General features: G+C 46.4%; 7 protein-coding genes and 1 long non-coding RNA gene across 22 annotated transcripts in view; 2 read left to right on the top strand and 6 right to left on the bottom strand.

Moving 5' to 3' along the window:
* Nucleotides 1–30,640, bottom strand: part of ATP6V0A2 (ATPase H+ transporting V0 subunit a2) — a 34,180-nt gene extending 3,540 nt beyond the window's left edge. The window contains exons 1-19 of the mRNA XM_079150469.1: nt 30,307–30,640; nt 26,394–26,472; nt 24,088–24,185; nt 22,313–22,450; nt 21,332–21,420; nt 19,673–19,799; nt 17,806–17,888; nt 15,857–15,950; nt 14,938–15,150; nt 13,679–13,829; nt 13,348–13,484; nt 12,974–13,161; nt 12,801–12,891; nt 10,256–10,374; nt 9,308–9,518; nt 4,537–4,656; nt 3,119–3,238; nt 1,519–1,636; nt 156–327 (exon numbers count right to left, since the gene is read on the bottom strand). Coding sequence (XP_079006595.1) covers nt 156–327; nt 1,519–1,636; nt 3,119–3,238; nt 4,537–4,656; nt 9,308–9,518; nt 10,256–10,374; nt 12,801–12,891; nt 12,974–13,161; nt 13,348–13,484; nt 13,679–13,829; nt 14,938–15,150; nt 15,857–15,950; nt 17,806–17,888; nt 19,673–19,799; nt 21,332–21,420; nt 22,313–22,450; nt 24,088–24,185; nt 26,394–26,472; nt 30,307–30,423 — 2,465 coding nt within the window. The 5' untranslated portion in view covers nt 30,424–30,640. The remainder of the gene's footprint in view (nt 1–155; nt 328–1,518; nt 1,637–3,118; nt 3,239–4,536; nt 4,657–9,307; nt 9,519–10,255; nt 10,375–12,800; nt 12,892–12,973; nt 13,162–13,347; nt 13,485–13,678; nt 13,830–14,937; nt 15,151–15,856; nt 15,951–17,805; nt 17,889–19,672; nt 19,800–21,331; nt 21,421–22,312; nt 22,451–24,087; nt 24,186–26,393; nt 26,473–30,306) is intronic.
* Nucleotides 30,641–32,524: 1,884 nt separating this feature from the next.
* Nucleotides 32,525–62,931, bottom strand: TCTN2 (tectonic family member 2). Of its 4 annotated transcripts, none has more exons than XM_079150476.1 (18): nt 62,760–62,931; nt 62,528–62,635; nt 62,156–62,232; nt 61,191–61,386; nt 59,823–59,923; nt 56,882–57,078; nt 56,188–56,314; nt 53,243–53,384; nt 52,143–52,208; nt 50,996–51,145; nt 50,512–50,589; nt 47,491–47,571; nt 46,336–46,447; nt 44,128–44,234; nt 41,229–41,385; nt 33,198–33,323; nt 32,984–33,072; nt 32,525–32,756 (listed from the first exon to the last, which is right to left on the bottom strand). In XM_079150476.1, the coding sequence occupies exons 1-18, from the start codon at nt 62,836–62,838 to the stop codon at nt 32,620–32,622; spliced, it is 2,130 nt and encodes a 709-aa protein (XP_079006602.1). In that variant the 5' UTR covers nt 62,839–62,931; the 3' UTR covers nt 32,525–32,619. The 4 variants fall into 4 exon arrangements, with proteins under 4 accessions (XP_079006602.1, XP_079006603.1, XP_079006604.1 ...); XM_079150477.1 differs by having other exon boundaries at nt 61,191–61,383; XM_079150478.1 differs by lacking the exon at nt 50,996–51,145.
* LOC306667753 (ADP-ribosylation factor 4) lies at nt 54,165–55,212 on the bottom strand. The gene has a single exon (XM_079150510.1). The coding sequence runs from the start codon at nt 55,016–55,018 to the stop codon at nt 54,476–54,478; it is 543 nt and encodes a 180-aa protein (XP_079006636.1). The 5' UTR covers nt 55,019–55,212; the 3' UTR covers nt 54,165–54,475.
* A 6,238-nt stretch (nt 62,932–69,169) lies between the features above and the next one.
* GTF2H3 (general transcription factor IIH subunit 3) lies at nt 69,170–86,814 on the bottom strand. Of its 8 annotated transcripts, none has more exons than XM_079150810.1 (14): nt 86,725–86,814; nt 83,767–83,846; nt 82,921–83,027; nt 81,307–81,473; nt 79,383–79,445; nt 77,801–77,830; nt 77,576–77,604; nt 74,769–74,843; nt 73,806–73,859; nt 71,681–71,749; nt 71,209–71,344; nt 71,075–71,111; nt 70,904–70,995; nt 69,170–70,523 (listed from the first exon to the last, which is right to left on the bottom strand). In XM_079150810.1, the coding sequence occupies exons 1-13, from the start codon at nt 86,735–86,737 to the stop codon at nt 70,926–70,928; spliced, it is 930 nt and encodes a 309-aa protein (XP_079006936.1). In that variant the 5' UTR covers nt 86,738–86,814; the 3' UTR covers nt 69,170–70,523; nt 70,904–70,925. The 8 variants fall into 8 exon arrangements, with proteins under 8 accessions (XP_079006936.1, XP_079006937.1, XP_079006943.1 ...); XM_079150811.1 differs by having other exon boundaries at nt 69,170–70,484; XM_079150817.1 differs by lacking the exon at nt 86,725–86,814 and adding an exon at nt 86,652–86,670.
* A 71-nt stretch (nt 86,815–86,885) lies between these two features.
* On the top strand, nt 86,886–96,226 carry EIF2B1 (eukaryotic translation initiation factor 2B subunit alpha). Its single transcript, XM_079150501.1, has 9 exons — nt 86,886–87,012; nt 87,791–87,892; nt 88,898–89,034; nt 89,140–89,256; nt 90,786–90,902; nt 91,446–91,510; nt 93,301–93,376; nt 94,688–94,813; nt 95,389–96,226. Exons 1-9 carry the CDS (start codon nt 87,000–87,002, stop codon nt 95,551–95,553), a joined length of 918 nt encoding a protein of 305 aa, XP_079006627.1. The 5' UTR covers nt 86,886–86,999; the 3' UTR covers nt 95,554–96,226.
* DDX55 (DEAD-box helicase 55) lies at nt 96,158–111,600 on the bottom strand. Of its 2 annotated transcripts, none has more exons than XM_079150480.1 (14): nt 111,445–111,600; nt 108,974–109,024; nt 108,795–108,881; nt 108,003–108,094; nt 107,856–107,918; nt 106,974–107,123; nt 106,033–106,222; nt 103,054–103,136; nt 101,967–102,098; nt 99,709–99,801; nt 99,017–99,131; nt 98,173–98,341; nt 97,580–97,872; nt 96,158–97,000 (listed from the first exon to the last, which is right to left on the bottom strand). In XM_079150480.1, exons 1-14 carry the CDS (start codon nt 111,550–111,552, stop codon nt 96,830–96,832), a joined length of 1,797 nt encoding a protein of 598 aa, XP_079006606.1. In that variant the 5' UTR covers nt 111,553–111,600; the 3' UTR covers nt 96,158–96,829. The 2 variants fall into 2 exon arrangements, with proteins under 2 accessions (XP_079006606.1, XP_079006607.1); XM_079150481.1 differs by lacking the exon at nt 111,445–111,600 and adding an exon at nt 111,140–111,384.
* Nucleotides 111,601–112,638: 1,038 nt separating this feature from the next.
* On the bottom strand, nt 112,639–122,864 carry TMED2 (transmembrane p24 trafficking protein 2). Of its 2 annotated transcripts, XM_079150428.1 has the most exons (5): nt 122,574–122,864; nt 120,806–120,998; nt 120,381–120,401; nt 116,671–116,778; nt 112,639–114,161 (listed from the first exon to the last, which is right to left on the bottom strand). In XM_079150428.1, the coding sequence occupies exons 1-5, from the start codon at nt 122,751–122,753 to the stop codon at nt 114,037–114,039; spliced, it is 627 nt and encodes a 208-aa protein (XP_079006554.1). In that variant the 5' UTR covers nt 122,754–122,864; the 3' UTR covers nt 112,639–114,036. The 2 variants fall into 2 exon arrangements, with proteins under 2 accessions (XP_079006554.1, XP_079006555.1); XM_079150429.1 differs by lacking the exon at nt 120,381–120,401 and having other exon boundaries at nt 122,574–122,863.
* An 80-nt stretch (nt 122,865–122,944) lies between these two features.
* On the top strand, nt 122,945–125,658 carry LOC306667727. Of its 3 annotated transcripts, none has more exons than XR_013765628.1 (3): nt 122,945–123,031; nt 123,797–123,940; nt 124,062–125,658. It is a non-coding gene; the product is annotated as an uncharacterized lncRNA (long non-coding RNA). The 3 variants fall into 3 exon arrangements; XR_013765629.1 differs by having other exon boundaries at nt 122,967–123,031; nt 123,783–123,940; XR_013765630.1 differs by having other exon boundaries at nt 123,005–123,940; nt 124,062–124,235; nt 124,932–125,658.
* Nucleotides 125,659–140,458: the final 14,800 nt, after the last annotated feature.

Here is a 140,458-nt window from a genome sequence, read left to right as displayed (position 1 = left end):
TTTCGCTGGCCAATGAGGTTTCAGAAACAAACTAGGGTCTTAACTCGGAGGAGCGCAGAAGAGATGCCTCTGCTGGGAAGAGGACCCGGCCACCGGGCCGCAGGTGGCGGGGAAGGGCCAGGTTCTGACCGGGCACGGGCGCTCTGCGGACCCACCAGTGGAGGCGTATGGCATGAAGAAACGCAGAAAGCCCTTCCATGATCAAGAGGATGAAAATCGTCAGAACCGCGAAGAGCGCGATCACCGGGAGCAGCAGCAGGACGCCGAAGGTGGTGTCCACCCGCAGGCCCACGCGCATCAGCATGGCCCACAGCACGTCCGAGAGCTCTGCAAAGGAAGCCGTGGGACAGGCTCGCTTTGGCCAAGACCAGACACTTTCACCGCTGGTCGCAAATGAAAGCAAGAGGAGGTCCACGCGCCAAAAGGTCAGAACGCTGGGTCCCGAGGTGTGCTCTCCAAAAGCACACACCCCGGCCCCTTAAGGTTCACAGCGTGGCTCTGGCGCCTTGTGTGACCTGGCCAACTGAGCAGCCCACGAGAGCAAGTGCCTCTTCTAGTGCTTGGCAAGTCACCTCCTTTCCTCATTGGCATGCCAATTCCCTGTGGTCGCCCATTTTTGTGAACTGTCCTCTGGGACTGCTACTGGACAAGGAGGCAACATAAGCGGGTGCTTTGTGTCTGTGCATGAACTGATTGCAGATGCGGTGACCAACTGCCAACAGGCTTTGGAAGGAGAGATGTGACTGGCCTCTGATCACAAAGCCCAAGTGTGTGCTCTGCATTATCTGTGGACTAAAGAGCCTGCAGTGAAGTGTACATTACATACCTACTCACAGTCAACCGAGAGCTACAAATTGAACAGTTGGGGAATAGGTGTCACGTGCTAAACTGCAGAAACTGAAATTCACAAACATCAGAACCACGGGACTGCCCGTAATCGGAACTGTGGCTCAAGCCAGGGTGGTGGCGCACGTCTGTGATCCCAGAGACTCAGGAGGCCGAGGCAGGAGGATCGCAAATGCAAAATCAGCCTCAGCAACTTAGCGAGGCCTTAAGCAACTTAGCAAGACCCTATCTCAAAACAAAGTGCTGGGGCTATGGCTCAGTGGTAGAATACAGCTGGGTTCAATCCCCAGTCCAAAAAATAAAACTAGCCAGGCATGGTAGTGCACACCTGTAATCCCAGCAGCTCGGTGGGCTGAGGCAGGACTTCAAGTTCAAAGCCAGCCTCAGCAACAGTGAGGCGCTAAGCAACTCAGTGAGACCTGTCTCTAAATAAAATACAAACTAGGGCTGGGGATGAGTATCAGTGGTTGAGTGTCCCTGAGTTCAACCCCCAGTACCAAAAATAAAAAAAAAAAATTCTATTAATCATCCATTAAGTGAAGTCCATACAACGCAACAGTACCAGTTCACACACTAACTCGGAGACAGTACTGGGTCTCCCTTGAAAATTTACAATACCCCTCAGTGCCCGAGTTGTTCAAGTTTCGAAATGCCCCCAGTACCAGAACTCACGTGCGTGAGCCAAGCTGAGCGCCCACAGCCGCAGGTAGGACGCGGTGTTGGAGATGCAGCCCAGGCAGTACTCGATGGAGTGGATCACCTGCGTCATCAGTATTTCTCCAAAATTAAACTGGGAGAGAAGACAGAGGGTCGGACTCTGCTCTAGTGCCCGCTCCCACCGGGGAGTGTCTCCGCAGAACCGCAGGAGAGCACAGGAGAGCTGCCCCAGAGGCGCGTTTCCCCGGTCAGCGTGCTGTGAGCACAAGGCCCCAAGGCAAGAGCAGAAGAGGGTCCTGAGAGCAGAGAGGCTGCAGGATGCTGGGCAAGACGCCCTCAGGTCCCCCACTCTGCCTTCTGCTGTTCCAGGAGCCTACGGAATTATTAGTAATCTCAAACTAAAACACTAAATTACGTAACAATGACAAAAATGTTGAGTATAAGAATTTTTTTTATACTTAATAAGCCCAATAAAGTTTCCAAGAAAATGAGGCAGATCAGAGGACTGTGCATGCTGTGCCTGCCTGCCCAGCGCCCACCCTTCCCTGCCCAGCCCTGCTCCCCACCCACAGCCTCAGGGACTGACCTGTAGCCTCCTAAATGCATGCAGAACCCCTGATCCCAAAGTGAGAGGGGCTTCACAGAGGTAACTAAAGTTAAACAGGGTCCTGAGGGTGGGCCCTAATCCAACAGCACTGATGTCCCCACAGGGAGAGGGAGAGACCAGAAATGCAACACCAGGAAAGGCCACGCCATGCGCGGCAGGAGGCAGCCATATGCAATCTGAGGGGAGACCTCAGGAGGAGCCGCCTGCCAAATCTTGATACTGGACGGAAACCCAGCTCTAGAACTATGAGAAACAAATCCTGATCGTTTAAGCCAAACGATGTTGTGTTGGCTACGGCAGCTCCGACGAAGACAGCAGTCCCCGGCTGGGGATGGCGGGTGACGCCGCAGGCACGTCCTTGGCGCTTTTCCCACTCGGTGACCAGGTGAGAGCGACTTCCTCTCCCACTGAAAGACGAGCAGGGCAGAGGGTGTGGTGCCGAGGGGAACCCGTGCCTCGCCTGCCCGAGGCCCTGGGTTTGATGCCCAGCACCACGTGAACACGAGAGAGAAAGGCTGAAGAAAGTACGCCCAGGGCCACCTGTGGCCAAGGCTCCACCATGGCGGGCCAACCAGCTTCAGAACGTACAGCAGACTTACGAAGAACGAGCCCCCGCAGGGCCGCTCAGAACTGCGACCAGCTTCCTGAAAGCAACTCGCGCTCTCCAACATGAGCCGGCAGGTTTCCCCGCGAACTCAGCGCAAGCCAGATCTCCAGCTCTCGCAGCTGTGGCAGAGCGGTGGCTGAACCCACAGTGCGCATGACACCCAAGTCGCTTCAGGCACACGGCAACCTCACTCGGCAGATCCCAGGGTGAAAGAGAAACGGCAGAACAACATCCCAGACCCCTCCGTCTGACTCCCTCAGCATGACCCCAGCAGCACTGGGAAGCCACCGGTAACCGCGGTCTTGCTTTCTGAGATGGCGATGGTCACTTCTGTCCCGATGGTCATCTCTCCAGAGGCTCACTGCTTATCTAAGCTTATCAACAGCAAATGAAAAGATTACCTCTTCACACGTCATTTCTCGGCATCCATCTTCCATTTGGCTATTTCCCTCTTCTATGTCCTGGTTTCCCAGCAGAGAAACTTCTTCCTCGCTATCTTTCCGTACGAGTGTGTAACCACTCTAAGAAGCAAAAGAGCAGGGTCAGTGGCTCTGACGTGAGAAGGTCACGATGAGACCAGAATTTCTTCTTTCTCTTAACAATTCAGCTCTTTGGGAACAAAAAAGTTCTCTGAAAGAAAATGAGCACTTCATACCAACAGGAAGGCTTCTATGGGAAGAGAGCCAGCAGTGTTGGCAGGGGAGCGGGGAACAGGAGCCCTGTGCCTGCAGCGGGCAGCGTAAAATGGCGCCCGGACGCTTCAAAGATGGAACAGGGCTGAACCGGCTCTTCCACCTGTGGGAGGATGCCCAGAACAGAAAAGAGCGCGAAGAGAAGGCTCCCCACCACGTTCACACACCACTGTTCATGACAGGAAAAGGCAGATATTGTCCCAGGTCCACCAGTGAAGGTGTGGATAAGCAGCACGGAACCGTACAGTCTTTGAAAGGAAATTTTAACAGGCTGAAACATGGACAAAGCCGATCACTTTATGCTATATGAACAAAGTCAGAGGAAAAATGACAAGTACGTGGTTCCCCTTCCAACAGGTACTGAGGGTGGTCAAATTCACAGAGATCGACAACAGAATTTTGCCAGGGTTTATGGAGAAAGGAGAGGAGGGAGTGCGCGCAGTTCCAGTTCTGTCAAAGGACACGGTTCTAGGAATGGAGAGTAACTCGTGACACTGTAAATGTACTTAACTTGGTGGCTAAGATGGTAAATTGTTATACACATCTCACCAGAATTTCACAGAAGAGTAAAAACTAGACGTGGGAAAATAGTTTGAAAAAAAAGTTCTGCACACATAACTGGTTATAACACGGTGGAAGAATTAAGGACTTTTTTTTTGGTACTGGAGAGTGAACCCAGAGGTGCTGTAGCACTAAGCACGTCCCCAGCCCTTTTTGTTTATTTTGAGATAGGGTCTCCCTGAGTGGCCGAGGCTGGCCTTGAACGTGCCATCCTCCTGCCTCAGCCTCCCAAGTTGCTGGAATTACAGGCGTGTGCTACTGCGCCTGGGCCCATTTCTACATATTATATAATTCAGTTGTATTATTTATTTTTTAAAAACTTTAAAGAAAAAAAAAGAGGTAAAAGTATGGAAAGCTTTTATCATCACACTCGGCTGTGCTGCTGCACCAAGGGAGCGTTGGTGCGTGTGCCCAGGACTCAGCAGGCCTCGGCTGTGCAACGGCGAGGCTGCAGTGCCCAACAGAGCAAGCGAGGGCTCTGAGTGGCCCAGCACAGTGCCCCGGGGTCCTTGCCCGGCAGATGACCCACTCACAGTCTGACAACACACACCTGGAGTCACACTTACCCGGCTCACGCCAAAGCAGCTGCGCCCATTGTGCAGCCACAGCAAAAACAGTGGCTTTCCCAAGAAGAGGACAGGAACAGACAACGCCGTGACAACCAGCAGCACTTTCTGCACGTGCTCCTGTTGGTGACAAGGGGAGAAGAACAGCTGAAATACAGATGTAGGCTGGGGACTGGGGCCGGGCGGAGCGCTTGCCTGCATGTGTGGGGCACTGGGTCCACTTCTCAGCACCACAGATAAATAAATAAAATGAAGGTCTATCAACATCTAAAACAGTATTTTTTAAAAAATACAGACACAAAACAGCCTCCATAGGGGACGTGATGAAATCAGCGAGGAGCAGCTGCAGTGTCCCAAGGCCACAGCTCCCTGCTCGGCGGAGCTCGCCACCACTGCCCACATCAGCCCAAGGCCACTGCTCCCTGCTCAGTGGAGCTCGCCACCACTGCCCGCATCAGCCCAAGGCCACTGCTCCCTGCTCAGCAGAGAGTTTTGGAAAATTCTAAGTGGAGTCAAACTCTAGCTAATAATTTTCTGAAAACTATTAACAGGAAAATGGAAACACAAGCATAATACTTTTTAACATCTGGTTGTCTTAAGTTTTTAAATTTATTATTATAAAAGCTACTGGAGGAATGTGAGAGTATGAGTTAGATTTGTTTCTACACATGGAAAATATTGCAATAGCATTCGGAACAAGACCAGAAACACTGTCTTAAAAAATAATTTCATGAGACAGAAAAAGAGGGAGCCCTTCCTAACTCCTTCTATGAAGCCAGTATCACTCTGATACCAAAACCAGACACAGACACCTCAAGGAAAGAAAACTTTAGACCCACATCTCTCATGAATATAGACACAAAAATTCTTAACAAAATACTGGCAAATCACATACAAAAACATATTAAGAAGATAGTGAACCACGATCAAGTGGGGTTCATCCCAGGAATGCAAGGTTGGTTCAACATCTGGAAATCAATAAATGTAATTCATCACATCAATAGACTTAAGATTAAGAATCATATGATTATTTTAATAGATGCAGAGAAAGCATTTGACAAAACAGCATCCTTCATGCTCAAAACACTAGAAAAAATAGGGATAGTAGGAATATACCTCAACATGGTAAAGGCCATCTATGCAAAGCCCACAGCCAATATCATTCTTTTTTTTTTTTTTCCTACACCCCCTACCCCCGTCTGAGGGTCCGGGGATTCGAACTGCAGCCCTTGAGCATGCTAGGCAAGCCCTCTCCAAAATGAGCTATTTCTTCAGCTCACCAATATCATTCCTAATGGAGAAAAACTGAAAGAATTCCCTTTAAAAACTAGAACAAGACAGGGATGCCCTCTTTCACCACTTCCATTCAATATCATACTTGAAATACTAGACAGAGCAATTAGACCAAAGAAATTAAAGGGATACAAATAGGAAAAGAAGAACTCGAGCTGTCACTATTTGCTGATGACATGATTCTATATTTAGAGAATCCAAAAAAACTCCACCAGAAAACTTCTAGAATAAATGAATTCAGCAAAGTAGCAGGATATAAAATCAACACGAAGAAATCTATTCATAAGCAATGAATCATGTGAAAAGTAGGCCCAAATGAAGAAAACAACTCTGTTCACAATAGCCTCAAAAAATAATAAAATAAAATACTTGGGAATCAATCTAACCAAAGAGGCGAAAGATCTCTACGATGAAAACTACAGAACATTAAAGAAAGAAATTGAAGAAGACCTTAGAAGATGGAAAGATCTCCCATGTTCTTGGACAGGCAAAATTAACATTATCCAAATGGCCATACTTCCAAAGGCGCTATACAGATTTAAAGCAATTCCAATTAAAATCTCAATGACATTTCTCATAGAAATAGAGACAGTAATCATGAAATTCATCTGGAAGAACAAAAGACCCAGAATAGCCAAAGCAATCCTGGGCAGGAAGAGTGATGCAGGAGGTATCACAATACCAGACAAGAGCAACAGTAACAAAAATGGCATGATATTGCACCAAAATAGGTAGACCAATGATACAGAAGACACAGAGACATGCCCACATAAATACAGTCATGTCATACTAGACAAAGGTGCCAAAAACTTACAATGGAGAAAAGATAGCCTCTTCAATAAATGGTGCTGGGAAAACTGGAAATCCATATGCAGTAAAATGAAACTAAACCCCTCTCGCTCACCCTGTACAAAACTCAATTCAAAATGGATCACGGATCTAGGAATTGGACCTGAGACCCTTCACCAAATAGAAGAAAAAGTAGGTCCAAATCTTCATCACATTGGCTTAGGACCAGACTTCCTTAATAAGACTCTTAAAGCACAAGAAATGAAAGCAAGGATCAATAAATGAGATGGATTCAAACTAAAAAGCTCTTTCTCAGCAAAGGAAACAATCAATAATGTGAAAAGAAAACCTATAGAGTGGGAGAAAATCTTTTCCACATGCACTTCTGATAAAGCACTAATCTCCAAAGTTTATAAAGAGCGTACAAAACTTTACACCAAAAATACAAAGAACCCAATCAATAAATGGGCTAAGGAACTGGGCAGATACTTTACAGAAAATATACAGGTATTTAACAAATATATGAAAAAGTGTTCAACATCTCTAGTAATTAGAAAAATGCAAATTAAGATTTCATCTAACTCTAATTAGAATGGCTGTTATCAAGAACACAAGCAATAAGTGTTGGCGAGGATGTGTGGGGTAAAGGCACACTCATACTTTGCTGGTGGAGTTGCAAATGAGTGCAGCCACTCTAGAAAGCAGTGTGGAGATTCCTCAGAAAACTTGAAATGGACCCACCTTTTGACCCAGTTATCCCACTCCTGGTTTTATACCTAAAGGACTTAAAATCAACATACTACAGTGATGCAGCCACATCAATTTTTATAGCAGCTCAATTCACAATAGCTAAATTGTGGAACCTAGGTGCCCTTCAATAGACAAATGGATAAAGAAACAGTGGTGTGTGTGTGTGTGTGTGTGTGTGTGTGTGTGTGTGTACACATATATATATATATGTACACACACAATGGAATATTATTCAGTCATAAAGAAGAATAAAATTATGGTGTTTGCAGGTAAATGGATGGAGCTGGAGAATACCATGCTAAGTAAAATAAGCCAATCCCCAAAAAAACAAAAGGCCAAATGTTTTCTCTGATAAGTCGATGAAGATACATAATGGGGGTTGGGAGGTCGGAGGTAGGGAAAAATGGAGGAACTTTGGATTATGCAGAGGGAAATGAAAGGGGGGAAGAGGGTGGGGGAAGGAAAGATGGTAGAATGAGACAGACATCATCACCCTATTTACATGTATGATTACATGAATGGTGTGAACCTACATTGTGCACAACCACAGAAACGAAAGTTGTACCCCATTTGTATACAATGAATCAAAATGCAGTCTATAAAAATAATATTGGAAAAAAAAAAATAGAACAAAAAAACCCTGGAAGGATGGGCGCAGTGGCCCAGGCCTGTAATCCAGAAACCTGGTGGCAGAGACAAGGGTGGCAAGTGTGAGGCCAGTCTCCACAACTCAGTGAGACCCTCTATCCAATAAAAAACAAAAAGGCTGGGGTGTAACTGTGATAAGCACCCTGGGTTCAATCCGAGGACCAGGAACAGTAACAAAATGAGAGAGATTGGTGTTGCCTAGAATCTGCTAGAGAGCAAAGCAGGGCGGGGTAGCTCGGTGGCAGAGGGAGCTCTAAACGCACAGCCCTGCATTCTGTCCCCAACCCAAGCCCAGGCAGGCGCACTCACTCACACGTAGCCACCACAGTTTGCGTGGCCTGAGGTGCTGAGGAGGATGTGCAGCAAGCTGGCCGCGGGCTGTCCCCTCAGTGCCTCCCATGTTGAAAACGGGTTCCCAGGGCCACCTGGGTGGCTGGCACGAGAGCATCGACCAACGCACTCCTGAGACACCTAGAGAGGTGGCAGCACAGGCAGAACCACCTCAGAAGTCCCGGGTCATGGCGCTGCGTGGAGCTGGTTCAAGCCCCGGCCCTGCCAGCTGTGAGTGACTAGGTCCACCCTGAACGGCAGGTTCACCACCTGCCTGTGGAGCCGTGGAAGAACTGAGGAAAACAAACAGCCGAGGAGCACACGCTCAGGTGTGCAGCAGGTGCAAAATAACGGCAGCTTCCCCTGGCTGCTCGTGCCAGGGGCCTCTGCCCACTGAATTCCCTTACACTTACCTGTATCTGTGTTATTCTAATTTCTGTAAGATAATGATAAAATACGATTTTTAAAACCATGAATAAGAGGAACAGAAATGAAAGTAGAAACTCAAAAAGCTCAAAGATTGCAGCTTGCCAGCAAAGCCCAGAACTGTGAGTGGAGCTCCACACCTGCTTAGACGCTCTCCACCGACAAGTGGAAATGCTCCCTCAGGGGTGCGCAGGATTGAGGGCAACCACAGCTCAGGAGGCCAAGGTCCCCAGGCTAGCGCCTCCCTGAACACCCGGTCTCTACACAGCATGCTGAGTGGCACCTGCCCTGACGTCCTTGGGGAGGAGGACACCACGGCACTTACAGAAGGAGCCCTGATGTCAAGTGCAGTGCCTGGGCAGCGCCTCAGCACAGCGTCCAGAGCAGGACTGGCATGCTCTAGTGACAGCACAGGGACACTGAGGCCTCTGGCCTCCCAGGGGGCTACAGCCAGCACCCTCACTAGCTGTGCGGATAGAAGGAACGGGAACAGGGAGCCTGCCAGGGGACCTCGACATGCGACCGACGTACACACCTGCCCTGGGTAGAGGCCACTCGTCCCGCTCGCTGGGAATATGAACATGTTGATGAATTCGATCAGGATGCTGGGAGCCTCCCTGGAAGTTTCTGCCGAAAACACGAGCCACTTATAGACAATCATGAAGATGAGGTATCCGAAGATGCAGAGCATGAACAGGAGCTCGGGGATGGAAACCAGGAGAATATTGAACTTCTTCCTGAAGTGCCTGGGAGACAAGCACCCATCAGCCCAGGGACAAGCACGACCAGGCCCTGAGCAGGGGCAGCAGAAACTCTGACTCAATAAGAAGGGCCACCCCAGAGTGACAGCCCGGCTGCAGGTCTCTCCACGGAGGAGAGGACTGTGAACAGGACCAAACCTGCTCGATTCCTTCCTGCAGACACATTCCTTTCCTCAAAGTGAGGCCACACGAGACTAGTGTGACCTGGCTGTTAGAAAAGGTTTTCAAGTTTCAATTATGTTAAGACTTAAGGCTACAACATTAAATTACACCAATTATCTTAGAGCTGAGAATGAACGGGAATAAAAGGATGCGATCTCTTACTTTTACTCTACTAGCTCTAATTAACAAAATAAAAACAAAGAGGTTTTCAATTTATAAAATAAAAAAGGAATTCGGCAAACGTCACTCCTGCCTTGAATCTACATGGCAAGTGTCCATTTGAGCACAAGGTCCATGAGCACAAGGGCTTTTCTCCCACGCTCTTCACTGCTGAGACCCCAGGGCCTAGAAAGTGCCTGGCACGCAGCAGGCACTCAACGGACACGTGCTGAGCGAACTAATCCATGCACACGAGACCTAAGTAATCAAACAGACTCGTGTAACGTACCACAGAGCACCTGGCTGCCCTTTACCCAATCCAACAGTCTGCGAGAAGAAGCACAAATTAAGAAGGGCCAAATGTGGTTTACAAACATAGCTTTAAAAAAATCTATACTTACAAGTGGTTAAATATTCCCAGAGTGACACCAAAAGTCATGTGAATGATTCCTAAAATCACAGACATTTTCATTTTGAAAGAATTTAGGAAAGTGAGACGATTTGTTGCCAAGTTCCAAATCTAAAGACCAAAAGAAAAAAAGAAAGACACCTTTAACATCCTTCAACAGGTAACGTTTCAAAGTTCCTCTCAGATGGAGAGCAGCTCTAAATTTACAAAGAAACAACATTCCGATTTTTCTCCTGATGGTTTCTACCTGGGAACCACTGATTTTCTTAAAACAGGGCCACAGGCTGTCAAAAGAATCCCATCAAAATAAAATCCAAGCCATGTGCATGCCACAGGTCTAAATCCCAGCAACTCAGGAGACTGAGGCAGGAAGGTGGCAATCTCAGCAGGTCAGCAAGACCCTGTCTCAAAACAACAACTAAAAGGACTGGGATGCGACTCAATGGTTAAGCACCCCTGGGTTCTATCCCCAGTACCGAAAAAGCAAAAAAGCATACAATTCAAAAATCGCTAAAGACACCAATACAGTTGCAGGAAGTGAACAGGAAGAAAAGCAAGGGACAACCTCGAGGCACAGAGGCTTGGCTCCCTCCGGCACCCGAGGAAGGGGAGGACGCTTCACAGGCGCGGGGTACATGCCTCTCCCCCAGGCAGCAGATGTACGCGCGTGCTACAGCGTGCTCAGAGACATGTTTCCACATGCTTTCACGTCCCTCACCTGTGAATTTTCTAATAATGTAACTTAAAAAAAAAAAAAAATTGAAAGCAGAACTACAGCCAGTGGCCAGGCTGTGCCTAGCCGAGGAGCCGGGCAGGCTCAGCGGGCACTGAGCTCCCAGCTGAGCTGAGCACTGACAGCAAAGCACAGAGCTGGGCTGTCGCCCTGGCAGCTGTGACCCCAGCCCCCACAGGTCCCCACTCAGTGACTGTTTCTCCTCCTCTCTGAAAACTAATCTCCACAGGAGGCCTTCAAGAAGATAGGGAAAAGGGAAACACAGCCTCAGGACAGAACACGATATTCTACTTAAGTAAACCAAGAGTTTAGAAGGAACCAGGTAAATGACACAGGGACGAGTCGGCCTTGCTGACATGATCCATCTGTCCCATCGGGAGGGGGACAGTGAAGTCCAGCAGCCAGGGGAGAACACAGGTGCAGCCTCAGCCCAGGCAACACGGCCTTTCCTCTTCCCCCCTCGCAGGGCTGGGGACAGAACCCAGGACCTCGCACATCAGGCAAGTGCCTGCCACGCAGCCACGCCCTGGCCCCCGTGGGCCTTGGAACATCAGCTGCACAAAGCTGCCTAGAACCACCTCTTGGGTGGAGGCTGGGGACAAGAACACATGTGTGCTCCTTTGCATCTTCATGGAGAAGCTGCAATGGGGACCCCAGGTGGACAGCAGGGGCTCGTGGGCAGGCTTTGTGGGAACTGTTCACATCTCTTTGCAGCAATGGAGGAATGTCACGTCTGTTTGGAAAATTAAAGTAATAACAACGGAACCATGCCCCAATCTTCCCCTCTGGCCCAAACACCCAAACTGTCTTCCTTGGTTCCTTTATGCAGAAACATTTCTTTCCTGAAAGGAGGGCCACAGGGTACAGTGAATCTGGCTGCAAACCTTAAACTGCCATAAAAGTGTTTTGAGTTTCCAATTACACAGACTTAAGACATGGCATTAAATCAAAAATTAAATTATATGCTTAGAGATAAGACTAAGGCACCAGGTACATGGCACATGCCTGTTATCCCAGTGGCTTGTGAGGCTGAGGCAGGAGGATCCCTAGTTCAAGGCCAGACTCAACAATTTAACGAGGTCATCTCTAAATAAAATATAAATATAAAAAGGGCTGGGGATGTGGCTCCATTGCCCCTAGGTTCAATCCCCAGTATCCAAAAAAAAAAAAAACAAAGGAGACATATTACAAGACACTAAGAACTTGGGAGAGCACAGATTACAGCACACCAAACTTTTCCATCCAGTTTGGATGGCTCCTTACTGTCTGCAATTACACGGCCCCTATGAACTAACCCTGGAAGGTTCCCAAGACTTCTCTGGAGAAGTAGAGCTCCCCAGGAAGATGAGATGGGGCAAGGGACCTGCCTCGTGCACCCCGTGGTCCTCGGCCTCGTGGGACCCAGCCAGCCAGGCCCCCTGTGGGGTTGGGCAACGTCTTTACTCCTTTACAGACATGTGTCCCCGTCAGACAGCTGCCCCGACAGGTGCCCCAGGACCTTCAGCTCCTTCTAGCTCCTGAACCGCGTATTATTCCAACACCAAGGGCGAATGACCATTCACACAAAGAAGGAATTCGAGAGCAGCCTAAGTCCCTGGCTCTGGAGCACGAGGCTGGAACCTGGACCTCGCCCACACTGACGCGGCTTCCCACGTGGAGTGCACGACTCCCGCTAGAGGGGCGGGCAGTGCACGGGGAGCCACCAGCGTGCAGGCCGTAGCCAGCCAGGGCACCGTCCTCACGGTGCGCCAACAGTCTCGGAGAGACTGTGCCAGCTATGAGGAGGGGCCAGAGACACACTCACTGGGTCGATCCCAAAGGGGTAAGGGCCTCGGAACACTCCAGGAACGGCCGGGTCCAGCTGCAGAACCCTGCTGTGCCTCACGACGCTGTCGCTGTAACAAGCAGAGGGGGCAGGTTGGGCAGCGCAGGAAGGCCTGGCAGGCCTCCCGCCCGTGCCCTCCGCGCCGCACTCACTTCCAGAGCGCCATCTTGTCGCGCTCCTGAGCAGTGTGGCTGGAGCTGTACATGGCAGACACGTTCCACCGAGAGCCGAAGATGTTGACCGACTTGGAGAAGCAGTCGTTGTAGACGAGGCCGGTGTACACCGAGAACAGCCCCATGAGCAGCAGGATGTAGCGGCCGTTGAAAAACATCCTCAGGATCTGTGGGAGGCCAAGCGCCCGTCAAAACAGGACCACGGGAAAGCGTGTTCCCAGTCACTTCTCCCGGGGCGTCTCAGAAACCGCCTGGCATGACACCCAGAGGGACACAGACACCACCCAAGCTAAAACTCGGGACGGAGGACCAGGGAAGCTACCCGGCAGAAGGAGCTGGCGGCGTGATGTTACCTCCTGCGACTGGTTCAGTCCGGGACGATTCTCATTCACCACCAACAAGAGGGCAAATAAGAACATCACGAAGCCATGGCCCAGGTCGCCGAACATCACGGCAAACAGGAACGGGAACGTGATGATGGTGAAGAGAGCTGCGGGGGAGGAGGAGGCGAGAGGGTCCGTCAGCAGATGCCGCCCGAGGCAGCCCAGGGGCAGTGTGGCTATCCCCAGCCCTCAGGCTGGGACAGACCCTGAGCAAGACCCCAGAGAAGCAGCGGAGTGCTTCCGACAGCGTTCCATCCTTCTACCTCGGGAAGCAGCAGGATGGCACGTTCCAATGTCCCACCTGGATTCACTTCCCTATAGCTCCCGACACCGTAAGCGTCCACAATATTCTGAAATCCCTCGGTGAATCTGTTGGTCCGGATCAGGGTTGGGGGTGTTTCTTTTGTGGGGATCGTGTTCATAAATGAGGGGATGGTAGCACCGCTCTCTCTCTTTTGTACAAAAAAAGAAAAAGAAAGACATCACTATCCAAGAAAAAATTACTGACACTCAACACACTTTGGCTCACACTCGGGGAAAACTCCCTGTGTGGGTTCAGTGAAGTAGCAATCCCCCCATTCGAGGCCCAAGGACAGCACGACCAGGGGCTGGAAGACCCTCGAGACTGGGGTCTTCCAGGAGGAGGGGCAGGGGCAGAGCCGAGGCAGGCAAATGAGGCGCTGGGAGAGGCACAGGGCCGAGGAGGCAGCCCTGAGCCACCAGCGTGAGACTGGAATTGAGAGCTATCTTTGAGGAAGCTGGAGACAACTGTTACCGAAGAGAAATGGACAGAATAAACCACAATGTCCACATTCACGTATTAGTGTGACAAACTCACATTCAGTGTTTACAATTCTTCTGAAACACATTGATTTGTAATGAAAAAAGGAGCCAAGAGAAATTAGTAAGAAAAAGACCGGCAGGGCAAAGGATATGGACAGTTCACAAAAAGAGAAAGGTCAAGCCCCGTCAGCACAGAAGGCGCTGGCTCCACTGTGGGAAGAGAAGCACCCAGCGGGCACCACCACCCACGCCGCCCAGCAGATCCATCCCAATGAGAGATCGGCACACCTGGAAATTCCAGAGGTCAATGGCTAGTCACTGCAAAGGTATTTATAACTTAGGAACTACCTAAGTAAACCATGGTGCACACAAACAACAGAGGGTTTGTTATTAAAAAAAAAAAAAAAAAAAAGCAGGGAAGTCTTATTGAGTGAAAAGAACTATATAAAAAGAATAAATAAAGTTGCCATTCTTATTTTAAAAAAAACCTACTATATAGCACACAACTTTTGCAAAAAAAAAAGGAAAAAGAAGCCTATCTATTCATATCTGCTTATCTGTGATTAAGCAACTCAAAGACAGGGCAGAACTAAAACAAAGGCCATCTGTGTGGCTGCAGGTAGGAGGAAGCCACTTCCCTGGCTGTTTTTCTTAGATTTCTCTTTACTTGTAAACCACGTGAACTGGCTCAAAAGAGCGATTCGCAATGCAGACACGTGTCCTGGAATGACCAGCTCTCAGACTGCCGTCGGAGGCAGAGTCCAGTCAGGGCCTTACCGAGCCCTGCTCCAGCGCCCGGCGCAGGTCACGCAGCTCCGCCTCAGGACACCAGACCTCGGCGATGAGGCACTTGTTGGTCACATCAAAGCTGCACATGTTCAGCGTGTGGTAAATGGCTTTCATCTTCTTCACCTGGACGACGCGGCTGTACACCGACTCCGCGGCTTTACACAGCACTTGCCGTAAATAATCCTCAGTTTTGTGAAGCACCTGGGTGAGAGCAGACGTGGGCTCTCAACAACACGGGCACTGTCCAGTTTGTCACCTGGCCCAACTTCCCTGGGAGTTCTCTTGATGGTGGGCCCACCCAGGCACCCGCCTCCTGTGGCGGCACCAGGAGCAGGGCGGAAGCACGAGCTCGGCCCGGAGCTTGGTGGCCTGCCTCCTGGGACATGACCCAGGGCTCAGGAGAGGGAAGCTGCTGTCCTCGCTGTGGCAGCGTGACACTGGCTGGTCCCAGACAGCCTCCAGGACTCCCGCCCAGCCCCTTGCCACTAGAAGCCACCAACTCCCTTCCCTGCCTCCTGCCAAGAAAGTCCCTTTTGCTTAAGCGAGTCTGAATGTGCTTCTTGCCACCTGCTGAGGACCCTCACTGGCACTGGAAGAAACATGACTTTAAGCACTGCAGGTAAAATGACACCCGGCACCTTCAGTGAGTCCTGCCTGTCCGTTGTGATCAAGGATGCCCATTCAACATATCAAAGATGACCAAAGAACCCTTTCTGAAAGTCCCAACATTACTACCTAGGTTTCTAACAGGCTGCTAAAATGGTCCTTCCCTAAGGAAAGGGGCGTTCCCATCTCCTAAGACACCTTGGTCTGCCTACAGTTTTTCATGTTAAGAGAAGCAAACAGACTGGTGACTTTCTGTAACCCTGAGACAAGGAGCAAGGAGGCAGGAGTGTCGGGTACTCACAGTGTAGAGATCCTGGATCCGAGTATTCAGCCCCTCCTGGATCTCTTTTCGCTCCTCAGCAGTGTTTGGATAGGGGTAGATGTGGCAGTGGTAACTAGGGGACAGAATGAAACACGGCCTCACATCAGCAGGACTACAAGAGCTACTCCTAACACAAGAACTAGAATCAGTTCTCCACCGGACACACCTCCTTTCGAAATGGAAGGAAAGCAGCCCTCAGGGGAAACATGGGGCATAGCCTGTCACGGTCAGGTCTCACACACAACAACTGCTGAACTAACAGACTTGGCAAGCTCTCTCCTGGACCCAAATTCCACTCCTTCCCTCAATGATTCGGGAAGCACGTTTCCAATTCCAACTTTCTGAAACTCACCAACCTCCTGGGGCTGGGCAACAAAACCAAGGATGCGCACAGGCACATGCACCGGACAAGAAGGAGACGCAAGCTCTGGTTCAGGAGCAGTGGCCGGGTGTAAATGCACCTCCCTGACTTTAGAAGCCATGTTCGCCCAGGGGCCCTTGACACCCAGGCCACACTAGGAAATGCTAGCTCTCCCTACTACAATAGTTCCCACACCAACTAAATATATTTTTTGTTTTTGTTTTGACTCTTTTGGTACCAAGGATTGAACCCAGGGGTGCTACACCACTAGTCACATTCCCATTTTGAGACGGGGTCTTGCTAAGTTGCCCAGACTGGCCTCAAACTTGAGATCCTCCTGCCTCAGCCTCCAGAGTCACTGGAAATACAGGTGTGCATCAACCTGCCAACACATACTAATCCACACTTAGCATTAATAATAATCCACACTTAGAATTAATATACTAATCCACACTTAGCATTCTGCCTTTGAAAAATTAAATCCCTACTCCAGCCTTCTCCCAAGCAGTGATACCTGGGAAATCAGGGTCTGCTGAGCTGCATGTAGTTTTTCTAATCAACATGACAATATATATCTATTAAAACAACAAAAAGACTATCCGGGTGACACCCCCAAATCACCTGCTATATGATCAGTGAAAACCAAACTGGTAAATAGAAAACACCTAAGCCTTACCCACTCCCTCAGGAAACCAGGCCCACACGCCCACTGGAAAGACACGAGGGGGCGCCTGTGGGTTTTGCTTGGCTTTTGCTAAGTGTCCCCTTGGTGACAGGGACAAGCCACAGACTTCTTTTCGTGTGACACTACTCCACATGTCCTGGAGGCTGATGTCACCCTGATGCCTTCACCTGCACTGCTGTGTTGAGTCCTGGCAGCCTTCACAGAAAAGAACTGCTGTCCCCTCTCGTGGATGAGGAAACCAAGGCTGGGTCACTTGTCCACGTTAGCCCAGTGAGACAGGGGCCAGGCAAGCCCACTCTTTCCCATCCGCCAACTGGCACCACGAGGCAGAGGAGAAGCTGTGCTCAATTGTGACGGGAGGCCTCCTCTAGCTGAAGGCAAAAAATAAGAAAACCTGAAAGCTGGGGCAGTGGTGCTCACTATAAGCCAGCGACCCAGGAGTCCAAGCACAAAGACCACAAGTTCAAGGCCAGCCTGGGCAACTTAGCGAGACCCTGTCTTAAAGTCAAATAAAAGGGTTGAGGATGTGGCTCAGAAGTAAGTGACCCTGAGTTCAAGCCCCAACACCAAAAAAAAAAAGGAAGAAAGAGAAAGAAAATTTGATTCCTTCCTCAATTAATCTGAAAACTTGAGACCCAAGCAAGGAAAAATATCAACTCTGGGATTATAATTAACATAGTCTCTACTTTCAGTTATCTAAGTAATGCCCTGGCAAGAAAGAAGACAAATCAGATGTCAAAGAACCTGGCCTCTCAGAAAGAGTCATGTGGCAAAACCAGCAGCCTCTGCATCCATAGTACCTCGGACTGCAGAGGGAGACTTAAGGAAACCTGGCAGGTAAGGAACCTCAAAAAACTCATGACGTGAAGTGCTTCCTCTTACCAGTCACATATCTTCTTGACCTTGTGGCCAATCTGCTCTCCCCAAAAGGATATCAAGAACACGTACCATTTTATGACTTCTCCCTACAAAGAGCAATAGAACCGTCAGCTCTGTGTTTTCAGCCTGTAAATCACGGCAGCCCACGCGGTCAGTTCACTCACTCAGCAGTCGTGCCTCACTGTTTGCAGACTCCCAGCTGCCAATTCACCCACTCACTGCAACGCACCAAAGTCACACTCGCAGTGCCTGTAGTTATCTGCAGAGCAGCAAAACACTGCAGGACCTGACGCCTACATGACCACGGAGCTCCAGCAGGCGACACCTGCCTTTTCATCTCAGCTCACACCCTGACCAGTGTCCTTGGGGTCTACTTCTGCCACATTTTCCCCACTGCTGTGCTTTTCATTGATCCTGCTGTTTAAAAGGCTCACAGAGCTCCCAGGCGCAAGAGGGCTGTGAGGCGCCTTGCTGAGAAACCCAGGGGAGAAGCCACAGGGCTGTAGGCTGAACGTGAGTCGATCAGCAATACATATCAAATAAGGAGCCTGAAGAGGGACAAATAAAATCAGGTCACAACCTGATCAGCTGTGGAAGTGTTGGGCTCAGAGGCTCGCAGAAACTCAACTCTGAATTTTCCTAGGAGCAATAATTCTGTATTTGGTAGTTCAGTGTTTTACTGACTTTAAATATCATAATTAGTGCAACTAATGAGAATAAACTGTATTTACAGATTTTCAATAAAACAGAATTCTGTAATTGTCTCAGGAGGGCTGGAGACACAGCTCAGAGCAAGAATGCTTCTCGAGTGCAGAGTTCAATTCCCAGCACAGAAGAAGCTGATCAGATAGGCGCTTTACCCATTAGCCTCGCCCACTACAGGTGCTAAGGACTCAACAGTGAGTAAGACACAGAAACCCAACCAGGAGAGCAGGGGCTGAGGCTCAGGCCAAGAGCGAGGGGCACAATGAGGGAAAGCTGCGTGTGCCAGGTGTCGGTGAGTACTAGAGGAACTGGAGCAGACAGGGAGATAGCGCGATGCGCGATCTTAAACAGGGTGGGGGGCTGGGGAGATGGCTCAGTCGGTAGAGTACTTGTCTTGTAAGCACAAGGCCCTGGGTTTGATTCCCAGCACCCAAAAAAAAAAAAAAACAGGGTAGGTGAGCAAAGCCCCCAGGCCGTGTGCCAAAGCGTACAGAAACGAGAAGATGAAGAAGTGCGCAGCACGGATTTGCGGGGAGGAACTTTCCAAGAGAAGGGAAGAGCACAGGCAGATACACGTTCAGAAGGGGGTTGGACAGGTGAGCGCAGAAGAGCAGTCAGGGATGTGACAAGACCCACACACAGTGCTGCAAAAAGCCACTGCAGGGTCCCAAGCAGAAGAGTGCAGTGATCTGCAGAGACCATTCTGGAAGCTGGAGGAGGGCAGGCAGGAGGCTGCCCCAACACAGAGGCAAGGATGGTGTGCGGTGGCAATGACCCGACCGGGATGGTGGTGGGGCAGGGCAAGAAGTGGCCAGACTCGCTCTGTACCTGAAGCAGGGCCACCAGATCTGTGGATGGTTCTGAGTGTGAGGGACGGAAAGAGAAGAGACAGAATGACCCAAGGTCTCCGGCCACTGGGGCTGAGAGCGTGGAGCTGTCCTCTACTGACAGGGGGTCTGAGATGGCAGGCATCAGGAGAAAGAGCAGGATTCCAGTTTGAGGCACAAGGAAGCACGGGGCAGGCAGACCTAAACCTGGACTCCGCACAGGGGTGGAACTGACACCCTGGAACGTGGCCCTCCGTGAAGTGTCACTGCACTTTGCCCTGCACCTCGGGCCTGCTGTGGGCCTGTCACGGCCAGAAGGCGGTGTGACATATACTCACTGTTTCGGGGTCCTCCAGGGACTCGTCCAGCTCTGCATAGGTCACGATGGTGTACCCTTTGCAGACCCTCCACAGCATTTTTTCAAATGCGTCCACTTTTCCTTGGTGAATGAGGCCAGACACAAACCTGGGACAGTAAAGACAACCTGTGGTCAACCGGAAGCAAGGAGAATTCAAGCTGCCACCCCAGGAGGACAGAGGTCTCCACCTCTGGCGAGATGGCAGCACCCTCTGAAAAAAGCCCTCGGGCGGGAGACACCGCGACTGTGCCAGCACCTCTGCCACAGCCTCAGGACGCTCAACCTGCGAGAAAGGGAGACAGGACGTCCTAACAGCCAAGGTGCACCATGCCCCCAGGACCTGGCCTGGGCTTTAGTGCCAGCATGAGACAGGGATGGCACTGGGTTCGGACCAGGCGAGGAGAGGGCCTGATCCCCACAAGAGCTGGACTTCTCCTTGCCAAAGGCTGCACCTCGTGAGTGTGGACCAGAAGATGATCCCCGTTGCAAAGAAGCCTACAAGTAAGATCACTTTTTCAGCTTTGTTCTGAACGGAGAGAGGTCTTCCCTAAGAACTTGCACACACAGGTTAGAATTCAGTCGGATTTGTGGCTTGAGTTCATACTACTTGCAAATTCAAAAAATCAAACCGACCAGTCTAGCAGTGGTGCGCACTACGATCCCAGTGACTCAGGAGGCAAAGCAGGGACATTCTAACTGTGAAGCCAGCCTCAGCAACTCAGCAAGACCCTCAGCAACTTAGTGAGACCCTTTCTCAAAAACTAAAAGAACTGGGGAGGTAGCTCAGAAGTAAAGTGACCCTGGGTTCAAACCCAGGACCAAAAAATTAATAGTCAATTTTAAAAATCCCATGCTAAAAAAATCAATGCAAATGATTCCATGTTGATAGAGCACGCCAAGGTGCCTGACAAATATAAAACAATTCTCTCTGGAGGATTACATCCTCAGACTGAACCCCACTGAACACCTTCAGCTAAGGAACTGAGGAACCTAAGTTCATTAAAAAAAAAAAAAGAATCACACAAGGAAAAAAGGTACTGTTAGTTTAAGTAAGCAGAAAGAATAAACAGCAAAAAGAGACCCTGAAAGCAGGATTAATGAAATACTAACCAGCTCAGTCTAGCCCCGACATGTCCACAAACAGGACTGGATGCTTCAGTGACCAATGACTTCCTTACAGGAGTAATACCGAGTGACATACTGTTGTTCCTCTCTAACTCATTACAGCAAAGGAAGACATTTCCATCAAATGGTGCTTAAAAGTCAACATAGCTGAGCAATTTAGCTCAACAAGTACAGGCGTACAGTGTTTTCTTAAACAAATATTCACTTTCATTCAGTCACAGGGTTTAAAATGGTCCTATTCATCATTCTGTAAAGTTCATCTTCCTTTCATAAGAGGACTTGAGCCGGGCGCTAGAGCGCACACCTGTAATCCCAGCAGCTCAGGAGGCTGAGGCAAGAGGATCACAAATTCAAAGCCAGCCTCAGCAAAAGTGAGGTGCTAAGCAACTCAGCGAGACCCTGTCTCTAAATAAAATCCAAAATAGGGCTGGAGGTGTGACTCCGTGGTCAAGTGCCCCTGAGTTCAAAACCCAACACCAAAGGGCTTGACACCCCATTACCATCCATCACCTACCCCAGCTTTGCCCCCAGCCTCTGCATACTGCTGTAGTCCAGTAAAGAGTCATTCTCCAGGGACGGGAATTCTTCATAGGTGGGCTCAAACTGGAAAGACACAAAGCCAAGTGCACCTCAGAAGGAAGACCCTTTCTCACATCAGTCTTCCAGGTAAGTTCCCATGACACATCCCAAGACAACTCAGCTCTGACAAATAAAAAGGCCATTTCCCACCCTTTATTTGTAAGCCACTTGAAGACATTTACATTAAAGTAAGTCACATCTTAATTCAAAATAAAGTAACTTTATCAGAGGTCATTACTAGATCAAGTGAACTAAGCTCAGAAGGCGCAGACTCTTCCTTCTACGTCAGCTCGGCACAGCACAGGCTGAGCTCGTGATCCCAAACTCTGACATCTGAAATGCTCTGAGCAGGCGGGATGCTCAACTGGTAGCCTATGGAAACACCCCAAAACCCAAAACTCTCAGATCTGAAACTTCCTTGTTCCCAAGCATGCTGGAGGAGACATTCTCAACCTGTTACAACCAGACTCTTCTTATAAATTACAGACTGTTTTTTGCTTCCTTTACTCTTAATAATTCAGAAAAACTAAATTGTAGAGTTCAACTCTGTTCCACTTTTCCTCAAGATTATAAGAACATTTTTTTAAGACTGAAAACTAAAGCATTGACAAACAGGAACTGGAACTGCTAAGACCAAGCAACACAGGAAAAGGCCTGCAAAGCTTTGTTCAAGATCATATGACCCAGCTGAGAAGGAAGGCCAAGGAGGCTGGGGCTGCAGCTCAGTGGCCGCACTGGCCTAGCACGTGCCAAGCACTGGGTCCCGACCCCAGCACTGCAAAAAGGCAAGCCAGCGAGCTAGGACGACAGTTCATCTCTTCATAAAAAGAGACACAGCCAGATGAAGTGGGCGAAACCCACAACCTACGGAGAGCGGTTTTCCCGGAGGAAGTGTACTTCACCCGCCTCTGCCCACCTCGACGTTTCGTTTAACGAAGGTCCTCGTCACCCGCAGCATGTGTGTGTACTCGATCAGTTCAAGCAGGTTCTTCCTCAGTTTCTCCTTGTTCTTGGTGACTTCTCTCAGTTCGACCTCGAGCTTCTGCAGCTGCTCCTGCAAGAACACAGCTGTCACTCAGTGTGTGTTGTGAGCTCTGAGAGCCACCCCTTAGGCGTGCGGCCCGGCTCCCAGCACATTCCAACCCTCTAGAGCACACCAAAGCCAGGGGACCAAAAACCACAGTTTACCTATATGTGAGGGGACAGGGGAACAAAGACTCTACCAGTGACTTGTCTACTGCCTCCTACTAGCTAAAGTAGTTTCCATTAAGTTCATGTCACGCCTGACATAAAACATGGAGGCTGTGACGACTCAGAAGTGAGGCTGGCCCTCCTCTCTCAGGCCCCACCACTTCTGGCTTTCCTTCACCAGCTTGTCCACTACCAAACAGCGAGTCTGCATTTCCTTTTATGTGCAACACAGAACAATTAGATCATCCTTTCTTTTTTTTTTTTTCTTTCTGTGGTGCTGGGGATCAAACCCAGGGCCTTGCACTCGCAAGGCAAGCACTCTACCAGCTGAGCTATCTCCCCATCCCTAGATCATCCTTTCTAAACACACATTCTCCTAGTCAACAGCTTGAGTTTCTATGCATCGGTACTTAACACAACTGAGTGGACACAGGAATCCTGGAGACGACTCTTTAATAACTAGATACATACAAAGCATCCTCATCCATACATATTCACTGAAACAATCTATAAAAACACGAGTCAATGAAAACTTGTATTCAAACAAATTAAACACGCTATACTTCAGGTTTTTTTGTTTTAGTTTTATTAGATGGACACAATACCTTTATTTATTTTTATGTGGTGCTGAGGATGGAACCCCGTGCCCACACATGCAAGGCAAGTGCTGAGCTACAACCTCAGCCCCAACACACTACACTTATTACTTGTGCTCTGCCTTATAAAAACCATAGTGACTGATATGCTTGTAATCATATCATCACCAACCTACCCAACAGGCCAAACCAGATGACTGCTCTCTGCTTATCAGACTGCGTACTTCTCTGAAGTCCATTCGTGCCAAATGGCAAACGACCTCCCCCAACAGACAAACCCAGCAGCTCCCCACACTATGGCCTCAGCTGCACCACACTCACTGTGCTAAGACGGCGGTGACGAGCCAGCCTGTTTCTCAGTGATGAGCTGTACAATGGCAGGCTGAAACCTCAGGGGGTGATTCACGGACACGCCATTGAACAGCAGCAAGTGTTCCCAACGGGGGACAGTTTGATCCCCAGGCCCAAGTCACAGGCCCCAGGAGAGGGCATTCTCTCTGCTGCTGCTCACTTGCAACGACCTACGACCTACGGCCTCTGAAGACCAGGGCAGAGAGCATCAGGGTGAGGCTGGGAAGAACAGGAAGGCACAGGACCGGAGTCTCCGTTTCTGGTAAGAGGAGAGGCGTCCTACGCATGGATAATCCCCCCGTGAACTTTCTGAAACATCATGTGATAAATTTGATGACCTAATTCTCATTAGCCTCTGTTCACCAGCACTGAAAACTCATAAAAGAAAATTGAATTTCATTTAAAATTTATCACGGATAATATACTACTGAGGGTTAAAATTATCCTTTGATTTTCATCTTACAGTTTTGAGAAAAAAGGCAAAAAACATAAGACAATACAAGTGACAGGGCAGAGTTCCACAATTTACACAGCTTCTTCAGGAGCACATTACCTGCATTTCTAGAACCTGTTTTGGAGGGGGCGCAGGAGGACTGGCCTCTCCCTCAGGCAGGGGTATATTAGCTCTAGTAATTTCCTGCACCAGATACACTGTGAAAATAAAAGTTAAACCAATTAGACACAAACACCATAATCCACTTCAGTCAGAACACTGTAAATCCCAACCTTCTAAATGTACAAAAATCGTGCCTGTTCCAAATGATTCATGAGTCACTCTTACAACTCTGTCCAAAGATCTACAAAATAATGCTGCCAAGAGATACCAGCAAAATAAACAATAATCTGGACAAACATTTGCTGAAATTCCCCCAATTATTTTCATTTCCCATACCAACTGCAGGAGTCTTTGAGGCCTTGTACCTGTAGAATAAGGCGGAAGGATAGGGACATGCTTAAAGAGCAGAAATAACCCAAGTGACAGGCCTGTGACAACCCCACAGAGCCAGCAGTGGCTTCTCTGCAGAGGTGCTCAGGAGGAGATGGATGTCCACGGAGACAGTCATGGCTTGTAGAGCAGAAGCACTGGGAGACTGGGCAGAGCCAGGCTCTCCCGCACCCCCAGCAGGCCCTGCTGCCGAGTTAGGGCCATCTGTCCACCTCACTGATGAAGGTGAGAGCTAGATCTGCGGAACTAGTACACCAGCCAGACTTCACTGACTTTCTTTAGTTCCTATTTTCAATTTCATGAAGAGTCCTTTTCCTTAGGATAAAAGTCACAATACCCGGTAAAGTCATTACTAGACATGGTGTTTCGAAAAGGAAGGAAATGGAGAGAGGAGAAAGGAGGAATAAAAGCAAATATATCTTACCAGAAAGATAATGAAGAAAGTACCAGGTTCAAGAGGTTTCTAGAGATGGATGCAAACTGTTCAAACCAACTTATTACTCAACTAACTTGAGCATTCCTTTTTTATTGCTTCAAGTCTATGTATTTTTTAAAGCATTTAGCTACAGGAAGTCCTGGACACGTCTAACACATCATGACCTTTGCTCTGCCTTTAAAAACCTTATTTCCAAAATACAACCTATCCAGTGACTCACCATGATATCACTTTAATGTACACAATCCACATGGGTCACCAGGACCTCTGGCAAGATGCAAAGGAATAGATTTCAGGTAACTGGAAGTTATTCTTAGTGCTAAAATACCCAGTTGAAAACATAAACCCACAATGATGATCAGATATTAGAAATCATTCCAAAAATCATATTCTCCCCCCGGCCCCATGTTTTCTGTTCATCCTTCTAAAATCAAGTTTTGTACTTTAGTCAACTATCTGTCACTTTTCCCGGCTAAGTCAGAATGTGAAAGCTTGACTTGATAATGACTATTCAGGCTAAGATTTTTTTTTTTGGTACCAGGGATTGAACTCAGGGGCACTTAACCACTGAGCTGCATCCCCAGCCCTTTTTTGTATTTTATTTAGAGACAGGGTCTCGCTAAGTTGCTGAACCTGGCTTTGAACTTGTGATACTCCTGCCTCAGCCTCCCAAACCGCTGGGATTACAGGTGTGCACCACCATACCCGGCTCTTTGGCTAAAATCTTAAAGCACTACCTAGCCAGGTGTGGTGGGACACGACTATAATCCCAGCAACTCAGGAGGATCACAAGTTTGAGAGCAGCCTCAGCAATTTAGTGAGGCCCTGAGTAACTTAACAAGACCCTGTCTCAAAATTTAAAAAAATTTTTGAAAGGGAGGTTGGGGCTGAGGATGTGGTTCAGTGTTTAAGTGCCCCTGGGTTCAATCACTGGTACAAAAAAAAGGGAGGGGCAGGGAAGCCCTAAACTAACTTCTTCCCAAAAGAAGCCCAGAGAAAACAAAAGTGATTGTCAATCAAGTTACCTGCCACTTGTCTCCGTTTCTCAACATGGTTTTAAATTAATATATTAACACACATGCAATGTTGTTAAGTTATAAAAAAACTACAAGGTGCTGGTTAAATAAATCATGGTACATTAATACAGAGATAGACCATGTAGTCATCAAAAATGATGGGTCGCTCAATGTTTATGAACATCAAAAGATGTTACAGTAAGTGCTATGAAGTAGAAGACAAGGCTGAAAACAAAATAACCTACCATTAGGCACATAAGTCCTTACTTTTATAGATGCATAATAAAAAAGAATGGAAAAACAAAATACCTACATAACAGTGATTACATCTGACTTATAAAATATGAACAATTTTATTTTTCCTTTCTCCTTGTCTATATTTTCTAATTTTTCTAAAATGAACAAGGTTTGCTTACATAAAAATAATCATGTACATTATTAAAATTGGAAAATTAACATACCCAATATTCGTTCTAGTTCTTCACACCTCTTCACCTCACCAACAAATTTTCTTTGAAAAGAACTTACATTCTGGTTGAGCTGAGGAAAAGATGAGAATTTTGCTTTGAATTTCTAAAATTTAAAAACAGATTTTTTTTTCTTTTTTCTTTTATTTATTTACCATTACTTGGGAGGAGGGTGCTAGGGATCAAACCCAGGGCCTCAAGCAGGCTAAGCATGCACTCTTACCACAGAGCTACTCCCCAACTCCCAAATTTTTTATATTATTGGCAAGATTTGGGGGGAAATACACCCACGGATATTACTGAACAAGAATAAAAGCTGCCATGACTTTTTTGGACAGTGATTTGGCAACTGCTGATCAAAAGGAGCCTGAAAAATATCCCTTGGCCTAGAACTATCCTGTGAGAAATTTAACTTCAGGGAGAAAAAAAAAATCGACATGGACAACATTTTTTAAAAACATCAACCTTCAGGTTAGAAAAACATGCTAACTTAAAAATCCAACAACAGGAAATTATTCAAAGAAACAGATTAGCTCTACCCCAAGGAAAATGACAGCAATATAAAGGAACAATCCTCTGACACTTGACAACCGGGAAGACTTGAGAAACAGGACAGGACGTGAAGGAGTCAAGCAGACAGGACTCGGGCTGTAGGATCCCCCATTGAAGAGTCCAGAATGGGCAGGGTGAGTGGGTGCCTGAGCTGGCGCAGGAATGGAGGGGTCTCATGGGGTGAAGGAGTGTTCTAAAGCTGGACTGGGCCCATGGCTGCATGAGTTGCTTTCTAAAAATCCAATGTGTGGCATCCTTGAAACAGGTGAATTTTGTGATAGGCCTCAATAAAGCTGCCCACAAATCACTGTTCGGTCACACAACTGATAACGATGCACTTACTAAAACTGTTCTTTTAAATGACCAGGTATTTGATATTAGGAAATTATTATTAAAGTATTCAGCTACAATAATGGTATCATGGCTGGGATTTTTAAGTCCTTAAAGCGATACTTTCTGAAGTTGTGAACCCTTGAATGTGCTTATAGTGACCTGCCTGATTCAGTAGGACTGAGTGGAGGGCTAAAGCAAGTGGCTACTCATTTCGTCCCCAGTGTGGATGTGTGGGTTCCCAATGCCCTCGATTCTACTGTGCTTCTTATAACACAAAACTTAAAACAATTAACAAATTGTAAAAACCACTTAATAAAATTAGGAAATTAGTCCGATTTGTATAAGTGAAAAGCAAATTAAAGATATTTTCCCAGTGGGCTGGGGATACAGCTCAGTTGGTAGACAGCATGACCTACATGCACAAGGCCCTGGGTTCAGTCCCCAGCACCACCAAAAAAAAAAAAAAAAAGATATTTCCCCAGGCTAGGTGTGGTGGTGCACACCTGTAACCCCAGCACCTTAGGAGGCTGAGGCAGGAGGATCACAAGTTCAAAGTCTGCCTCGGCAACCTAGCAAGGCCCTTAGCAACTCAGTGAGACCCTATCTCCAAATAAAACATAGAAAGGGTTGGGGGTGTAGCTCAGTGGTTAAGCACCCCTGCGTTCAATCCCCAGTACCAAAAAAAAAAAAGACTCGCCCAGAAGAAAGATAAAAATTCTATTGTTTATTAATTCTCGCTCACTTCCACTAACCTAATGAATCAGATATTACCCTGTTTCTACAGGACTGAGAGCTTTGGTAGGAAGCCATGTGCCAGAGGCTGGATCAAAGGACACTACTTCTCAGGGTCATTTTTCTTTCTTAACTCTAATTGAACATTACAGATCTATGAAGAGCAGAAAGTGTGTGACAAGGCACACTTCTGTGGCAATAGTACAAACACAACTGGAATTTGACACACCACCAGCAGCCACTTGCAAATACTGCTATTCTGCTGTGGGTCGTGTTACAAAGTTCGGATTTTTTTTTCCTTTTTAGGGTGGCAGTTCAAATCTAATAGCATAAAGTACATTTGTCTTTTTTTTTTTTTTTGGTACTGGGGGCTGAACCCAGGGGTGCTTTACCACAGAACTACATCCCCAGTTCTTTTTTATTTTGAGACAGGGTCATGCTAAGTTGTTGAGGCTAGCTTCAAACTTGGAATTGTCCTGCCTCAGCCTCCCTCGTCTTAACACGGATTCCTTCTAAGACCAGCATTTCACCTAGAAGACCAGGCAGAGGAGCCCTGTGCCGGGTACTGGAACTCCCAATGGACTTGGAGCTCCAGCAGATAAGGGACCGGAGAGGAAAACTGTGCTCAGCAAGGATCCTTACAACAGGGAGCCGCCCCCACCTCCCGGATCCCTACCCTAGCTGCACAACCTTTTTCTTCCAGGTCTGCCCACTGGCTGTTGCTATTGAAATCCTTGACCTGCTCGCTTCCCGTCATGAGGGCTACTAAAAAAGTCTAAGCGAGCCAGAAAGGACTGACATCAGACTCCACCCAGTGAATGCAGAGTTGGTCAGAAACACCCCAAAGAAGTGAGAAGAGCTGTGGTGGGTTGTCGGCACCCACAAAGGCACACTGAAAACCTAGCACTACCCAGGAAGGCCTTAGTTTTATTTTCCTTCTGGAAAAAAAAAGAACTTTCTTTTTCTTTCACTGATCTGAGTATATAGTCCATGACCTCACGTAACGGCACTTAATGAAACCTGAATCTCTGTCAATTAGAGCATTTGTTCAAACCTCTAAGACTGAATTATGGTGCCTTGGTTTGAATCCGAAGAGGGTGGAACAAATCTACCTGTTGCAAAGAAAGCAGTCTGTTACCCTTGCTACTGCGACTACAGTCTGGTCCTTGGGGGTACTCCCACAGCACTGCACCTGACAGCTGAGCAGGGAGCTCCAGGAACCAGGAAGAGCACTGCACTTTGCCTACAGCCTCACCTGTCACTCAGGAGCTTCTCCCTGGTATTGTAACCACATTAGGTGTCCAACCCAGGGATCCCTAATATCAGATACTAGGTAGGGGCCTTCTCTTGTGAAACTAAGGGAAAAAACAGGAGATGAAAGTGATAGTTCAAAAGATGGTGTTGGCCAGAGTGAATTTCAGTTCCACCAAAATGAGGTCCTGCTAACAGTCTCACGTCCACACTGTTCTTTTCCTCCATAGAGAAGTGCTCATAAGAAGAGTGTGTTTATTCTGTCCCCTCCCCAGACTGTGAGCTCCAAGGACACGGGACTTTGGTTGCCTTGCTCACGTTTGGTCAGCACCAAAAACAGTACTTGACCATAGCAGGCGCCCAATAAAAGCTTGTTCATTCATTCAACAAATGCCTGTTAGTGCCAACAAATGCCAAGGGCTGTGCTAAGGCTTGGGGAATGAGGAGAGAACAAGTCGGGCAAGGTCCTCACCCTCAGAGGCTGGCAGTTCGTGGTGGAGACAAACAATAAACAAATAAGTGGACGCACAAACAAGCGTTTCTTATTACTGGTCGGGGAGAAAGCCTCCACTCCAGATGCTGCCTGGGTCCTGGTCCTCGGCACACCAGGGTGTGCACCACATCAGGCAACACAGTAGACAAAACCTCTTCCAGGAGCAGGTGCCCTGGAGGGTCTGTGCTCTTCCTGTGCCCTCCACCGGGCACCCCCTTCCCCCGCTCCGTCCGTTCGGGTTTAACACAAAGGCCACCCCCTCCGAGAGGCCTTCCTTGCCCACCCCTTCCAAAACACCTGGCACCGAGTCTCGGGGCACCGTCCCGCCTTACTCTACAGAGAACACCTTCCGGCTAGGGTGCCCCCGCCTCCACGTTCCCGAAGGGCTCCCCGAGCCTCGGCCAGGCTGCTCCGCTGCGCCGGGGCATCCGGCGGCGGGACCCAGGCGCGGACGGCTGCGGGCGACCCCAACTGGCCGCGCAGAGCCGCCGCGCGGAGATCCGGCGGCCGGTGGGCCAGGGCGGAAGCCGGGCGGGCGACACTCACGTCTCGGAACTGGACCAGGCCCTTCTCGCCCAGCGCGCTGAGGCACTCGTAGGCCGTGCCGGACTGCAGAAAGAGCTGCGCCAGGCACATGGGCTCGCTCCGGAACAGGGACCCCATGGCGGGCGGCCCGCGCCCGGGGGGGCCCGGAGGGGCCCGGCGGAGGCGGCGGCTCCGGCCCCGCGGGCGCGCACGGTCAGCCGGGGCGGCCCGGGCCTCCGGCTCCTCCTGCGGCCTGGCCGTGGCCCGGCACCATGGGCTCAGCTGCAGCGGGCGCCCGCGTCCTGCCACCGCGGCCGCCGCTCCAGCCGCCGCCGGCGCGCAGCGAGGCCCCGCCCCGCGCCGTGGCCGGTTCCGGTTCCGCCTCCGCCTTCCAGCCAATGGAAGCCCGCGGTTGCGACTGCCCTCCCCCGCAAGCCAGCCAATAGGATCCCGGAGTCGCGGCCGCCCGCCCCCGCCGACCAGCCAATGGGAGCCCGAGTTGTGGTCTCCCGCCCCGCCCGCGCAAACCCGAGAGGCGCTACCCGCGCTCCGCCGCTCGCCTCTTCCTCCGGGGTTTGAGGAGCGAAGCTGAAGCTCGTCCGCTTCAGGTACTCGGCTCTGCGGTCTTGAGCGAAGTTACAGAGGGTGCAGCCATTGTCACAGCCTTAGGACACCCCAGAAAGATTCCTCCTGCTCGGTCGCGGTCAGTCCCCTTCCCACGCGCCCAGCCCGGTCACCGAGCACGGCCTCGTCCGCGAAGAGCCGCGGGCGCTGGAAGTGTGCTGCCCACGGAATCGGGCAGTGTGCGGCGCCTGCGATCCGCCCGCCCCTCCGCGAGCCTGCACGCAGCAGCTGCGCGGTGGCGCGACAAGAGGCCGACGTCCGATGCGCGTCCGCTTGAGTCTCTGCTTCTCTCACTGCATTCGGAACGAAATCCAGGCTGCGTACCAGGCCAGCGAGACCCCGCCAGAGCCGGCCCGCGCCGCCCCCGACTCTCCCCCACCGCCTGCCAGGAGCCCTCGGCTCGGCCACACCCGCCCTCCTGCTCCTCCCAGGCCGGTGCCTGGAACCCCGCGCTCCGGACCTTCTGGACGCTGGCTTGTTCAGTGCCCGCTCGGTTGGAGCCTGCTCCGAGGAGGGCCCCTGACCCAGAGGTAGCCCCCGCCCACCCCGTCACACCTGTTCGTCCACCATCCCGAATCGTCCTGCCTGCGTGTTTACTGCCCCTAGGGTGGAGACGACCAGAGACGTGTCCCAGCCGCTGTGGCGTCCCCAGGACGCAGCACGCCGCCGCCGTACTCAGTTGAAACATGCTCTTCCATGCTGCGGATTGAACCCAGGGCCCGAGGGAATGCGAAGCACAAGCTCCACCACGGAGCCTCACCCCAGCATCGGGGCCGTAGGACTCAGAAAAGTCAACACCACGGAGGACGCGCCCTAGATCCACCGCAGGCCAAAGTGCGTCTTCCCAAACCAAGCCCACAAAATAGGCTAAGGGTCGTCATCGAAAACCATGTTCCTATTTTAGTTGTTTATTTAGGGCTGGGGATTGAATCTTGGAGAGCTTACTGAGCCCCAGCCACCCCCCCTTTTTTTTTTAATTTATTTTGTGATGTTTCACTAAATTGCTTAGGGGTCTCACAAAATTGCTGAGAAAAAAACATTTTATTTTTAATGTTAAAAAAAAAAACATGACTCCCATAGCCAATCACATTTGATTTCTTATAAACTTGAAAGTAGGGGTCTGCTTTAACAAAATATGCAGTCTTTGGCTTATATTAAATTATATTCACCCCAATTTTTATCTTCTTTCCTATGTTATTCCTGTTCACCCCCCATCTTTCCTCAGTGATTTGATTTGCATTTTTGTATTACATGCGGGTACTCTGGATCAGAACCCAGGACCTCACACATGCTAGGCAAGCACAGAGCTCCACCCCAGCACCAGTACTACATGCATTTTTAAGGTTTTATGCATTTCCTAATCCTTTCTCAGGAATATGGGAAAGTAACCAAGACAAACATATAAAAATTAAAAATAAGACTGATCTGATATAAATAAAAGCCCTGTGACCTTAGTAATCTGTGATAAGCTAAAATTTCTAACATTTATTTACACAGTTGATCTTCTCAACTATGCACTTGACTCAGGCCAGACCAGCAATGGGAATGGTCACTCTGCTCACTGTGAACACCTGGACAACCACATGAATGAGTGAAACTCACAGAACTCTTCAAAGGAATTCTCTACAAAAATAAAAATCAATTCCTTTATTAAAATATTGTAGAGAGGCATGTAAGACTGCCACAGTCACTGGAGCATGGGGGCTGCAATCAGGAAGGGGACTTAGCCGGTGGTGGTTGAGTGCCCAGCTTTGCTGTTCTGGTCCAGGGGTTGCTCAGGAACACAGCCACCAGGAAGAGGGACACCAACAGTAAGCCCTTGGCAATGCACTGGGCATAAGGTTCCCCTGGAAGATGATGGGAAAAATAAGTAATGTTGGTTCTTAATTTTTTTGTAAGTATTTAGTTGGAAGTAAGTTAAGCCATTAATAATAATATAATTTTTAAGCACATTGGCAGTACATTTTTCCTTTTTAAACCTTCTTAAGTTGTCTGTGACATTCACATGTTTTTTTAAATTTTTTAATTTCTGTAACATGATTGATAATCATTGCAGAAACCTGTTTCACCCTACCTTGATAATGCCGGGTTAATGGATACAGAAGCTGTGGCCAACACACTGCATTTCTATTACAGTCGTACTCTGTAAAATTGATCTGGAATCTACAAACATTTCACAAGGTCACAATAAGTGAAAAGCATCAAAATGTGATTAAAGGAATAAACTATTTTCAAATATAAATTTCTCTTTCTCCTTACAATGTTAACTAGGTCAGCAAATGGATTACCTCGTCAGGGGTCGGGGTATCTGTGCAGGTATTTTAACGAACCGGACTGATGCACTGATAGGGAACAGGTCGGCCTTTTCTTCACAAGTAAGCCCACACTGGTACTGCCAGTTCACTGTGGAGAGCCTGCACGGAGAGACAGGCAGAGAACGTGGCCGTTACTCCCCTCCAAGCCTTCAGAACACGGGGTCATGGTGGCATTATATACACTTTAAAATACAGGCACACAGGAGCCTCACACACCTCCACCACCTGCAATCACCCGCCTGTCCCAGCTCCCTCCGCGGCCATTTCACCCAGGTGCTTGTAAAGGCGACTTGTTGGTCTCAGACAATATAATAACCAGCAGCAGCAGCAGCAGCTGTCCACTGGGGCGTCCCCTGCTGAGCACAGCACTGCAGGACCCTCGGGGCAGCACTCCTGAGTGGGTTTGGTGGTTATGGTGGTCAGCCTCCCTCCCTTCTGCCTGCCAAGCATTCCTTCCCCTTTCTTCTGGTAACTATGCGCACCTTGCCTTGAAGAACCACCACATCCACACTCAGAGGCACCCGCCAGAACCTAGGGCTGGCCCACCACCTGAGCCTAGCCAATCAGAGCTTGCTACTGCCCCAGCCAGAGGGATTGGTTCAGCAGGGAGCATGTGGCCCAAACGGAGCCAATGAAAGTCTGCCCAGGCCTTTTCTGCGGCTCTCCACTGGAGTTGCTGAACTGATGCAAGGAGTTGTCCGGGCTCCTCTTTACCCTCTCTTTTCTGTCTTTGTTCCTCTGCAGCACTGGGGGTGGAACCCAGGGCCTCGCGGGTGCTAGGCAAGCGCTCTACCATTGAGCTGCACCTGGCTCCCTTTGCCATCTCTTGAGGATGGCTTCCCAGAGAATGAAGCCAACCAAAGGGAAAAGGATCCAAGAGGTGAAGAAGACCCTGACCACAGGAGAGCCATGAACCACAGATGAGCTGTGTGTTGACTTTTCCAAAACGCACCCTGTTTTACTTAATGGGACCATGTCATTTAAAACCAATAGAGGACTGGTATTTAAAGGTGTTATCAGATTTGTCTACTGCGACCACCTGCAGTCTGCCAGCATATCGACTACTGTTTGAGTGCAGATTGCTCACTGTCTGGCACCTACCATTGGCCATTTGCCTGCCGCTTGCCTGTCCATTGCCTGCCTTTCACATACCCAACACCCACCATCTGAGGTTCACCTCCCGATTGTCCTACAGCAGTCAGCAGACAGACCGCAGACCGCCAGTGGAGCACCAGCTGCCTGCTGTTGCCTGGAAGTTCACTGCCACAGTACCTGCAGGTTTGGTTACACATGCCATTTGAGACAACAAAATGACTTGTGGGACCCCTGGCTGGACTGACTGAGCCCCGTCTCCAGGATCCTCAAACTGACCGATCACTCCCTGCCTCTGGGGCCCTCACATCCACTGACTGCTCACCGACACTAGGAACCCCAGACCAACTGACTGCGCCCTACCAACAGAACCCCTGCCCGACCAACCACGCCCCGCCTCCAGGACCTCAAGCTGACCACACCCACACCCGTGAGCTGCAGCTCCCCATTTGCCAACACATTTGGAAGCCAGAGCGGCCATCTTGGATAATCATGGAAGCTGTATCTCCCATCTTTAGGTGGGGCAAATCCCATCCTGAGACGCCTGCTGCAGGCTTGAAGCTCATTGTCAGGTACCTCTCATGCATCAGGCTACTGAACACTGGGAGGTTTTAACACTATATAACAGTTATAGTGTAGATTTTCTTTCTTCTCCTTATTGAACAATTTTAAGTTTTTATTTCTTTACTTTTCTCGCTGTCTTTTCCTTTTGTTTACCTGTTCCCACAGAGTCTCTTTCTCCCTTTTCCCATGCTAATAACCGACTTCTTTTGATTACACTTTCACTCTATGATCTAGAACTTCTATATATTCTTTTCTTATTCCATTAACCGTTACATCCTACACCCCTCCACATCCTCCTTGTCCTCATTAGAAACTGTAGACATTATTGCAAATCTATTTGTTATACTGAAGATAATAATTGAACTCATTCTGTTTATTATGACAATATTGTTAACATCCTCATAGGGGCTATTTGGTTTAGGGTTGCATATTGTTTGTACTGGGCACTGCTAATATTGATCTCCCCCTTAAAGAAAAGGTTTTGGAAGCCTATAGGGCCACTATAAGCCTACACAGGGGAAACTACAATACCCCAGATCTGCACTGCTAGAGGGGAAGATACATGAACAAAATGAAAAAACAAGGGAAGAAAACGATCCAAACAAATCCAAATTCTATATTAATAGAATCCAGTGACAGTATGATAGAAGAAATGTCAGAAAAGGACTTCAGATTATACATGATTAAAATGATTCATGCGGCAAATGATAAGAGAGCAAATGCAGGCAATGAATGATCACTCCAATAAGCAGTTGAAAGAGCAACTGCAAGAAGCAAAAGACCATTTCAACAAAGAGATACAGATTCTCAAAAAAAAACAAACGGAAATCCTTGAAATGAAGGAAATAATAAACCAAATAAAAAACTCAATGGAAAGCATCACCAACAGACTAGACCACTTGGAAGACAGAACCTCAGGTAATGAAGACAAAATATTTAATCTTGAAATTAAAGTTGCCCAGAGAATAATGAACAGAATCTCCAGGAACTATGGGACATCATGAAAAGTCCAAATTTAAGAATTATTGGGATTGAGGAAGGCACAGAGATACAAACCAAAGGAATGAGCAACTTATTCAATGAAATAATATCAGAAAATTTCCCAAACCTGAAGAAGGAAATGGAAAATCAAATACAAGAGGCTTACAGAACACCAAATGCACAGAATCACAACAGATCCACACCAAGGCACAGTATAATGAAAATGCCTAACATACAAAATAAAGATAGAATTTTGAAGGCTGTGAGAGAAAAGCATCAGATTACATATAGGGGAAAATCAATACAGATATCAGCAGATTTCTCAGCCCAGACTCTAAAAGCTGGAAGGGCCTGAAACAACATATTTTAAGCTCTGAAAGAACAGGGTTGCCAATCAAGAATCCTATACCCAGCAAAACTAACCTTCAGATTTGAAGACAAAATAAAATCCTTCCATGATAAACAAAAGTTAAAAGAATTTACAAATAGAAAGCCTGCGCTACAAAATATTCTAAACAAAATATTCCATGAAGAGGAAATGAAGAACAACAATGTAGGTCAGCAAAGGGAGGAACTACCTTAGAGAAAAACCACTCAAAGGAGAAACCAAGTCAAGTTAAAAAACAAAAATAAGCCCAAATGACTGGGTATACAAATCATGTCTCAATAATAACCCTGAATGTTAATGGCCTAAACTCCTCAATCAAAAGACATACACTGGCAGATTGGATTAAAAAGAAAGACCCAACAATATGCTGCCTGCAAGAGACTCATCTCATAGAAAAAGACATCCACAGACTAAAGGTAAAAGGATGGGAAAAAACCTACCATGCACGTGGACTCAGTACAAAAGCAGGGGTTTCCATCCTTATATCGGATAAAGTGGACTTCAAGCCAAAGTTAGTGAGAAGGGATAAAGAAGGACATTTCATACTGCTTAAGGGAAGCATAAATCAGGAAGACATAATGATCGTAAATATTTATGCCCCAAACAACAGTGCATCCATGTACATCAAACAAATCCTTCTCGATTCCAGGAATCAAATAGACCACAACACAATAATTCTAGGTGACTTTAATACACCACTGTCACCACTGGATAGATCTTCCAAACAAAAACTAAACAAAAGAAACCATAGAACTCAATAACACAGTCAATAACTTAGACTTAACACACACATGTAGAATAGTCCATCCATCAACGAGCGAATTCACTTTCTTCTCAGCAGCACATGGAACCTTCTCGAAAATAGACCATATGTTATGCCACAAAGCAGCCCTTAGGAAATGCAAAAAAACAGAGATACTGCCTTGTGTTCTATCAGATCATAATGGAATGAAATTAGAAATCAAAACAAAATAAAAAACAAATTATTCCAACACCTGGAGACTAAATAATATGCTATTGAATGAAGCATAGATAACAGAAAACTTAAGGGAGGAGATAAAAAAATTCTTAGAGGTCAATGAGAATGACGATACAACATATCAAAATCTCTGGGACACTATGAAAGTGGTACTAAGAGGAAAATTCATTGCATGGAGCCCATTCCAGAAAAGAATAAAAAGTCAACAACTAAATGACCTAACATTACAGCTCAAAGCCCTAGAAAAAGAAGAATAGAATAACAGCAAAATAGTAGTAGACAGGAAATAATTAAAATCAGAGCTGAAATCAATGAAATTGAAACAAAAGAAACAATTCAAAAAATTGACAAAACAAAAAGTTAGTTCTCTGAAAAAGTAAACAAAATAGACAAACCCTTAGCCACACTAACAAAAAGGAGAGAGATAACTCAAATTACTAAAATTCATGATGAAACAGGAAAATATCATGACAGACACCACTGAAATATATAACATAATGAGAAGCTACTTTGAAAATCTATATTCCAACAAAATAGAAAATACCGAAGACATCAACAAATTTCTAGAGACATAAGCTCCTCCCAAACTGAACCAGGAGGACAGATACAATTTAAACAGATCAATATCAAGCAATGAAATAGAAGAAGCCATCAAAAGCCTACCAACCAAGGAACGCCCAGGACCAGACAGATTCTCAGCAGAGTTCTATAAGATCTTCAAAGAAGAACTCATTCCAATACTTCTCAAAGTATTCCAGGAAATAGAAAAGGAGGGTACCCTACCAAACTCATTTTATGAAGCTAATATCACCCTCATACCCAAATCAGGCAAAGACACATCAAGGAAAGAAAATTTTAGACCAATTTCCTTGATGAATATAGACACAAAGATCCTTAACAAAATACTGGCAAACCGTATCCAAAAACATATTAAGAAAATTGTACACCACGATCAAGTGGGGTTCATTCCTGGAATGCAAGGTTGGTTCAACATCTGGAAATCAATAAATGTAATCCATCATGTCAATAGACTTAAGGATAAGAATCATATGGTTATTTCAATTGACACAGAAAAAGCGTTCGATAAAATACAACACCTCTTCATGCTCAAAACACTAGAAAAAATAGGGATAGTAGGAACATACCTGAACATTGTAAAGGCTAAGCCCACAGCCAACATCATTCTTAATGAACAAAAACTGAAAGCATTCCTTTTAGAAAAGGGAACAAGACAGGGATGCCCTCTTTCACCACTTTCTATTCAACATCGTACTTGAAATAGCCAAAGCAATTAGACAGACTAAAGAAATTAAAGGGATATGAATAGGAAAAGAGGAACTCAAGCTGTCACTATTTGCTGATGACATGATTCTATATTTAGAGGATCCAAAAAACTCCTCCAGAAAACTTCTAGACCTCATCAATGAATTCAGCAAAATAGCAGGTTATAAAATCAACACACATGAATCTAAAGCATTTTTATACATAAGTGACGAAACATCTGAAAGGGAAATGAGGAAAATAACTCCATTCGTAATAGCCTCAAAAAAATAAAATACTTGGGAATCAATCTAACCAAAGAGGTGAAAGATCTCTACAATGAAAACTACAAAACATTAAAGAAAGAAATTGAAGAAGACCTTAGAAGATGGAAAGATTTCCCATGTTCTTGGATAGTCAGAATTAATATTATCAAAATGGCCATACTTCCAAAGCACTCTACAGATTTAACACAATTCCAATTAAAATCCCTATGACATTTCTCATAGAAAAAGAGAAAGCAATCATGAAATTCATCTGGAAGAACAAAAGACCCAGAATAGCCAAAGCAATCCTGGGCAGGAAGAGTGATGCAGGAGGTATCACAATACCAGACCTTAAACTTTACTATAGAGCAAAAGTAACAAAAACAGCATGGTACTGGCACCAAAATAGACAGGTAGACCAATGGTACAGGATAGAAGACATGGAGACAAACCCTTATAAGTACAGTAACCTCATACTAGACGGAGTTGCCAAAAACATACAATGGAGAAAAGATAGCCTGTTCAACAAATGGTGCTGGGAAAACTGGAAATCCATATGCAGTAAAATGAAACTAAACCCCTATCTCTCACCCTGTACAAGACTCAACTCGAAATGGATCAAGGATCTAGGAATTAGACCCGAGACTCTTCACCAAATAGAAAAAAAAGTAGGCCCGAATCTCCATCACATTGGCTTAGGACCAGACTTCCTTAACAAGACCCCCATAGCACAAGAAATCAAAGCAAGAATCAATAAGTGGGAGAGATTCAAACTAAAAAGTTTTTTCTCAGCCAAGGAAACAATAACGTGAAAAGAGAGCCTACAGAGTGGGAGAAAATCTTTTCCACACACACTTCAGACAGAGCACTCATCTCCAAAGTTTATAAAGAGCTTATAAAAATTTCGCCCAAAATACAAAGAACCCAATCAATAAATGGCTAAGGAACTGGACAGACACTTCACAGAAGATATACAGGTGATCAACAAATATATGAAAAAGTGCTCATCATACCTAGTAATTAGAGAAATGCAAATTAAAACCACCCTAAGATTTCATCTAACTCCATTAGAATGGCTACTATCAAGAACACGAGTTGTGGGCTGGGGAGATAGCTCAGTTGGTAGAGTTCTTGCCTTGCAAGCTTAAGGCCCTGGGTTTGATCCCCCCAGTACCGCCAAAGAACACAAGCAATAATAAGTGTTGGTGTGGATGTGGGGAAAAAAGGCACACTCATACATTGCTGGTGGAGTTGCAAGTTGGTGCAGCCACTCTGGAAAGCAGTGTGGAGATTCCTTAGAAAACTTGGAATGGACCCACAATTTGACCCAGCTATCCCACTCTTCAGTTTATACTCAAAGGATTTAAAATCAGCATACTACAGTGATGAAGCCACATCAATGTTCATAGCAGCTCAATTCACAATAGCTGGATTGTGGAACCAACCAAGATGCCCTTCAATTGATGAATGGATAAAGAAACTGTAGTATATATACACAATGGAATATTACTCAGCCATAAAGAAGAATAAAATTATGGCATTTGCTGGTAAATGGATGAAGTTGGAAAATATCATGCTAAGTGAAATAGGCCAAGCCCAAAAAACCAAAGGCCAAATGTTTTCTCTGATAAGTGCATGACAATATACAAGGATGGGGGGTGGCGGTGGGGAGAGAAGAATGAAGGAACTTTGGATGGTGTAGAGGAAAAAGGGGTGGGAGCATGTGGGGATGGAAAAACAGTAGAATGAAACAGACAGTATTTCCCTATATATATGTATGATTACAGAATGGTATGAATCTACATTGTGCACAACCATAGAAATGAAAAGTTGTACCCCATTTGTGTACAATGAATCAAAATGTGTCTGTAAATAAAAAATATTTTAATTAAAAAAAGGTGTTATGAACCTTTTATAGATGAGAAAAATATAGGTCAGGTGACATAAAGTGTTGCCCAAGGTCACAACACAGCTCACCAGTGGGGGAGCATGACTTAAACCTGCCTGTCTGCAGCCTGTCTCTCCCCCGGCAATGTTCTCTGATTAGCAAGCCAGTCACATTCATGCACTTGAGCGTGCCGAGAGCGCTCAGGAGCCCCTTTCACTCTGAACTCCCTGAAAAACCTTGCGTAACCCCTTACACCCAGCTCTAGAACTACTCGTGAGGGAAGTTTCCATTATAAACAGTTTATACATTTTCCATCTCTACATACAATCACATTGCTAATACTGCAATGTGTAAATAAACATGTGGATTATTTTTTAATTTCTTTCTTTTAGTTGTCGATGGACTTGTTTTTATATGCAGTGCTGAGAATCGAACCCAGTGCCTCACACAAGCTAGGCAAGTGCTCTACCCCTGAGCCACAACCCCAGCCCACAAGTGGATTCTAACTCAGCATTTCGCTATTCCGTGGCACACCCTCCACCCGGCTGACTCTCTCTAAAGTACCCTTATCCAAGAGGGGTCAGACCTGGTCTGGATGCCAAGTATATACTGCTGAACCACTCCTTCCACCACGCCAGCGTCAGCGATCAGGACGTGGACGTGGAGCTGAGCAGGAACGTCCAGGCAGATGCCAAGCGTGCTGCTAACAGGTGCGTCAGTGTGCGCATCAGGGGCATCCACACCTACAGAAACGGTAAGTGGTGCGTTTTTACAAGGGTTTAATGACAGTTTTCCAATGATATCGTGATACCAAAAAAAGGGAAATATTAGACAGTAATCACATTTATGAGGCTTCAAAGTCTAATAGATTCAGGTCGTCACTCCACCAACTGCTCAGGCCCTAAGTCTACGAACAGGTGCTAATTAACCAGAGTTGTTTAAAATGTTTCCTTGTATGTAAGTCAGTCACTGAAACTTCAAAAGTCCTGACCCACATAGCAAAGCCATAGTCCACCCAGTCTTTTAAAGGAAACACATAATTGCAGTTAAAGACCACCGAGTTGTTTTAGGGACATGTGATCCTAGTAAAGGCTGCATATGACATTTAAAATCCATCCTGACAACTTCAGCTGGCATGGGTTAAGCAGATGAAGAGTGATTTCCTAGGCTGTTGCCGCCAAGGTGACAGAACTACAAGAGAATAAAATTGAATGAGAAATTAGCTCCCCTTCACTTTGAAGACTGGCACTGGGAAAAATCAGCAACGAGGCGGTGGCACGTCTCCTGGCAACCCTGGAGGGGGTTTCTTGGTTCCTTCAGAGATCCCGAAGGTCCGCCAGGCACACTGGCGCACGCCTGTGATCCCAGTGGCTCTGGAGGTTGAGGCAGGAGGATCACGAGTTCAAAGCCAGCCTCAGCAACAGCAGGCACTAGGTAAGTCAGTGAGACCCTGTCTCTAAATAAAATATAAAATAGGGGCTGGGGAGGTGGCTCAGTGGCCGAGTGCCCCTGAGTTCAATCCCCATACACCAAAAAAAAAAAAGAGAGAGAGATCGATCCTGAAAGTTACTGCCACTATCCGTGATGTTGGACTTCCTCCTCCTCGACACACATGTCCCTGTCACTTCTCTTCTGTTTATCAACCAGGATTGGGGTTGCTCTTTGGCTTAGATGTGAAGAGAAGGTAACACTTCCACCTTGAAGGAAACAAAACGTCGTCACCTCTCTGGTGTAGCCCCACCAACCTGCTGCTCCAGGAATTCCCCAGGCCTTTCACTCCTCAGGTCTGTGCCTGACTCCTCCCTCCATCCCTCAGGGTCACGCCACAGCCCACCTTGCTGGCCTGAATGCCAGAGCCCAGGGTTTGAGAAGCCCAATCTCTAGGTTCTGGTGTGAGGATCACACTCTGGGCCTAGTGCTTCGGCACAGACCAGATGGGCAGGTGGGAGTATGAGACCCCACAGGACCCCGCCCCCCAGTTGGAAAAGGGGCACTTCGAGCTCACAAAGATGTTATACGATCCCAGTCATCCAAAGGGGACCAAGGAGGGTCGTAATCATGACTTTCATCTCAGCAGGGCTGGGGACAGAGCAGGAAGGCTTCTAGATGGGCCCTGGTGTGAACTCTGTGACTTTGGAAGATACACGGAAAGCAAAAGGGCAGAATCCAGAGAGCTGCTCCCCACTGGCCGGGTGGAGGAGGGACTATGAAGGCAGGTGCTATACTCAGTGAGCTCTTTGTAGCCTGACAAGGCAACGCCAGGGTGAGAGCAGAAGCCCCAAGACTCCCTACAAAATGGCCAGATGTTCCTGGTGTGCCACGGGGAAGAGGGAAGCAGCTGGGGCCCTGGACTTTGTTCTAACTCTGCAGAGACTCGCGGGTCAGAGGGCTCACGTTGGCCATGGGAAACCCCGTGAGCCAGAGCTCAGTGACTCCATGGGTATCTGGGGTTTGGAGGTGAACTCAGGCCTCTGGGCACCAGCGAAGTCCAGTTCACGTCCGCGCCCCCTGCACCCAGGCTCCTCCTCCTCGCTGAAACACTCCTGCCCCCAGCCCTGCACGTGCCTTTGGCCAAAGGCACTGGGCTAAGTCCTCCTGGGCTTCCAAGAGCCCTGCTGTCACCCCACCTGTCACACCTCCTCGTCCCTCTTCGTTTCTTCACACTCCATTACCATTCACCCACTCCCCGTTAAGGCGCATGTGTGATTCAGGGTCCCACAGAGCTGTGCAACCATGCCACACTCGGGATGCTTCTGTTTTCTGTTTTCTGTTGACTGGGGGAGGGTGGGTTTGGGTGCTGGGGTTGAACCAGGTCTCACTCGTTATCCAACCTCCAAGCTTCAGCCCGAGCCCCAGACGCAGGTTTAGAGCACCCCCGCAAAGAATCCTATTCCCATGAAGACTGCCCCCCTTCCTTCCAAGCCCGGCTCCCATCAATCTGTCTTCTATTTTATACATTTGCCTATTCTAAATATCGTATCATGTACGATGGACTCACACAGGACACAGTCTTCCTTTTCTTTTTTTGGGGGGAAAGGGGGTACTGGGGATTGAACCCAGGGGTGCTTAACCACAGAGCAACATCTCAGCCATTTCTATATTTTTTATTTTGAGACAGGGTCTCACTAAGCTTTTGAGACAGGATCTCACTAAGCTGATGAGGCTGGCCTTGAACTTGCAACCCTCCTGCCTCAGCCTCCTGAGCGGCTGGCATTATGGGTGTGCACGAGCAATCCTGGCAGGATGCAGTCTTTTGTGGCTGAGCTTCTTTCACTTAGCATCATGTCTTCACTTTATTTTAATTTGTAAAGTTGCTTTTATAAACAACAAATTCAATTTTCAAATGCCCGTGTTCCTGGAGAGTAACTACTGAACAAATGTCCAGTTAAGCTAGCAAAGAAAAGTGACCTACCAAATTAGGCTCTAATGCTACAACAGCATAGCGTCCAAATCACACAGCTTATGCGTACGTGGCTTTGACTTACGTATAATTTCCAGCCAGTCATCACTCAGATCGTGGTAATCAGAGTTGCCTCTCATGGCGACATGAGTTGCCTGTATTAGTGAATCAAGTCTTTTAACAACATTCTCCCTGCAAGAGAGTAAGACATTTCTCAGCCCACAGCAGGTCTTGTCCTGAGGTCCTTTCCCAGGAGAGTCCAGTTATACTTGTCAGTGCCCAGATAAAAATCTGCCAAGGAGCTGTCATTAAAATCTGACGAGGTTATGGAGTAATGCACTGTATTAAATAGGTAAGGGCTTGTCTATGTGGGTTGGATTACAGAAACTAATAAAAGTATTATCTAAATAATTAATCAAAGGAAAAAAAAAACCATCTGGGAGTCCCGTTTCTCCTTGATGCCTTCCCAGGATGGACTGTGCAGAGAGGGAGCACACACAAAAGCAATTTCTTACTTTGAGCTTAAAATGTTGGTATCATATAAGACATGGTTTGCAGCTGAGCACAGTGGCCATGCCTGTAATCCCAGTGGCTCAGGAGACTAAGGCAAGAGGATCACAAGTTCAAAGCCAGCCTCAGAAATTTAGCAACTTGGTGAGACCCTGTCTCAAAATAAAACAAAAAAAGGCTGGGGAGGTGGCTCAGTGGTTAAGCGCCCCTGGGTTCAACTCCTGGTAACAAAAAAAAAAAAAAAAATCTTGTAAGAAGGCATGCAAACAGAGCCATCATGGAACACCACCTCACATGCACTAGGATTCTTCGTTTTTGTTTTGGGTTTTCGTGGTGCTGGGGGTTGAACCCAGGGCTGCATGCTGGCTAAGCACACATTCTACCACTGAGCTCCTGAAGAACTGCTTTACCTATCTTCCTGATTTATTTTACAGGACTGAGGATTGAACACATGGCCTCATGCATGCTAAGCAAGCACTCTAAAACTGAGCTACGTCCCCAGCCAGGACAGTTATTTTTTTAAGAGAGAAAGCAGGATATGTTGTTGAGGCAGTAGAAAAATTCACACCCTCCTTTACTGCTGGTGGGAATGTCAAGTTGTGCAGCCACTATAGAACACAGTTTGCTGGTTCCTCAAAAGCCTCAACAGAGACTCACCATATGACCCAACACTTCCACTCCCAGGAATGCACTCAACCAAAAACGTTCAAACAGCTGCTTGGACCGAATGCGCATGGCAATGCTATTCACCAGCATCAAAGGTGGAGATGACCAGAACAGCCATGGGCAGGTGGATGGATGAACAGAATGTGGTCCACGTACTCAGTGTGGGGCGAGTCCGCCGTGCGAGGGAACCGAGTCCCGACACACGCCACAGCATGTTTACACCACTGGGACAAGCCAGGCAGAGTCACAGTGTCCGACTCCACTGACATGAAAGGCCCGGGCAGGCAAACCCAGAGACAGAAAGTGGGAAGTGCCAGAGGCTGGGGCGAGGCGGAAACGGAGGACTATGGAGCCAGTACAGGCTTCCTTTCTGGCTGATTTTTGAAACTAGACAGAGGTGTTGACTGCAACCCTCAAGAGTGCACTACATGTCACCAGACTGTTCACTTTGAAATAATTAATTAAAGAATTTTACCTCGATTTTTAAAAAAGAATGCTGGGCAAGGTGGTGCATACCTGTCATCCCAGCGACTTCGGAGACTGAGCAGGAGGATGGTAAATCCAGCCTGGACAACACGTGAGACCCGCCTCAAAATAAAATGTTTTTTTAAAAAGGCCCGGGGTGTGGCTCAGTGGTGGGGCACTTGCCTGGCATGCAGAGTCCCTGGGTTCACCCCACAGTGTACATTCAGATCCATAAACACACCTTCCAAATGCTACCTAGACGCTTAAGTGGAAGGTTCTCAATATACCACGTAACAGGGCTTAACTATTCAGTGTAATCACACCAATTGCTCCTGTTCCTGGCCCTTTTGCGAGTTCTCAGAGTATAAAGTTCAAACAACCTAAACAAACTTCAGTTCAGCAGCAAGCTTCGCTTAAATATGGAAGATGTGGCTTTCGTCTGAAGAAAGAGGAGAAAGAGGTCTGTTTTCCCTGATGAGGTCGCTCGAACCAACTCCAGTGCGAGTGGGTAACTAATTATCCATTTTTCCCTACCATTTTTACCAAGTTCCAATTCATTCTAATGTTTCATATGTTTTTAGTACTTGTAGTGAATTAATTTTATTAAGCAAATCATTCAAAACTGTGGATAAATTCTGTCAGTAAAACTCACCTGAGTTGAGTACAGTTTTCATTGATTCCAACTTCCAAGAGGCACCCAGAGAGTACATTTTCTCCAAATAAAATGGGTTTGAAAGTGGCTGATGTGCACAAACCCCTTCCAGCTATCAAAGAAAAAGAGTACCTTCTTACTGTTTTTGCCAAATCAAATTAAAGATCTACTTCAAAGTTTTTCCTGAAAAACAGAGAAAACAGTAAGTACAAATAAAGTTTCCAGTTTCACAAACTGCGATTACTGTTACTTTAATTCCTTCAAAGGCAGACGAAGGCTCCTTTCTGGACAGGGTCAGGGTTCTGTTGAGAACAGGGTGATATCTGTGCAGCTAGCTGTCTTAATTACCAGGATGCAGGCAGTTGCGACTGCTCCCTCAAAAGCCAATACAGCGCAAACAGGACTGCTGGGCCCCCATGCTTATCCAGGTTGTTAAGAAATATTTGCCTGAGAAATGTGCAGCTGCCTAGAAACCTTATCTATCAAGGACAGGGGGGCCTAACTGCAACTCATCTCCTGCACAGTTCACCCCTTCCCTCCTCCCTTCTTCCTCTAGGACCGTTCAGTTCTGGTGGGACCCAATGAGAATCAAATAGATTGGCAGGACCCAACCAGAGGAGGACTAATGTTTAGCTGTTCAAATGTTAACCAATTAAAAAGAGCACTGTAAACTGTTTGCCTTTCATTATAAAAGCCTGCTGAACAAAGGCTCAGGGCCTCTTAGCGTCACTGGTTACCGAGTGCGCGGAGGACCAGGCTCGAGCTTGCTAATAAATGACTCTTTGTTGCTTGCATTGATCGTGGTCTCTGGTGGTCTTTGTGGGGTCTCGAGCCGCTGGGCACAACAGTTCCTTCTGAACATGAACCCAGTGCCTCGGCAGGCAGGTGTGGGCAACTACCAGGGGTGCAGAGCCGGCCAGGGTGCACAAGGAGGCTGTTCTCAGCTCTTCTCAGCACCACAGGGACAACAGGTGACAGCAGTGGACAATGTTAACAGTCCTTTTTGAAGGACGGAAGCATGAAAAACAGCCTCTTCCTGTTCCAAACTACAGAAACCAATTTGGCCTTCAACTAATCGATTACTTGATTAGATCAAAGTATGGATATACATCTAGCTCTGGTTCACCAGGAAGCTTATCATAACGGCCGGATTACCTGGTTGCCAAAGGTGTAAAGTGGTAACGTTATTCATCCTGTCGGTATGAAGGGCTCGGACAGGCCTGCCAAGCTGGTAACCTAGACAAACACACGCGTGGGAATTAGCACCTTTCCTCAAGTTATTCTCAGCAAATAATGTGGGGGAGGATTACAGTGAAAGAGAGTACGTGGGCAGAGCTTTCTTTAAAACACCCTGAGAGGCTGGGTGCTGTGGCGCATGCCTGTAACCCCAGAGGCTTGGAGGCTGACACCAGAGGATCGCAGTTCAAAGCCAGCCTCAGCAGTGGGGAGGTGCTGAGCAACTCAGTGAGACCCTGTCTCTAAATAAAATACGAAATAGGCTGGGGTGTGGCTCAGTGGTCAGGTGCCCCTGAGTTCAATCTCTGGTACCAAAAAAATAATAAAATAAAAGATCCTGAGAGGCAACTGGAGTTGTGGCTCAATGATAGAGCACTTGCCTACTCCTCCTGAGGCACTGGGTTCTACGCTCAGCACCACATAAAAAATAGATTAAATTAAATTAAATTTTTAAAAAATACCCTGATAGAAGGTGATCCACTTCACTGGGGTTTTTTGTTGTTGTTGTTGTTGTTGTGATTTGTTCTTAACAAACACGAACACTCATGTGATTTTTAAGATACATTTTAGGAATGAGATCTGAAAGTCGAAAGCAGGCCTGGGTAATCCTGCATCCTTCACAGGAGACGCAGGTACTGAGCAGGCTCAGTGAACACAAGCCGCGGTGAGCAACCATCACGGCAGCTGGGGACAGAAACCCGAACCCAATTCGCCCTTCCATGGGACCAAGGGCAGGAAACCCATTCAGCCCTGAGGTCCGGCCCAGCTCCTATTCTATCCGCCTCCCGCCTCCCACTTTTACTATGACACAGGAAAGTGGCCCCAGGAACCCGTGTGTGGCGGGGGTGGGGGTACTGGGGCTGGAACCGGGCTCTCTGCCCTGAGCTCCATCCCCAGCACTCTCTCACCTTTCTGACTGGGGCAGTACAGCTGTGCAGGATGGTGACCTACTGTCACGTATTCACACATGCACACAAGAGAACAATGCAGTCTGGCCGGTACCCTTTCCCAGCCCCAGCGCTTTCTCCATTTTGAGACAGGGCCTCATTAGACTGCTGAAGCTGGCTTCAAACTTGACATCTTCCTGCCTCAGCTCCCTAGCTGGTGGGAGTACAGGTGAGAGCCACCACAAATTTACCATAATAACGCGAACACCAACATAACCACCACCGAAAATCAGCAACTTCATGTTCAGCCACAAATATAAATGTCAGAGCAGCACATAAATATAGATATACTTTTCAGGGCCATTTGAAAATAAGGGGCAGACATCACGTACTTCATTTCTAAACCCTCTGTAGCCGTCTCCTATAGTAAGGGCATTCCCCTTTACAAAGACAACACAAATATCTCCTCTAAGAGAACAATAGCTTCATGATAATATCGCATCGAGTTCATGTCTGTATTCCCACTTACATGCCCCTCAAAACGCGTTTCTAGAGTTCTTTCTACCATGGGCTCCGACTGAGACTCAGGAAACGCTCCTGTTCCCTACTTTCCTTCCCGCTGTCCCTGAACCCCAGTCTCCCCGCTGGCTGTAGGCTGTCCCTGCCTGAGTGGACTTCAGACTCCTTTCTGCCACGTGGCTTTTTTTTTGGTACCAGGGACTGAACCAGGGGCGCTCCTCCCCCGAGCCACAGCCAGCACGTTTTTTCTCTTATCTTTTATTTTGAGTCAGGGTCTCGCTTGGCTGCCAGGCTGCTTCAGACTTGTAATGCTCCAGCCTCAGCCCCCCGCTCGGCTGCAGTTCTGGGGCACCTGTCTAGAAGCACGGCACTCGTGTGTCAATTGTCTCAGCTTCTTCATCATCTTTTCTCATAATCTGATGCTGTCTTCCCAAGTAAGATAGCAATTCCTTGAAGACAGGGGTACAGTGCTCCTATCCTGTGCCACCTCACGGACACATACAAGCTGTCCCCAGGGCTGGTCAGATCTGCTCTCAACCAACGCATCCTTTATTGACAAGAGCTTCAATATTCTTCACATGTTCTGACAACAGTTCTCAGAAATCCTATGAAAACACTTAAATTCCAGGAGGCTACTTTCAAAAATCAACAACAATCCCCCAAACTCCACAGTAATAGGTTTAAAAAAAAAAAAATAACATCCACACGCGCCATTAAGTCAATATATAACAAAGAAGTCAGCACGCTGGGGAAAGCCAGACAAAAACGTGACAGAAGAGCAAAAAGTCCTCTTCCATTTAACGACTGCCTGGCTAAGACCAGGAAACGGAGCAGGCTTGGAGGCCCTGGCTTCCTTCCCCAGCATCTCAAGATATCAAAGAAGAGCCGAAGGAAGGGAATTTTTTGTTCGAGACAAAATGGCTTAACCAACAAATCTTTTCTGAGCACGTATGGCCTAACCAAGTTCTGTCCAATAGAAATATGACTCAGACCACAGATTAAATTTTTCTAAACTTCAACATTTTAGAATTCCTTATAAATTAAAATAACTTTCTAGCAGGGCATGGTGGCACTCGCCTGTAATCCCAGCAACTCAGGAGGCTGAGGGAGGAGGATAATAAGTTTGAGGCCAGTCTCAGCAACTTGGCAAGATCCTGTCTCAAAATAAAAGGACTGGAGATGTAGCCCGGTGGTAGAGCACCCCTGGGTTCAATGCCCAGTACCAAACAAACAAAAAACTTAATTTTGCCAATGATTTAAGTGCAATATGTCTATTTTAAAAGATCAGTAGCTACAGAGAAGGAATTTGTACTTACAGCAACTTGTTACTATGTAGGACATTTTATGTTAAAAAAAAATTTAAGATGCTATCAGAAAAAGAATACAATGTCACAAAAAGGAAAAAAGAAGCAGGTCAGCACAGCAAACTAAAATGTGGAGCACCAGTGACCTCGGGGTGGGGTGGGGTGGCGTGGCCGGGCTGCAGCCTGCTCGCAGGGTGGTCACAGACAGATGGCACACACGCTCACCTTACCTGGATTTCCAGATATCTCCTCTTCGTCACCACTGCTGTGGCTTAAAAACTTCACAGTAAACCTCTGAGTTATTATTCCTAGAAATAAATCCAAATAAAGACATACTGTGCACCACTCCCTGGGAAAGAAGCTGCCCCGTAGAGTTATTTTCTTTAAAAACTGTAGTTTGAGGACTGGGGCTGGGGCTCAGTGGCAGAGCGCTTGCCTAGCACATATGAGGCACTGGGTTCCATCCTCAGCACCACATATAAATAAATGAATAAAATAAAGGTATGGTGTCCATCTACAACTAAAGAAAATATATTTTTAAAAATTGTAGTTTGATGTCAAACAAATACTGTCTCTGATTAACTCTTAGACACACTTAAGAAAAAATCTGACTTCATTTTATGGTCATAAATATGAGAATCTTGAAAAAAGAAAGAAAGAAAGGCAGGCAGGCTGGCTTTAAACTTAAGGCATTCTCACTACCCTCAAAGTTACCTTTCTGAAGGGCACTGACTTCTGCCCTGATAATTTTGATATTTATCTCACTGATTGTGTTGTTATTCCATCTGAAAATATAATGCTCTTCCACATTCACGAATCTGGAATCTGATCCATCGGAGGCTGATTCGTTGCTCAGAAGTGCTTCTGCAAATACAAGAACACTTCCGAACTTCTCTGGCTGGGTGGCCATTCCTAGTGTACCCCACCCTGCCACCAGCCTCCAGCTCCAGGGAACCTGCCTGATCCCTAGGTTGGTGCCAGTAGCCTCCCCCGTTCACATTTCCCTGAATGACTATGTCCCTTCCCTTTTATTCCTGAGTCCCTAGCACCTGTCTCAGCATGACGTGGAGCTCGCATTTGGTGAAAATATTTGTGAAGTGAAAGATTACAGAGCATCGCTTCCATAGGTAGGGGCCTGCCACCTAGCTTCCTACTACACTGCAGGAACTTTTCTAAAAAAATTGTTGAAGTATACCCCATTTGTGTACAGTGAATCAAAATAAATACATGTAAACAAAATTGTTGATGTAATGAATGACCTGGAGAAGTACAACACACCATAAAGGAACACAAATAGTATCTTTCATTAGGAACAAAAGTCCTGCCAGGCACAGTGGTGTGCACCTATAATCCCAGTGACTCAGGAGGCTGAGGCAGGAGGATTGCAAGTTTGAGGCCAGTATCAGCAACTGAGCAAGACTGTCTCAAAATAAAGTTTCAGAGAGCACTCTTGGGTTAAGTCCCTAATGCCACACACACACAAAATCCTGGTAAGATCAGCCACACTGGATATAATTTATTTGGCGGCATCACAACTGAAAGCAAAAGATGAAAATGTGATATCCTAAGGAATTTTTTAACAACCTAACAAATGTCCAAGAAAGTCTCCAGGAGCCTGAGAACTAGAAGGGGCCCTGCAACTCATCCAATCCAGGCCAGGAGAGGGTGGGAGGCGCCTTGCGGTCCTAAGAGGGTACCCTACAGCAAGGTGGAACAGGAACAAATGCAATGCTCTTGGGATATCTTCCTGACTCTGGTAAACCCCCCAAAATTCTTAATAAAAATTAAGAGCTGTGGCACACTTGTAAAAAATGACATTTACATTTCTTCAGAAATGACATAAAAGTCTAACAGTAATTACCTGTATTGGTGATGAATTTGTCAAGATCGGTGGCTTCCTCATAGGTCACTGTTGGTGTAACTATGCCTGAGAAAACACAGATTAACTTCCACAAGATGGCATTGTCCACGTGATCGCATCACTTACCCCACGGAAAGCTGATCAAGCAAACGTGGAAACCACGCCGGCTCTGGGAGCCAGCCACAGCCCGCCCTGCAACACCAGCAGATGCAAGTCACCTCAGCCACCAGCGAGGACCAAGAGGATCCTGAGAGCAGTACAATCACAGGGTGCCACTCTCACCCAGGGACGTGGGAGGCTACAGGGCTTTGGGGAACAGTTTGGTGGTTCCCCAGAGTCACAGTCCCATAGGACATGGCAATCCCACTCCTAGGCACGTGCCCAGGAAGAATGAAAACATGCTCTTGCAAAACCTATATACAGTGTTCACACCAGCACTATTCACGACCTATTCACAACACCCAAAAGTGGACACAACCCAGCCCTCCATCCGCCAGCAAATGGATAAGAGAATATGGTCGGCCCAAGCAACAGAAGTGATCCAGTCGTAAAAGGGAACCAAGTTCTGACACACGAAAACACGCTCAGTGGAAGAGCCAGACGTGAAAGGCCACATACTGCAGGATTCTGCTTCCATGAACTGTCCAGGTAAATCCACAGACAGAAAACAGGTGGAGGCTGCAGGGTCAGAGGGGCAGTGGGGAGTGACTGCGACAGAGCACAGCAGTTCGGGCGGGTGTTGGAAAAGTCTAGAAACACACGCAGGTGTGAAAGTACTAACTGCTGCTGCTTTACAACTTTACGTCATGGAAATTTTACTTGAATTTAAAAAAGAAAGAACTGGGACCGGGGTCGTAAGTCATTGGCAGAGCACCTGCCTGGCATGAGGCCCTGGGTTCAATCCCCAGTACCTCCAAAGAAACAAAACTTAATGTGTAACGGGCTGTCCTACAGAACTGCACTTTTTCCAGAGAAAACACCATCTTCAGTTGCCAGTTGAAATGCCAGTTTAGTGTGTTGATCCAGTAGAAATGACTTACATTCTCATGAGGTCACAGTTTAACACTGGGGTCTCTTCTTTCTCCGAACACGTCACATACCTCCCATGGTGCTGCTCTTTATCTTCGAATTGATAATGCCATCGCGTTCTTGGTACACTTCCAAATTAGTAGTGCATTTAACATCAAAATTCCGAAGGAATGCCACGGGAGCATTCTGCAGACACTGCCCAGCCAGGGACACCTGAGGGTAAGGGACACATCCAGCAGATTTATGACATAACCATAAAAAATCAGATCAGCATCTCTTATAACTGTTCCTTTGCCGCCTGCCCCTGTCCCTGGTCTGGTTTCAACAGTGGTTAGTCCACTGATGAGCTGACCACTAGCTTTAGTGCAACTTATGATTGACAGGTTAAGGAGTCACACCAAGTATTATGTAATAAAACTGAGTATGATCCTTTTTTTTTTAATATATATTTTATCATTTTATTAGGAATAATTTCAAATGGGTTATGAAGAAAACTTATTCATTGTGTTTGATGAGTTTTCAAAAAAAACTCTTAATGAAAGATATGTTTACCAATAAACAGAACATCAGCAGAACTATCATATACTGGGCAAAGAGTCAGGCTGATACCAAAAGCAACATGCAACATATAAAAGATAATGATATAAAGGAAGACAATCTGCTGAGTATTAAAAGCCCAATATGAACTCTTTGCAACCAGCACAGAATTAGCTATAAACCCAAACCACACCACGGTTAAGTTTGGCTGATGGAAATCAGGAGTCAATAATGGGGAAGAAATATTAAGTTCCTCAGTGCAAGAGAGCTGAATAGTGTTTTGGAGCATTTCCTTGGCTGGTACAAGCAGTATTAGAAAATCCTTTTGGCAAAGGATAGAAATAAATACAAATGGAATGCTACATGTTTAAATCAGCAGACTGTCCCAGGAATGATATAGGTATCAGTAAAGTAGCAAGGGGGTGACTTTAAAACATTATTCATTGTGGGCTCAAAAAACATTCAAAACTGATTTATTTAAAGGTGTCACAATAGCTACGTCCAGGCATTTAGGTTTAAAGGAAATAAAAATTTAAAAAGGATACTTTTTTCCCCAAGGAGAATTTCTTCAAAACCAAGCATACTGCTAAGGAGCAACAATATACTTGGTAAACAATAATTGGCAACAAAATAAGTTTAAATGCTGTAATATTCTGCCCAAACCAGTCCCAGATACAGTTTAATAACCAAGATGCAAACTAATTTTGTTGTAACAAGCCTAGACCAATTCTATCAAAATGTGTCCTTGGTTAGATATCCGGCTTCATTTAACGTTTTGAAAGCTCATTTGACAGCCAGTCAAGTCCCTCATACAGACCAGTTCCTTGTGTAGCACAAGTGGCTTGAACATACCATGTTCTGTTACGAAGAGACTGAAGGCCTAATTTATCTGTCATTTCACTGATAGCCATAGCATTTGGCAAATCCTGTTTGTTTGCAAAAAGCAGCAGCACCGCATCTTGCAGCTCATCTTCCTCAAGCATTTTCTGTAGTACCTGGGCTCCTTCCTGAATTCTTTCACGATCATTGCTATCTACCACAAAAATAAGACCCTGGGTATTTTGGAAGTAATGCCTCCAGAGAGGCCTAATTTTATCTTGACCACCAACATCCCATACTGTGAAACAAATGTTCTTATATTCTACTGTTTCCACATTAAAACCAATGGTAGGAATGGTGGTGACTATCTCCCCTAACTTCAGTTTATAAAGAATGGTCGTCTTGCCAGCAGCATCCAATCCAACCATCAAAATACGCATCTGTTTCTTGCCAAAGAGGCGGGAGAACAGAGAAGAGATGGTGAGGCCCATGGCGGTGGTGGCACTTGGCGATGGGCAGAAAAAGGGGTCGGAGTGTCCCTGGGCCTCCTGATTTCACACTCCCGACAAACAACACAAGGGAAGAGAAAGAGCTGAGGCAGAAAGGGGGCGGCAGGGACCGCTCGTTGGCCGGAGTGACGGATGAAGCTTCGGGACACGAATTAGCGGGTCGAGATCCTGCTTGGCGACTGAGTATGATCCTTTGCTCCATTCTCTTTACTTTTTTAAAATATTTACTTTTTTAGTTGTAGATGGACACAATACCTTTATTTATTTCTATGCAGTGCTGAGGATCAAACCTAGGGCCTCACACATACTAGGCAATTGCGCTACCACGGAGCCACAACCCAGTCCCACTTTTACTCTTGCAAAGACCTGATATTCAACTTGATTTTCTCTCCCACTTCATAACTGGGGTGGCGGGGGGGCGGTGCTCCACACAGCTAAGCACCTGCTCTATACTGAGCTCCAGTACCCAGATTTTCTTAATGCCATAAAAATGGATTCATTTGAAGTAGAGAAATAGCTTTATATCCCATGTTTTCTTCTCACAAATGTATTCTCCTAATAATGTTGAACTAAAAAAAATTAAGATTTCATATAAAATTTTATAACCCTAAAATATTCTTCAAAATTCTAGAATGTACATAAAATGATATATTAGCCAGGCATGGTGGCACATGCCAGTAATGGGGGCTGAGGTGGGAAGACTGCCAGTTCAAGACAAGACTCAGCAACTGAGAGAGACTAAGCAACTTAGTGAGACCCTGTCTCAAAAAAAAAAAAAAAAAAAAAGGACAGGGGATGTGGCTCAGTGGTAAAGTGCACCTGGGTTCAATCCCTGGTACCAAAAAAAAAAAAAAAATGATATATTTATGGCTTAGCAGAAACTGGCTATTAAAGTAACAGAGGTGAAGAATACTCACTACTTCCAAGAAAATTTATCAACAATCTTGTGTTTTATTTGACAAGTCCATTCTGAGCTTTAGCAAAGCTAGTGATTAAGAGTGCTTTTTTTTTTTTTTTTTTTTTTTTAATCCAGAGACCATCCATAGTAAAGTCCCTGGCAAAATAAGTAACATGGTAGAGATTTTGAAGAGCAGCGAGTTGAATCAACAGCAGGATGGGAAAATAAGCCTCCTGCATGTTCAAGCCTTTACCTGCGGAATAGTATAATACGCCTTGTCTATGGTCATGACCGGATCTCCTTGCTTGTAACCGAAGTCTGGAAACCCCTGTGGATCAGCATGCAGATGCACTTCAAAGGCAGGGTGGTGCTGAGAGGTACTGCAAGTCCACAGCAGAGACTATCAATGACACGGCCGCGGCCGCCCGCTATGACACAAGTCTTCCTTCAAGCTTTTCTTTACTTTTTAATTATAAAAATCATAGTTGTAAATTCTCAACAATACGGAACTATAAAATACAGACAGAAGTCCCCTGCGGGGCCAGGCATAGTGGCACACACCTGAATTCCCAGATTCTCGGGAGGCCGAGGCGGAAGGATCGTAAGTTCAAGGCCTGCCTGGGCAACTTAGCAAGACCCTGTCTCTAAAGATGGGGAGAGCTGGGGATGTGGCTCAGTGGCACAGCACCCCCGGGTTCAATCCCCACCACACAAGCAGAAGCAAAAGCCCCGGTGGGCCCGCTCGCTCCTTCCAGCTAGAAAATCACTGCGAACTGTTTGCTGTGCCACCTTTTAGGCTCATGAGGCCCGATTCCTTCAAGCACTTAACAAGGCGGCCTCGCTAACTGGAGTCTAGAATCGAATGGCCTCGGGTGCTGAGGGAAGTGGGACCCCAGCGAGGCCTGCCCGAGGTGGCTCCGAGGCCCCTCCAGGGGCCGGGTACTTACACGGCACCGTGATAGAAGAGCCCGAGGAAGGGCGAGTTGGCCAGGGAGGACTGCACGCAGAGGACGGGGAACCAGTCGGGGACCTGGCCCGTCGTCCCAGCGGCACAGAGCTGATCAAACAGAGGATTGACGTCTCCTCCAAACACGCCAGTGAAGCAGGACTGTCGGAACAGGTCTCTGGCCTCCGCAGAGCACTCCTTAAAAGCAAGAAGGTCAAGGCTTCCGCTGGGCCTGCCAGTCGTGGTCCCCGGCTAGTGGACGACACTGAGTCAGGCCAGCAAGATGCAGCAGAACAGGTGAGAAACAAACACAATGCCATCTCCTCTGACAGTGCTTGGTGCCCGAAAGTAAAAGTTCCAGATCCCCTTAGTCAACGCCCTCACAAGGCTCCAGGTGGGAACTTCAGGCCTCAGGGGAACCGCACCTTCACTAGCGAAGCACAGACCCTGGGGACCACGACAGAGCAGACCCCCTTCTCCCTGTCGCCACTGCTCAAACCCCCGCCCAGAAGAGCAGGGCACGCAGGCCACAGCCTCCAGCCCACAAGCCTCCAGTGGCGCCCGCTGTCTTCTGGCTGACCCAGGCGGCTCAGAGCATCACTTCACTCCCGCGCCCATTCGCCTCCCATGGCTGGGTCCTCCTGGCTCCCAAAGGAAGGAGCCTGTGGTCACTGCAGGTAGGACACTCCCCGCACCCGCTGAGGCTGCTCAACCCCAGCACCCTCCCCCGACACAAAACGGAACTGGCCCACTGTTCCAACAAGAAACATCCAAGCTGAAAACTGTGTGTAAAGCATCTAAGTCGTGGCTACCTGAGGATGTCACTGGTCCAGGACATGAGCAAGGCCAGTGGCGAGTGCCACAGATACGACGGCAAACTCCGAAGCTAGAGGGGGTGGACTCTGGTCACGCGCTGCTCATGCAGCTCTGTCAGTGACAACTGCACACACCACCCAGGTCCCAGGCTTCCTGCTGACTCTGTGGCCATCTTAGTTTGTGTAAGTACCCCAGGACGCTGGCACGACAACACTGCCCGGCAGCGCGTGCCTCGAGCGAGTCCCCATGGTTAGGTGACATGAGGCTGAATGCCACCTGCCTGTTGACTAGGTAAGGTGCGGAGGATGGAGTGCCGCCTGAGGGATGGCTCCCTTTACTAGCGACAGCCGCGCTCTCTCTCCTTCCTTTTTGGGGGTGGGCAGCCTCACGCACGCCAGGCACATGCAGTACAGTGAGGCGCCCCCCAAAGGCCACACTCCTTTTCTCGGATGAGAAAGCTGAGGCCAAGGACTCTGCACAAACAAGCCCCATGACGCTAACCCTCGTCTTCCTCCTCACCTGCACCCAGCTAGCCGCCCCGCACCCCACCACACCCCCTCAGCGCACACAGCAAGACGGCATCCAACTGCTTCCTTGTGTCCACGCCTGTGCCAGGAGAAGCCTACACCAAATAAAAGTGCACACTCCTGTCCGGTCCATCTACCCCATCAATTTAGTTCTCAGACCCAGCTGGGCACTGACGAAATAGAGGTGGAACTTTGTCCCCTGATGCTAGAAACAGGGAAGAGTAACAGGAGGAAGAGGGAGAGAACACCATTTTGACGTTTCTAGTGACACTTGAACCCAGATTTATGATGTGCTTTTATCTTTTAATTAAATATAATGGCTGTGACAGGTATAATTACAAGAATTATAACATTACTGGGTGTGGTGGTACACTTCTGCAATCCCAGCTACTCAGGAGGCTGAGGCAGGAGGATCACAAGTTAAAGGCCAGGGGAAAAGCATTCCTGGATTCAGTTCTCCCCACAAAAAAAAAAGAACTTGGGCGGAGGCGGGGAATTACTGGATCTGAACAGACTCCTTCAAAGAAGACACAAAAATACCAAACAAGCACATAAAAAGCTGTCCACATCATCTGCCACTAGAGAAACAAAAATCAAAATCAGAATGAAACACCACTCCACACATACGAGGAGGGCAATCATCAAAGAGACAGATAATGGGGCTGGGCTCAGTGGTGGAGCACTTGCTTAGCATGTGAGCCACTGGGTTCAATCCTCAGCACCACATAAAAATAAATAAAAATAAAGTCCTTTGACAACTAAAAAAATATTTTTAAAAAAAGATAATTCGAATGTTAGTGACAACAAAGAAATTGCAACACACACACTTTGCTGACAGGAATGTAAAATACTGCAGTCGCTTTGGAAGAGTCTGGAAAACAGCTTCTCAAAATTGTCCCTGAGGACCCAGCAATTCCAAACCCAATAGGCTGTAACCACACCTGTGCACAGAAACCTCACATGCACCATCCACGGCAGCCACTCATCATAGCCAGAGTGAGAACAGTGGATGGGCCCACCCCTGCGAGATGGGCACGAGACACGTGGCAGATCTGCACAGTGCAGGTGATTCAGCGTGACAATGAGGCTCCGGCACAGGCCAGAGCAGGACAGTCTAGAAAACCACGCTGAGTGCTCCCAGCATGGGGATCCACTTCAGGCAACATGCAAAAGTGGCAGATTCGTGGTGGCCCGGGACAAGCCATGGAAATGAGAGTGACCATGAATGCTCACAGGTCTCTTCTGAGGTGACGGAGATGTTCTCCAGTCAGAAGAGGACGTGGCCACACGACTCTGCACAACGTACTGGCAGCCACTGAAACCACGCTTTCTTTTTTGCGTTTTCTTAAGGACCCTACAGCCACCCTCTCAGTACGGCCGCTGCAATCACGGCTTTGTCCGGGGATGCAGTTTTTCCTTCATAAGCTAGACTGACAAGACTAGATGAGAAGACACACAATCTGAAAGCAAACTGCCAGTGAGATGTCACCTCAACTCTGAAAGACCATCTAGTAAGAAGCCAAAAATGGGGCCCGCTGGTGTCCTTCACACACTCTCAGGCAGCCTGACTTCTGTGCCCAGCAGTCAGAGAGAACATACCTCGTCGCAGCAGCAGCGGACATCACAGGCACCAGCCGTTAAATTGCAAGGACAAGGACCAAGGGGCTGATACACTTGGTTAGGAATGACAGTCATGTTCTCTGAAAAGCACAGACAACGGAAAAGGTCAGCTGTGACACAATCTAACAAAGCACTGTCACATTTGTGATATTCAAAAAAGAAAAAGGAAATAAGCAGAATCATTATTTCCTAAATCATCATCCTCTAACATTGCCCCTTAACGAATCCTTAAGCCGGATCCAGTGACGCACGCCTGTCATCCCAGCAGCTCAGGAGGCTGAGGCAGGAGAATCGTTAGTCCAAAGCCAGCCTCAGCAACTCAGTGAGACCCTGTCTCTAAATAAAATATGAAAAAGGGCTAGGGAGGTGGCTCAGTGGTTGAGTGCCCCTGGGTTCAATCCTCAGTACAAAAACAAGTAAGTTAAGCCACCTCTTGTGTTAAAGGTCCCCACAGGCTCCCCAAGCCTTGCCCTATCCTCAGTGCCCAAGACTTGCCCCACCTTCCTGGCCTGGGCGCCACTCTCTTGCTGTCTACACTCGTCCGTGCTGCTCGCCACACCCACTCCTGGCCTCTGCACTGGCTGCCTCTCCAGTGGTCTCCTTTTCTGCAGTGCAAAGGGCACCCCCTCCTCCCCAGGTCTCCCTTCACCCCCCAAGCAGGGATCCCTTCTCAGTGCAGGTCCCTAAAGGTGTTGTGTCCATTTTTCACTTATCTGCCAGGCTAGGAGAGCTAAGAAGGACATGCACTGTCCCGTCCTGTCTACTGAGAAACTCCAGCCTCAGCAAGCTGCTGGGCGTTTCATGAGGGGACCTCAGGGGTCTGGTGTGTTCACAGTCAAGTTAGGACACTTCCACTACCTCAGGAAGAAGCCTGCGCCCTTTCCATCCCCCACCCTTGTGTCTGCTGCTCGTCCACCATGCTCCCAGCTGCCCATGCACCTCCCTGCGAATGCAGTCGTGCAGAATGTGGTCTTTGAAGACTGGCTTCAGTTAGCACAATAATGTTATTTTTTAAATGCCTTTATTTATTTTTATGTGCTGCTGAGGATCAAAACCAATGCCTTACACATGCTAGGCAAGTGCTCTAGCACTAAGCTACACACTCTACAAAAAAACCCTTTTTTTAAAGAATAAAGTCAGGCACACTTTTATTTTTTTGTAGTTGTAGGTGGACACTATGCCTTTATTTTATTTATTTTTATGGGGTGTTGAGGATCGAACCCAGTGCCTCATGCAAGCTAGGCAAGCCTCTGCCTCAGACCCCAAGAACACTTTTAAATTGCATGGCATATACTTATAACCAAACAGCTAATATCTGACATGAACGACATCAAAGGCTTCACCTGCCTGATGCACCGTGGGTCAGAGAAGAGTTGGCATAAATTTCCACCTGAATGAGGAGATGTGCTAAGCAGGATGAGTTGTGAGATGCTGAAACCAGAAGAGTCTGGACAATACATGGGGACGCTGAGAAGGAATCTGTCCCGTTAGGGGAACACTGCAGCAGGTTCCTCTTCAGCCTCACGGTCACTTCCAACACCTTCTGAAAGGAAAACACTGCAGCACTTGGTAACTCGACACAGAACACAGAACACAGAACAGAAAGCATGATAAAAGCACACAGAAGCCTCGGTGCATTTTGCAAAAGAAGAACTGTAATCAAAGATGACAGAATTCTCTTCAATTCCACCCTAAACCTATTGAAATATGTAAGCTGATTCTGAATTTTTAACATAAAAGCAAACAACTTTTGAATTCTTAGAGAAAGTCAAACAGGTCTGACATGTTAGTTCGATTTATCTAGATCCTTCTTAAGTGTATTTATTCTCCCACTAGTGGGAGATGAAATACCCACAAAAGTCAATGAAAATGATCCCCAGTTTTTCTCAGGATGGCTCTGGACATGCAAATGTCTATTCCTAGGGTACAAGCAGAGTCTGCCTTTCTTGTCCATTTAATTCAGAGGTGATACTAGACAATCAGTGGACACTTATTCCATGAAAGACACATCACCTCTCCAGTCCTCACTGTCCTGACACAGAAGCCCAGGGTTGGGCAAGCCCTGGTGGTCAGGAAGTTTTTTTTTGAGTTCCACACCCACTGGATAAACTGATATGAGCTGGAGGCCTTCTCGTTAGAAAAATGTGCACAGAATTTAACAGGCTTCTTCGAGTCCTTGAAATGCAGCCAAGGCTCCCCAGCGGGCTGGATGGTGTCTGCGTTGACAGCCATCCGCAGTAGTTCCGACCCGGAGGACGCTAGTGTCAAATCAAGGGCGCTGCAGAAACCCCAGGGGGTCTGCTGTGCCTTACCACTCCAGGGGTCACAGTCACGCTCCAGTCTCCCGTCTCATTGCCCAGCGCTTCACATGTTGGAATCGGCAGTACTCCTAAGGGAGAGAGGATTGCAAGGCAGCAGGGTCCAGCAAGAAAGAGGTTCACGGGATTCCCACTGCCTAGGCTGGACACTGGGAGGGGGCAACCTCGCTCAACCTCAGCTTCTTCGCTGGTCCACGGGGAGGAAAAGACACCATTCTCACTAGGGACAGGAGGCGGTGCGGACAAGCACGAGGATTAGCCACGACTAGCCCAAGCTCTCGCGCAGAACCTGTCCACCCTGCTGGCTGAGGGCAGAGGCCGGGCCGCAGGGCGCCCCCTGCCCCCACCAGAGGTCCGACTCCTTACCAGCTTCCACCTGCAGCGGGGCCAGGGACACGGTCACCTCCGCGGGGCCTCCGACCAGGGCCGCGCTGACCGCTGGGCCGGACATTCGGATGAAAGGAGGGATGAAAGCTAGGAGAGAGGGAAGCGGGCGGGCGGCGGGATCAACAGCCGCACGACCCCTGCTGCGGAGTGCGCGGCGGCGGCTCCCGCGTCCTGGCTCCCGGGCCCGGAGGTCCCTGCCCCGCGTACACACCTGGGTCCCCCCGCAGCGGCCTCAGGACGCCCTGCAGAAGGAGCCCCAGCAGGAGCGGGGCCGCGGGCGCAGGGCCCATGCCTGGAACCCGGCCCGCCTCAGAAGCCGGGAAGGGCCCAGCGCGGAAGACGCGGCGGCCACCGCCCGGCCGCCGCCATCTTGTCAAGCGAACACCCGGAGCTATGGCAACCGCCAATCGGCCGCGGGCCCGGCGAGAGGCGCGCCCTGATTGGCTCACTGGCAAGAAGACCCACCCCCGTCCCTGGAGCGCACCCTGGCCCCGCCCACCGGGCCCGGCGCCTTTTCCGCGGCTCTGCTCTGTCTCTGTAAAAGGGAAACAGGTCCCAGCGGGGAAAAGGCTGCCCAGAACGCCTACCGGTTAAGACACTTCTCTCCAGAATCATGCCGATGCTGAAGGTGGCTTGAATTATGTGGCGAATGAAGGCAGGCGAAGCTATTAACTATTTTATTACAGAAACAGAGTCTATGACGTTTATATGTTGTTATTTTTGCTTGTCTCCATCCACGTTGTGAATACTTGTCTGTAGCTTGAGATTCATTATGAGACAAGACATTTCATATTATTCCATGTTTGTTGAAAAAAATCCTTTGAATTCTTTTCGAGATTTCTTTGACCCAGGTGTTAGTTTTTAATCAACTATTTTGGCGTTTCACAGGCGTCTGGTTTGAATTTATCATTTAATTCCACTGTGGTCTAACAATATACCTTGTATAACATTTTTTCTCAAATTGAGTTTTACTTTTATAGTCTTAAAACCAATACATGGTCATAGAGGTACTATGGTGCAAACCTAAAAATTGTTTTGTGGCACAGAATGTCGTCTATTTTGGAGACTGCTCTGGGTGAACTTAGAAGAATGCAGACTTTGCTCCTTGTTGGATGAAGCAGTCTACGGTCTCAAACAGATCCAGGTGATGGATGTTGTTGTTCAGTTATGTCCTTACCGATTTTCTGCCTCCTGGATCTATGCACTTCTGATAGAGGGGTCTTGAAGCCTCCATCCTGAACTGTAGATTAATCTACTACTCCTCTGCAGCTGTCACTTTTCCTTATGCATTTTGACACTCTTATTCTGTACATGTGAAGGAGTGTCAGGGGTTGAAAATGGGCCCCTTTTTCATTTTGCCAGGTTTTATCCCTGATGGTAGGTGGATCCTGGGAACCGTTTATCCACACAGGCAGAACCTGGGACCTGATGGCTGTGACTGGCATCAGGAGTGAAGATGTGCAGTGGGACTCCATCCTGCCATCTGTGAACGTGCTGCCACCGCATGTGTAGAATTGGAGAGGAAGGGTGCTGGAGAAGGGACTGCACATTTGGTGTCGGCACAAATGCCTCCCCATTCATGTGCTGTTGGCTTCCAGTTAGAATAAAGTTGAGGATGTCTGTGTCCAGTTGAAAACCTGGAGTTTCTCACCTCCCAGAGTTAATGCAAGCATTTTGCAAGAGTGAGCCTACAGGCCCTGGCTTCTAAACAGAGGGCAGGTTTGCACCTCAATAAGCTCAATTTTTATGGAGATTTTGGGGAGTGAACCTAAAAGAGAATAATACTGCAGTTCTGTAATCGAGTAGAATGGTTATCATTGCACTGGGTGTGGAACCTGGGGGCACTTTACCACTGAGCCACATCCCAGCCCTGTTTTTTAAGAGCCCTGCTAAGTTGCTCAGGCTGGCTTTGAACTTTGGATCCTCCTGCCTCAGTCTCTGGGTCCACTGGGATTACAAGCATGCTCACCTCGCTGGGCCTTACTCCAGTTCTTGGGCTTTTTCCACCAGTGTTCTCAGCACTCCCAAGCACATCCAATAAAAGAACACATAAATAAGGTGTGGCCCAGCAGTGGGACAGGTGCAGAAGCATCCGAAATCCGCAGAGGGGGAAGGGTAATGTGTTTCTTACATCAACAGTGGCAGCCCATTTCAAGAACTCGTGTAGTCTGGTGACTGGCAGTGCCAGCTGAGACTGAACACTCTGGTTTGAGAATCCGCCCTCCTTCCTTGTATATTTTCTGTTAAGTGACCCTGGGCAAATCACTTAACCCCTATAACCCTGCTCCTCATCTATAAAGAGTTAGTGACAGCCCCTCCTCACTGGATTGTGTGAGGATAAAATAACAGCTGAGTTTAGGCCAACACCTGGGCTCGGTGCTCACCGCTGGCTATCAAGGGGTGGTGTGTCCAGTAGCTGAGTCCATGCACACGTTCAGCACTCTGATGCACAACATTAACCACCAAATGTTTGCTGTTACTTTGCTATTACTCTCAATGTTTAGTTATATATTATTGGATCAGCAAATCTAATATTCTCTGAGACTCTCCAAGGCCCTTACCCTGAATGTTGTCTTTTTCTTTTTTCCATGCACTACTGGGATTAAACCACTGAGCTACATCCCCAACCATTTTTATTTTTTGATCCAGGGTCTCACTTGGCTGCTCAGGCTGGGCTAGAACTAAATCCTCCTCCTTCAGCCTCCTGAGTAGCTGGGATCACAGGTGTGTGCCACCAAGCCTGTCTTGAACATTGTCTTTTTCTTATACTCCTTCAAAACTGCAGATTGTGGGCTGGGGAGATAGCTCAGTTGGTAGAGTGCTCGCTTTGCAAGCATAAGGCCCTGGGTTCAATCCCCAGCACCGCAAAAAAAGAAAAAAAAAAAAACCTGCAGATTGTTACAGTTGTAGGTTGGCATGAAAACTTCCCAGCAAACATTAGTTATTCTCCATCTTTGGGAAATGAATCTACAAATTAATTAGGCAGGGCCATACCCTAAAGCCTGGGTGGTAAAGCCTCCTGAGAAAAAACATTCCCGTAGGCAACTGTGCCCTGTCCTGTCCCTCCCCTCCACGTGATGTGTTCACTATAAAGAATACATAGGCCAAGCACAGTGAATGCCTGTAATCCCAGTGGCTCAGGAGGCTGAGGCAGGAGGATTAAGAGTTCAAAGCCAGCCTCAGCAATGGGGAGGCACTAAGCAAGTCAGTGAGACCCTGTCTCTAAATACAAAATAGGGCTGGGAATGTGGTTCAGTGGCCAAGTACCCCTGAGTTCAATCTCCAGTGCAAAAAAAAAAAAAAAAAAAAAAAGCCCAGAAAGTTGGGTATGGTGGTACACACCTGTATGCCACTGCTTGGGAGGTTGAGGCAGGATTACTTGAGCTGAGGAGTTGAAGGTAAACTTGGATAATAGTGAGGCCGTCTCAAAAAAAAAAAAAAAAAAAAAAAGGAAGGTGGCGGGTGGGGAGAGAAGAACATATACAAAAATAAAAAGACCGATCACTCTAGGTTTATGAATCGGTAGCTTAGCCTCTCAAGACTGCCAGTGTTTAACTCATGGGAAACTGACGCTAGCCTAGCAAACCGCCCTTGGACCTGGTAAGTGTTCACACTAGTGCAGGAGCTTTGCTGGGGTTAAAGTTGTAGAGGAGATGCTCGGGCAACTTAGCTCCAAAGGAGACCCACCCAGAGGAGCTAGAAACTAACCCAAAGTCCCGACCCATGCCCCAGTGTGGATGAACCTTGAGAGCATACAGGTGAGCCAGATGCAGAAGGTCACACAGTGCAGGACTCCATCTACATGGGAAACCCAGAGGCAGGAAGTGGATTAGTGGTTGCTAGGAATTGCTAGGAACTAGAAGCAGGGTTTCTTCTTGGGGCGACAGAAATGTTCTGGAATAAGATAGTTGTGATGGTTGAACAAATTTGTGAATAACTAAAAGCCACTGAATTATAATCTTTTTTTTAAATGCTCGACTCTTGAGCCACATCCCCAGCCCTTTTTATTTTTTGAGACAGGGTCTCACTAGGTTGCTTAGGGCCTTATTAAGTTACTGAGGCTGAGCTCACACTTGTGATCCTCCTGCCCCAGCCTCCCAAGTATCTAGGATTACAGGCACGTGCCACTGCACCCAGCTGAATTATACATCTTCAAGTAGTTTGTGACTATATTTTGGCTAAATATTGGCAGGAGGAACCCACTGGGCTGCCAGTGCAGTTCATCTCTGGTCGTGAGATTCGCACATGTTCTGTAAAGTGCTCTTAGCTCAAGGCCCCACACAAAATGAGGGCTCCGTAATGCTGGCAATTATTCACTGAAGTCAAGAACCAATGCTGAAGAGAAGATGAGTTTTAAAGGCTTGTGAAATGGGAGGGAGCTGGGAAAGGCAGCAGACCAGTAGGAAGGGGACGGGCGGGAAGGACAGCTGGGCAGCCGCCTGACTGCACTGTGTCTGAAGGAGTCTGGCTGGGGGGCTCTCGGCCTTGGCGCTCCTGCAGCCTGTCCCCATGGGAAGCTGGCATCCCAGTGACGGGCTCCCGGGCTCAGTGGCTAGCCCGAGGCCAGGTCTACTCCTAGAAGACCACCACTGTGGAGGCTGCCACCCGCTAAGGCACTTCACAGCTTATAAACACTGTGCTTCCTTTACCCACCTGACCGTCCTGTGAGGTCAGCAAGGCAAGTGCCATCTGACTGGGCTGTGGAGGGTGCTAGACACTGGGCTCAGGACATTCACTACCCACGGGGAGGAAATTCCACACCGTCTCCCTCTGAGCTCGGGAGCTTCCACCTCTAACAGCCACTGAGTCGCAGGGTCTCCTGGCAATGTTCACACAACCCAAAGAAGCTACTGGCTGGTTCTTCAGTCCTGTTTTGCCACAAGTCACAATAAGTCGCCCTGAGAGAGGCCACTGAGCTGTGAAGTCAGACGGCATCCGAGGAAAGACATGTTCAGAGGGACTTTAAAACAGAATACACAAAACGTGTACCCATGGCTGTTTATGGTTGCCAAATAGTAATGGACGCTGTTCTCTAATCCTGTCAGCTCTGGATAGGGTGGGAGAATGATAAAAGTGGATTTTCTGTTTTTCCTCCTATTTTGTGAATGCTGTGATTTTCTTCAGAAAGTATTTAATCTATTTCTATTATAATCAGAAGAAAAAGTAATAAAAGTATGCCTCACATTCATGGTTTTAGATACATTGAGCTAGAGCTATTTACACAGTAGTGAAATGAACCATAAAATTCTAGGGTAGTGGTCAAAAGAAAGTTACAAGAGGAAAAATAACTGGTATTGCTGAAGAACAATGGCATTATTGAAAATCAGTATCAGAAAGTCTGTCTTAAAATTCTCACTTATTGGGGCTGGGGCTCAGTGGTAGAGCGCTTGCCTCGCACATGTGAGGCACTGGGTTCAATCCTCAGCACCACCTAAAAAAATAAAGATCTTGTGTCCATCTACAACTAAAAAATATTTTTTAAAAAAATTCTCATTTATCTTAATATAAAATGTAGGCCTCAAATTTCAATTTGATTTTCCATGCCCAGCCCTGATCTTCACATCTGCACTTGTGACACCAAAGCATTACTGGTGCCACTGTCCTGCTGCTGCTGCTGGAAACACTCCCTGCACTCTTTCTGGAATTTCTAGTGCTCTCAAAAATCACTTTGAAAAATTTGAAGTTAAACAAAGTAATTTTTTAAAAAAGCCAGGCGTGGTGGTGCACTCCTGTAACCCCAGCAACTTGGGAGGTGAGGCAGAAGGATCTCAAGATGGAGGACAGCCTGGGAAACTTAGTGAGGCCCTGTCTCAAAAACAATAAGTACGTAAAAAGGGCTGGGACGTAGCTTAGCAGTGCAGCGCCCCTGGGTTCAATCCCCAGCACCACAAATTATCATCAACATCATCAACATGTAATAATATATGTTACAGTGATATCATAATAAAAATTGTTATTATTTTTTTAAAGCAACAGACCATAGATGAAGTCGAAAGGGTGCCTTCAGAGCAGTGGGCTAAACGGCTACATCCATCTACCGGTTCACACAACGATGACTGCATGGCATTTAAGTTAAACACTACAGTATAATAAAGAAGCCCACTCTCCTGACATCAAACCATGCACGACACTTACAACCAGCCTTCTTGAGCCAAGGAAAATATCAAGCAACTGAAATTTTGCTGACCTTGCTCCCAAGGTAAAATACAAACATCAAATCTCTCCTTTAATACTTCCTTAGGAGTCATGTATTAAATCCTTCATACCAACTGCTTATTATATGGTACTTGTAACAATTTTTTCATGTATGATTTTTGGCAAGATTTGAAATTAAATTTCTTCAGAGTTGAATAAACACTTGTCTGTCATTTAATGAAATCCAATGATAAAGTACACATTTGAAGTAGTATTGAATGAACATGAGATAAACATGATTAAGAGGAAATAATTCAAGTATGGAAACAAATTATTTTGTTGTACACATTTATACAAAATATATAATGAATATAACAGTTGAAAATAAAAAATAGAACTAAGCAAGTATATAAAACACAAAATAAAATAGTAACAAAACCATGCTACCTTATTTGAAATTGTTCATCTTTTATAATTTTTGGGGGGGGGGGGCGGGGACTGGGGATTGAACTCAGTGACACTTACCCACTGAGCCCCATCCCCAGCCCTTTTTTGTATTTTGTTTAGAGATGGGGTCTCACTGAGTTGCTTATTAGCACCTCACTAAGTTGCTGAGGCTGACTTTGAACCCCAGATCTTCTGGCCTCAGCACACTGTGCCCCGCTAAAACTCTTCATCTTTTAGATCCACAATGCTTTACCTCTTATGTTTAAAACAGTGATTTCCATTATGCTTAGTCTATGAAACCGTAATTTTTTCGTAGTTGCAGATGGATAGCATGTTTTTATTTGGTTTACTTTTACGGGGTGCTAAGGATCGAACCCAGTGCCTCACCCATACTAGGTGAGTGCTCTGCCACTGAGCCACAACCCAGCCCTTTATTTAATATTTTTAAAAGAAAAACCAATTCTCAAACTCAAGGATTAATAAATACTTGCAAAGCAGTCCCTGAAATCTTTGTGTATCTGTTAACGAAAATACAAATCCAGAATACAAAATCTATCTGAAATTATCTAAGCAAATTATTTAAATAAGACTCAGTTTCTAAGATAAAAAAAAATTTAAATCTTATTATATACAAAGTTACATACAAACACAAATGGGTTTTTGTTGATATGCTTTGAAAAAAATAAACCAGTCACCATTCCTTAATCTTTCCTACACTATGCTGGAATTCAAAAGAACTTTGAATAATTTCAAGAAAACTACCGAATAGAAATAGTTAAGGAAATAGTTCAAGGAAAACTATTACATAGAAAAATAAATTCACTGCTAAAGTTATAAATCATGTTTGTTTTGAACTTGTGGAAGTTTTCATTATTTAGTTCATAGCTTCTATAGAATAATTCTACAATATTAACCTTTTCTCATTAAAAATGACAGATTTCTATCTGTAGACAAGTAAGAGAGTCCATTTTCCCCATAAATCCCCCTCAAATCCTAGACATTAGCTTCCCAATAAGTTTTTCACACATCGATTTATGGAGAAAAGTTTTCCACAGCCCAGGACACTTGCTCTCCTCATTAACCTGAAATCAGATTCTGTAGTTACTCAGGGACAAACTTACTATTTGGATAACTCTGTCCAAACATGTACTGCTAACACATAAAAGAATAAATATGTGATAACATCTGAAGCCAAATCTCCATTTAGACAATATGGCCTTGTTCGCATCTGATCACGGTGGGAGGCAGCAATGAAGGATGCTCTGTCTTGACTGACTGATGTTGTGACTCCATAAAAGTCACTTTTCCCAAAGCTGTGCTCAAATGTCAATGCCATGCATTTCAAAGTGAGGGCCTACAGGTTAGAAAAGCCTGACCTTGATAAATGAACATCCTGTTAAAAAGAAAGTCGCAAACTTGTTAGAAGACCTTAGGCTGCATCACACGGGACGACTCCCTCAGACAAATGGATCCCAGAAGCACAGGTTGAGAATAATATTTAAGAAATATTTCCTGTAAGAAACCCACTGCATTAATACCTGTCCTGTTCATATGGGCATTGATCTCAGTCTTCCCAACAGAAGTTCTGCCACACAATTTCTATTAATAGCCTTAAAAGATGCAAAGTTTTCCACCAGTACTGGGAACTGAACCCAGGGACTTTCCTTTTATTACTTTTAATTTTGAGGCAGGGTCTCACTAAGGGCCTCAAACCTGCAATCCTCCTGCCTCGGCCACCCGGGTCCCTGGGATGATAGGGGCATGCCACCGCACCTGGTAGGAAATGTTTTTGTTATCATGCGGACACTTTCAGTTTCTTTTTCTTGGCCTTCAGTACAGGAGGAAGAGAAATCTTAAAGGCGGTCCTGAAATGACACAGAGAACACTTTCAATGCATGAAAAGCTCTGAACTTGAGCCACACACACCACCTCAAAGATACTTACTCACACGTGGTACAGATAGGGCTGAAATTGCAGAATACTGTAAATTAAAAAAACAAAAACAGAATAGTTTAAAAACTATAGTTGAGATCTTTTCTGCCCTTCCAACATAGAAAAGAAAGAAAACTTGAACTTACTTGACAAACACACAGAGCAGACATAGCCAATTTCAATGAGATTTCGATGACAGAAGCAAGCAGCCCTGTAGTCAACGTGAATCGGGGGTGGGAGGATTAACTGAGATCGCTGATCCTGATCAGGAAGAAAAACCCACTGTAGGGGGAAAAAAGTGAGGAACTTTTACTTAAAATAATTGGAAAAAATAACCAGGAGTCAGAATACATAACAGGTATCAGCCAGCAACACTAAGTCAAGATTTTCCTTAAAAGTCTATTGAGAAATAGATTTTTATTCACTCGACCAATCCACAGGCATGAGATACTGCATAGAGGTTGAAGGGTCCAAAGACCTGATGCTACCCTTCCTGGCTTGGAAACTTGGAAACTGGAAGCCACCTGCTTACTCCTCCCCTGCAGTCACTGGCCCTCCCCCCATGCTCCCACCCATCCCTGGGCGCCCTAGGGGCAGGCACTGCTGCCCTCTTCTCACCAGTAGATACTGCACAAGGGAGGGCATCTGGGGCACCTTCAAGTACAGTCCTCCTGTGATGTCACAAGCCTGCAAGACACACAAAGGGCTCTGCCAATCTAGCATCTCTAAGCTTTTCCAGGGGAATGGAATTCCCACCACTGACTCTCCAGGTCTATAAAAGGTTCAACTGGTACATGAAGTTCATTTACTCATTCAGCAACTGTTTTTCAAGCACTACCATGTGCCACTGTCCCTGGCTCAGGAACTACAGCAATAAATAAGATGAACAGTGTCTCCTCCTCATGAACTGGTGTTCTAGTACTTTCGTAAGATCAGGAATAGGCTGGGGTTGTGGCTCAGTGGTAGAGTGTTCGCCTGGCATGTGTGAGACATTGGGTTCCATCTCCAGCACCACTTAAAAATAAATAAATAAAACAAAGGTATTGTGTCCATCTACAATTTAAAAAAGTTTTTTAAATAAATAAAAAATCAGGAGCAAATCAGGCTAGGCAGGGTGGCATGTCTGTAATCTAGCAACTCAAGAGGCTGAGGCAGAAATCACAAGTTCAAAGCCAACCTCAGCAACTTAGCAAGATCTTGTCTCAAAATAAAATTTTTAAAAGGGGCAGGGGACCTGGGGTTGTGGCTCAGTGGTAGAGCACTTGCCTAGCATGTGTGAGGCATTGGGTTCGATTCTCAGCACTGCGTATAAGTAATAAAATAAAAGTCCATTCAACATCTAAAAAATTCACATATATACAAGGGGAAGGCGGCGGTGGTTGGGACTGTAGCTCAGGGGTAAAGTGCCCCCGAATCGAACCCCAGTATCGGGTCCCACAAGAGAGTGTAAATTGGGTCAGGAATACAAGAATAACCTCACAGGTCATGATCATTTCTATGAGGAAAAATGAAATCAGGTGGTTAAGGGTGGCTTCTCTGGGAGATGACACAAAAGCAGGGACAGAGTACAGGCAGGGAGCAGGCACTCGAGCACCGGAGAAACGGGGGCAGGTAGCTGCGGGGTTTTCAGGCAGTGTCGAGGGGGCCGGAGGGCCGGGGGCTAGACCGAAGAGCCCGGGAGGCTGGGGCTCCAGTTCCAGGCACTCAGCCCACAGGACGCCTGGGCGAGGACTCGGGTTAGCACCTTGACCTGCCGTCAGTGGAGGGTTTCAAGGAGCTTTAGTGCCTCGGGGAGAACCAACTTTGGCAGGCGGGGTAAACATGAAAGCACCCCGCCACCCACAAAGGGAGGTGGTGGGGGCTCAGGATGTATTTAAAGTAGAATCTAAAGGAGCTGCCAGGAGACACGAAAGGAGAGGCAGAGCAGACAGCAGGCATCAGGCTGGGGCTGCACCCCCTCAGGGGTGCGCTGCCTCTGGCTGAGCTGGGGCTGCCCCTGGGGAGGGGAGGCTGTGTGAAAAAGCTCCCCTTGGAGACCTAGGTCCACCGAGAGGATACTCTGTGTACACGGCTGAATATGCAAACCTGGAACTCAGAGGAGCGCTGGGCCGGCACCAGACCACAAATGCCAGGGAAGGGGCCACAGTTGGTTTTCAGCCATGACAGAAGCAAGATCTTGGAGTTTACACTGTGCGGACTGAATTGTGTTGCTAAAAAATGTATTCAATCTTTCTGATATTTTAATGCTGAAATAAAATCATGTGTTCAAGATTATATATATATAATACAGAAGCATGGCTTAAATAACAAATGAAGATATGCCAGGTACCCTCACCTGATTATCACACGTGTATACGTGTACAGAAATGTCATACTGCATGTACTCCATAAATATGTACACATACCATGTGTCAATTAAAAATAAAAACACGCCTGTAATCCCAGTGGCTCAGGAGGCTGAGATAGGAGGATCACAAGTTTGAAATCAGCCTCAACAACTTAACAAGGCCCTCAGTAACTTAGTAACCCTGTCTCAAAACAAAAAAATAAAAAGGTCTGGGGATATGGCTCAGTGGTTAAGCACCCTGGGTTCAATCCCCAGTACCAAATAAAATTAAAAGATCATTCATTTTAGTAACATATTTAATGCAACATATCCAAAGTATTGCCATTTTGATATTACTCAATATAAAAACTATTTATTTCCATAACTACCAATGTCAAGCATTGTCTTAAAACATACCTGTTGGAGGAGTCCTGAATCAGAGTCCAAAACACAGGCATCGATCAAAATATTCTGAAAGGAACATTGAGAAAATATTACAAAAACAATACTAATAATGACTCCTTTATACTTATCCCTTTTTCTTTTTTTGGTACTGGGGATGGAACCCCAGGGCACTTTACCACTGAGCTACATCCCCAGCCCCTTTTTAATTTTTTATGTCAAGATAGGATCTCATTAAGTTGCTCAGGCTGGCCTTGAACTTATGATCCTCTTGCCTCAGCCTCCCAAGTAGCTGGGATTACAGGCCTGCACCACTGCAACAGGTCTGTCTTTTTAAAACCTGTTAAAGAAAATGTATTAGTTATGTTCATCTGAACATTTTTACTATTTTAAACTAAAAAATACTGAATCTTTAAATGCCTTACTAAAGTAGAGAGAAACCCAGGCAAGGTTTATGCAGAAAATTGTCAAACCAAGATAGGCACAGGGCTCAGGACTGTAATGCAGCCACTTGAGAGGCTGAGACTCAGTAGGATCAGAAGTCCAGGTCAGCTTGGACAACTTAGCAAGACCCTGTCTCAAAATTTAAAACTGTTTAAAAAGGGCTAGGGATGTAGTTTAGTGGTAGAGCATTCTGTGCTCAACCCCTATTACTGCAAAATAAAAAGTAAAAACGAAACAAAAATGAAAAGAAAGAAAACTGTCAAACAGGGGATTCTTGGCCTGGGGCCACGGATGGGCCAAAGGGTTCCCTGAACACGATGAAACTGCATGAAAAACCACATGAGTGCATACCATTCTGGGGACCCCACACATTCTCAGGGGTTCTAGGACACAAAACAGAAGTGACTAGCTTCCAGCAAAGATTCTGGATGCTTAATCCATTAATAAGATTCTTTACCCAGAATACTCAAGGTCAAATGACAGAATCCTTCAATGTGAAACAAATGTTCTCGAAAAGGAAGGCTCTCAAGTCACCTGTTTCTGTGCTGCAAAGATGACGTTCATGAAGTTCATATACTGCAGTGCACTGTCTTCTGCAGCCTTAATCACCTAAAAATCAAGACCCCATTAATACTTCTCAGCATGACCCTATACTCCCACTCACAAGTCACAACCAGTATTTTTTTTTCTGACTTGTCTATTTTCCATTTTAAATACTGAAGTGTAAAAGATGGCAGCAGAACCTGCCCCTAATCCTGCTCTGAGATGATCCTTGTGAACAGTTTGAATATGCTCCTAGAGAGCACATCTGCAGACATGTACGCACACAGAGGGACTCCATCTGGTGTTCTGCCACCTGCTTTGTCCGTCCATGACATATGAAGGGAAGAGATCTTTTTACACCAATAAAATAGAATAGTCGTGTATCACTTAAAGATAGGGATAAATTCCTAGAAATGAGTCATTGGGAGACTTTGCTGTTTGAACACCAGAGTGAACTTCACACACCTAGACACCACCTACTATATGGCTATAGGCTCCACCCCCGTACATGCAGCCCACCGTGACAAAACATCACTAGGCAGGGAATGAATACAGATAGTACTTCTTGCTGACTTCCCAGATTTCTAGGATTTAACCAACTATCTGCACAGGATATTGAAGCAGCTTCCAATTGGTCTTAAACAGTGTTCTGATGACACTGTCAGGGACCTTCTGCTCAGTTCCCTGCTTGCCTCCACAAGACTGCTAGTGTGCGCACTGCTTTTTTCCCATACAGCCCTGAACCCAGGGCCTCACACCTCACACATGCTAGGCAAGCACTCTACCACTACAGTCCCAGCCCTTTTTATTTTATTTCTGTTGGGTACCAGGGATTGAACCCAGAGGTGCTTTACCAGAGACATATCCCCAGAAAATTTTTTTTTTTTTTTTTTTAATCAGAGACAGGATCTCACTGAGTTGCTTAGGGTCTCACTAAATTGCTGAGGCTGGCTTTGAACTTGGGATCCTCCTGGCTCAGTCTCCTGAATCACTGGGATTATAGGTGTGTGTCACCATGCCCGGCCTTTTATTTTTTGAGACAGGGTCTCCCTTAGTTGCTGGCTCATGGCTGACCTTAAATTTGTGATCCTCCTGCTTCAGTCTCCCAAGTGCTGGGATTACAGGTATGCACCACATGCCAGGCACAAATTTAATTTTGATATAGATTGTCAAACCAAAAATTCTACCAATTTATCCTTTCATCAGCGATACACGAAAACAACCAATCTAGCCAAACACAGTGGCACATACCTGTAATCCTAGCTACTCAGGAGGCTGGGGCAGGAGGATCATAAGTTTGAGGCTTAGGATGAACTCAGTGCTTAACTCCCAGCCCCCAGTTCAATCCCCAGTATTGCAAAGACAGAAAAAGAGAGAGAGAGAACAACCAATCCCTAACACTGCCAACAACCCTAGGAACTGCCAGGTTTTTTTCATTTGTGCTAAGCGACACACAATGAAAACCCCATTATCTGTTAGTCAGGCTGAACATTTTCTTTTCTTTTCTTTTTTTTTTTGGTACTGGAAATTTTTTTTTTTAATTTTTTTAATTGTTGATGGACCTTTATTTTTATATGTGGTGCTGAGAATTGAACCCAGCGCCTCACACATGAGGCAAGCACGCTGCCCCTGAGCCACAACCCCAGCTCATGGTACTGGGAATTGAACCCAAGGTCACTTATATACTGAACCACAGCCCCAGCTCTTTTTTTATACTTTTATTTTGAGACAGGGTCTCGCCAAGTCCTTAGGGCCTCGCTAATTTGCTGAGGTTGGTCCTGAACTTGTGATCCTTCTGCCTCAGCCTCCTAAGTCACAAGATTACTTCAGGCACGTGCCACCGTGCCCAGCTCAGACTGAACATTTCTGAATGCTAGAACTGGCCACTTTCGTTTCTTCTTTTGCAGGCTCATTTTTCTACCTGTTTTTCTAGAGTAAAGTTTGACTTTTAAAGATTAGCTTTTAATAAGAGCTCTTTTTTGTTTTAGAAATACAATATTAATTCTCTATAAGGTAAGTATGCTGAAACATACTTTTTTCTTTTGTCCTTGTTTGGGGTTTTCTTTACCTACTTATTTCTTTGAGATGTAAAGCATGCTTAACAAGGCCCTGCCTCTCAAGATTATCAGTGGATGTTTTCTCTTGGCATTTTTGTGACTCAAATTTTAACACTGCAATGTTTGACTTTGGTATGACAGATTTGGGCATCAGTAGTAAGACAGGAATCTTCTTCATTTTGCCCCACTTGGTCAATGGGCAGGCCCAGCACCTTTTTCCCCTGATGTCAGTGCTTCCTTTGTCCCACGCTGCACTGCGGTAGGAACGTGGACTCGTTTCTGTGCTCCAGCCTTTCCCATCTACTTGTCCACTACTGCACCGGGGCCACAACGTCACCGTGGCCTCACAGAGCACTTCAGTGACTTACAGGCATGTCCTATTTCTCACTCCCTTTCAGAAAGTTCCTGTTTCCTTTTGCTTATTGCTAATTTTTAAAAATCACCCGGACCTGCTGGGGAAAAAAAAAATCTGATTTTCTGACAGATAACATTGAATTTACAGTGTGATTTTGGAAAAACTCACATCTAAGAATTAAATATGGTTCTCCATTTATTTATCTTTAAAATCTGCTCTTATACTCCATTTACTTTTTTTATTTCAGAATTCTAGGTTTTTTGTTGTCAATTTACATAATGCCCATTAAATTAATTCTGCATCTTTATTTTAAATGGGTCTTATTCCCACTGTTTTCCAATTCATGTAGTTATATATAAACATAGTGTAAACTTTTTAAATCTTACCAATATTCTTGATTTCATCTCCTGATTATCTATAAAGAAATTAAAAACAGATTACGATTTAATTGAATAATAATGTAGCTTACCAAACATGTATGGTCGACTGCTCTTAAATGAATAACAATAAAACTTTTTAAATATATGGTTTTTCAACCAAGTTTCAACATTCCACCAAATACACAGTAATAAAATAAGTAGAATTACAGTTCTCATTAAAAAATTTCTTACCTTTAACTTCCTTGTTCATTCTGTGAATGTCTTAATTTCTTAATATTAAGGAAAATAAAAATTCTTTTACTTCATAAATACTTACAATAAACAGAAAAATAACCTTAAATTTTAGTTAAATAAACTCAGCAACCAGCTATATTTAAAAAGGAAATGATGTATTTATGGTGGTAAGACACACAAGAGCGGTCAGGCTTTTTGATACTAACTTTATAATTAACGGGGCTTTGTTATCTGGTCAAATATGGTCTTTGTTTCAGATTAAAATGAACATCTGCCAGGCAGTGGTGCACCTGCAATCCCAGTGGCTCAGGAGGCTGAGGCAGGAGGATCACACGGTCAGAGTCAGCCTCAGCGACCTAGAGAGACTGTGTCTCAAAATACAAAAAATGGCTGGGGACATGGCTCAGTGTTTAGGTGCCCCTAGGTTCAATCCTTGGTAGGCCTCCCCTCACAAACTTATATCTGATTGTCCTATTTTATTATTTTAGTTGTAGATGGACACAATATCTTTATTTCATTTATTTTTACATGGTGCTGAGGATCAAACCCAGTGCCTCACATGTGCGAGCCAAGAGCTCTACCACTGAGTTTCAACCTCAGCCGGATTGTCCTATTATTATCCACTGCATCCTAGATTTGAATACTGCAACCATATGCAAATCAACAAGCCAATCAAATGAGATAAAGATTTTAAAACCATACAAAAATGATCAGGCAACCTGAATCAAAGTCCAGGACACAGGAATCATTGAGTACTGTCCAAAAAAATAAAAATAAAAGGACTGGGGACAGCTGGGCACAGTAGCACATACCTGTAATCCCGGTGGCTTGGGAGGCTGAGGCAGGAGGGTAGAGAGTTCAAAGCCAGCCTCAGCAATTTAGTAAAGCGCTATGCAACTCAGTGAGACCCTGGCTCTAAATAAAATTAAAAAAAGGGTTGGGGATGCAGCTCAGTGGTTGAGTGCCCCTGAGTTCAATTCCTGGTATCCAAAAAAAAAAAAAAAAAGGGCTGGCGGCATAGCTCAGGGGCAAGGCATTTTCCTAGCACAAATGAGGTTCTGAGTTCAATCCCCAGTACTGCAAAGTACTTGTAAAAATAATAATGATGATAATAGTAGTGATGCTAATAATGATAATACAGTTACATATAAAACTGAGAGACCATCACACAGACACAGCACAGTGCCCTACTCCAAGGGCAGAGTGACCTGCTTGCTGAGGGAAGGGGCAGCTCACTAAGCGGCCAGGTCAGTAAACAGCTTTTAAAGCTACACACTGTCCCAAGAATGAAATTCTTTAAAATGCCACCTTATCAAAATAAGAAACAAGGAAGCATCCTAAAGAGGCATTTGTTGCAGGCACAAGGACATTATGGGAAAACCAGAGTTTTCTCATTCTTCCCTCATTTTCAAGTTTGTAGGTAATCTCAAAGCCAAGATAAACGATATGTTTTGAAATTACTATTACTGACCACTTTAGAACCCTCCGGCTTTAGAGACATCCAAGGTCCAAGAAATGCCACAGGTCAAACACGCTCATTAGAGAAGACTGCTTCTGAGCAAGTCAACACCAAGGATACAGCAGAGGGCTTTGGCCAGGGATCCCGCCAGCAGAGTTTCCGTATGCTGACCCTTTATGTCACCTACAAATAATAAAAGCGTTGAAGAGGGAATATTTAAGTACTCTTTCTTCAACTAAAATCATTTTCAAATCAAAGTGTTCTTCATGAATGAAAGAAAATGACATTTGCAGGTGGGTTTAAAAACGGATAGCAACTTGTTCTCAGTTATACTTAAAAAAGCAACTTTGAAACCTTTTCTCAACATAAAATATCTAGGTGCTTGGTTCAGGGCTGGGAGGAGGATGGGGAGTCAGTGTCAGTGGTGTAGGGCTCCAGTCTAGGATGGTAATGAAGTTCTGGAGACGGACAGTTGTAAGGGCTCCATAGCAACCTGAGACTTAACACTGATAAACTGCACACAAATGGTAAAATTTTTTGCTATGTAAATTTTAAAGTAAAAATTCTAAAAACTGGTAAATTCATCTAGATTTTACTGTAATGAAAAGCTTTCAAAAAATATTTAAAGCAATAAATTTTGTGGGCTAGGGTGTGGCTCAATGAAAGAGTACTTGTCTAGCAAGAGTGCCCTGGGTTTGATCCTCAGCACTGAAAGAAAAAAAGCAGCAGTAGCAGCAGGGAAGAAAAAACAAAAGAGGTAAAGTTTGTGATCTGTTGTTATTTTGAAAGTTTCAAGATTAACCATCTAAGGCAGCGCAATGTCGCACACCTGTAACCCCAGCAACTCAGGAGGCTGAGACAGGAGGATCGTGAGTTTAAAGCCAGCCTCAGTAACTTGGCGAGACCCTGTCTCAAAATTCAATTCAATTAAATTTTTAAAACGCTGGGGGACGGGGGCGAGGGGAGGCTGGGGGAGGCTGGGGAAGTGGCTTGGTGGTTAAGCACTCTTGGGTTCAATCCCTGGTACCAAAAAAAAAAAAAAAAAAAAAAAAGTTTACCCATCTACATGGCGTGAAATGTCATATATGGGGCTAGGGATGTGGGTCAGTGGTAGAGTGCTGGGCGTTCAGGCATGCACCACTATGCTCAGCTCCTCCAGATGATTTTAGCAGCTTCATTAAGGTACGACTTACAGACCACAAACTCCCTCCTTTGAAGTGTGCTACTTGATTATTTTTAGCAAGCTGAAAGCCTTGCAACCATCACCACTTCCAATCTCAGAACAGCTTCCGTCACCCAAGATCACTGAGCCCACTGCAGTCACCCTTTGTCCCTCTAGCCCTGGGCAACCACTAACCTACTTCTGTGTCTAAAGCTCCCTTTGCTTCCAGGTGACTCCGACGCACACTAAGGTTTGAAAAACCACAACCTCAGGCAACAGGGAACCAGCAGGGCTTGCGAGGCTGATGAGACCATGGGTGTGAGCAGAAAAGGAGACACAGGTGGGTGGGGGACATCAGGAAGGGGAATGGTGGTATCCTTGGGGGCACCTGGGCAACACGAAGGGGACTGTGGGACACTGACACGGAGACAAGGAAGCGTGAAGGGACGACTGGGCTTGAGACAAAGACTGGCAAGTGTCCACATACAAATGACAACAAAAGGTGAAAGTGGGCAGAACGTTGAGAGAAGGGAGAAAATCACAGCGGAACGCAGGCCCCCGAGGGAGGTGCGACACACCTGTACGGACAAGTGAGGAAAAGCCAGAGGTGGGATGAGGAAACGATGGTCCAGAGAAGAGGAAAACCAGGTCAAGGACTCCCGGAAGCAGAGGCTGCTCAGAGTGCCGCAGAGGCAGCAGCTGGGCAGCAGCGTCAAGGCTGAGGAGCAGAGAACTATGCAGCCTGGATGAGATTCCGAGACAGGGAAGCAGGGAGGGCTCGGAGCCACGGCATCAGGAGCCTCGGGTCTTTGCGCTACAGCCTGCAGGCCCTCCCAGCAGCCCCAGAGCAAAGTAACAGCCATAAAAATAAAAAGCTATTACTTTTGGTCATCAGATCTTTGATTTCTTCAACGATGACTTCATTTGCCGCTGTTAACAGTTCGTATTTTCCATCTTTACTGCCGGAGGGGTTCAGTTCAGAAGGGAGGTCGCCAGAGTCTCCAGAGAAGTCGCCCAGTCTGCCGTTCTTCCCAGGGTACAGAAACCGACTGCAACAGCAGGGGATAGAACTCCAGTTCTGGTGAGACCCACCGCCCTCCTCCCACTCCCGACCAGGGCGAAATTCAAAGAAAACAAAATGACACCAACTTTGGGCTCACAAGATTCTACTGTAAAAAATTTCCATTTTTAAAAAATACATAAAACAGGCACGCTGGTGGACATTTCATTTGTCCCCACGGAACACTTTAATGGTCTGGTGCTAAATTGGAAAATGTGAGGAAATAAAGGCTGGGCATGGAGCTCAGTGGGAGAGTACTGCCCAGCATGCTGAGGCCTTGGGTCAGATCCCCAGCACCACATCAGAAAAAAAGAGAGGAGCGTGCTGGGCTACAGACCCCCGAGACACCTCAGGGGTACCCATGCTTTACTCCCTCGGATGACAATCAGAAGATGTTCACATCAAATTCTAATTTACTGCCAACTTATTATTTGAGCTCCATACTACCTACCCCAGTAATAAAAACTTGGTCCCAGGGTTCCCAAAAGATTCTCCCAGTGCTTCATGACTCTTATAAGAAAAATATACACCAAGGATGGGAACAGAAGTCCACAGTTAGTGCCCTAGACTCTTGCCTCACCAAAGGAAGTAACTCCAACAATCAAGATAACTGGAAAGTTACCTCCAGGAAATATGTTGGTAAAGAAGTCACTGCCATGGTGATGGGCCAGTGAAAACAGAAGAACTGTGTTTTACAAGGGGGAGCTGAACATATAGTCAGTATACAATGTGCCAAGTAACGTGGTCAGCAGTACTCATGAAAAGCACATAGAAAAATCCACCTGTATCTACACTCACGTGCACCATCTGGTACTGAGTCTAAGAGCCAGTTTTGTTTTGTGTTTGGTACTGGGGATTAAACCCAGGGGGGTACTTTACCACTGAGCCATATCTCCAGTCCTTTTTTTTATTTTGAGATGGGGTCTCAATAAGTTGCTTAGGGACTAAATTGGTGAGGCTGGTCTCAACCTTGCAATCCTTTTGCCTCAGTGTCCAGATTTTCCAGGATTACAAGCATGCACCACAGCACCCAGCCAGAGCCAAGGTGCTGTTGCTCATGGTCACACCATGCAGAGTAAGCAGAGGCGAAACTGGCTGAAAGGAGGGCATGATCACATGTGCAGTGGATCACTCTGGGGCAGTGCAATGAGCAGAGAGCTGGGGAGCTGCCAGTCTGGTTGGCCACTCTCTCCTTTTCCTAGACAATATAGGTGACTCTGTGTAAGAGAAATGTGTGATTGTGCAACCCAACTATTTATCAATGTTCGTACATATTGAAACGTATACGTGCTGATTCTTGATGCCATGGCTACTGTTCACTGCAACTAGAAAAATTCATTCTACAATACAGACTAGGAACATCACATCCCAACTGGCCCAAAAACCTAAAAAATGTCAAGCACTGAACACAAAATGGCCACAATAGTCACGCATACCTTTCTTGAATGTGACTTGCTATCACAGCAAGCTTGTTGGAACGGTTCATGAATAAATGGGAGTTTCCCAGCACCATCACAGCATCCATGCACTTGGATAAAGTAAACTGTTGAGCAAAGAGACATGAGAGAAACGAGTTCACACTCCAAATAACTCAGACTGTAAAATGACTACAAAGGCACAGCAAGAATAAGGAGCAGCACAGGAAGCTCCTACACGGTGATAGAACAGTTTCATTTCTTGACTGTGGTGGTGGTTAAACAAACCTATGCACGTGATAAAACTGCACCAAAGTACACAAACACACAAAGGAATGTCTTCTAAGTAAGGTCTGTAGACTGCACTGGTTGTGATACTGTGCACAGTAGTGTAAGATGTTACCAAGGGCAATCAGGAATAGGACATGGGACCTCTCTCCACCATTATTTAAAGTTTCTGGTCAGCCTACAGTAACTTTTTAAAAGACTGCTTACTATACAAGTCAATTTATTAAATGTTCAGAAAAGGCAATATGGAGACAGAAGGCAGGTCTGATGAAGGACTTGTATCTAGAATTTATAAAGAGATCTCAAAACACAAACCACCTGCAGATTGGGATGGAAGCAGAGATTGACTGTAAACAGGCATGAGAGCTTCCTGTGATAAAAGAAATGTTCTAACATGGAATTGCGGTGTTTGTTACATAACTTCACTAACTTACTAAAAATTCACCAAAGTGCACATTATAATTCCCAAACTTTATAGCAAGCAAATTATTGCTCAATAAAGCCCAGGATTTTTAAAGCAATATAAAACTCACACAAGTTAAACCAGAATCATCCAAAGGCCTCTTCGAGCCATCTTACCTGAGATTCCTTCAATGCTTGCTTTCCCCACCAAATTGGGTTGGCATCAACTATGATAACCAGAAGATTCAATTCATCTTCTGAAAATATGAACAAGAAATAAAATTTAAAAACATCTGCCTCATGAAAATGAATCAAAACTGACATGCCCATTAAATTCACTATATACCTTTAAATGTTTATCCTCTTACAATCATGAGATTAACAGAAAGCCAAGTTGTTATAAAGGTTTGAGCTCAGAGGGCTCTTAGCAGCTCTTGCCTGCTCCCTATCCCCCCTGCATGCTCTAGAATATCATGAGCCATATTTCATCAAACCTAAGGCAAAATGGATTGTGAAATGTGCCCCCCTTTTTATTTGGACTAGGATCAAACCCCAGGTGCTTCACCTCTGAGCTACATCCCCTGTCCTTTTAACTTTTTGAGACAGGGTTTCTCTAAGTTGCTGCGAACCTCATTTAAGTTGCTGAGGCTGGCCTTGAACTTACCATCCTCCTGCCTGAGCTTCCCAAGTCGATGGCATTACAGGCATGTGCCACCATGCCTGGCAAAAATGTGCCCTTTTTAATGTACCAAGAAGAAAAAAAATGCCACCATCTTCCTAGTAGCACACCATCTGGGTTTCAGCAAGGGCAGGGATTCTGTCTGTTTTGTTCACAACTTATGCTCAGCTCCTAAAATGGAACCAATTTTTAATTGTAAATGGAACCAATTTTTAAAAAGTAAAAACCAAAGGGGGAAAATCAATTCCTAGGTAAAGACTTTAATGGGAAATGGAATTAGGATGCTTTCCAATGCAAAAGACACCACTAAACAGGCTACCATAACACAGTGATCATTCAATATTTACACTGAGTATCAGTACTCACTGTTGGGGTCCTGGGTCCAAGTCCACAGAGCCACACTTTTCACTGAGGTGGCAGACAGGTGAACACCTAAGCGCACTGGTATGAAAGGCCCAGGGTGCTCATGCAATACGCAGAACACCAACACCTTTCCTGCCTCCCCACCTTCCTTCCTGCAGTCCCATCTCCTACATCAGGAAATCCCCCTTCCACTTTTTGTTTCTGCATATCCAAATCCGAGTTATTCTTCAAGGTCCCAAACCAGTGTGACCTCTTTTCTTGAGGGTTGGAGAGTTCCAGCCTGCTCTGCACTAGGCACTAGCCTCTGTGACCCCACAACCCATTCCATCCTGATGACAACCCTGCAAAGGACATAGTATTGTCTTTCATCAGTTATAACATGTACCCCCTCCTTTTTCAATTTGTTACTAAAACCCAGATAGTATCCTACAATTAAGATGGGCCTCATTTTTTTTTTTCTTTTTCAGAGGTATATTAAATAAGGGCACATTTCATAATCCATATTAGTTTTGTTGAAATATGGTATATAGTATCCCTATTTTGCAAATGAATGTAACTTGCTCTAAGTCACATGGATTCTTAGCAAGTGGAAAAGTCAGTTTGCTTGACTCTAAAGACTGACCTTTCATGGCCCACTGCCTACCTCTACCTACTACCAACACCACGGACTCTCTTCTAGTGACACAGCACCCACTGTGCTTCTGGCCTATCTTCCCAGTGCTGCCTGCTGGACTACAGACTCCTTAAAGAATGATGATTATTTTTCCTTTCTTCTTCTTCTTCTTCTTCTTCTTCTTTTTCTATCCCAGGTTGAGATAATACATATAAATCACATAATGACACGCCAAACACTGAAGCGGCACTTAATGATTGTATTTGCCACAGGCATGACATACCCACAGCCTGTAAGCCTTAGTCTTATATTCTCCATCTGGCCCCAACATACAATCCTGGGGCCATTCAGTCCTTGCTACTGCTTAAAAGTTTGAGAAATGAGGGAAAAAATGTTGCCTGTCAGACGTATGGACCTACACACATGTAATGTCCTGTGAATTTCCTTTGTTTCTCTACCTCATCTGCAAACCAGCAATGCCAGGCCTGCATCCTTCAAAGGGTTGTGAGGCCAGAGAAAACGGATAAAGGGAGTATGATCCATTGTTCCCACCTCTGAGAGGACCTCCCAAAGTCTATTCTTGCCCCTCACAGTTCACCTTCAACACAGCAGCCAAGTGATTTTCTTAAACTGGAAATCAAATCATAACAAGTCTTTGCTTAAAACTCTAAAACGTGGGGCTGCGGTTGTGGTTTAGTGGTGGAGAGCTTGCCTGGCATGTGTGAGGCCCTGGGTTCGATCCTCAGTACCACATATAAATAAAATAAAAGTCCACTGACAACTAAAAAATTTTAAAAAATGAAAATAAAAAACCCTAAAACAGCTTCATAAAATACAGTTCAACCTCTTGGCACACGAGACCTTCATATTTGCATGGCCAAAATCCAGCTCATTCTCGATCTCATCCCTCTCACCTCCTCTTTCTTCAAGATATCGAGGCCCTAAAATGGGTAGTTTAATGTATGGATGAAAGTCTCCCCAACTTCCTCTATCAGGCTCCCTGTTTCTCTCTTCTCAGTGAAAACTGGTAACTCGAACTTCTGTGCAACGTCCCCCAGAAGTTCACAAAGGCATACAAGTACTAGTTCCACTATCTCGCTTTTTTCTGGACTCCCAACTGAAGTAGCTCCTCCTTGATTCCAGTCCCCACAAGGTCCTATTACATTTCCTCCTACATTGTCTTCATAGCTCTTGTCACCCTTTGGGATTTTATTTACTTGCCGAATGCCCCTCTTGCTCACAGTGACCTACTCAAGCATCCCCGTCCGTCGCGTCCTCTACCGTACTGCCCAGTGCAGAAAATACTGCCTGGCGCACAAGCGATCCAAAGTATTTCCTGAATGAATGGAGGGACGCACGGGCTCTCCTCTAAAACCCAGACGGGTTCCACCCGGCCCAAAGACGCACTCCGCCAGGCGGATCCGGGCCGGGCCCACTTCGCCCAGCCCTGGGTCGGGGTCCCTCCCTGCGCGGCCCTCACCGTCTGAGACCATGGCGACCCTGTCCCTCCGCGCAAAACAGCGGTCAGGCGAGCGCTCCGAAGCCTGCGCACCCCGACTTCCGGCGCCGCCGAGTGACGCACGCGAGACTGGGCCCGGGTGCGACTGCACTACGGCCCCGCCCCCAGAGCGCCGGATGTGACGTCGGAGTGCGCCGCGTGCAGTCTGCTTGTAGCTCGGCCAGCGCAGTCGTGGGACTCAATAGAAGCCTCGCGAGCGGCTGCGGGGTCCCAGGTCTCCACGGTCCGGAGGCACCATGGACGATAAGGGTAAGTCGGGACGGCCTGGGGGACCAAGCCGCACAGGCGTCCCCCACCAACCTCCCAACCAGCCTAGAGTGGGCTCGGGAGAGTCTGTCCAAGCTCTGGCCGCTCGGCTGGATTTTCCTGTAATCGCAATTAAATCTCCCTCGCTGCTCCTGAATCCAGGGAATGGGCCCTGAGAGCGTCCGCAGACACCCCTCCACCCATAGCCCGTTCCCTGGGCGTCCGAAAAAATGAGACCTCGGACCACGTAAAGTGGAAAGGCTTCCTGCCACATTGGATCTGTTACTAGAAACGAAAGGATAAGGCATCATTGATTTGCGCATCCTGTACGGTTATCAAGGTGTTTCATTAAGTGGAAAACAAGGGCGAACTAATACAATACTTGTCACGTAAAAAAAGGCGAGGTGGAATTTGAACTCTCTTTGTACATGTGTGAGGTGAGTAGACTTGAATTAGCATAGACTGGGGTGGACAGGTGGATGACTCTGGGATCCTCTTAAAACTTAGAGCAAAGAGTAGAAAGAAAAATGACTTTTCATTACATTAATTTTAGGGCTTAAATTTTATGTCTTGCACACTGATAACTATCTTAAAGTAAGAAAGAGTAAAGTGGTGTCATCTCTATGCCTATCACCATTTCTCATGTCCTGGAGGCTAAACACCCCAAAAAGAAAGTATCTTCAAAATGATTTTGCTTCTTAAGGTCAATAATGACAAACAATCTTTCTGGCCTTATGTCCTGCAAAATCAATCTCATGAGTCACTTTTTCTCCCTTCCCAGAATTAATTGAGTACTTCAAGTCTCAGATGAAAAAAGATCCTGACATGGCCTCAGCAGTGGCTGCCATCCGGACTTTGCTGGAATTCCTGAAGAGAGATAAAGGTAAAGAGGGTCATCCTTGGAACACCCTTGGTCTTAGGAAAGTCTTCTAATTACTATTAGAAATGTAGAAAGTGAGAGATGTGTATTTCCTTACATCCTTAAGCAAGCTTCTTTCTTCATTTCAGACTTTTAACCTGGAGAAAGCCCTCAAGTTATCATTAGAAAGGATCCTTTTTATAAATGATATATGCTTTGAATCAAAAGTGACCATTTTTCTCATATTAACATGAGGCTTATATTACAGCAGTAATTCAACTTTATACATATTTATTGAGCTTCTGCCTTGCCCTGGGTTCTGTACAGATGCTAGAGAGAACATTTCAGAATAAATTCTGGTGTTATTATTCATTGTGACCTATTAATTCACCATTCTAAATGTGTAAGCATCTGAGTAAAGCATAATACCTTTATAAGCAAAATACTAATGATGAAGATGAAGCCATCTCTAAACTGAAGGGCTGGCCTATGGTGTGTTTCTACGACAGCCTCCACTGGCTTCCCATTGTAGCTACAGTAACATTCCGACATCTTAGGCTGCCCGGTACTGTCTTGCAGACTTCATCTGCCACCTTATTTACCTTCCACCTTGTCCACTGCTAAGCTATGCTGCAGCTCTGCTAGCCTCTCGGCATTTTTAATGCCAAGTTTATTCCCAAATTGGAGCCTGTGCATTGTTATGGTCTATGCCTGGAGCTTCTTTATGCTGCTGAATCCTTTCTTATTTAGGTCTGTTTAAATGGTCTTCATTCCAAGAGGCCATCTCTTTCAAGTGGCCACCTTATTCATCATTCTGATCTTCTCTGTCCTTTCTACATTCTGTAATTTATTTCTTTCTTTGTTTACTTGTTTGTTGTTTGCATCCTCCACTAGGAAACAGCCCTTTTTCACTGATGTTTCCCTGTCATCGATGCAACCAGTAAATAGTCACTGTATGAATGAATCACAGACCTAGCAAGGGACTGTGACACTGAAGGGAACATCACATTTCTCCTTTGATCATTCCAGGGGAGACAATCCAGGGACTGAGAGCAAATCTCACCAGCGCCATAGAAACCCTGTGTGGCGTAGACTCCTCAGTGGCAGTGTCCTCTGGAGGGGAACTCTTCCTTCGCTTCATCAGCCTTACCTCCCTGGAGTATTCTGTAAGCCACTGCCTGCCCTGGGGTTTCCTTTCCTTGTCTGTGTTTGACTGCACATATTCTCAGCTCTCTGGATCCTCTCTCCTCATCTTGCTCTTCTCTTCCTAGGATTACTCCAAATGTAAAAAGATCATGATTGAGCGGGGAGAACTTTTTCTCAGGAGAATATCCCTGTCAAGAAACAAAATTGCTGATCTGTGCCATACTTTCATCAAAGATGGGGCGGTGAGTAGACATCTAGCATACGTGGTAACAGAGCAAGGACTTTAGAATCAAACGATTGGGGCTAAAATCCCAGCTCTTCCATTCACTTGATGGGTAACCTTGGGCAAGTTCTTCCAGCTTCTCATCTGTTCAGTAAGGGCAACAACAATGCCTGCCTCATAGGGTCACTGTAAGGACTAAGTGAGATGGTATGATAGGGGCTCAGTGCTCTGTAAACAGATATTATAGATGCTTGTCATTGTAAATAGGCAGAGGAAAACACTGGGACAGCATTGGCGATTCTTGATTTAACAAGTTTTTCTAAAGAAGTATTTTTATGATTGGATATATAGTTAATTAAATCCACACCAGCTCTTGTCACTGGTTAATTTGAAGCATCTTCCTGGTGACAGTAACCACTGGGTGGAGGTTTTCTTTTAACTTTGTTTCAGATGCCATGACAGTAATGCAGGGCTCCCAGATGTGTGTCAGTGAAGTGAGGCAAGACAGGAACTGCACGTTAGGCCTGTCTCCCAGCTCATTGTCATAAACTTTTATGATGTCTCTCCCACCAGTGTACATCCTTTTCGCCACCTAAGCCTCCAGTGACAATGAAAGCATTTTACTTGCATTTCAACTCTTTTAAATCTTGTCCTCTTTTCTATTACTCCTTTCCAAACCTTAGAAGAATGTTATTAAATAAATTACATAATATGTAAGTGGAACATGTTCAAAAGCCAGTTGCAAACCAAGCCTTTTGGGGCCATGTGGAAGCAGAATTGTGACCGCCTCTCGCTGAGGCCTTCTCCAGCCCTGCCCGGGACTTGCCATGTGGTCAGTATTCCGTAGGTTTCCTCTGCCTGTGTCACCCATTTCAGCACTGATTTAGACTATGTGTAGAACAGGGCTACTCATGTGTCAGGTGAGGCACTGACAGGAGTTAGGGCACCTTGTCTGCCTTCTTTGTTACACAATCCTTCCTGCTCTTCCTTAGAAGAGACTTCTTGTAAGTTCCCACAGATCATTACCTGCCCCACAGATGACTTGTATTTATCCCAAAGAGTATTTATAAAAATTTTAAAAGTTATTAGCCAACATTTAATTACTACATTTTCAGTTTCTCTGGAAAAATCAGATATTTTGGCAATAGTAGGACCATGTGACAACAGTAAGAGCTAAGGAACCTTGGTCCCCCTCAGCCTTTCTGTGCCACTGGTGCCACCTTGCCCACTGCATTGACTGATGTCATCTGCCTGGTACCTGTAGGCCCAAGTGTGCAAACTATGTCTTAGAGATAGGGAAACCAACCCAGGGAACCCCATGGGCTCTCAGGCCCTGTGCGGGAGACCCACACTACATTGCTCTGGCAGGAACTTTGTCAGATCATAAAAGGCTTGAAACTCAGCGTCCTCTCAGGGTCTCTTCTGATGATGGTTAATCTGTAAGGCAAGACTACAGAGGAGCTTAGACGCCAGGAGCACACACCACAGTGCAGAGGTGTGGGCCGTCGCCAGGGAGCTTCCCCTTCACGAAGCTTTCTCCGTCCACAGAGGATACTGACTCACGCCTACTCCAGAGTGGTCCTGAGAGTGCTCGAAGCAGCCGTGGCAGCCAAGAAGCGCTTCAGTGTGTACGTTACAGAGTCACAGCCTGATCTGGCGGGGCAAGTATCTTCCCCTTCAGTCACATGTCCAGCAGTCATTCTGGAGAGCACACCAAGACTGGAGTTCATCATAGTAGGAACCAGAACATGCCACATTGGCCAGGCAGGCTGTGTTGCCTTCGATCTTGTCATTCCTGCCCCTGGAAGAACAGTCATGGTGGATTTGCCACAGGGTAGAATACAGGCTCCAGGGTTTTACTTAAGTAGTCAAATCAGAGGAACAGCAAGATTGTGTTGTTGAAAAGTTATCAAGGAGTAGGTACTTCACATCCCTATCTTTTCAGAAGATAATAAAAGCAAACCTTTTCTTTTTGTAAGAATTTGCATCTCTTCCCAAAAATGCCTGAACAAAATTTTCCTGAAATGCATGCTTTTTCCTAGAGAAACCAAGTTCTTGTTTCCTTGATCCAAAAGTTTTGGGATCTGCCCCTTAGTCCATTAATAGTAACTGAGCTTTGAGCTAGCATGATTTATCACTATCTTAATTGACTCACCAGACATCCCTATGGGACTTTCTCTAATGTTCCCAAATGTCATCTTCAGTAAGAAAATGGCCAAAGCGCTCTGTCAACTCAACGTTCCTGTCACTGTGGTGCTGGATGCTGCTGTTGGGTAAGTGCCTGTCTTCTCTGGCCATGGCCTGCCTGCCCCCAGGGTGACTCTAAGCAGTGTTTTCAGATTGAAGGTTTAACTCCCATTCTTAAAGCCACACTGTGTCTTAATTGATAGTTGCCCTAAACCAGCAAGCCCATTATGAGGTCTCCATAGCGTGTGTAGGAAACAGGACTATGGAGTGTTGGTCAGTAAGGGTTGTGTCCCTGGCACACTGTGAGCATCTGTGCATTTAAGAGTGAGATGCAGGGCTGGGGTTCTGGCTCAGTGGTAGAGTGCTCGACTAGAACGCACGAGGCACCAGGTTTGATCCTCAGAATCACACAAAAATAAAGGTATTGTGTCCACCTACAACTAAAAAATATATTTAAAAACATGTAAAAAAAAAAAAAAAAAAAAGAGTGAGATGCAAAGGTTGAATTTCGATCAGCAGTTGGGGCAATCAGTTCTCTCTCCAGCTCCAGCACAGCTGTCCTCACTTGGCATGTGCCAGGCACTGCTCCTCGCCCAGGCACTTTCCTCCTGAAACCCACATCCCATTTTCCTTGAATCTTCAGTGTGTGCACATGAGAAAATAGGAGTAAAGATCTCTTAGGAAACAAACACATAAGTCAGATTATTAATAAAAAAGGGGGCTGGGGATGTAGCTCAGTTGGTAGGGTGCTTGCCTCTCAAACACAAGGCCCTGGGTTAAATCTCCAGCACCACAAAAAAAAAAAAAAAAAAAAAAAAAGGAAATTAGAAATGTGTTGAAGAGCACACTTTGAGCAACTCTGTTTATTTTGCTCATTTTAAAAGGTCAGTTGTGCTGGGCATGGTGGCATATATCTATGATCCCAGAGACTTGGGAGGCTGGGGTACGAGAATCCCAAGTTCAAGGGCAGCTTCAGCAACGTAGTGGGACCTGTGTCAAACTGAAAAAATTAAAAGGACTGGGGATATAGCTCAGTGGTAAAGCACCCCTGGGTTCAGTCCCCAGTACCAAAAAAAAAAAAGGGAAGTAAGTAAATTGCTTTCTTCTTGTTTCCAACTTCAGATCACATTGGGTTTTTAAACTTTTGTTTTATTTGTGTTGAAGCAGAACTGAGTGCACACAAATAAGGGGGGACGCAGTTCTGGTTGAGCTACACACATGCTTGTGCACATGTGTCAGGCAGTGTAGCCCCATCACACTGAGGGGTGGTGGTCAGAGGGACTTTAATGCCTGTGGTAACAGAACTGCTAACAATGCCAGGGGCTGACCGTCTCCTATTAAGTCCTCCCCCTGTCCCCCCCTTTTTTAAAGTGATTTATTTTCATAGCAAAATAGGAGGGCACAGAGATTTCCCATAATCATCTACCCCCACAGGCAAACCCTCCCCCTTTACCAGTGTCCCCGCCAGAGTAGTATGTGTTACAAATGGTGAATCTACATTGACACATCTTTATCAGCCAAAGTCCACAGTGTACATTAGGGGTCACTCTTGAGGTTTTGCATTTTGGGGTTTGGACAACTGTATAATGACATGTACCCACCACTACAGTATCACACTGAGTATTCCCTCTGTCCTGTAAATCCTCCACCTCTGCCAGCCCATCCCTCCTACCCTCTAACTCAGAACAATCAATCACATAGTAAGTTTTTCTCAGTAAAGACCCTTCCTCAAGGGAACCTGGTGTCTTCTAAGTCCCTTTTGAGCAAAGACAGTTGTGGGAGAAACTTGCCATGATGAAAATGGAGTATCAGAAACGATGCTACCAACTAGATCCAAGGAGAGAAAGCATAACGCGCTTCTGACTTCCTTCCTCAGCTACATCATGGAGAAGGTAGACCTCGTCATAGTTGGAGCTGAGGGAGTCGTTGAAAACGGCGGCATTATTAACAAGGTAGGAGCAGCGGTCTGCCCAGGTCCTGCTCCGGACAGGAGCTGTATTGCTAACCGAGCCCTGATCCTGGCCTCAGCACTTCAGCACTCAGTTCCTGTGGCCACTGCCACGGTCAACCAAATTGAGCTCAGATTTCCTTCCTTAAAAGACAGATCTACAAAAATTAAGTCAATGTGATTTATGTTTTCACAAAACAGGTTCTAGCTGGAAAGTGCAGTTTGTTTGGTTTCTGTTTTTAACCAAGCATATATTTGACCTTAGTATATTTCATTAGTTTCTCTATTTGCTGCTTAACTTGGAAAGTTTCATGAATTTTCTTTCCCCGTACTGGGGATTGAACCCAGGGGCAGTCTACCACTGAGCTACATTCTCATCCATTTTTACTATTATTGTTATTCTTATTTATTATTTTAAAATTTGAGAAGGTCTTGCTAAGGTGCCTCAGCTTGCCTCAAATTTGAGTTCCTCCTGCCTCAGTCTCCTGAGCCACTAGGATTATGGGTGTGCACCAGCACCCTTGGCTAAAATAATTTTTTTATTATTTTTTTTTAAATTGTAGATGGACAAAATACCTTTTTTTTATTTATTTAATTTTATGTGGTGCTGAGGATCAAACCCAGTGCTTCACATGTGCCAGGCAAGTGCTCTGCCACTGAGCTATAACCCCAGCCCGTGAAGTAATTTTTTGAATTTGTAGTTTAGATAGATACGTAAAACAAAAACCTTTTTATTTTGGGGGGCAGGGAGGGATGCCAGGAATTAAACCCAGAGGCATTTAACAGTTGAGCCACATCCCCAGCCCTTTTTTGTATTTTATTTAGAGACAGGGTCTCACCAAGTTGCTTGGCACCTCGGTTTTGCTGAAGCTGACTCATGATTCTCCTGCCTTGGCCTCCTGAGTCGCTGGGATTATAGGCGTGCACCACCACGCCCAGCTATCTACTTTTTTTTTTTTTTTTTTTAAACACACTAATATGGAACGCTTCCCAAATTTGTCTCATCCTTACTCAGGGGTTCCAATTTTAGTATCCAAGCTGCCAAAGCAAGCACTGCGAACCGTTTTCTTGATGGACACGCAGCTGTGTGCACACCTCATTGTGGTTTTCATTTCGTTTCCCTCCCCAACAACTAACCATATTGAGCATTTTTGCACTTACATAAGGGTCATTCTCGGATCTTTGGAGAAATATTTTCTTTTTTTAAGGGTCCTGATTCCTAAGTAAGAATCACGTATTGTGTTCGTCTATACACTTTCTGTTGCTCCCAAGTTCAAGTGTGCTCAGAGCTCACCCTCTGCCTCCTGACCCCCAGATTGGGAGCCACCAGATGGCCGTGTGCGCCAAGGCACAGAACAAGCCCTTCTATGTAGTTGCAGAAAGCTTCAAGTTTGTGCGGCTCTTCCCACTAAACCAGGAAGACGTCCCAGATAAATTTAAGGTAAGATTGTCCTGTCTGAAGGAATCCGTGAGTCTATGCTGAACTTGAAGGGATACCTCCTTCCCCAGAATTCACTCTCTTCAGCCTGGTTCACTCAGGCAGCACTCTGCGCAGGAGAGGAGGCAGGAAGCCAGCGGCTGAATCCCAGCCTTGGGGTCCACTGCCCATGCACCTTCCACCTCCACCTTTCACAAACCTCGCAGCCTTGACCAAGTCCCTTTGCTGAATTTCAGTTCCTTATCTGTGGAACGGGATGGTATCAGCTGACAGTGGTGGGGTCTCTGAAACAGTTGGTGGGTGGGAAGCGTTCGGCAGGGCTGGCTGGGCTTCTCTCCATGGCTACTGTAAGTGGTTGCCTTGGGAGGTCAGAGAAGGGAGCCCAGCAGTTGTGAGGGGCCTGTGGTTTGTTTCTTGCTGTCCTTTGTCCTTGGCTGGTAGGCCACTATGATGTGGCTCACAGTGGCAGGTCTGCCCTCCCTGACTCACTGCCCGAGCAGCCTCGGGACCAGCACGCCGACAGCAGCACAGATCGCTGGCTGTGCCACGCAGACTAACGCAGGTTCTTCTCTCCTCAGTACAAGGCAGATACTCTGAAGTCTGCCCAGGCTGGACGGGACCTCAGAGAGGAGCACCCGTGGGTGGACTACACCTCCCCTTCCTTAATCACCCTGCTGTTCACAGACCTGGGCGTGCTGACACCCTCAGCAGTCAGCGATGAACTCATCAAGCTCTATCTATAACCACTGGTCCTCCACCAGCGTCCAGCCTGTGTGCCTGGGGTAGAGTGGGCAGCCTCGACCCCTGTGAGCCAGAAGGAACTATTCTGTGGAAGACCTGTGTACTGTGGACTTCAATCACAAGTCTTGGAGGATCTTTTCTACTCATCTCTGTCCCATCAAAAATGTGCTCTTGGTTCTAGAACCAAACCTAAATGAGCATGGAGTTTCCAGAAACTTACACTGTCCAGAAATAGCTAGATTATTGGCCACTGCCCCGATGGAAGACCAAGTCCAGCACCCTTTCTCTTGTGCCACTCTAGGCTGATTTGCCAAAAGCATCCAAGAAAGCAAGGCAGGCTGAAAAGCAGGGGCCCTCACCACAGCCAGACCCCAAGGGACAGCAGCTGGCAGGATGTGTGCCACGTTCGGAGCTTGTGAGAAAGGCAAGGGACACCTGCTGACTTGCATCTGCTCCCTCCCCTGGACAGGACCTGGCCAGCGAGTGAACACTGGGCCCAGAACACAGGCAGGCAGGCATCACAGACACCTTCCTACTGCAGTACCTGTAAACAGGTTCTGAATCTGTAAAAGATGTGAATTTCCTGTAAACAAGTTTGGTCATAAACAGCTTTTAAAAAATATATTTGGCAACAAACTCAGCATCTTTTCAAATAAATTATATGAAAGATTTTGATACCGAGTTGCTTCAATACTACAGGCTGACCTTAGGCCCCACACGAGTCACGGCAGTGAGACGTCATCAGCCATAGCCCCACGAAGGCACCGGCTGAGGATACGCTCGAAATATTCAACAGAAGACGGAAACCATCAATAACTCATCCCCAGAATGATGTGTTTCCTGGTCTCCAGATGTTCACCAGTGAAACAGCACTGGAGACTTGAAGACCCCTGGTACACTCCCCACCTCTGCAGGTGCTCTGTGCAGGGCAGAGGATTAGTGAAGTCCAGGGGCTACAGGCACCCAGGAGGGTCACTGCCTGGAAATACTTAGGAACTTTGAAAAGCCTACAGTAAGTATGCTTTGGCATACAAAATAACTTCAGGAAAAAGCGCTTTAGTTACAGGTGACTCATCAAAATAAACACTAACATCTGTTATTTACACTCAGATTGTCTTCTGGGACTTCAAGTCTGGTATGCTCTTAGGGAGGAATTCCAAGTGTGAAGTCCCTGCCTTGCCTCCCAGTTGACAGAACAGCTTCCAGGACGCTCCTGTGTCCCGAGTGTGGGGCCAGCTGTGCCCACCTGTGCTTCACCGGAGGCACTGGAATCAGCAGTCAGTCATCATCCAAATCTGAGATCCCCAGATCTGCTGTTGTGGCTCTTCTGCCACTTGTCAACAAGCCCTTCTCAAATTCTTCTTCAGTAATTTTGCCTTTCTTAAACTTTTTCAAGAGCCTTGTGTCATTAAGAAGTTCCTCCATGTCCTCATCTTCAATATCAGAACCCTGAGTGCAAACAAGAAACCAACAAACTGAATTTCTCAGCAATAGCGTGAAATCAGCAGGCTCTTTTTTGGGGGTGGGTGGGGAGGGGGGATATTGGGGATTGAACGCCAGGGGCACTCACCACTAAGCTACCTTCCCAGCCCTTTTTTTGTTTTAATTTTTTTTTTTTTACAGTTTTGATTCATTATACACAAATGGGGTATAACTTTTGTTTCCCTTGTTGTCCAGCCCTTATTTTTTATTTTGAGACAGTCATTAAGTTGCTGAGGGCCTCGCCAAGTTGCCAAGGCTGGCCTCCAAGTTGCAATCCTCCTGCCTCGGCCTCCCAGGTCACTGAGATCACAGGAATGCCCAGCAGTTTTTAGTGAGGAACTCTGCTCACGTCAGCTTTCACAGACATGTTTCCCACCCTGCTGACCAACACGATAAAGAAATGGGACAGCCTCACATGACTCCTACGTTCTATTACATTCAAACATTGTACCATGATATTTGCTCAGAATTGTAAATTTAAAATTGTAAATTTGAAATTTGAATTGTAAATTTGAAATTTAGTCAGTAAACTGCAAGCTTTATTACCTCTTCCCTTTTCCTTTTTTCATTCATCTTTTTCTTCCTTTCCTTTTTGGCCTTCTGCTTCGACCAAGCTTTATTTTTAATGAATTTTCTTCTCCCTTCATTTTCCGTTTTCTCTTTTCTTTGTTGCTCCAGTAGTTTCTGCCTCTGCTTTTCTCTAGCCTTATCTTTAAATGGAATCGTGTCGGTATTAACATCCACAGGCATAAAATCCGGAAACTGTTTTCCTCTGAGTTCTGGCATCCTGGGCATCCTCAGCAGGGCAAAACCTCGAGCAAGACTAGCAAAATCAAGATCTAATTAAACCAAAACACCAGCGTTAGCACACCAGAACATGGTCACAGAACCAACGACAGAAGAGTCCTCACAACATAATGTTTCTAACCAAAGGACTTAATAGACCCTGTTAATGAGAGTCCCAATAATTACAGTGTGACAGAGGAAAGAGGACTACTGAGCACCCTGTGGTCAGTTGAGTGACTACTCAAAGCCTAGGAAGGACCCCACCTGAGACGCTGGAAAACAGACTAATCCACACCATGCACTGTGACAAGCAAAGCGATTTCGTATTCGTAAAACCAGAAGAGCCCACCTACCCTTCAGCCTGAAGATGAGGCTGCACTCGTGCTTTGCGTAGGCCTGGACGCAGGACACGAAAGCTCTCATGCCCTTTTCAAACACAGCTCTGTCGGCCAGGGCCATGGACCTGAGCTTCGGCAGCAGGTCCACGGTGTTCCTCTGGAGTTTCATCTCCTGCAGGGGACACTGCAGAGGCCACACTCTCACCTCCCTGCTGAGGCCTCATCCCCAGGGCCCCCCGCAAAGCCAGTCAGTAGCACCAACGGCAGAATAATCCATTTTAATCTGAAAGCCTGAAGACTAAATCCAGCTCAAGTATGTTCCTTGGCCTGTATTTCACATTTTTAAAATAAATATATATATTTTAAGTTGTAGGTGGACACGATACTTTATTTTTATGTGATGCTCAGGATGGAGCCCAGGGCCTCACGGGTGCTGGGGAAGCCCTCTATCACTCAGCCACAACCCCAGCCTGTGTTTTACTTTTTTTTTTTTTCCCCCGGCGGTGCTGGGGATTGAACCCAGGGCCTTGGGCTTGTGAGGCAAGCACCCTACCAACTGAGCTACATCCCCAGCCCCTGCATTTTACGTTTTTAAGAGAAAATCTGAAAATGAATTTCCCATGATTCTGCTCTGACAGGAGAGCACAGCAACACTGGCCGTGTCCCCAGCTGTGGCCTTGGCCTGGGCACAGCACTGGCTGCCACCCTGGCCCCACAGCCTCAAGGCCAGCCAGGTTCCGAAACAGACCCCCCACCCACCCCCGATCTCATCCTCTGACCACAAGACAAGAACTGTGACAAGAACTGTCACAGCTGCCCTGTCACTGGGTGTTCTATACGAAAAGGGAAGACAGCTTACTTTTTGGTTAATCGCCAGGAAATTGACGTAGGACTCTTCCATGGGCAGGAGAAACACCAGTGCGCTGCCCCCATGGCCAATGCGGGCCGTGCGGCCACAGCGATGCACGAAGGCACTGTGAGGACACAGGACAGGAGCCGGGGTGGCCATGAGCACAGCCCAGACTCCGGCCACGCACTGACCCAGCGGCATGGCTGCAGGGACAGCGGACCCCACTGACCAGCATGGGAAAGAGGCACCACAGGAGCCAGGAGTGCAGGTGCCAGCGCGGCTCAAGCACGACCCGCGTTAACTCGCCCCTTCTCTGGGACCACACAGGTAGGACAGGATCACACAGAGAATTTGGGAAGCAATGAAAATTATAAAGAATAAAATACAGAAGACCTGTAATCTCAGAAGTAACCATTATCATCACTTAGGAGCTTATAGTTACAGGATTTTTTTATATGGGGAAAATAATTGTGATTTTCATATATGGTATTTTGAATTGGGTTTTTCCCACTTAAAACAGCCTATTGTGCAATTCAGCAAGAACTTTCAGTACTTAAAAATAATATACCAAAGGTTATTCACCCATAATCTATTCTTGCTATTTAAAATAATATTCTGAATGTCATTATATTTGTCTTCCTCTTACTCCCAGTCAGTGAGCTTGATTCCTCAACAGAGAGGGGCCACTCTACCCTGAGTACCTGGCGCTGCTGGGAGGGTCATACTGCAAAACCCAGTTCACTTCGGGAATGTCGATCCCCCGCGCCATCACGTCAGTGCACACCAAGATCCCACTAGAGGAGGAAAACAAGGGTTCTGTGTAAGGAGGTCATCGTATCACCTTCAAGGAGTCCACCAGCCTCAATGATGACAGCGACACAGAGGCTCTGGACTATCCACAGAATTAAGTACTTTCCCCCAGTATTGGGATTGGACCCAAAGGCACTCTACCAATAAGCTACACCCTCGGCCCTTTTTGAGACATGATCTTAGTAAGTTGCCCAAGCTGGCCAGGCATAGTAGCACATGCCTGTAGCACAGTGACTTGGAGGCTGAGGCAGGAGGATCACATGTTCAAGGCCAGCCTGAGTAACTTAGTAAGGAACTGAACATCTTTGCGAGATCCTGTCTCAAAAATAAGAACTAGAAAAAATGGGGATGTAGCTCATGGGTAAAGCACCTCTGGGCTAAATCTCCAGTACCAAATAAGTAAATTGCCAGGTGGACCTTGAACTTCCAGTCCTCCTGTCTCAGCTTCCTGAGTCGCTGGCTGATGCTATAATACCATGCCTGACAACATAACTCTTATAATTATACCTATAACTACTGTATTATTAAAAGATAAAAACACATAATAAGCATATCACAGAAGTTAATATTCCTTGATGGTAGTATTTTATTTTTTTCTTCCTCCTAAGAATCTCCGTAACTTTACAAATTCCCAAAGAAAATGGGGGTTAGGAGATAAAGCAAGTATTTTTTTTGATCGGTGTACTTCCACTGAAAGACTAAACTGGTGGGCTAATCTTGGTGCCACTTCAAGAAAACCAGTGGTACTTTCACTCTGTCGTTCTGAAGCCAAGTCCTTGCCAGCAGCCACAGCGCAGAGGCGGGGCAGGCTGCAAGGTGGGCTGGGAGCAGGGCAGGAGCGGAGAGCGCGCCATGCCAGTGTGGGCCTGAGGCACGGCGGAGGTCCAGCTGGGTCTGGTGTGGATGCCCACTGCACACAGCATCAGGCCCAGACCCCCGGGTATTCACAGCCCCACGACCTCAACCTCCTGCTTTAGTGGTGAGAAAACGAAGGTAAGGCAGAGCCAATCAGAGATGCAGAGCTGACCAACAGCACTGGCACCTTCCCAGGCCCTCAGCAGAAATGTGACGCAGAGCCTGGCCCAGGGCGCTCGGGCAGCAGCCCCTTGTTGTCCCCTCTCACCCCACTGGAGCTGTTCCTATTCCTGAATAAACCCTACTCCCTTCACTCTTGCCTTCCATTGTCCATGAATTCCTGTCTTTGGATTTGTGAGGAAGGTATCCAGAAAGAATCTGGCAGTGGGCTGCCGGGGTCTGAGGGCAGAGCCTACCATGGAAAGGCGCAGCACATTTCTTGCTGCAGAGGCCGGCAGCTTACGCAGACCCTCACGCCGGCAGAAGTGGAGAAACACCTCTTTCAACTTTGCCTTTAGGAGTACTTTAACAGGGGCTGGGGTTGTGGCTCGGTGGTAGAGCGCTCGCCTAGCATGCGTGAGGCCCTGGGTTTGATCCTCAGCACTGCATAAAAATAAAACAAAGGTACTGTGTCCACCTACAACTAAAACAAAATATTGGGAAAAAAGAAGTCCATCAACAACTAAAAAAAATATATATATATATTAATAATAATTTTTAAAAAGCGTACTTTAATGTAGGGCTGAGGTTGTGGCTCACTGCTAGAGTGTCTGCCTAGCACACGTGAGGCCCTGGGTTCCATCCTCAGCAGCACATAAAAATAAAGGTACTGTGTCCAGGTACAACTAAAAAATACACATTTAAAAAAGGAGTTCTTTAATGTAGCTGTGCAATGCTTAAGAAAAACAGAAACAAGCTATGCTCATGAGGAAATCACGAGGTCCCCGCTGGGTGGCCATCACCTTGACGACCCACAGGCAGCTTCTGTCCCCGTGAGCCCACAGAACTGCCCTGTTCTGCTCCACTCCTCCAGTGGACAGTCACCAGAACCCCTCCGAGCCAGGCACCAGGAAATCCAGGAACGCACGGAACGCGAGGTTATGGCAGGCAGGGAGCTCAGTAAGCCAGGGGCCCAGCAGAGTGTGCGGGAGCAGGGAGGAGGGCTGGGGTGTCTCTATGGAGGCGTGAGAGTGGGTATGGGATGGGAGGGGGCCCCAGGCAGGGAGAAAGGGGAGCATGGGAGCCTAGAAAGGCCCGTGGCCGGGAACCTAACGTGCCAGCGAAGCCAGCCCACCTCTGCAACGTGCGGAACTCCATGAAGATCTTATTGCGCTTGTTCTTCATCTTCCCGTGAATGCACATTATCTTCACGCTCCTCACCAGGGCCTCCAGAGCCTTCCCATAGTACTCCACACAGGCGCAGGTGCTGTCGGGGACAGAGGGCTCAGAGGCATGCCCCTCCTGGCCCTCCTGCAAGGGACCGAGCACTAGAAGAGGGCGAAGAGAAGACGACCGCCCACGCCCAGGGGCGAATGGAGAGCACCCGCGCTAAGCCCCACCGGAAACCCAAGTCAGTGAAAGGCAGTGGACTGAGTCAAAACTCTGAGGGTGTGTCCCACTGTCCAAAGACATCCAACCAGAGGTCCCCGGGGCTCTGAGAAAAGCTCAACTGAAGCGGTCCTCCAGGACGAAAAGAAGGACGTAAGACAAACAGGCGAGATTCAAGCTACTCTCGTTCCTCTTGGAGAACTGCTCCTGCCTCTGTGAGCAGGATTCCCAAGGGCTTAGCAGACAACCCAGGTTTGCCGAAGCGGAAGGTCCCTCCCAGACATTGTGGACGTGGGACTGATTCAGCTGAGGAACGCACACACTGCCATCCTGCCCTGTGACAACAGGACAAACCCCACCGTGACAGCCTGGGCGCCGTGCCCAAGCCATTCCCAACCTCTTCTTTCTTCACCTGCCTCAACTACCGTCAGCCGGCTCGGGCAGAGGAGTCTCCGAGAAGGTTTTCTGCTTATGATAGAAAAGGACTGATACAAATAACATTGCCATTCCAGCCCCGCGTTTCCCGTCTGCCTTCAGCGCAGACAGGGCATTACAGTAGCCGCCTGGAAGCTCCAGGTGAGGTTCAGGAGGGAAAGGCCAAGACAACCACAGACCCACTAACCTGACCCTGCTGAGACATGACATCAGAAACTGCCTACCTGTGCACCTGACTACAGAAAATAAACCCCTCCTGCCAGAGCCATAGAAGTCGCGTTTTCAATTGTTTTCAGCCTAGCACACCCTGAGAGAATTTGGAACCCAAGGGCCACCTGCACCTGCATGTTCTAGGCGCAGCTGAATCCCTGACTCTCAACTAGAACCCAGAGGGTTACCTGAAGAAGACTAGGTGTTTTTCCTGTTTATGATTTCGAAGAAAATGTACCAGCTGATTAAATTTCTCATCTGCCTTACACACCTGCAAAATACAAGGAAAAATAAAATTAAAACCTATTTTTAAAAGTAAATAACCCACAGCAATCTTCAATTTCGGCTTTTTTATTTTTATATTTTTGTTGTTTTTGGCAGTACTGGGGATTAACCCAGGGGCACTCTATCACTAAACTACTTCCCCAATCCTTTTTATTTTTTATTTTGAGACAGGGTCTTGCTAAATTGCCCAGACTAACCTTGAACTTGTCCTCCAGAGTACCAGTCTTAAGTTTTAAGGGGTCCAATTTTCTCCAGAATCAGAGACTGTCGTCTGAAGATTAATCAGTCTACCTAGTTCAGAAATGTTAACATATGCTGCTGCCTATAAACATCTTTTATTGGTACTGAGAATTGAACTCAGGGGCCCTTAACCACTGAGCCACATCCCCAGTCTTTTTATCTATTTTGAGACAGGGCCTCACTAAGCTGCTTATTAGGGCCTCACTAAGTTGCTGAGGCTGGCTTTGAACTTGCAATCCTCCTGCCTCAGCCTCCTGAGCCACTGGGATTACAGGTGTGTGCCACCATGCCCAGCTATAAAACATCATTCTTTAGTCACAGAATCATAACACTGAGAGAAATGTTGGAGCAGGCTCAGAATGGCTATAGTGAGGCTCCCTCGCCAAACATTCTGGTGAGCTATGCTGTGCTTCAACATACAGCCAGGCTGAGGGCTAGCTACGTCAGGGTTAGTCGGCCACAGACTCTGAGCACCCACTCAGGGTCGTGGATGTTAACCGTGAGCACACTCCCCTATGTAACCTGTTGGCAGCCTGCCTTCTCTGTTTGGCCTGCTCATAAAAAGGGCCTATGAAAAAGACTTGGGGCTAAGTGAGGGCAAATAAGAGGCCCCAAAATGGAACTGGCTGGGGACTAAAGCTGAAGCGGGAAGCTGTGGCCACCTCTGAATAAAGCACACTATCCCGTCTGCATCTCGCATCTTCTTCCACTTGCTGAAACCTGAACCTCATTTCCTGGGTCTGAGTCCTGCACAACAAATGTCATCTAACATAACTGTTCCCAAATCCCAACAGATGGACAGGGACCATGCTGGCTCCCGCACCAGCTCCAGGAGAGACTGTTAACACAGATTCTGGGCCAGCAAACACACTCTGCTTCGGCAGGTCTGGCACTGGACCAAGAGCACACGTTACCTACAAGCTCCCGGGAGCCTGAGGTCAGCTTCAGAACTTACTGCTCTTAGCTGGACGCAGCTCTCCAGAAAGCATGTGCATGATTATGTGAATGACTTCCATGGGGACAGACCCCACGGTTTCTCTTAACAACCAGCCAGATGTTCCATCCAAGCCCCCAAATGGAGACATTAAACTCACAGGAACACATCTCCCTGATTTTCAGGAAAACTAAAATCTCACTTTGGAAGCTCCTCTCATGCACCTGGACATCCCTAAATACCATCACCTAAATAAATGCAAAGTAGCAGAAGCAGCAGTGGACACAGCGGGCGTGCGCAGCTGTGACACTCGTTAGTATTTACCATGCCCTAAGAACTGTCCCAAACCCCTTTGTACATGAAATCCTCAAACAACCCAGTAACGGGGACTACCATAGCCCCACTTTATAGGCGAAGACATGGTAAGTGCACTCAAGGACTTGGTGAGGGTCAAAGCCGTGACACGCACCAGGGCAGTCCGGCTGGAGCACCAGCTGCTTCCTGTGCTGAGTCCCTCCCTCCCCTGGGAAGAGCCAGCTTCCTGCCTCATCAGAAAAACGCGCTTCGGAGGAGCCTGCGCAACGGCAGCAGCACCCCAGGTAGCTGCGCCGGGCACCTCCTGACTCACAAGTTTGTTCTACCTGTTGTCCACCCATGGATCCACACAACCAGGACAGCAGCCCGCCCACCCAGCCCTCCTCTGCAGCCGGGACCCTCCAGTTTTAAAACCAGCCCTTCTAGGTGAACAGTAGTGTGATCAGAGACCAAAGTGTCCCTCTGGGCCTAAAAAGAAGCCCATCTCCAGGTGGACGTGCCCCATGTCTGATGTGCCTCCTGTGGGCTCCTCCAGCTCCCAGCACTGCCTCCCTGGCTGCCTGTGTTCTCAGACCCCCTGAGGCCCATCCCAGCAATAAGAGAACACAGAACCTAAAGTGGCTCCAGGCAGCCTCATTACTGAACAATCCAGGTTCCCAAAGTCTGTCCACTGCCTTGCAAGGCAACTACAGAACACGAATCCAGCCGCCATCAGGTGCAGGTCAGAAACGCGGAGACTTCAGGCTACACAGCAAAACATCTAGGTCACTCCTGGAGTCTGTCACCTGGTTTTCTGTGTGGCCTGCATATCTAACTGTGTCCTTTCACAGCACAGACGTGCTACCAACCCCGGAATCACAGTACCAAACCATGCAGCCCCCAGCACATCCCAGTCCAGTGTGATAAAAACGGCTGGCACTTGGGGTGGGAAGTTCAGAGACACTGTCCTCGGAGACCATGCTTGAAGTGCACTTATGCCCAAGTTAACTCAGTCGCACATTCAAAAGGTAGGACCATTTGTCATTCAGATGATGGGTTCCAGTTCTGTCTCCAGATGCATTCTTAGTGTGTCACAGTCTTTCTCTTTCTTGAGGGAGGTGGTTGGGTGCTGGGGATTGAACCCAGGGGTGCTCTACCACTTGGCTACATCCCCAGTGCTAATTTTTTTTTTTTTTTAATTTTGAGACAGGGTCTCGCTAATATGCTATGAGTGGCCTCCAACTTGTGATCCTCCTACCTCAGCCTCCTAACTCACCGAATTACAAGCCTAAGCCACTGCAACTGGCTCACAGGGTCTCATTTTATACACTTACTTTCCCTGTGAACCTCAAGCACATCCCTAGGACAACGCCATCATTCTGAATCCCAGGCTCGAGCAGACAAGCCTGCTCACCATGTAGTAGTTCTCCAGGCGGGAGGGGGTCTTCTGGGTGCTGTTGGCCGCCACACCCTTCTCCTTCACCGAGATGCGGACGGGGTTCCGGAGGCCTGCTCTCACCAAGTTCTCCACCTCCTGCGTCTGTGTGGCAGAGAAAAGGCCTGTTCTTCTCTGCTTTGGCAAAAACTCCAGAATGGTGTTTATGCTGTAACGAGAGATCTTACAGTTACTCTGTCACTCAGCAACAGTCAACAGTCAGTGTTTTCATGATACGACACGTATTTAAAGACATATCTGAAGAAGCCATCAGATCTCTACCCTGACGTTACTGGAAGCTGAGACTGTGCGTCATACTGTCATTCTTCCGAGGCTTCTCGATATAAGCATAAACTACACGTTAATACTCAGAGGTCAAGTGATCGTGTGGAATTAGGACAAAGCTTTTTGAAGCTAAAAAACACAGTATGGTAGACTTTATATAGGTGAACCGTATGCCACGTGAATCATGTCCCCCCAAAATCTGGGTTTGTGTGCTGTTTTGTTTTTGGTGCTAAGGACTGTACCCAGTGGCGCCCTACCACTGAACTGCACCCCCAGCACTTTTTACTTTTTATTTTCAGACAGGGTCTCGCTAAGTTGTCCCATCTGGCCTCAAACTTGAGATCCTCCTGCCTCAGATTATAGTAGACACACGCCACTGCAACTGGCAAAAAGTCCGTTTACTAAACAAAAACAACAAAAACCTAAGAAAACCACGGGGAAAATGCACTTTAAGAAGATCGAAGATAAAATAAATGAAATTGAGTTAACAGAATCTGAAGGGTCCACCTACCTCGTGATCTGAAGTATCAATGAGGTTAACCAATAGTCACTAAGTAATAAAGGAATTCCACTCCGCTCTCCTCTTCCAGCCATCACCTACACACCCCAAGTCAAAGAAACCCAAAACAGGGTACCTTGCTTCAAACCCCATGTCCAGAAGTCTGTCTGCCTCGTCCAGCACCAGGACCTCCAGGGACCTCACACAGCTGGCCAGGTCCAAGCCCTCATCCTTCCTCCGGAACATGTCCTCCAGGCGGCCTGGGGTCGCCACGATGATATTTCCACTTTGGGAAGAAAGGAAGTATTTACCACACACTCTGGACCTTGGAAATATCAGAGATGGTTACCAAAACACCAAGCTTCATAAGTCACGCAAACCCCAGTGAGGAAAAAACACCCAGGAAGGGGAGGTGAGACAGCCATGGAGAAGGGCGAGGGCCACGAGCAGCCCAGGCTGGGCCCAATCCACCAGCTGTGTCGGTACTTCACCAGTGGACAACCACAACCTCATCACTTGCTACACTGTCTGTCCTGATCTCAACCGAAACAGCAGCTGAGCCACCGTCAGAGGCTGAAGGTCCACAAGTCCCACAGAGAAAGGCTTGCTACGCCTGACCTCACACCAGTGTCTGGGGCCTGCAAACCCCAGAAAACTCTAAGAGAGAATCAGACTGGGCCAGATGTGGCCCGGACTGGCTGACCTGCAAGAAGTTTCTTTGACAATATGGATTATATGCCAACAAGTTAAAGAATCAGGAGAACGCACACGCATCTGGAACTCCATCTTAAGAAATCCAAAACTGGCTCCACTGGGCCCAGAGTCCTGTCAGGCCATGATCAGCTGGAGTGGACCAGGTTGCTTACATACTCCCTAACCCGAGGAGCTGGGCCTGCAGAAGTACCTCTGGGCAGCGGGTGCCTAGGGACTCTCCATCAGGCATCAGGCCTCAGCCATGCGTGATGCCGCCAGTGCAGCACCAAGGGCAACAGAGAGGAGCAGAAACAGGCGAGCTCACCCTTGTCGCCTGAACCTCTCGACATCTTCTCCAGGGTTCCTGCCTCCAATCCAAAGAATCTGGCTAAAAAAAAAAGAGCAACAGGTCTTTGAGCATGTTGAACAAAACAGCAGCCTGTGGCTGACAGAGATGTTGCATCCAATTTACCTGAATTGTGGGAAGTGCTTCGTGAAATGCGAAAGGACCTCATCAATCTGAATGGCCAGCTCTCGAGTGGGGGTGATGATTATGGCTCCCACCTACCCGTGTGGAGAAAGGGGCATGGTCAGCAGTACACAGGGCTCCAGAGCACCCACCACCTCCAGGGGACGGTTCCCAGGGGAACAGCACTTCCTAGACTCCTGGCTGCCACATGTCCACAGCTCCAACTCACGATCGTTTGCCATCACTATGAGCTTCTAGGGGAATACAGTCAGGGTCCTACCAATCTCTGGGCACATTTTCACCAACCAATCAATGCACAATCTCATTTTTTGTGGGCTTCTGTTAAAAACACCGTATTCAGTAAATACTGCTGACTTACTCACATTGAACTCACATCTCTGTAACTCATGCTTAAGGAAAGCTCATCTACCACAGATTTCCTCAGAGCCTTCTTACACTCAGAACACTCCAGCACCATAGCACTACATTACGGGCAACCAAACAGCAAAATCACCCAAAAAAGACACAAAAATGTGCAAACGTGGTACTAAACAGACCACAAAAGGATACTTCTTTATAGCACACGGGCTGAAATTCAAAGCATTTCTACAAATGACTGCAAAAGCACCCCAGCTTCAATTTTGGGTTCATAAATTTTAACAAGCAGGCAAATTCAAAAAGAGAATCTCAGATTATTGGGTCAGTTATCTTCTATTTTCTCAAGTTTCTGACCAGCTTCTTATTCAGCTGTGAACTCTCCAGTAGCCAAGTGACAATCCGGTTAGCTCCTCTCACCTGACTCCTTTTTAATTTCTCTTCCCTTCTCAGAAGAATTTCCAGGATGGGGATGACAAAGGCCAGTGTTTTGCCACTACCTGTGACCTGCAAAGGAGGATTGGGTTTTGTGCTGCTTTTCCACACAGTTCATTTGAAGAAAACCATGCGGACAGGCTGTATCTACAGGAGGAACTTACCGCTTCTGCAGCAACATCTTTGTTTTTCATGAACAGAGGGATGGTTGCAGACTGAAGAGAGAAATTGCAAAGCCAAGTTAAAGAATGCTGTGAATTCACTGGTGAGGCCTACGCCCTAAGAGCACAGAGGGGGCTAAGGGCACAGTGAACCCTGGGGGTCCTGACTCAAACATGCCAATGATGTCTGCACAGACATGTGATAGGAGTCCTGGATTTGAGTCCTGCCCTCTTTTTTCCTCCTTGGGCCAGAAAGGGGTTAAAGACTGCATCTTAGGCATCTTCCAGCTCTGGTGGCCAAACCAGAACAGGGATTCAAACACACCCTCCAGTTTACACACAAGAGGTCCTTCGAGTTTTATAAAAAGTTTGGCTTTTTGGCTTCAGTAACCAAAGCAGTTAAGTCTGAAGCAGACTCAGGTGTTGGCCCTGAGGTCACTTCCTCCAGGACTCCACTGCTGGTCCCCAGAGCAGGTCCCCAGCCCTACCACAGCACATCAGACCACTCCACCTGCTTCTATGCAGGTGCTGATCAACCTGGAAGGTTTCTGTCCTCCCTCCCCGGGGAACATAAGTGATGTCTGGAGTCATTTTCAATTGTCAAAACCCAGGGTGAAGTTGCTGTTACTGACATTTAGCAGGTAGATTCCAGGGATCTTGATAAACATCCTAGGATACCCCAGACAGCCCTCGCGACAATGCGTTTTCCAGCTCAAATGTTAGAATCACCAAGGCTGCAGACCTTGCTCTAGACCACTGTCATCCAATAGAATTAATATGAGCCATACATGCTTTTAAATTTCCAAGTTACTACCTTAAGTTAAAAAAAACACAGCTGAAATAAATTTTAATATTTAACATTTAATAATATTAATATTCAATATTTACTTAGCCACACATTCAAATACTGTCACTTCAACATTTAATCATTATTTTTCCATTCTTTTTTCAGATCCAGTCTTCAAAATCCAGTGTTACTTTAACAGAGCACATCTCAATCTGGACTAACCACATTTCAAGTGCTCAAAAGCCACATGTGTGGCTGACTGGGGCAGGGGACAACAGCTCTAGGAGGCGCTCCGATGGAGACTGGGTCTGTTTGTGCTCCGTGCACCACGTGGCACTCCAGTTTTCATCTTCAGCCTGCCTGCTCTCAGCATCGCTCCCAGTGGTCTCAGGGACAAACTCAACCTTTTCCCGCTGAACCTGTCACACTCCCAGCCTTCCTCATCTTGGCAGAGGGACACCATCCACCCAGCTACAGAACTCGGGGTCCTCCTGGAGCCCGTCATCCCCCCATCCCGCCCTCAGCCATCTTAAAGCCACCCTAATGTGCCTTCTCACTGTCCACTGCTCCCGTTCTACCCCCCCATTCCTCACGGTCGACGGCCTCCTGGGGGACCTCCCTGCTTCGGCCACGCTCTACGCAGCATCACATCCCTTTCTGTACACCACTTCCCACAGACGATAGCCTCTCAATCCTTTTAGAATAAAACCCAAGCAGCCGGGCACTGTGGTGCACAAGTTTAAGGTCACCCTCGGCAACTTAGGAAGACTACTTTAAATTAAAAAATAAAAAGGGCTGGGGGATGTGTCTCAGTGGTAAGGTGCTACCTGGTTCAAACCCCAGTACGTATGTACATATGTACATAAATAAATATGATTCCAGCCCTGCCTGACTGTATGACCCAGCCCTGCCCTGCTCATCTCTTATGTGACTCAAGCTGCTCGGCCACGATCCACTGGCATTTCTCTGCTGCCCCAATCACCTCCAGCGCACTCACCATCACTCGGGTCTCAGCTCGTGACACCTCCTCAGGAGGCCTTCTCTAACACCCTCCCTGGCCCCGCTCCTGTCTATGCCATCAGTCTGTTAAGAGTTCCTTCCTAACACATAGCAGCTGAAATCACCTCGTCCCCTTACTTCTTTCTCTAGCTCCTGCCCTAGAAATGAAAGCCCACGAGTAGGAACCAAGACTGCAAAGTCCCCAGAGCCTAGAGAAGTACCTGATACGCAGCAGGTTCTCAATAAATGCTCCTAAATAAAGGAAGGCACTGTGCCACTACAGCGCACCTTCCCACAGACACAACAGGTAACCTCCCCTGAGCTCCACAGGGGCCCATGCAGTCTCGTTTAATCCCACAACCCTAGGAGCCAGGTAACGTCACCTTCGTCATTTCAGAGAAGGAAAGTGAAGCACAGAGGTGAGAGGTGAATGAAGTCACTGTCCGAGGCCTCACAGACAGAGGGAGGGGCCAGGACAGGAAAGAGACCCCAGGGCCCCCGCAGCGCAGGGCGGCGGGAGGCGCGGTGGTCACGGCCACCCGCTTCGCCTCGCCGAGACCGCCGGAGACGTGGCAGAGCTCGGCTCGGGGCAGAGATGCAACGCGCGCGGGCCTGGACCCTGCGGCTGGCGGGCTCGGGGCGCCGGGAGCGCCGCCGGCCGCCTCCCTCCCCGCCCCGGGACGGATACCTGCACCGGCGTCATGCACGGGAAGCCCAGCTCCCGCAGCGCGCCCAGCACCCGCGGGTGCAGCCGCACCGGCAGCGAGTCCCAGGAGCCCTCCGTCACGTGCTCCATGGCCCCGCCGCTCCCGCCCGGAACGCCCCGCGCCGGCGAGCGCTTCCGCTTCCGGCGGCAGGCTCCGCCTCCGGGCCGGAGGGGCGGGGCGCGGCGCGCGGCGGGCTCGGCGCAGCGCCCGCTGCCCGCGCGGCCCCTGCGCCGTCGGGCTCCGAGCGCGCGCTGATCCAGAAGTCCCGGCCGAGTTCCCGGCCAGCGCCACTCTGTCCTTGCACACCTCCGTCCGGCAGGCTGGCGCGGGTCGCGTCCTGCGCCGCGCGAGGACAGTCCCCGCGTCCGCTGTCGGGACGTCTCCGTCCCTCCGCAGCTTTCACCCGTGGCTCAGCGTCTCGGCCGTGGCTACAGGCAAGTCCTCTCCCAGGGGCTGCAGAGAGGTCGGACTCGTGGGACGAATTCGCGACAGGCGTGAGCGGGGCCCGCGCGGACCCCAGCCTGAGCGGCGTTCTGGCTGAAAGGGTCGCGCACCCCGAACTTTAACTAGTGGCGGAGAGCGCTCGCGGCGGGCCCGGCGCAACTGCACCGCACCGTCGGCCTTTGCCCTGCATTACTACTTTTCTGATCTTGGGACCTTTTCCAAGCCCGTGTCTCATTTCCAAAATTACTCTACCCAAGATAATGGCAGTGTTAAGACATAAATAGGACGGACCACGTGCGGCACTTAGCGAGGAGCCAGGACGTTGCACAGTACTGATAAGCGGCGTGTCTGAGTACCAGCAGGTGCTCAGCGGGAAGCACGTTACTGGACAGTACTGCTTCCACCTTCTACTCTTTATATGGGGCTTTGGGCGAATCACTTATTCTTTCAAACCTATTTCCACATCCATAAACCAATGGTTAAGTGACAATAGTTCATATTTTTCCCCAAAACAATACTTAAGATGTTAACAATGACACAAAGAAGCTACACCGTGTGGAAACTGGTTCGGTTCGGTTTCTGTTCACTATCCTCAAGATTATAGAAGTGGCAGGCACAGACGCCTAGAGCAGCTGTGGTCACTCACAAAACAGGCTTGTCTCATGAACAGAGAAATTTGGTTTTGAAAAACGGCAATTAAAAATCATTAACATAAAACACAGAATACTGACTGTTTTTAAAAAGAATTGTTTATTTACTGAACCTGGGGCATATATTAGATACACAACCAATTTTAAATTTACATCTTTTAATTCAATTTTTAAGTGTTTTCACACAAAAAAGAATTGGTAAGCAACAGTTGTCCTAAGGTGAAACACAGTCACCTGAACAATTAACTGTTGCAAGTATTTTCACCCAAGGTTGAAAAATTGTTTGTCCTGAACATGAAAACCTGTAACAAATTTAAATTAAGTATATAAAACTTGTTACTTGTCGTTTTCCCCTTGCAAAGATTCAAAAAAAAATGTACAAGTAACTAATATACATCGGTCACAACATAATCCTGGATCATTTCCACACCAAAACCAGATGCTCCTTTAATTTTAAACCCATCATCAGAGATCAAGAGAAAGTCTTTTCATTTTATATAAAACGAAATTCACATGTACCAAAAGAGAAAGACCCAGGAGAAACAAACAAAAACCCTAGTGCTGACACTGACACTCAGTGTCTTAAAGTGGCCCAAAAGGCCACTGCTCAGAAATAAAGTAGTGGCTGCATGTCACTTCCATGAAACCCAAGAGGCTTTAACCCTTTGGCATCAGAAATCCAGATTTTTTCCAGTCATGCGAATGAATACTTCCCATGTGCCAAGCGTGAAATAGGGATGTGCCAGCGCAGAAAGAAAAGCTAGCATTCGCTCAAACGCCCAGAGAATCGGCTTTTCAGAGCCGACTTATGAGGTTAGGCAGAAACAAACAAAAAAAGGTGATCAGCTGCTTGTGTCATCAATTTAAGTGGAGGTGATTGGGTCCTAAAGTAAAATGCAAAAATTTGGGGCAAATCTTGCGTGTAAAAGAAAAAGAAAGAAAGAAAAAAAAAGACCAAGTATCAACACAACCAGCCTGACAGCACACTCTCCAATCAGCCAGCACTGCCATAAGCTTGGCAGAAAATGTCAGGATTCAGACTGTTGCTTCACTCGATGACTCAACAAAATGAATCTTTAATGGCCTGAACCACAGGATGAGGGAGTCCAAAGAATCAGCCATTTTAGTAAGGTACTATCAGGCTCTGTGCTGATTTCCTGAACAAACCACATTTATCACAAAAGGGAAATAAGACATAATGAAGACTATCCTCCTATATTTCATTTACAGTGTTTGGGTTCTGGAAGGACCTGTATAATAGAGGCGACATTCAAATAAGAAATTTTCCGCCAATCAAATGTCAAATTTTCACTACAACTTTCCTAAGGTTTTTCCCCAAAAATCTATTAATCACAAAGAAACATAAGCTATGAATGTACAGTTCAGAAAATAAAAATGTAGAAACTAATGACATTATTATGACCAAGATGTTTGGTAAACAAGTGAATTATGAGTTTGGGATCATCAGGAAAAGGCCTTTTAAACAACCCTCCGGACTTCAAAAAATCTCTTCAGGTAGTAGATCTGTCCCAATGTCATGGCAACTAGAACAAGAGCTTCAAAGAAGGACCAAAGGACCACTCTGCTGTTTGTGTTGTCATTGACTGTTGAGGACAAACAAACAAACAAAATTCAACAACTCTGCAGAAAGGCACAGGCATCATAAATTATCTCCTGCTCTTTAAGTGAATGTAACAGCTGCACACCATTTACAGTACTCTAAATACTTTTGTGTTCTGTCCCCAACTAACATTCTCAGAGGCAGAGGTTAACTTTAAAAAGGACTTTAAAGATTCACTGAGAGGCTGGGGTTGTGGCTCAGTGGTACAGCACCTGCCTGATATATGTGCAGTACTGGGTTCGAGCCTCAGCACCACATAAATAAAAGTATTCTGTCCATCTGCAACAACAAAAAAAAACTTTTTAAAAATCAACTAGATTTGTAACAGCTATTGGACCATCACTCAAAAAGAAATGAAAAGCAATTAACATTTTTCCAAAAGGATAAGTTACAATTCCCTCAAAAGTTGGCAATTTATAAGAGTAAGAACAGATACATAATTAAGAATATAAACTAGAACTCTAAAAACCATCAAAATCACTGAAATTTTAGAGTTAATTCCATGACATGAAATTTACTTTGCTGAAAATCTAGCAAACAATTTCTATCACAATTGTGAATGAATACCATTTTAGGATCGTATCTGAAATGGGAATGGTTGAATAAATTCTTTAAAATATTAAGCAACTATTATTGTTTCAGAGAGACAGAAAAATGTGTTTCATTTTGTTTTGGTTTTTTTGGAAAGGGGAATGAACCCAGGGGTGCTTTACCACAGAGCTACAATGCCAGCCCTTTTCATTTTTTTGTTTTTGAGTCAGGGCCTCACTAAGTTGCTGAGGCTGGTCTTGAACTTGCAATCCTCCTGTCTCAATCTCCTGAGTCACCGGAATTATAGGCATAGCCACCGTGCTGTTTCTTAAAGTGACTGAGAAGTGGGAATATAAAGTTGCAGTTATACAGCTTTACTCCCTTATGTCAAAATTCCTACTTCTAGAAATAAATCACAAAGGTGAAAGAAAATACTTAAATGTTGGCAGTGATTATCTTAAGTGGTAGACTTTGAGTGATTTCAATTCTTTAACTGAAGATGCGTTATCTCTTTTCTCCCCTAAATATAGAATATCAAATCTAAGAAATGTTACCTGCCACCTGCCATATGGTCTTTTATTTATGAAAGTGCAAAGAAATAGTTATCTCTTATTTCACTTATAGAAAAAAAATGCATTTTTATTTTTAAAGTATTTTGGAGGAGAGAATGAAATCTATTATTTATTTACTTTTCATGTGATACTGAGGATCAAACCCAATGCCTCTCACATTTGAGGCAAGTGCTCCTCCCCTGAGCCATCACTGAAGATTTTCTTCAGTGCCCGTCTCATCCCAGAATGGGCTGCTCCAACCTGGGAGCAAGTCAACCAACAAATGGGTCCCTGGCCATCCCAGAGGGTGAGGAGATGGGAGAGTGGTAGGAGAGGGTGTAGACAAACTGCTCCTCTCCCTATCCCAACCTTAGAAGATGTCAATTTAAATTGCTGTGCACATACAAACAAGAGCTTGCTCCCATTGAGATCTATCCCCAGGGGTTACTTGGACAATAAAAGACACAACAACAGGTGTGTACTTGGTCTGAAATATGGTATCTGGTCTGTGTTAATTTTAAATGCAAAAGCATAATATTTAATGCTCTATCTGTGCCAAACTTTTGCAACCTAAAACGAACTCTAATCATCACTTTTTCCACAGATAAATATATTCCAAGTTTCTAATTTACAAAATGGTGATCCCAAACTGATCTTTTACTGGGCACTTGCTTGTATTATGTTTAGTGCTTTCTCTTTTTTAATTTATTTTTACTTTTATTTTTTAGTTGTAGATGGACAAAATACCTTTATTTTTATGTGGTACTGAGGAGCAAACCTGGTGCCACACACATACTAGGCAGGCATTCTACCACAGAGCCACCGCAGAAGCCCAGGATGTTTTCTATTCCCACTAGAGTTAAGTCTTTTTCCATTTTAGGAAATAAAATATGTTAAATTTTAGTGTCTGGCATAAGTTTCAAGTACATGACTAAAAACCAATGTAATATCCATTTACAATGGTTTTCTCTGCTGCTCTGCTTATTCCTTAGCTTATTTTAGGATTTTAAACTTTTCTTAAAATTTAAAAGCTCTTTAACGTTTATACTCAATCTCTCTTTTTTTTTTTTTTTTTTTGTCATCTTTTTTTTGTAGTTGTAGATGGACAGACAACTTGTTTGTCTGTGTAAGGATGGAACCCAATGCTTCACATGTGCCAGGCAAGCACTGACACTGAGCTACAGCTCCAGCCCTTATTCTCAATCTTAACAGATTTGTGATATAGAACAAATGTCCTGATAATAATAATCTACTTTAGAACAAAGTTCTATAAACATGTATACTCAAAATACATCTGTGTGTGTAGGTGCTTTTCTGAAAGTCAAAGTTTTTTGGCACATTACGTTTGCAGGCTGCAGGGTGCTGCCCTTCAACATGAGATACTGCCACAAAGTTAAACCGGTAACTCACTGGCTCTGTGTATCCTCTCCCGGACTTCCATGTACTCTTGCTCGTGCTTTACAGCTGTCATTGCCACTGCCAATTCATTAATCATCTCTTCTAGCTTGTTCTGGTGAGCTACAGAAGGATTTGAAAACAGATTAGCACACATCCTCAATCTCTTTTGATAAATACATTTTACATAATAAAATATTCCTCAAAGAAGGTATAGAAGCCAACTTTCAGAAATGGCTCAGACATCAGTTTAAACCACTGATGACAATTAATTATCAGCACATTCTCAGTAGAAAAACCTCTTTCAGAGTAAGAAACACACCATATAATGCTTACTAAAGTAATACAGTCCTAAGAAATTTCTTCTAGTAAAATGCTGTTAACTGAAGTATGCTAACAAAAAAGATTGAGAAAGAAAATATACAAAGCTCTCTCTTTATATATATATATATATATATATATATACACACACACACACACATACATACACACACATACATACACACACACACACACACACACACACACACACACACACACATATAGCCCCCCTTTCTATATTAAATCCTGCCAGGTGCAGTGGCAAAGGCCTATAATCCCAGTTCCTGGAAAGGCTAAGACAGGAAGATCCTAAGTTCAATGGCAACCTAAGCAAATCAGTAATGGGTTGAAGAAGATGTAATTCAATGATAGAGCACTTACTTTGCCTAGTGTGTCAGAAACCCTAGATTCAAACCCACCAGTGCCACCAAAAATAGAACCTATATAAATTAAGTCCTATGAAAAATAATAAAATATGGGGCTTGGATTGTACTTCAGTGGAAGAGTACTTGCCTAAAATGTGTGAGGCATTGGGTTTGATCCTCAACACTGCATAAAAATAAATAAATTAAACAAAAGTATTGTGTATATCTACAACTAAAAATATTTTTTAAAAAGGACAATAGGAGAAAGTGCAAGGTACTTAAAAAAATAAATAAATAAAATATAATTGAAATCTACTCTTAAGAACCACATAACTTGCCAGGCATGGTGGCACATGCCTGTAATTCCAGAGACTTGGGAGGCTGAGGCAGGAGCATTGCAAGGTCCAGGCCAGCCTCTGCAATTTAGCAAAGTCCTAAGCAACTCGGTGAGACCCTATCTCAAAATAAAAAATAAGAAGGGCTGGGGATGTGGCTCAATAGTTAAGTGCTCCTACGTTCAATCTCTGGTATAAAAAAAAAAAAAAAAAAAGATTCACATGGGCTGGGTTTGTAGCTCACTAGTAGAGTGCTTGCCTAGCATGTATGAGGCAGTTTGATTCTCAGTACCACATTTAAGTAAATAAAAATAAAGGCCCATGACAACTAAAAAATATATAAAAGAATCACATAACTTAATATAGGAGCAGTACACAAACAGACTTTTAAACTCTATGTAAATGGGCAGGGAAAAAAACGTGAAGACACACAGGAAACTCCAAAACAATTCAAACACTCTTCTGTGACAAAGTAATTATGTTACTACAGTGGATAACAGCAAGCACTGGTAAGTAAAGCAAGTCTCTCAGCTGCACAGGTCTGCAACAAAGTATCCTCTTAAACCAAAAATGAACACAAGATACTGTTTCTTAAAAATATGCTTCTGGGGGCTGGGGTTGTGGCTCAGTGATAGAGCACTTGCCTAGCATGTATAAGGCACTGGGTTGGATCCCCAGCACCACATTAAAAAAAAAAAAAAACCTAAGGGCTGGGGAGGGAGATAGTTCAGTCGGTAGAGTGCTTGCCTTGCAAGCACAAGGCCCTGGGTTCGATCCCCAGTACCACACACACACACACACACAAAAAAAAAAACCTAAATAGACAAAATAAAGGTATCTCTCTCTCTCTCATATATATATATATTTATTTATTTCTGGGAGGGCTGGGGTTGTGGCTCAATGGTATAGCACTCGCCTGGCATGTGTGAGGCGAGTTTTGTGTTTTATCCTTAGAACTGAATATAAATAAATAAAATAAAGGTCCACTGACAACATATTTTTTAAAACATTTTGCTTCTGGGTAGTGCTATATTATGACAAGGAAAAAACAGGAAAGAAATAGCACAAGGAAAAACTCCCAACAGGAAGGGGTCAATCTCTTCATTCTTGCCCAAAACTGGGCCTCATCTGGGATTCCAGTTTACCATGGATCATCCTAAGTTTAAGAGAAGTCACAGGCCCCCCACCATTTAAGGCAGTTCAACTGGAATCTCAAATAACCCCCTCACCAGTTTCATTGTAGAAGCCCCCATGCACTCTGTGGGACCTCTAGAGCAGGGTTTCTCAGGAGTGGCAATGTTGACATTTGGACCAAGTGTCCCATGTTTACTGTACGGAGCTGGCAGATGCACTGGAGGGATATTTAGCAGCATCCAGTCTCCAGCCCTTATGCCCATAACATCCACCCACCTCAATCTTGTCTTCAGAATCAAAAACATCTCCAGATATTGCCAATGTCCCTCTGGGGTAAAGACATCCCCACTCAAGAACCACTGCTTTAGAGGAAACCTCAATTGACAGCTGCCATTCATGGACAAGCAAAAGCAAAATTTCAGATACTGTGTTAAAGGATTACTTAATAACTTCACTATCTACGTTCATCAGTCAATATTTTCTAACCACATAAATAGGATCAATTTTCAGAAAAACAAACACAAAGCCTTTCAAAAACTCCTAATTCTCTTTAAGAATTAGCTAAGCCTGCCGGGCACAGCAGCCCACAATTCCAGCAACTCGGGAAGCTAAGGCAGGATTGCAAGTCCCAGGTCAGTCTCAACAATTTAATGAGGCCCTAAGCGATTCAGCAGGACACTATCTCAAAATAAAAAATAAAAAGGATTAGAAATGTAGCTCAGTGGTTAAGCACCTCTGAGTTCAATCCTCAGTGCCAAAACAAAACAAAATAAGGAAATTAAAAAGAATTAGCCAACCCAACTTTGTAAATGATCCTGAAAAAATGAACACAGGAACTATTTGGTACAATTCTCTAGATTCTGCAGACTTCAAATCCTAACAAAACTCTTCACCTTCTTTATGATGTGTATTCTACTAATTGTTCGATATCTGGGACATAAATTATCATGCTAATACTATGGAACATGTTAAACTCCTGGTTTCCAAAAACCTAGCATGTACTGTGGCGACAAAATTTTTTAAAATGTGCTGGCTCCTGGTAAACAATTCATCCTTAATCAGGGTTCACTGCTGGTCAGCTGAGCAATGGACAACCTAACTGAACATATGACCAAAGAATTTTTCATCTTAGCTATACATAGTTCAAACTGCATTTCGTATCCAACCAAGCTTCAAGTTAGAAACTTCTATACTAAACAAGCATATAAATGCTTTCTATGAAGTCAAAAGTGCCACTTACAATGAGCTATGTTTAATCAAGACTTGTTCTTGTCTAGTTACAGTTGAACCTTTCCATCCTTGAGTATTCATTTTAAAGAAACAAAGATGTTCCTACCAAAATGTCAATCAACTGCTATGTTCTTGGTGTTCTTAGTTTAAAATAACCTAGCCTATATCTCCTGTCAACCAAATAAAAAATAAAAGATAACCTAATTAGTTGTACTTTTTTAAAGAGAAAAACCACTCTCATGCCACAAACTGAGGTTAGAGAAAAAGAAATCATAAATTAGACATTAGCAAACAAAAAGATGCAAAAAGACGGGATGCTATCAAAAAACAATCCACATACCATCCCAGGTATCTCCACCACCTAAAGAAAAGTATAAAATATGAACAGAAAAGGTAACAAAAAGTTTAGCTAAACTAGTCATGTCTACAAATGTGCAAATGAAGGTATACATACCAGGATTAACAAATTAACAGAACAATATAAAATACATGTGACTTAGATAATCACAAGAACACAAATGACAGAAAAGCTGCCAGAGGGACAACCATTAAAAAATGAAAAAAATACATATAACTTCAAGAAACTATGTTAATTGGGACCTGCAGAGATAAAGCACATTTCACATAAGTTTTTTGGTTTTAACAAAATTAATGAACCTGGAATAAGAAATCTAAAATATAAGCACTCTCTTCAGATGGATAAAAATATATAGAATTAAAATTAGCTCTCAGACTGTGACGCCATCTTCCAACTATCCATCTCACCTTCTGTTTCCATGTCTTGTCCTTTTGGAGCCTCCCCAATATCGATGGTGAACATCACTATCTTGGGAGTCATGGTAGACATCCTATTACTAAAACAAAACTTATATGTTCCATCCATGTGAGCAGCAAATGTGTACTTCCCACTGGATTCTCGGTCTCCTTTATAAATTCCTTTATTGTCAGGTCCTGTAATCTGGAGGCAGAAGAGAAATACATAAGATGTCACAAAAGATCTAAAATCATGAACTTTGTAAGAAGTGTCTGTCAGCTAGGAGATTCACTAAGACATGACTTTTACTTAATCCCACTTAAGTTCCAGTAACCACTCTCGAGTTGATTCTCCCACCTAATGAAGTAATGGTAGACTCTGCTGCTCCTTTAGCTCTGACTACACGTCACTGTCCAACCAGAACTTACATCTCTTAGAAACAGAAACCACACCTCACATATGGTCTCAAACTGGCCTAATGCCATCAACAAATATGTCACCTGTGTGGTAGATGTCGAAATCCAAGAGAAAAAGAAATCTCTTTAGAATGATTTTCTTTGCAGTACTAGGGACTGAACCCAGGACCTCAGATGTGGCAGGTAATCACTTTAACACTTCAGTACCTCTCTGCAGCTTTTTATTTTCAGTCATGGTCTGGCTGAGTTGCCAGGCTGGCCTGGAACTTGCAATCCTCCTGCCTCAGCCTCCCCAGTAGCTGGGCTTAAGGGCCTGTGCCACCTACACCCAGCTACAATGAGTAAATTTTACAAAGTCGTATTTCAAGGTTTTCATGTCTACTGACAAAAACAAAGGAATGTGCTTTATCTGGTATGCCTATGAAGGCTTCAGGAAAAAGACTCATGCAGAAATTAGAAGACCCAAATTCTCATCTCAGGCTGCTACATATCGGTGGTTAAGTCGAGGAAAACCCCTTTCACCTACGAAACAGGAGCCTGAATAACTGCTCTCTAAATCTTAGCTAATTTGAACTGCCTCTCCTTACTATTGGCTTTTACTCATACTGCGTAGCTCGTGCTCAGCTCGACTGTCCCATGGAAAATCATTAATCCCAGTTAGTTATGCTGGCAAGTGAACTAAGATATCACTTACACTTGGTTTCCTGAAAAGAAAAATCAGCAGCAAATCTTTTCTTTTTTTTTTTTTTTTTTTTTTTTTGGGGGGGGGGGGTTAAAGATATGGGTGGGGATTCAGGAACGGCTGGTTTCTCCAAATAATTTTGCTTCCTAAATACTTCAGTGCAACCCTTCCTAAACTGCATAACCCCTCCGCACCTCTCCCTGGCACGGCGGGCGAAGGAAAGCACCTGGAGGCTGGCACAAAAGTGGGTAAGGCCCTGCGGCCGTTCCTTAAATAAACACATAAATAAAGCCAACTTGTGCGGAGCTGTCCCAACAGCTTCGATCTACTTTTGCAGCAGTTTGCACGCCGCGCTCCCCGGGATCCGGCGAGACGGAGCACGGCAGGTGCCGGCCGGAGACCCTGCTCCGTGCAGCGCCCGGAGCGCGCCGGGGCCACCAAGCTGGGCAGAGGCTCCGCCGGGAACCGTCCTTCAGCGGAGACCGCGAGGCCGCCGGGAGCGGCGCGGGGCCCGGAAGGCGGGCGGGTCCGGCGAGGCCGTTGGGGGCGCGGGCGCGGGGGCGGGCGGCGGGCCTCCCAGGACGCGCCCCGACGGCCCAGCCCGCGCCCGGCGGGCCCCGCGCGCCACCAACCCCCGAGCGGCGCCGGCGCCCGGCCGGGCCGCGGGCAGCGCGCCCGCACCTCCACGTCGATGTCCAGGAAGCCGCCCTCCGCCACCTCGAAGATGAGGCCCATCTTGGTGCCCGAGGTGACCCGCTCGAAGAAGCACTCCTCGGCATGCGCGTCGATGCTGACGAAGTAGCCCGAGGCCGTGGCCAGGAGAGCGGCCAGGAGCACCAGGAGCTCAGCGACCGTCACCATGGTGGCACTGGGGCCGAAGCCAGGACCCGGACCGCGGCCTCCAGAGCCGCCGCCGCCGCCACTGCTGCCTCCACAGCCGCCGCCGCCTCGGCTCCGCCCCTTCCGGCTGCGCCACCCGCGGGGGCTGATGCGGGCGCCGTGGATTGGCGGGCGCCGGCAGCTGCCACGTAACGGAACCACGGCGGCCGCCGAGGGACATAGCGGCTCCGTGCTCACCGCGCCTGGACGGCGACTCCGAAAGGCCAAAAACCATCGTCCCCAACCCTTTCGCGTTCAAGGTAAACTTTACGCGAACTTTCCAAGAAAGTGTTAGCATCCAAGAAGTTTCCCGATTTCCCTGCTTCTGTAGGATTGTCCAGGAAGGTGGTGAAAGATTTGGAGGCAGAGATAGGAGTGGAGGGAATGGGAGGTGGGGACTAGAGCCAAGAGCTGTGAGGCTTTTTGTTGCCCCCCACCCACCTTCATCACCCTGTTTACCTGGGATGGGGAGGCCTCGGGGCGCGTGCAGACGCGGAGGGACCTCCGGAGCGAACTCACTGCAGTGTCAGAGATGCACCTACGTGGTGGATTCCTGGGCGTTTTACCCTTTTTTTTTTTTTTTTTTAATCATGAAGCTGCATACTTAGGGGCTGGGGGTGTGGCTCAGTAGTAGTGTTTTCCTGGCTTGCCTGTGGCCCTGGGTTCGATCCCCATTCACCCACAAAAAAAGAAAGCGGCGTTAACACTAATGCACCTTATTTTGCTGTATGCATGTAATATCCTCACTGACAAAAAATATATATATATGTTCCATGTTCAAATTCCCCCCAAATAGAATTCTCCCAATTCCCCCAAAGCTCTCTTAACTCTTTCCATCTGCTGGGTTTGTCTTTTCTGACCTCTGCCTCCGAGTATTTTCCTCCTTGTCCCTCAAAACTCAATGTCTACTCTTCTCTGAAATGTTTCTGAACATCCTTCTGCCCAATACGAGTACCTTCCTCTGTGCTGGCAACACAGATTTGTCCTTACTGAATTAAGGTTATTTACCAGTCTGTGCCATTTAGGGCATTAAACTCCCGTCTTGGAATGTATGCTGTCCCCTCAGTCCCTACTTCACCGCACCTGACTTCACTCATTACGCGTTTGTTGAGTTCATGGAACTGACCTGAGGAGGGGGAACCTGGTTGCTGCTCCCCTTTTGCACACAGGTATATGACTTGATTATGTTCCATCTCGTGAGCCTCAGTTTCCTTATCTGTAAAAAGGGATGACACCATATCCTTGCAAATTTTTTTTCAAAGAAATGACATTTTTTTCCAAAAGCAACAGGCAATAGGGGGCAGTAGTGGCCTAACATCCAGATTCCCACTTCAAGTGTCAAGAGAACAGGTACAGCTTGCTTGAGGAAGACTTCCTGGTGTGGCATTGTTGGACTTGAAGTTTCCAGTAGTGGCCTGGCTTTTCCATTCTTGAGCCCTACAGGGGGCCTGATTTCCCTGGCAGGTTAGTTATGTAGAAAAGTGCCACAATTTTATATAATCTGTGTATTTTCATTTTTAATTTTGAACCAATTACTGTTTTAACTCCATCTCTCAGAGATTTAAAATGTGAACACTTAGCATCTCAGTAGGACACAGTTGAGGGGTTGGTGTTTTATTTTGTGAGTTGAGACAAGGTCTCCCTAAGTTGGGGAGGCTGACCCTCAAGATCCTCCTGCCTCAAACTTCCAGGTCTGCGGCATTACAGGTGTGCACCACCACACTTAGTTTCAATTGCATATTGTGGGGGGTTATCGTATACATGAGGGGACCCAAACTCAAATGCCTTTGGTGATCAGGTAGTTTATTGCTTAGGCAAGAGGGAGTAAGGAGAATTGTGTCAAACTTAATCTTGAATGTTGTAGCTAAATACATTCAATTCCAGCCGGACATGGTGTCACACACCTGTAATCCCAACAACTTGGGAGGCTGGGAGAGGAGGATGGCAAAGTTGAGGTCGGCCTCAGCAATTTAGTGAGATGAATTTTAGATGAATTTTAAAAGCAGTTGGAGATGTAGTTCAGTGGTACAATGCCCTGGATTCAATTCCCAGGATCAAAAAACAAAACAAAACAAAAATACACTCAATTTTTGGAAACACACTGGTGGCCAAAGATATAGCAGGAAACCATCTGTACGTTTATTTTTTATATTATGAAAGCAATTGTCCATGTTGTATCCAAGTGGAAAAGAGAAAGATACCATGAGGCCACAGACGTTGGTGCTCAGGTGTTTGTGAGGATGTGGACTTCAGCTCTCTTGCCTACATACCGGCAGTGGACGAAGTAGAATATTTATGCTTGGCCTCAGAAGCCACGTGCAGGGACGAGGAAACCAGGCCAGAAATTGATGAGGCGTTCTGTCCATCCCTTCAGTCAGTTCTCACGTGCTGGCGAGCTTTTGGTTTTGTTTTTTTTCCTTAGTCTCAACTCTGGAAGAGGCTGTATTAGTTGGATTTTATTTAGGTATCTATTCAATTTGGAAGGATAATTTTAATGTGCTGTATCTTTTTTTATTATTATTTAAATTTTTTTGAATTTTTACAGACTGCATTTTGATTCATTGTACACAAATGGGGTATAACTTTTCATTTCTATGGTTGTACCTGATGTAGATTCACACCATTCACGTAATCATACATGTACATAGGGTAATATTGTCTGTCTCATTCTATCTTTCCTTCTTCCACCACCCCTCCCACCCCATTTTCCTCTACACCATCCAAAGTTCCTTCATTCTTCTCTTCCCCTCTGCCCACCCCCCCCCATTATATATCGTCATCCACTTATCAGAGAAAACATTCAGCCTTTGGATTTTGGGGCTTGGCTTATTTCACTTAGCATGATATTTTCCAACTTTATCCATTTACCAGAAAATGCCATAATTTTGTTCTTCTTTATGGCTGAGTAATATTCCATTGTATATATATATATATACCACAGTTTCTTTATCCATTCGTCAGTTGAAGGGCATTTCGGTTGGTTCCACAATCTAGCTATTGTGAACTGACCTGCTGTAAACATTGATGTGGCTGCATCACTGTAGTATGCTGATTTTAAGTCCTTTGGGTATAAACTGAGGAGTGGGATAGCTGGGTCAAATGGTGGGTCCATTCCAAGTTGAAGTTGATTCCAAGATGAGGAATCTCCATACTGCTTTCTAGAGTGGCTACACCAATTTGCAACTTCACCAGCAATGTATGAGTGTACCTTTACCCCACATCCACGCCAACAATTATTATTGCTTGTGTTCTTGATAATAGCCATTCTGACTGGAGTTAGATGAAATCTTAGGGTGGTTTTAATTTGCATTTCTGTAATTACTAGGGATGATGAGCACTTTTTCATATATTTGTTGATCACCTGTATTCTTCTGTGAAGTGTCTGCCCAGTTCCTTAGCCCATTTATTGACTGGGTTCTTTGTATTTTTGGTGTAAAGTTTTTTAAGTTCTTTATAAACTTTGGAGATGAGTGCTCTGTCTGAAGTGTATGTGGAAAAGATTTTCTCCCACTCCGTAGGCTCTGTTCACATTATTGATTGTTTCCTTTGCTGAGAAAAAGCTTTTTAGTTTGAATCCATCCCACTTATTGATTCTTGCTTTTATTTCTTGTGCTATTGGGGTCTTTCTAAAGATGTCTGGTCCTAAGCCAATATGATGGAGATTCTGGCCTACTTTTTCTTCTATTTGGTGAAGGGTCTCAGGTCTAATTCCTACATCCCTGATCTACTTTGAGTTGAGTTTTGTACAGGGTGAGAGATAGGGGTTTAGTTTCATTTTACTGCGTATGGATTTTCAGTTTTGCCAAATACTGGCAAGTTTTTGAGAGAATTTTAAGGCTGGGATCAGCTTCCTGCTGCCTGGTTATTAATGTTCCTTTCCCTCTTGGCCCCACAGAAGTCGAAACATTAGGGAAGATGAAAGCTCACTGAGGAATTTCCTTTCAGTCCTTCTTTTTACTTTTTCGTTTTAAGACAATACTTTATTGAGAATAATACCAATGACACTCTTCGCAGAACTAGGAAAAAACAGTCTAGCTGCTCTTCTGACAGAAGACTAATACCTAGAGTATATAAAGAACTCAAAAAACTTACACCAAAAAGCAATAGCCCAATTACTAAATGATCAAATGAATTGAACCAATACTTCTCAAAAGAATATATACAAATGGCCAACAAATATATGAAAACAGGCTCAACGCCATTGCCTCATTAGCAGAAATGAGGGAAATGCAGATCAAAACTACACTGAGATTCCATCTCACTGCAGTCGAAATGACAGCCATCAAGGACACAAATAACAATGCTGGAGAAAAAGGAACACTTTCACACCGTTGGTGGGAGTGAAAATCAGCACAGTCACTGTGGAAATAAGCATGGAAGTTCCCCCAAAAGACTGGGCATGAATCCACCGTAGGACCCAGCTATACTCCTCGCTATTTACCCTGAAGAATTAAAGTCAGTGTACAGTGACACAGGCACACCCGTGTTGATAGCAGCACAGTTCACAGTAGCCAAACTAGGGAACCAGCCTGTGTCCATCAACGGATGAACGGATTAAAAAAAAAAAAAATGTGGTCTACATCCACCATTGGGCTTTACTCCGCCATAAGGAAAAATGAAAGCATGTCATTTGCAAAAAATATGGATGTATTATTGCAAAATAAGCCAAATTCAGAAGGTCATGAGTCCTGTTTTCTCCCACGTGGAAGCTAGAGAGGAAGAAGGAAAAGAAAAGAAAGGTGTGTGTGGAGGCTAATGAAAATCAAAGGGAGGTAGTAGAGGAAAGGGACCAGGCGGGAGGCAGGGAGGGGGGGGACCGGCTGGGGAGGGACATTGGCCAAATCTCATTGTCACATTGTGTATGTACGAATATGCAACAACCAATCCCATCACTACGCACAACTATAAAAATGTAGAAATAGTATTGTACACCAATAAAAATGTAGAAACATCTGAATTTAAGACCTTTTTTTTTTAGTTGTTGACGGACCTTATTTTATTCATTTATATGGTGCTGAGAATCAAACCCAGTGTGTCACACACGTGAGGCAAGCGCTCTGCCACTGAGCCACAACCCCAGCCCCTCGAGACAGATTCAACCATGATGTCACCACCCCATCAACCCAGCCACTAGTGGAGCTCCGACGAACCCAGGGCCGGTCCTCTCTCCATTTGCTCGCAGGTCCGCCCCAGCCCTCTCGGCTCACCCCTGCATCACAGAAAACTGTTTCCCAAGCTCCCCTGTCCTCTGCTTCCTGGCAGGTCCAGCCAGTTGCAGGCTCCGGGTGAAGACAAGAGGGACAGAGGAAGAAATAAGCCAAATCATCCGTCTCCTTCGCTCTGCCTTGGGGCACCTGCACTGGGCACTGCTTCTCCACAGCCCCAGCTCCCACCAGCAGCCCCTCCTGGCTTCCACGACATCGTCCTGGCTCCTGGGCTCTGGTGACCCCACTTCCATCCTTTGTTCCCCAAGTTCTAAGCAGCTTAGTGTGTTTCTGTGCTTGCTAATCCCTGGTTTGTCTCACCATAGACTGGTCAGCTCAATCATCACCCATTGTGATAGTTTCCAGATATATCCACACCTTCTTTGATACTCTTCCCATCAAAAGGTGAAGCCCAACTCTGCTCCCCTGCAGTCCTGACTCAGTGACTCGCTTGCATCTAACAGATGTGGGATTCTGAAGCTCAGTCATAAAAGGTGTTGTTGCTTCTACCTTTTTCTCCTGAATCACTTACTCTGGGAAAGCCAGCTGTCATCTCCAAAAGATGAGTGCTGGAGAGGATGTGAGAAAAAGGAACACTTTCACACTGTTGGTGGGGTTGTAAATTCATACAGCCACTACGGAAATTAGAATAGAGGTTCCTCAAAAACTGGGCATGGACCACCGTAGGACCCAGCTATACCACTCCTCAGGATTTATCCCGAAGAATTAAAGTCAGTGTACAGTGACACAGGCACACCCATGCTCACAGCAGCATGGAATAGGTGCCAGCAAGGAGGGGACCCGAGGCTTCCACCCACACCCGTGGAGCCTGCCACTTTGGAAGGGGATTGTCCAGCACCAGCTGAACCTTCTGGTAAATGCAGTCCCAGGAGACATCTTAACCGAGCACTGAGACACCCTGGGTCAGAACTGCTCAACCGACTCACTCCCAAACTATGGACCTGTCCAAACCATGCATAATGATGAATGATGATTATTGGTACCTGCCTACGGGGCGATGGGGGGACATACAGGTGACTTGGGAGGCTGGGACAGCAGGATCACAATTTTGAGCCCACACTCAGCAACTTAGTGAAACCCCAGCTCAAAATAAAAAATAAAAAGGACTGGGGATTACAGCTCAGTGGTAGAGCACCCGTGGGGTCCATCCCCAGGACTGAGTGGTCTGAGCGAGGGGGGTGATTTCCCCAAGCAAGGTCAGGATGCAGTTGACGGCTAGAAAGCACAAAAACCACAATGTGCACTACAGGTGACCATTAAGCTAAGCCTTAAAGATAATTGGATCTCAGCATACAATAAGAGATGATGGGAAGGGATTTGCACAGCCTTTCACTGACAGAGCACAAAGTGAGTGGGAGGAAGGGAAGTGTAGTGAGATGCACAACTGGAAAACCTGGGACCAAACAAGGAGGGTCCTCCACACCATGCTAAGCTTTCATTTTATTCTGGAGGCTGGGGGTTGGCAAGCTATGGCCTAAGGTCTGTTTTGTAAATAAAGTTTTATTGGAACACAATCAAGTTCATTTGTCCACCTCTTGCTCATGAATCCTCAAGCTACAACAGCAGAGTTGAGTACCTGCCAAAGAGACTGCATGGTGCACAAGAATTCAAGTGTTTACAATGTGGCTCTTTAAAGAAAAAGGTTGCCTCCTCCTGCTATCTACGGTGGGAAGGCATCAAACCCCCAGCAAGGAGTAACATAACCAGAGCTGCAACTTAGAGCGACTTTGCCAGCAACAATACTCATGCCGTATCAGTAGGCTTCTCTGATTGCAAGCAACAGAAACCAACTTTGGCTTTAAAAAAAAAAAGAATTAATAGGGGGCCTGGGGTTGTAGCTCAGTGGTAGAGCACTTGCCTAGCATGTGTGAGGAACTGGGTTCGATTCTCAGCACCACATATAAATAAATGAATAAAGTAAAGGTCCATCAACAACTAAGAAAATATATTTTTTAAAAAGAAAGGAAATAATAGTCTAGAAGATAATTCTGCTCATGGAATCAAGGAAAGATGAGTGGGCTGGGGGGCTGTGTAGTTCAGTGGTAGAGCATTGCCTAGCTTGCAGGAGGCACCACACACACAAAAAAATTTAAAAATACGTGTGTGTGTGTGTGTGTCTGTGTGTGTGTGTATACACACGCACCTGCTTGAAAGGCCTTGTGTTGGGACGGTTGTTAGAGCTTTTCACTGACATCCCTCTCCTCCCAGGCTCAGGGATGTTAGAACTTCAGGTTCAATTGGGTCATGGTGTGGCCAGTCCGTTGGGGACAGAGGTGACATGCGTCACTCCATGACAAAGCGTTTAATGGCTCATGTTTCACCAAGCCTCTCTTTACCTCTCTTCGTGTTTTGAGGCATATGTCATGATAGGTCTCTGAGTGACTGTGAGAGGCAGTGAACCTTTACCGTGTCTCAGCTGCTGAGATTTTAGAGGGTAGGTTGTTACTGCAGCATGCTGTAGTCGAGCCTGACTGAGCAGCTCTAACTAGGACCTCAACATTTCGGTTGCTCAGCACAGTCAAAGCTTATGTCCTGTTTGTGTCACCATCCAAGGGACAGTCCCACGCGAGCCTTCCTCACAGTGACGGGGAACTCATAATCCCCCCACTGAGGAGGTCACCATTTCCTAAAATGTCAGGGTCTGAGCCCCCCTGGAAAGTGAGGAATGAAGGAGGGTGGGGATCACGGAGGAGGATTCGAGAGGCGAGACCTAGAACTGGTGACTGTCAGTTCTGTCCTTGTTCCGTGGTTGGAATTCAGTCGTGCAGCACTTGTTGCAATCCCAGCAACTCCAAAGGCTGAGGCAGGAGGATTGCGAGGTTGAGGCCAGCTTGGGCAACTTAGCAAGGCCCTGTCTCAGAAAGTAAAACAGTCATGCCTGAGGCCCTAGGCTCTATCCCCACTACTGAGAAAACAAAACAAACAAAAACTCAATTACATGACTACGCATGGCAATAGAGGAAATGCAGCTTAGCAAGTTCCCTGGAAGAAAGAGCTATGTTCGGAGGAATTGCAACCAGACAGGGTTCACGAGAAGGAAATATACAATCTCTTAAAATAGAAAATGCTAATGAATAAAAAATTAAATGATTTACTTTTCATTCTTCTAAGTGTTTCTTTGAAAGTAGATCCAGAAACATACACGTAACACAGCATTCTGATGTGTAAATGTACAGCACATCAAAGAAATGACTTTCGGAACTAAGTGGGACATGCCAGGTACATGCCAGTAACCTCAGCTACTCAGGAGGTTGAGGCAAGAAGATTGCAAGTTTAAGGTCTGCCTGGGAAACTTAGCAAGACCTAGTCTCAAAATGAAATAAACATAGACTAATACAGCTCACTGCTGACTTCTGAGCTCAGACCCTAAAATCAAGGAAGGCCCAGAATGAGACATTCCAAGCTCTAAAAGAAAACAATTGCCAGCCAAGATTACTGTATCTAGCAAAGTTATCTTTGAAAATCAATAGAGAATTCAAAATTTTTCATGATAAGGATAAATGAGAAGACTTCATGACCACTAAGCCAGCCCTACAAAGAACACTTAAAGATACACTGCACACAGAAGAACTCAAAAACAACCCCAAAGCTTCCAAATAGATGAAGTTCACTAGAAGAGCAACAAACTAAATTAAAATCAAGACCAAATTAAATATAGCAAACCAACCAAAATGACAGGGAATGATGAACATCTGTCCCTAATCACACTGATTGTAAATGATCTCAACTCCCCAATTAAAAAACATAGACTAAGGGCTGGGATATAGCTCAGTTGGTAGAGTGCTTGCCTTGCAAGCACAAGGCCCTGGGTTCAAATCCCCAACACCGCAAAAAAAAAAAAAAAAAAAACATAGACTAGAAGAATGGATTAAAAAACAAGCTCCAACTATATCTACAGATTCATCTCATAGACAAAGACACACACAGATTGAAAGTAAAAGGATGGGGAAGAAAAATAATCCATGCAAATGGAATCCAAAAACAAGCAGGAGTAGTTATTCTAATATCTGATAAAGCAGATTTCAAGCAAAAATTAATCGAAAGGACAAAAAAAGCGCACTATATATTGGTAAAAGGATCAATCCAACAAGATATAATGATAGTAAATATTTGTTCCCCAATGTTACTGTACCTAATCACATAAAAAATACTTCTTGACATTAAATTCTAGACAGACCCCAATATGATAATACCGGGTGATTTCAACACAGCCTTATCACCAATACATGGGTCATCCAAACGTAAAAGCAATAAAAATATTTCCAACTTAAATACTTAAATAATACTGTAAACCTACTGGACCTAACATATCTGTAGAATATTTCATCCAAGAACTGCTAACCTCACTTTCTTCTCAGCCGCACATGGAACCTCTTCCAAAGGAAATGGTTAAGAGTGAAGAGAGGGCCTACAGAATGAGGGAAAATCTTTGTCGGCTTCTTCTCTAACAGGGGATTAATATACAGAATATGTAAAGAACTCAAAAAGCTTAACACCGGGAGAGGGGGTCTGGGGAGATAGCTCAGTTGGTAGAGTGCTTGCCTCGCAAACACAAGGCCCTGGGTTCAATCCCCAGCACTGCAAGGAAAAAAAAAAAATCATCAATTGGCAAAAGAACTAAACATACATTTCTCAAAAGAAGAAACACAAATGACTAACATATATGAAAAAATGTTCAGCATCCCTAGCAACCTCAGTTCTCCCCTGAGAGAGCACCCTCATTTTCCACGAAGGTCTGCCACCTTTCCACCTTGTCCTGTATCATTCAGGTAGCTTGCCCTCATCCTCCTGTGCTAAGCTGGACCAGTCCACGACGTTCATCTCCACAAGTACAGCGATTGGTCCTGGAGCAGCCATATGCTCCCAGGTAAGCGTTGCAAAGTCATTGATTGGGCTGGGGTTGTAGCTCAGTGGTGGACCACTTGTCTCGGCATGTGTGAGGCACTGGGTTTGATCCTCGGCATCACAATAAATAAATTAATTAATTAAGGGTATTGTGTCCATCTACAACCAAAAATATATTAAAAAAAAAAAAGAAAGAAAAGAAAATCCACTGATTTTCTGAGTCATTGAACTGGGAGGATGTAACTGTAGAGGTTTCCAAGGCTCCCTTTGCCACCATACGAGGGGTGCCTACATGATAGTGATGTCCACCTGTGCAGACGGGGAGCTGAGGGGCTTAGAACAGCAGATGTCAGAAGACATGGTTGAACTCCTGGTTCTAGCTGTACCTGAAGTCCATATCCTGGATTTCATATTTATATAATTTTTTAAGTTATAAAACAGGGTTTGTTGATGTGGTTTTTGTTTGCTTTTGTTTTTGTTTTTGTCCTTGTTTTGTTTTATGGTCCTGGTAATTGAACCCAGGACCTCGAGCATGCCAACCAAATGCTCTGCCACTGAGCTACATCCCCAGTATCCATAGAAAAGTTTTGATAAACTATAAAAATCCAAAGCAAGAGATGTAACAACCCCAGAGACTTTCCCATACCTGTTTGAAGATGCTTGTGACAGCAGAAGCAAGGCCAGGCTCAAAGATAAGCAAGCCTAATGCTGCATATGCTTTAGAATAACAGATCAGTTAACTGGTGGCTTGGTTTTGACATCTGGACAGAGCATAAGGAGAGACAGCACTTTCAAAGACTAGGTCATGGGCTAGAAAGTACCCATCACTTGAATTCATAGCCCTGTGCCTCATTTATTTAGAGGATCATGCTGAATTCCTTTTTGGGAGAGTGTTTAGCTTTTCATCTATAAAATGGACGAGAGTCTCCTCAGGGAGGCTGTGTGCCTGTCTCCCTCTGCAGCCTGGGCCAACTGCTTTTATTTTACGTTTCAAGAAAATCCCTGAGTGTGATTCTGTCATAGGGCTTGTGCTGTGTTCTCTTTAAACTCAGGCGTAATTTGTATGTCATCGAATTCAACCCTTGAACGACGCAGTTCAACTGCATCAGCTCACAGAATTGTACCACCATCGCCATGATCAGCTAAACTCTTAGATCACTGGTTCACGCAGCTGGAAAACCTCAGACACAGCGCGATTCCGTTCCAACAGGGCCTGCGATGAGGGCTGTCCTCACCTCGCCTCCCTTCTCCAGGCTTCCCATCTACTTTCCTTTCTCTTTTTTTTTTTTTTTTGCACCAGAGATGGAACTTGGCGGCACTCACCCACGGAGCCACCTCCCCAGCCCTATTTCATATTTTATTTAGAGGCAGGTCTCATGAGTTGCTTAGTGCCTCGCCATTGCTGAGGCTGGTTTTGAACTTGCGATCCTCCTGCCTCAGCCTCTGGAGCTGCTGGGATGACAGGCGTGCACCATCGTGCCTGCCAACTTCCTGCCTACTTTCTTAGCAGCCCAACAGAGAAAAATAAACAAGTAAAACAAAAACTCACCTTTTTAAGAGGTCCAAGAGGAGAGACACGGGATCTGGAGTGGCTTTGTCTGAATTTCGCGTCCTGTGGCAGGGCTGATGTCAACAGGAGAACATCAAGACCTCCTTGTAGAGCAGGCAGCCCCTGGACATCAGGGCTGCTCTGCTCTTCCTCAAAGCCGTGACATTTGTCTGATACTCACGATGGAAAAACAATCCAGGAGATAACAGAACCCAACCCCAACCAGCTTTGGAACATGATTTGATCTCAAAGATACAACCTCTCCAGGAAGCCCTCTCCGAACCTCACTGCAGACCATGCCTCGGATGGCTGGAAACTCTTCCCTGTTGGTTTTAAGCAACTTTGTTCAGATACAGTTCATATCCCAGACGATTCATGCGTATTAAGTATGCAGTGGGATGATTTTAGCACATTCACAGATACGTACAAGCTCACCGCTAATTCTGAATATTTTCATCTCCCCAAACAGAATCCCTGCTAAGAGTTCCCCCATTTCTTCCCCACTCCCACCTCAGCCCGAGAGAACCACAGATGCAGTCTCTGTCCCTGGACATTTTGCATAAACAGGATCATACATCATGCAATCCTCTGTGTCCACTCGGTCACTTAACATCATGTCCTCTCCGTCTGTCAACAGATAAGCAGAATGAGGTCCATCCAACACAGCGGAATGTTGTCACAGAGAGTGACCCTCACAGAGGTGGATGGTGCATGAGAGAAGTCTAGCTTCAACCCTCTAGAATAAAAACACTCCCAGGGCAGATACTACATTCCCCCAGTCCAGACACGGCCCAGCCCAGTAAATATTTAATCAGTGCCTAGGACTCTCCTGAGAGGCTGCTTGTGAGAACTGCTGAGATAATTCCTGACAAGCATTTATCACAGCGTCTGGCACATAGTAGCAGTTTAGTAAATATTAGCTGCTACTGATCAGACTGTAGAGCATCTAATGTGTTGGGGTTACTTAACTGACATCCATTCATTTACTCTTCGGGCCAACCCATGACCCCAGAACCATCAGGTTCCATGTTACAGGTGAGGGAACGAGGCATGGAGCAGGGATCCAGGCAAGGTGAGTGTCCTTCCAAGGAGCCATCCAAAGCCACCCACTGAGGCCCAGGCCATCTCCTCCCTCCTCATGGTTGATTGTATTCTCCCTTACCTCAGTTGGCTAACAAGTTGGAACTAGTGTCTCAGCTGCTGATTAAACCTAAGTCTGCAAGACTGCTCCAACTCAGGGACCCTGGGGACAATTCTAAGAGTGCTCACAGAGCGTTCCTCACCTGGTGATGTATTTACAAGTAAACTCAATAAAACCTGAATTACCTGACTCTATAATTAGTTTCTACCTGTTCCCAGGAAACATTTAACCCCTTGTGTCCCTGTGTCCCATATAGAAGACACATTAAAAAAAAATTAAATTGAGAACTGGATGCAGTGGCACATGCCTATAATCTCAGCAACTCCTTCTTGGGGGGCTGAGGCAGGAGGATTGAAGATTTGAGGCCAGCCTCAGTCACTTAGAGGGCCCTGAGCAACTTAATGGGACCCTGTCTCAAAATTCTAAAAAAATTTTTTGAAAAAAGAAAAATTAAATGGAGTGTCGTTTGATTTAAATTTTTACACTTGTCCTACATATATGGGATGCGAAGACATAAAAGGGGCATTAAAAGAGTAAAATTATTCACCAGCCCTGTTCTAGAATGGAGGAATAGAGTAACAAACAGGACTGACCAGGACCTGTCCTCAGAGTTTAGTCTAATAGTGGACAGTGAGAGGGAATTTGGTTGCAGATTTGACAGAAACTAGGATAAATTAAAAGGAATATATGGGCTCAAGGTTCTGGAAATCCAAGGCACAGATCTTCCACCACCTCCCTGTCCTGCTTCCCTTCCAGGTCCCTGTGATGGCCAGAGAGCTGCAGGCAGTTCTTGTTTTCAGTCTCCAAGTTCAAGAACAGACTTGAAGAAAGAACCCAGAAAAGGCCCTTGACTTTGATTGGGTCAAACGCCCATCTCAGGACCGGTCAACGTGTGCAGAGGAATCCGCTGTTCTGACCCGCCACACGGGAGGCAAGGAGGACTTGGAGCAAAGCCCAGGCAGGATCTCAGAGGACCACTGAGGCTCCGCTAAATCGGCAACTGCTTGTTAGTGGCAGCGACAACAGAGGTCCTATACCGAGGTTAGTAAGTGGTCACAGATGGAGCACCAACATAATGTCCATTATTTAGTTAGGAAAGCAAAGTCCAGAGCACATATTGACAGTCGACCGGTCTGAGAAGCTTCCCTAGGAAAAGCGACCTTTCAGTCCAAAGGGTTAGAAGAAGCCAGGCAGGTGAAGGTGGAGGAGTGGGGAGGAGAGGAGCTCCTCAGGTTCCCAGAACTGAGTGGCGGAGACCTAGGTGGGAAGACTTCGGTGCCTTCTGTCGACTGAACGTCCCCTTTCATTGAGCTGTGACTCAGATGCAGCACGGAGCATAGATTCTAAGTTAAAGTGCCGTGAACTTTTACGTATGCACACATCCCTGAATCATCTGCCACCCGGACTAAGACCTAAAAGCCTTGCAGAAGCCCAGAAGACCCCTGCAGACCTCTGACACCCAACTGCCACCGGCTGCACAATATGGGCTGTGTTCAGACACTGCCTGGTTTGTTCGCTTCCACCGGCTTCATTGAGGGTCACCTCACATCACAAAATGCACCCATTTGAAGTCGGTTTAATGCATCTTAGCAAAGCCACACGTGTGGAACCGCAATTCCAATCCAGATCTAAACACTTGCTTCGCAAGTTTCCTTGGGCTCCAAGAAGTCCTCTTCAATTTCCCGCTCTGCTTTCTGACCCGGAAGTGTTCTTAGTGTTGTCTGTTGAAGTTTTTTGTACAGGGCGTGTTATTCACTGGTAGGGCGTGTACTTAGTATGCACTAGGCTTCTGGGTTCAATCCCCAGGACCCCCCCAACCCCACCAAAAAAATCATAACAATGTGTGTTTCTTTTTTTGGTTTGGTACCTGAGATTGAACCCAGGGGCACTTAACCATTGAGCCACATCCCCAGCCCTTTTTTTGTATTTTATTTAGAGAGTCTCGCTAAGTTGCTTAGGGCGTTGGTGAGTTGCTGAGGCTGGCTTTGAACTCTCGATCCTCCTGCCTCAGCCTCCCAAGCAGCTGGGATTACAGGCAATGTGTGCTTCTTCATAGCTGGCTAATTTCTCACAGCCGTTTGCTGATTTCCTGTTTTGGAAGATTTAGAGTAAGCTGCTGGTGAACGTTTTCTGGTTCTTGTGGATCTGAGCCTTGGAGTGAGAACGCTGGGTCGCAGGGGAAGCGCATGGTCAGTCTTGGTAGATGCTGCCGATCTCCTGAAGAGGCTCTGCCAGCTGCACTCTGTCTGCCTGGCAGGAGGCCTCCAGCTTGGCGAGTCTGGAAACTGGAAAAGGCTCTCGTGGTTGAAATGTGGACAGCCAGAGATGATGAGGCTGAAGAGGAAGGAAAGGCTAGGTCGGTCCCCAGCCCCAATCCCCAAAGAGCAACAGAAACCGTGGGAAGGATCTGCCAGAAACCAACGTGGCTGAAACTGCATTTTAGAAAGGAGCGTGTCTGCGGGATAGTCACCGTCGTGGCCAGCGGTGGCCTGCAGACTCCTCCTTTCTATCTACTTCCAGGCAGGAGGCTGGGCAGAGGAGGACCTAACGGTTTCCCTACTTTTCATACAGTTGAAAGAAACAAGAATTAAGTGTCCTTTTGCACGGTAACATTGTTTAAAATATCCCAAACCAAGAAACAGTTTGAAGGTCTATGGAGGGAGCTGCGGGTGGGTACTTTATAGTAAGTCCATGGAACAGAAAACTGTCAATCACTGAAAAGACTGAGAGAGCAAAGAACGAGGCCGGTATTGGCTTGCTGACTATTTTTCCCCTCCCTTTCTTTCTTAAGAAGGAGGTAGGCTTATATACACGGAGCTGGAAAGACGATTACAGGGTGTATTAAGTGAAAGAGCAAATCGCATACTAATGTGCGTGTTAAGTTCCCATCTTTAAAATAAACATATGTTAGCCAGGCACGATGGTGCACACCTGTAGTCCGAGCAGCTCAGGGAACTGAGGCAGGAGGATTGCAAGTTCAAGGCCAGTCTCAGCAACTTAGCAAGTCCCTGTCTCAAAATAAGTAAATAAATAAATTAATAATAATAATGGCTGGGGATGTAGCTTGATGGTAGAGTGTCCCTGGGTTCAATCCCTAGTAGTGAATAAAATGAAACGAAATGAAAAAAATGTCTCTCACACACACACACACACACCCCTATAATGATAAATATGAATATTCTCAGGAAAAGCCAGGTGCAGTGGCACATGCCTGTCATCGCAGTGACTTGGGAGGCTGAGGCAGGAGGATGGAGAGTTCAAAGCCAGCCTCAGCAATGCTGAGGTGCTAAGCAACGCAGAGAGACCCTGTCTCTAAATAAAATACAGAACAGGGCTGGTTGTGTGGCTCAGTGGTTGAGTGCCCCTGAGTTCAATCCCTGGTACTCCCCCCCCCAAAAAAAAACAAAAAACAAAAAACAATATTCTCAGGAAAAAAACAAGCGGAGTGTGGACCACACTGTCCACAGTGTTACCTGGAGTGGGCAGGAGATGGGACAGGAGATGGGAGGGTTTCTCCTCAACGAACGTGCTTTGAAATGGATGGACGGTGGGAAGGCAGCCCCAGCTGCATTCACTCCCCAGGCCCAGGCCTCAGAGGCCAGCCTTGTGTCTGGAATGACCAGCATTGGCACAGTTCACTCTGTTCCCAGGGTTCCAAAGCCCTGCCCACTGCCACGGTCCCCGCAGCCCCCAGCAGGGGCGGAAGGCTGCAGCAGCCTCAGCAGCCAGGATTAGAGAGGGCCCACTTGCCAACGGGGAGGCCCGAGCCTCAAGGAAGGACGATGCCCCACCTTCCCTCGCACCCGTCCACTGCCCTCCAGCACCTCCCTCCTCACTGAGGACCCGTTTTGAAATTCCCTGGTTTCAACAGCCACCACGAGCAATCCCACAAGTCTGTGGGACCAGCAGGGGGTTGTGAGAAGACCAGTGCCCTCAACCGGGTCCTACTCCTCTCTAGCTCACTTCCCTTCTGTCACCCTGGCTTCCCTGGCAACACCTTTGCCTCTGCTGTTGGTTTGTCCTTTTCTTTTTATCTTTCTTTTTCTTTTTTTCTTTCTTTTTTTTTTTTGGTGTGTGTGTGTGTGTGTGTGTGTGTGTGTTGGGGATTGAACCACGGGTGCTTAACCAGGGAGCCACATCCCCAGCCCTTTATTTATTTATTTATTTATTTATTTATTTATTTATTTATTTATTTATTTATTTATTTTTGTGGTGCTGGGAATGGAACCCAGGGCCTTGTGCACGTGAGACAAGCACCCTACCAACTGAGCTATATTCCCAGCACACATTTTTTATTTTGAGTCAGGGTCTCACTAAGTTGCTGAGGCTGGCTTTGAACTCACCGTCCTCCTGCCTCGGCCTCTGGAGCTGCTGGGATGACAGGCATGCACCACACCTGCCTTTAAATATTTCTCTTCAAACATTTTCTTTGGTTAAGAGCCCAGCCATTTGGGCTGGGGAGATAGCTCAGTTGGTAGAGCGCTTGCCTTGCAAGCGCAAGGCCCTGGGTTCAATCCCCAGCACTGCAAAAAAATAAATAAATAAATAAATAAAAAGGGGGCCCAGCCATTCAACTGAATGAGACTCTGGAAGTAGAGCAAGGGAACTCGGGGTGTGCAGGCCCCCTCTGCTGCCAGGAGAAAGGAGCCACAGCTGAGGGCCTGCACTGCGCAGGTCAAATCCTGTTGCTGCCCAGTACCGTGGTGGACAGCCCCCTCCCAGGTGGACTTTTGGGATCCGATCACATCTCTGATGTGATATCCTCGGGAGGCGGAGGGTGTGACAACCAAGCAGAAGTCAGAGCAGGTGACCAGGAGTCGTGAGTGACATTTCTTCCACTTAACGACACAGTGCCGACGTCAACATCGCCCTGACACCCCACCAGCTCGAGGAGCAGGAGATGGAGGAGAAAAGGCAAATCCAGAGC

Source organism: Sciurus vulgaris, assembly GCF_902686455.1.
Source record: "Sciurus vulgaris genome assembly, chromosome: 8".
NCBI classification, from domain to species: domain Eukaryota; kingdom Metazoa; phylum Chordata; class Mammalia; order Rodentia; family Sciuridae; genus Sciurus; species Sciurus vulgaris.
The sequence above is the reverse complement of the archived record's forward strand: the minus strand, read 5'-3'. Positions and strand labels throughout refer to the sequence as shown.

Bases quoted from the DNA above. Each gene is read 5' to 3' on its own strand.
- LOC306667753 (XM_079150510.1), bottom strand. From the start codon at position 55,018: ATGGGCCTCACCATCTCTTCTCTGTTCTCCCGCCTCTTTGGCAAGAAA.
- TCTN2 (XM_079150476.1), bottom strand. From the start codon at position 62,838: ATGGGCCCTGCGCCCGCGGCCCCGCTCCTGCTGGGGCTCCTTCTGCAG. The intron at 62,233-62,527 runs GTAAGGAGTCGG...TCTCTCCCTTAG, and splicing joins CCCGCTGCAGGTGGAAGCTG to GAGTACTGCCGATTCCAACA. The intron at 47,572-50,511 runs GTAAGGTGAGCG...GTGTTTGTCTAG, and splicing joins GGAGATATCTGGAAATCCAG to GTTACCAGCTTGGCAGGCCT.
- GTF2H3 (XM_079150810.1), bottom strand. The intron at 77,605-77,800 runs GTAAGAAATTTT...ATTTCTTTATAG, and splicing joins AATGAACAAGGAAGTTAAAG to ATAATCAGGAGATGAAATCA. The intron at 71,750-73,805 runs GTATGTTTTAAG...TGTGTCTTGCAG, and splicing joins ATTCAGGACTCCTCCAACAG to GCTTGTGACATCACAGGAGG.
- EIF2B1 (XM_079150501.1), top strand. The intron at 89,035-89,139 runs GTAAGCCACTGC...TTCTCTTCCTAG, and splicing joins TTACCTCCCTGGAGTATTCT to GATTACTCCAAATGTAAAAA. The intron at 91,511-93,300 runs GTAAGTGCCTGT...TTCCTTCCTCAG, and splicing joins GTGCTGGATGCTGCTGTTGG to CTACATCATGGAGAAGGTAG.
- DDX55 (XM_079150480.1), bottom strand. From the start codon at position 111,552: ATGGAGCACGTGACGGAGGGCTCCTGGGACTCGCTGCCGGTGCGGCTG. The intron at 107,124-107,855 runs GTGAGCTCGCCT...TTCTTCCCAAAG, and splicing joins GAGAGGTTCAGGCGACAAGG to TGGAAATATCATCGTGGCGA. The intron at 97,001-97,579 runs GTAATAAAGCTT...GTTTGCACTCAG, and splicing joins AAAAAAGGAAAAGGGAAGAG to GGTTCTGATATTGAAGATGA.
- TMED2 (XM_079150428.1), bottom strand. From the start codon at position 122,753: ATGGTGACGGTCGCTGAGCTCCTGGTGCTCCTGGCCGCTCTCCTGGCC. The intron at 120,999-122,573 runs GTGCGGGCGCGC...TTCTGCCTCCAG, and splicing joins TCCTGGACATCGACGTGGAG to ATTACAGGACCTGACAATAA. The intron at 116,779-120,380 runs GTATGTGGATTG...ATCCTTCTGTAG, and splicing joins TGGTGGAGATACCTGGGATG to CTCACCAGAACAAGCTAGAA.